Here is a 140,337-nt window from a genome sequence, read left to right as displayed (position 1 = left end):
AGCCAATACAAATCGAAACTGCTACTGACTTGCAAAAAAGTGTGGCCATCAATTTAGAAGAATATTCCAGTGACAAGAAAGTGAGAAACAATTTTAGCAACTTCAAGGCTAAGTCAGAAAAGGAGAAATTTCTGCAAATGTGCATGAATTCATATGGAGGATAGGCTTATTGTCAATAAGACACACCATCTTGATGAGTAAGCTTGGTAATTCCACCAATAGCTTCCTTAGCTTTCCTCGGAACTGCAAGAGAATTTACTTGGTAGCCTTTGGTGGCGCTGACACCCAATGAAGCTGCAATTCCCTATTATAAAGCATCAAAAAGGATAAAAAATGGCAATTCTGTGGAACATATGTTAAATTTTAGAATCTCAGATGATTGAGTTTTAACAAAACCTTAAACAGAAGACCATTAGTATCTTGGAAGAACACAACCCATTTTCGACCAACATGAAGCCTGAATGTAGAGCAGAATATAAATCATAACACCATGATAAACTGGCAGAAAGAGAACAAGCTTCAAATAGCATGATAACTTGCGGGTTTTAAAGTACCACAAAAACCAGTTATCTTAAACAAATTAACAGCATGAAGGCCAAGAAATCCAGACATGAAACTTACCATTCTTTAAGGATTCCACTGGAATAAAGAAGCGAATGAACATCACCATGACCATGAGGCTTTGTCTGCAGAAAAGTGGGAACCAAGAACATACAATCAGATTGAGTTTCTGCACCGATGAGACTATGTGGATCACACCAACCACTTCATATGACAGAGTTCATATCTCCTATTGACAACAAAAGCTACCTGAATTCTAAACTTATTTTGTGGATCCACGGCCAGCTTGGCATCATTATCATCTAAACAAGCAACTTTTTCCTGTAAAAATGCAAAGGCCATATTGTAGTCAAATAGTACCGTTAAAGTAATTCCAGAACATGATCTGTTGAATACCTGCTTTAGCAGTCTTATTTGAGTGGATTTCATCCCAAAATAAGCATTTGATTCTAATAGCTTTAAGGTACGCATATGAGTGTCATCTGATGTCATTATGACCAAAGGAATCTCTGTCGGTCCTCCACCTACATTTGTGGAGAGAGGAAAAAGAAAGAAATATGACCAAATCAATTGCTTTTTTCTAAAGAACAACTGTTATGATCGAACTCAAGGTAAAATAAAACATTGTTCTGATCCTCCTATCGACATTACAGGACTGAAATCTCTGATTCACCCAATTTTATGTGGTATGATCGTATTATATTTCACGAGCTTCTGTAGATATGAAATACAGAAAAGAGAACCAATAAACTATTGAAGAAGTTCAAAATATGAGAAGTACATAGAGTGACACTGCTGCGTGAGGGAAAAATTATTACAAGGCATCGATACAAGATGCAAATCAAGTACCAAAGATGCTTACAAGTAACATTCCATGCCTTAATAGAAGTTCATGGGCAACTTAAGTTACCGGAATAAAAATCTCAATAAACGAACCTTGGGAAAGCCTACAGCTAGTCTCTTGCAAGGCTAGAATAGATTCGATGTAGTGCTGTAAGAAACATGTTCCAGTAGTTGATTCTAGAGGCAGAGCCACCTGCAAAGCGGAATGATAGAGGTCAAAGAACTGCAGTTGATTCTTTTACTGCTATAAAACATTAGATAGGTTTCTACAAGGCTGAATAAATTATTACACCACACAGTCTACATTCTGACAGGTCCTCGTGACCAGTTACTTATTTATTAGTTATTTTTTATTTTATTCTCGACCAATTGAATATCACAAATATCAACATGTCATCAAATCAAAACTAACCACTTCACAAAATAAACAGTCACAGATTATTTTTACAGTGAAAAATGCCCCCTACTCATGCAAGAGACTGTCTTACCTTTATACCATTGTAGCCTAGTCGTTCTCCAAGGCCCCCAGCAACAAGAACAAAGGCAGTCTTCCTTGCCTCATGGACACCAGCATCTTCATATTGAATGAAACTATCATCACCGAAAGTCAAAACTTCTCCAGATGGAACCTGTTAAAAATGATACAGAACTCCACTTGAAATGATTCTGTAGGTCAAGTTAAAGAAGTGAGCAAATCTCATATGAATGCGTTTAAGGGAAACCAGAATAAACCATGAAACCAAATACACTTTGCAGAATAATTGATATTTTAGGTTACGTCGCCAAAAGAATGTGGAGTAAATTAAAAAAATTCTCTAAAAATCTAGAAACTCATTTCAAGAAAGATATTTAAAGTCGATAAAAAACAGAGAGAGATACAATTAAAAATCCTAATCTCAGAAACAAATAAATGGTCATCCAACGTATTCGATAAACTTATTAGAAAAGTAGAAGCTCATAGAGACCACTAACTTACAGAAGGCGTAAATCCATCGAATGGGTTCTTCCCAGCTTTTGAATCTGCCAAAAGTTCCCTGGCAGTTTTGATGTATGATGGTAGGCCTCCAGGATAACTTGCATCAAGCCGAGCAATCTTGAAAAAGTAAAAGAAAAAAGAAAATAACACATGCCAAAAAGTGTATTCGCATTACTCAAAGTGGAAATAATTTTTCCATCTAAAATAAATAAATTGCCAGGAAAACATAAGAATAAGGATTTCAATTCTCACAGAGAAAATGAAACAAAAGCCGCATTTATCAAGCTAGATTGCTATGCACTAAGTCATCAACTTAGTGACCGGATTTATCCGCACAAAAAAATTTTCCCTTGGTAATCAAGATTCCGTTACCCTAGACCATTCAACACACTATTGAATTATGAAGTCATCGATAAAATTATTGCTGAAAATTTCTGACGTTTTAATATCATATTCATATTCGATAAGTAAATGAAATGAAGGAGGAGAAACATATACAATATGCATAAAAAAATTCAAAATAAAAGAACAACACAAAAATTAAAATTGAAACTTTATCCAATGGATCTGAGGTGATACCAAAGATCTCGCACTTGATCTAAATTCCAGTTTTTTTTCCTTCTAATAAACAAGATAGAGAATAGTGCATTCTCATGAAGAAACGTAATTAATTCTCCAAATCTTTATCAGCATTGAGGTTTCTTTAGAATTAAAAACCAAGATGCGACTGAAACATAGATGCAATTGCGCAGATGCTCACATGAGTGACCTCACGTAATTAATGTAAAAAAAAATTAGCGGAAAATCACCTGATCAAAAAAGGCAAGCTTCTCATCATCACTGATCCCAGGCTCTGGCCAGTGTTCAAACAAATGGCTCTGATTCAATCCCAGCAGCATCTTCGCTAACTCCACCTATCCACACACATTCAAAACGCTACCAATCACAATTCTAATACAATTCGATCATACTTACTCATGCACGCATACGATTAAAATTTCAGCAGTTAAGAAAGATAAGAACCTGCTGAGGGGAGAGGAGAGAAATATTCTTGTGTAGATTAGGTGCAGCGGATACCCAGTCATCGATGCTGAGTCTGGAAAAGCTACCGGCAGCTGATCCGATTGCGGAGGATGTCATGACGTCACTTCACGGTGAATCCGAGAGGAGGTTGATATACGCGATTGTTGAGGTTGATATACGTGATTGTTGACTAAACGTCTGTTCAGGAAATAAATAGTCGCGCGGATATTATTATTATTATTATTATTTATGAAAAGTCATTTAAGTACCTAATATTTGTCAAAATTAAAATTAAATGATAAATATAAATGGTTTCTTTTTTTTTTAAAAAAAATCATCACTTTTTTTATGAAAAATATCGTAAAATTAGAATAAGATCAGATCGTAGTAAAAAGGTACATTGCATGCCTTTGTTAATTCAAAGAAATAGAAACTGCTTATTTATTCTTATTTCTAGAAAACACCAACAATCCGAAGTAGCTATATTATTTTATCATCTTTGCCAAAATGCATTTCATTTATCTTTATATAGTCCGACCAGTTTATTATAATTAGATATTGAAATCGAACCTCTTCCTTAAATTTCAGATGTTCCGTAAATTATCGACAAACTTATCTTTATACATCTTAATATTAATATTATAATTATTTAATATCCGAATCTATCAATTTAAATAATTAAATTATTAGGTCAAATGGCATATATTATGAAAAATGTTACCAATCATGATACATATTTCTAAAAAATATATTCTCATAGGGGTAGCCGACCATACCCTATGTATTATTATTATATTATTATTAACCAAACAAGAGGTCCACGTGAAAAATAAATTACATAAATAAACAGGTAACAGTAGATTGATTGGGATTCTACATCCCTCTCCTGGTCGGCATATTCCTTCGGAACATCCCTTCTTTACAAAATTTTTATGCCATCAATTTGTTATTATCTTTTTGGATAAAAAGTGGCTTTGCGCCAAAGTAGAATTTTTACTGTTTCGCAATTTCCAGCTTTTGTAAAGGGATTCTAATGATATTTTATTCACGTCTCGAACGAATAATTTTCAAATACACAGGGTCTCACCTAACCAATACTTTAGCCCAAGTCCAAAATTACCCATCTAAAACCACCGAAAATAATTTACATACATGCACTTCAAAAGATAAAATTACCACAACGATAGGTACAGCTCACGGTTACACTGGATGTGGATGTGGATGTGTATAAACAAAATATACTTTCGCTCTAGTTTCCCCAGTTTTTCAAATAATTAAGCCAGGGTTGCTCTTTTGCCCTTAGCATCCCTCGACTGCATGAAATGCCACAAATGAAAAATCATGTAAGTTGTGGTTGCACAACCAGCACTTGTTCCGCATGTTACACACTGTGTGTGCATGTGTGAGTAGTGGGAAGAGAAGAAAGACCTGTGCCGCGGCAGATCGCTTTGCATCAAGAAACTGGCTGTAAATATCATATAATCTCCGCTTCTCAGAATCTGCAACAGACGGTTTAGCCTTGGATGCAACAGACTTTAAAAGAGTATTGGTGATCACTGGCAAACTTCCAGACGTGTTGCCACCTTGGCTGTCCAGAAGCTTGTGGACTGCTTCAAGCTGTGTATCGGAAAGAAGAGCTTGAAGGTCAGCTCCACTAAAACCTTCGGTCATATAAGCTATAGCTTCCAAGTTCACATCACCAGCCATTGGTAACTGCAATCGAGAAAATGGAATTCAGGGATCATTTGAATGGTTTAAATATAAGGCAATCGTCACTTATTTAACATAACATCTAGTGAAAGCTAATGCACAGTGCAGAAAATCATATGATGCTAGTAGCACTTGATGAAGCCATTATGTAGGCATCTATGCAAAGATGTCAAGATGTCGAGTTGAGAGATCATATCCATGAAATTAGTTAATTGTTTGAGCCTTTGATAGTACGGTAACCTTGCAAATACTGGCAATAACTCAGTTCCTAGGACAAGAGGCCAGCATAAATAATTTCCACCAGAAAAAGATGGCTTTTGACGAACCATGCTTTCCCTTTCTACATTTTGTCCGTGTCTTTGGATCGGCAAGAAAAGAAAGAGGAAAGAAACATCCAGACGATCTTGTCCCATAATTGCCCAAAAACCTCAGTAATTTGTATAAATTAACTCAGAAAGTAGGCAAAAAACGAGGATAAGAATTAAGTTGGATCCAAGAATGAAAATTGAATTTCCAAACACAAAAAAATGAAGAAAAGTATATCGACTTTTAAGCATAGGTACTGACCTTTCTTGAAAGAACTGCTAGGATATCCAACCTTTCTCGTTGGGATGGAAAGTCACAAAATAAGAGGCGATCCAGCCTGCCAGGCCGTAGAAGTGCAGCATCAAGCAAATCTGGTCGACTGTTGGGCATTAATCAAGTGATTAATCAAGTGAAAAGTGTCAACGTCGATCAGAAAGCAGTGTAAAAAGACCTCTTAACCAGATATCAAAGCTTCAATATGTATTTAAGTAACAATTAATCTCAAACAACATAAAGAGAATAACTCTTAACTCGGAACTGAAGCCTGGAGGTGTATTTTCATAACAAGTAAATGAATAAAACAAAAATGCAAGTGATTTTCAAATAATGATCTCATCCTGCCTGTGGAAAGTTTATAAAGAAAGGTTTAAAAACATGGAATACAGTAAGTGGGTAGCAACTAGCAAGATCACCTTGTTGCAGCAAAAACAAATACTCCAGTCAAGACTTCAACTCCGTCTAATTCTGTCAGAAACTGGTGAAAAGTAGGATGATGAGGTCAATGAAAAGAAGCAAAATAGACAGAAAAGTCTGGCATAAATAGACAGGAGAAAAAAGAACTAACTTGATTGACTACTCTATCAGTCACTCCAGTATTATCATGCCCTCTTTTTGGAGCTATAGAATCAAATTCATCAAAAAAGAGAAGGCACGGTGCTGCTGCGGCTGCTTTCGAGAAGATATCTCGAACCTGCAACAATTAATAGAATTTAGTCAGCTGCCTATGGATTGTGACATGGGATGCTTTGTTGCCGCTATTTGTAAGAAAAACTAATCTACTTAAAAGGTTTTTTAAGTTTATTCAACCAGAACAAATCAGAACAAGCATGCTAAATGGTCCATCCATAACCAAAATAAGTCACCAAACATGATCTTTCTCCTTCCAAATCATAAATTAATCTTTCGATCCTTAAGTCTTATGGGAAAACAAGGAAAGAGGAACTGGCTCGTTATTATTGTTTGTGTTTTCCTCATATCCTAGGCTCCTAGCTCTTAAATCATTCGAAGCATTTTTCTGCCTCTCAGCGCTCTTTCCAAGATAAGGTCATTGATAGGTGCCGAATTTACGTGTCATTTTGCATTGTTTTGAATCTGTTGTTGCATGTTTTATCCAATCATGTCCGTATTGTGTTCATTTATTTCATAGTTTGTGTGTTTAGATCACTCCTCAATTGAATTGTTTGGTTTATAGGCAAAAGTGACAAAAAGATGAACTCAAGATGGAGTAACAAAAACCGTGCAACAGAGGTCGTGCTAGGGCCGTCAAAAATGATGGCCCAACACAACCTGATGAAAATTTCTTCTGCGGGAAGAATAGGCTGCGCTAGGACGGTAAAAAATGACCGCCCCAGCGCAGCACACACGAAAAACAAGTGCTGGACAGAGTGGGGGCACTAGGACGGTCAGAAATGACAGCGCGACACGAAGAAGAAAACAAATCTACGGGATCTTTTGGGCGAAAAAAGAAGACTTTTAAGGATTCTAACACACATATAAAAGGAGGAAGACTATAAAAGGAGGAAGACCTAGCAGAGGAAAGAGATACACCATATACAGCCACAAGAAGAAGGAGCCGCACACGAGAGACGCCACAAGAAGAGGGAGGAACGCACAAGGGAAGAGCAAGCAAAGAACTAGAACTCAACACCGCGTTTTCTTTTTTTATCTATTTTTTTAGTTAGAATTTAGGTGATCATACCCCAAACAATTATGTTTTAATTTATTTTTTAAGATTAAATTTTGTTTTTAAGCACACTTGATTATGTTTTTGTGTTTATTGCATCTTTGAAGCATGATCAACTTCGAAATGATTTTATATGTTATAAATGAGATCGAGAGCATATTTTATAATATGATAGGGTAACATAATTCATGGATATACAACTTGCACAAACATATGAGGTTGAATACATGTTGATAGTCATAGACCAAAAATCGAAAGTTAGAGGATTCCACAGTTCGTTAACGTGAATGCAATTGTTAAATAATATAATAACATTTAGTTATTGTATTTTGTTAATTAGATTAATATAGTTCAACATAGTATATTAATTTATTAGAGAATTCCGTCAAAATCATGACTTATACGTTATAATTCAATCATTAGAGAATATTAAGGTATATGATTAAGATCAAGGGTAGATTTTATTGTGTTAGAAAAGCTCGATCAGTCATTGTAGTTGGCTGTAGACAGTTTCAGAAGTCACATCAGTCAGCCAGTTCAGTCGATATCTTCCATGACTAACTGATTTAAGATCTAAACAGAAAACTAGAATTGACTTGCATGACATTCACTTATTTTTGGTCTATGGGATTATGATTATGTTACCAAACATGGGAACTAGATTAGACTTGGCATCGCCAATTCAAATTCCACACTGGAAACTTCAGGGGAACACCCTCCAATAAATCATCATCACTAAACATAATCAGTCTTTCAAACTCCTTTACACTTGTTCTACAATCAGTTTTACGATATTTCTGGGATTCTATTAGAAATGACTTCACCTTTTTCACAATGGCTGATGGTCAACCCATAAACCATTGGAAGAAAGAATAGATAAAGAAATATGAATAATAAAAGACATAAGGTAAAAAATGGAATGCCTACCAGAGTATTTTCAAAATATAGCCTTAAAGAAGATAATGGGAACCCTACTATGCAATTAATGTCTTACTGCTTGTTCAGAAGCACCTATGTATTTATTAAGTAACTCAGGCCCCTTCACTGATATGAAGCGTAGTGAACAGGCAGCAGCAGCAGCACCAACAATATGTGTTTTACCACAACCAGGGGGACCATATAATAGAACATTGGACCGCATTCTCAATGGAGCTTGTGCAAAGATATTCGGAAATTTTGATGGTAGCTCAATCATCTGATGACAGAAACAGGGAACATTATAAATGCTTTAAATTAATTCAGAATTTTCAAAGTCGTTCTGAACAAAAGCACATGGCTGGAAAAGATGTAATAACCTACGCACTGCACCACTACTATTTAAAATCATCGACCAAATTAATTCTATACACAATCAAAAAGTTTTGATAAAAGTAGCCCGAAAGAAGAATGATAAATATTCATTTGTAATTTTTAATTTCTAGGGGTAAAATACTAACTGAAAAAAAGATTTCTTTATGATTCTAGTATTTCAAATACAACTTCAGGATAAAAATCAATTTTACTCTACACCACCAGCACAAAAGATATACCTCTTTAATAGCATTTCTAATGTCGTTAAGACCTCCAACATCCTCCCAACCAGAGCGACCACCATCAGAAGACGGTTTAGTGATGTCACGCATGGCCACCGGAAGGAAATTTTGCAATGCTTGCATGAAGTCTTCCTTGACCAAAGAAGGTTTCTCATTTTGTACAGAATTCGAGTTAGCAGACAATAATCGACCGATGGCAGCATGCACAGTTCTGTCAATCAGTATTTCCTACAGTGGAAAAGTTTTATCTAATGTATCTTGTTGTCTAGTTCGATAAAATAATTTTTCGTAAGAATTCCAAATCCAAATTTTACAGAAACACTACAGTAATATAATTTCAGTCATATTTTAGTCAGCTGTTTCCAATAAGTATCAACCAAGTACCAGGTCATAAGCATCATATCCATCACATTTGGACGCAATATCTAATAGCAAATCATCAGAGCACTGCAAGGATCTCTTTCGGATCTCATATTTCAATATTGCAGAACGTTCTGCAGCAGCAGGTACCACCAGCTTAACATGAAAGTCAAGTCTTCCTGAATCCAGTTTGTTTATTTGTAAGGTCAAGCAATTCAACAAAAGATATTCGCAGAATACTTTTCATTGCGTTTACTGCTGTCAACAAAATGAATGGTAACTAACCAGAAGAGCTCAAACTCTGTGGGACACCAGTTAGGGACTGGGAAGTAGCAATAAATGCTATGGGGCCAATTCCACACACGTCCCTTCTCTTTTCCTGATACAAACCAAAAAATCGAATTAAAATAACAAGTAAATTTCTGTTCAAATTTGGTTGATTTGAGTTGTATCGTACCCTGTCTAGTGTACATGTCCTAAATAGAAAATACTATAGCCGAAGAAAGTTGTGACAGCTGTAATATAACAAAAACTACATGCCAGATGAGACATTATGTATGCATTGGGAGACGGAATACTGATGGAGCAGAAGAAAGCATAAAGGTCACAAAGATCATCGACAGTTGCACACTGCTCGATTAACACCAACGAGGATAGCAAAAGCAGACAGAAATTTTCCATCCATCCAGAAACAATTTAGTGTTGTCATTTTTTCAGGTGCAAGTTTTAGAATGATAACAAAAGGACAACACGTTAGCACTCAAAAGGAAAACATGAACGCGTAAAGATCTTACCTCGTATTCATCTAAAATATCTGTAAAAAACTCTACGAGCGCTGCAGAAGATGTTTGAGATTGAGATCCCTCGAAGTCCGAGGAAGGTGCAATAATGCTATCAAGATCGTCAAAGATGATGACAGAGGGTGAGTGATCTAAAGCCTCAGAAACATAGCTAGACAGTGCTTTGTGTATAGTTGAAGACTTCTCCAAAGCTAGTCTAGAACAAGACACAAACACACTGCAAAATAAAAATTTCAAATTGAGAGAATATTCAGATTCACCATTTAACATTAAATCATCATACAATTAAAATGAGATTTTAAAGAACCCATAAAGAAATGAGTAAAAATTTGCCGTATCTCAACATTCATACCATGCTCCCAAACTACAAACATCTAAATCCCAAACAGAAAAAGACTTACACGTGTGCCAAAATATCTTTACATCCTTCAATATATTTTGCAGAGGCTTTGGCCAATAATGATTTCCCAGAACCCTACACAACACAAAATCTTAAATAGTAAATCCTAAAGCTTTGCTTAGCATGTACAGACATCTGTGTCATATCCTCGTTCTTTCCACTAAGATAAGATTATAATTTGGAATGTTATAGAAAATGAGTAATAATGATCATCATTTCAGGTACACCGCTTTTTGTTTCATCAGATGCCATCAAACCAGCTCAATACACCAAATAATTTTTTTTGGCCCAAAAAGAAATTTAAAAAGTAAAGTAAAATAAAATAAGTTGTTGATCAGTACTACTTTCAGATCTCATCAGTGACAGAGAAATCCTAAGTACTAGAATTACATGACACTTTCAATGTAGTCCAGAAAGTGAGCGCAAAAGTTATTTGTTATTGCTTTTGCATATGGTCCTGGAAACAGTGTTCAACCCAAAAAAGTTAAAAAAAAACTGTGGTATACATTTGGTGAACACATTCATGAGCTGTCCTTTGCATAACTTTTTCTTTCTTTCCCCGCCTTCATTTCTCAGCATCCCCTCTCGCACAACAATCTCAATAAATTCAAAACACCCACCAAGGAACATAGGAAATAGTGAAGGTAAAAATATCAGATTACATATAAACTTTAATTCCCATTGATCATTGACTTTATCTCAATAAACTCAAAACACCCACCAAGGAACATAGGAAATAATGAAGATAACAATATCAGATTACATAGAAACTTTAATTCCCATTGATCATTGACCTTAGTAACAAATGAACTACAATGTATGAGACTTACTGGAGGTCCGTAGATTAGAATATGCCCAGGCCACGGAAGATTATAACTACTGAACAACATTCCAGAAGTAGGAGATAATAAAGCTTTCAACCCTGTAGGTTATCAGCAAAGTTAGAAATAAACAGTCAGAATCGCACACATATGTATATATAGTCAGCTACAAGGAAAATGACTATCTTGCGATCAAGATGGAAGAACATAAATAAAAGACAGCAAACAACCATTAAACAATAACTAAACGGTGATGGCTTGGAAGGAAATTCACGCAGATCTTTCTGCATTCAAGTATATTCAGTAGTTAAGAAGTTGGGAACCATCTTTACAAAGGTGAAGTCAATGAGAAAATGTGCAATCTGGTAGATTGGGAGTGCTACCACGCATTGAGGATGCTAAACTCTATACCTATGGAGCAGGATTCCGAGGGAATATTAATTCACACTTTGAGAATACATTAGTTTTAGAGCGAGGGACGTAACCAGAGTAGGATTAGTGTTGCATACAAAAAAGCTAATGTATCCTTGAATCATTCACAGCATCGAACTATTACCTAATCTACACCGTTATGCATGTATCAGTGAATAATGTATTGCACTTGATTTGTTTGTTTCCTAGAGCTTCATCTAACATCAGTAGTATGCTACTTATTGGCACACTAAATATTTTTTACTTCCCTAATCACAAATAGGTGAACAGACAAAATGTACTCTATTTACCATCAGCTCATCCACTAGAAGAATCAGAGAGATCAGTAAATCAGACTAAAACAAAATTAGGTGAGAAAATACCTACTGTTATTTACATCAGCTGGAGCAGTACCCATCCAATCCAATGAAGAAATATCAGAGCAAAGGATGTCTGGGGATGTCTCATGGAATGCATGAAAGGATACAAGATCACCAAATTGCAGCTTTCCAAGTAAATCATTTAAACTCGAACTATAGTTGTCTTTGCTGTTTTTGTCAAATGCAAGTTCATATGTATTAATATCTTCATCGTGCTGAGATTCTTCAGAAAGAGACAAAAGATATATGGCATCAACCGATGGTTCTTCAGCTTGATTTCTGTTTGCGGGCAATCTGCTACTCTGTGTTTTTACCTTTACATGTCTTTGCAGCGTGGGACTTTTTATTCTTAAATGAACTAAAGTTTTGCATCCTATAACCATTGAACTTACTTCCTCTGTTGTATTTGACTTGACAGTCTCAATCTGAGCTAAGCACCATGCAGATAATAAAGTAGACATGCCATTTCTATAGCCAACCTTCATATTTGGTTCTTCGTTCTTAGCATTTATTTCTCCGGACTTTACATGGGAAGACACGGAAGAAAGACACGAAACAATCTTCTCATGCATTGACCAATCACCAACACCAATGTCAGGGTTTGAACTAATTCTTCGAAGCAGGTCCTTTTGTTTAATCTTTTGGTTGTTTAGGGTTTCTGTAGCGCTCTTCCCAAGAATGTTATCATCTTGATACATCTTGAAATGGCAAGGTGAAATTGAAACTTGTGGAATATCTTTTTTGACATTAACGTTGCAAGTTTTCACATATACCCCTGGAAGAAAAATGAATAATATCACCACAAGCATAATAACCCCGGAAAGATAACATTAGTTAGGTCTCTCAACCTCACCAAGAAGTATAAACTGTCATAAACCGCCACTTAAGATCTTTAAAGAATAGAAACTAGCCAATACTAGATTCAAATACACACCGAATTCATCAAAATCAGGAAAGATGCAAATTCGAGTAAGATACTCTGGCTTTGAACATCGTTGCCTTATTGCTTGCAAAAAAGAATACTCTAGTGCTACTTTAAGTCAAATTCATCCATTTATTGCACGTTCTTGGATAAGAAATGAAGGTTATGAAAACAGACATCCTCAGATTTTTCCGGAAAAAAAGAAAAAATGGAAAAGCAAGAAGTAGAATGTGATCAGATCTTTGCTCATCTTAAAGATTTAAGAACCACATCAGCATTCCTTTTAAATGAAATTTATTGTAGAGTTTAAATATTTGTCAGTCAAAAATTTGTATGGAAATTGAGGTCTAGTATTATGTTAATCTATTTTGAATATGGATCTCACTTCGTCTTACGTGGACCTCTGGTTTGCTTTTTGTAACTAATTTTATAAATCAATATAATATCATTTCCTATCCAAAAAAAAAAATTCACTTAAAATAATTTGTTCATTCTTTCAAAACGACATTAGTTTTTCCAACTAACCCGTACGCTAGGTGCCTAGGTGGTATAGAAAGTAAAAAACGTATCTCACACTCCATGTCCAAAACATTACAAAACCTAATACATAACACCAAGTTACTAGTATAAAATATGAATCTATAATACCCTCCAACATTGTAATCATCAGACCAGTACAAACCTACATGAAACTTTGTAAGTGAATTTTGGAGTGACAGACACCAAACCATTCTCAATGATAACAAACAACAGAATCAAAGGCAATCTCACCAGCTAGGAAATTCAGAGCTTTATCATCTAATTATGCATCACGATAGGCCAAACATTGCCAGTCGTGATAACCATGATGGTGACTCCTAGCCTAGGGCATGAACATGTCCAAGTTCGAGAAATCATTTCATAACTACTGCACAATTATCTAAATCACCCACAACACCACATAAAGCTATCTACAATAGTGAGAGTAGCAGGAGATCGCAAGAATAAAATTGATTGCAGAAATTTAGCTCAAATTAATCAAAAAGAAAATCAATCAACTCTTCAAGGAAAGCAACATACAAGAGTGTAATGCAGCTCCCAAATAGAGACGAAGAGACTGAGGCAGCATTATGTGTCCTATAGACACTGACTTTGACAATAATATACGAACGACAAGATGGTGATCCTTCTTATGATTAAGATTTCCATTGTTGGCTTCTTTTTCAGACTTGCTGCTTTTAGAATGCAAGTTATTCATGCTCTCTTTGGATAGCAATCGAGAAGATATCACAACCAACTGATGAGAACCGAATGAATGATTTTTTGCTGTTTCTGGATGAATGAAAATGCCAGAAGTGAAAACCACATCCATTTTCACTCCATTCTCTTCGTATTTATAAATGAATTCACTGTCTGAATCTTGGACTCGCAACAGTAATTTAAAGCTTGAATTAGCCAGCTCTGAAGATTGTAGGGATCGATTTTTACGTATCTTAGGAGCAACCGCGACTTCAGTTCCGGGCACAAGTTGGACTGGAAACAATCTCACATGTCAGATATAATTGGATCGAGGCCGAAAGGAACAATTTTTTTCCAAAAATTGAATGAAATTCACCTAAATATATCTTGTAAGAAAAGGGGAATATTACCAGATGGGTTACTAATGGTGACAAATACCCAAAAGGCTCATTAGACACCGGCATTTTAACAAGTACAACACGACATAAAGGGTACCAGCAGGCATATAACCTGAATGACTCTAAAATAATAGCCATGCTGTTACCTACTGGTTTCTTGGGAAAGGTTGACATGACAATAAATGTAACAACCGTCTGCCCATGCAACCACAAAGGAAATCTCATTTCTTCATGGACAATTCCAACCTGCATGCAACGCAAGATTAATTTCAGCCACTCAAAACTCCGGAAATTTGCTACATGTCTAAAGAGAGAGACATTTCCACAACTTTCATAGCCACATATCTTTCTGGCTAAGGAACCGGAAATCTTTCTCGAAGCATGAAATGGTGAAAACAAACAAGAAAAAATGGATACCAACCTACTCCAAGCGTATTTATCAAATTAAGTTCTCTAATGTGCTGAAACAAACCAATTGAACCAAATTATCACCAGTTATTGCTATTGCAAAAGCAAAAAATTGGCAATCAAGTAATACTTTACTTCAATGCATGCCATGGTGCACTATACGTGAGTTTTATTGAAGACCATCAGAAGTTGATAGTAATAAAAAGATTACGTTAAAATTGATTTTACATAATTTTATGTTCAACTAAATCACCTCATCTGTTGACAGCCAAAAGCTACTTTAGAATTGCATCCAATGCAAACTTTTAATTCTGAATGTAGTTTCCACAAACAATTTTCTAAGCTCTCCTAGCTGTGTATTTAATTCAAAATCATGCTTAAAAGGACAAAAAATAATCACTTTGAAGTTCAACCAAACCAAACAAATCCCAGTTGATTATGCCACAAGACTACATTAAGATTACAAAACCAAAATATATCACATATAAACGCATAACGCCCAAAACACGATTTTCACCTTCTCCATCCCCAAGCCAAAACGCTAAACTCTATATTGACATAATTTTAAGTCACAAAAGCTCATAATTCAAATAAACACACCTGCTTCAGAATAGCACTTTCGGCAAGCTCTGAATTAAGCTCCAAAATCTCCCAATCATCCTCCGTAAATGGTTCAATAGTCACGAGAGTTGCCTTGGGTAAATTACTAACCACCCTCACTCTGACCAAAGTACGGTCACTCAAGCTAATGCATTCCGCATACTGCCCAGCAATCTGCAAATTGTCCAAAAATTCAGATAAAAATAACACCCATTAAAAAATTAAGCCAATAAAAATAAAAACTTGAAGGTGCACCTCAATTGACGAGGGTGAGGTGGAAGCGGAGCCACACCATGCCACGTGCCAGTGGCGCGCGCCCGAGCGGAGTTCAAGAGCAAGAACTGGAGGAAGGTAACCGGACTGAAGCGTTTGGATGAGTGAAAGGGGAAGCGAAACGAAGCAGCTTTCTGCTCCTCCGACTATTCTCACCTCAAACTCCATAACTGTGTGTCTTAGTTAGTGAAGTCAATTGAATTTCTTGCTTTGAAGAATTGAATTCCCTGATGTTTCAGACAGGTACAGAATCACTTGTACGATTCTGCAACAAAAGCTCAAATAGATGAGATTCCCGTTTCAACCGGAGACAATTGGAGACGACGTGAATGGAGAGGCAGATGCCATTTAACTACATACCTTTCGTATTGGGAAGCGTAGTTCGGCTGCCAGCCAATTTATTCTAGAAATTACTGGGCATCTTCTTTTTCTCTTGTTTCGAAATATAGTTGTACAAAGCCCAAACATAGGTAGTAACAAGATCCAACGGCCCAATACAGGCAGAGTACTCAAACGCATCTCGAGTTGTCCAGAGAAAGACATACAACGTTTGTACTTCAATTAATCACAAGTTCATAATCTTCTTGTTGGAACATAAAACTTTTTTATAACAATAGAAAATTTACGATCTAATTCATTACTTAGTAGCTAAAGATAAAAATCTTCATTAAAACATATTTTTATTTCTTATGAACATAGAGCTAGTAACTTTTGTTGGTTTATTTAGAAACTCAAAATCATAAAAACCACGACGAATTTCGAAAAATAATGATAAAATAATCACTGATTGCATAACTCATTATTCAACATACATCATATAATTAATTAACTACATAAATTACCTTATGTCTAATGTATTTTTTTTATCACTCGTATTATATATTTATATCATTTAGTCATCTCGTCAGACATTCTAAACAAAATACGTGTGTTTTATATTTGTACTGGAAACCCCAAAAAAATCTCATCTCCATATATTAACTCATATAATCAGTGTTCTAAAAAGCCCGCTTAAGTGAAACTTGGCAAAAACGCCCGCTTCGGATAAAGCGGAAAAAAGCGTAATTAAAGTGTTTAATTAAACGTGCTTAAGCACAATTAATTGCATCTATTTATTTTTTATTTTTTTTATTTTGAAGGTATGTCTTTTTATTTTAAAATAATAAATTAAGTTTATAATTTAGATGTTTATTTTTTAATTTTAATTATGATTAAGCGTGTATGATAATGAATTGATAAATATTTAACATTTTTAATATGGTCTAGTTGAAAAAACAAATAAAGATTGTAATTTTGATATTTTTATGATTTTATAAATATGACAATTAATGGATCAGACTTAAATTTATCATATTTATGTATTATTTTATCTATTTATTGGTTTGAGATAATTACAATTACATTAAAGATAAAAAACACTTTTTCACGCTTAAGCATGTGCTAATCTCGCTTAAGCTTGAAAAGCTTGGAGCTCGACATCCACGCTTTGGAGCGCTTCACGCTTTTTAGAACCTTGCATATAATAATCATCGTTGCGCGTTTACTAATTTGATTCTTTGATTTTGTAATTAACTGCATGTCTATCGTCAACATGCGGTACCACTTTTTATCCATCGGACACGGCTTGTCTTTGTTGAAACAACATTGCTAGAGTTGATGCTCTCGTAAATTTCTAATCAACGCGCAAAATAAATATTTTAGCGACGGTTTTAGCGACGGTTTTGGCTGTCGCTAAACCCCTTTTTTTTTGTAGTGAATATTACCTTTTGTAAATTTAATGTACTGCATGTGGAGATGATTTCTCAGTTATTATATAGAATTTTTTTCGTGATTATATCGAAATTTGTTCGAATTTTCGTTATGTTAAATTTCCCGGGATATATAATTTTAATTTTAACAAAATTAAAGAAATGCGGTTGCAAGCGGCATGACAATACATTACAAAACAGGGTTTCGTGAGATTTGATCATTTGATACGTCACGGGGTGAGCTCATGCATACGCCGTCAATTACAAAATAACAATGTGGACATTGGAAAATTGAGTTTAATTTACAAAATTGAAAATTTACACGGTACCGCTGCCAAAATTTAAAAATAAAATAATATAACATGTTTATAAAAATAAATATGACAGTATATAATAATAATATTATACATTTGCACACACCAACACACGCCATTTGTTGGCATTTACTTTATAATACCAATACACACATATACGACCACACGACAAAAACCAAAGGACCACAAGTCCTAAACCATCGTATACACACACACACACACACACACACACACAATATATGATATGTCATCCACAGGTGAAAAAATCTGAAGAGAAGGCCACACACACACACCCCTACGTACAGATGCATATCAAATAAACTACAATATTGGGGCAAACTTGCAAGAAATCACAAGGAATTAGCGACAAAATTACACGTAATAATCACTGAAAAACGAGGGTTTCGAGAGTTGTTAAAACTAGAGCTAGCATTCCCTATAAATAGCAGGGCAGCGTTCATCTAGCACCATCATACACAACCACAAGAGAAGACCACAGTAAAGAAAACTCACATACAAAATCTCCAGTTACATAATAAAACGAAGTTTAATTTTGTTGTAAGCCAAGATCAAGATGAATTCCAACTACGGAGAGAGCAGCAACAAGTATGAAACTCAGTCGGGCAAGAAAGGAAGTGTTATTCCTAAAGATAGGGAGCACGTCTCAACAATGATGGGCAAGAAAATTCTTGAGGTTGGGAGCAAAGCTGCGAAGTCTACTTTTAGTGCATTCGAGAATCAGATCAAAAAAGGCAAAAAGTAAGTCCTGGGAAATAATCAAGTTATCCTCGTCTTGGTTTCTTAGAATTAAAACCTATGTAATTTTAATGTACTTAGTGATTCATAATATAAAGAGGGTAACTAACATACATGTCCTTACATAGTTCTAATTCCATTTGTCGTGTTCAGGATGTTTTTCTTTGCATCATTGTATGTTTCGTTTAATACATTACCATAATGTTTAGCGTTGTTTTTGATTCCTCCCTTTCAGTTTGATATTAGCAAAGTAATTAAAGGTGCTTTTAATAATTGGAAACAAAGAAAAAGTAAATCTAAAACACCAACATAGCCCAAATAAGACTATGGATCAAGTTTCCTTGATACAAAAAAACATCCTAGTTTTGAAACGATCGCGGTTATAAGCCTGGGAACATACAAAAGGAAAATCAACCATCTTCTAACCATGCATTAAGAAGGAATCATGTTAACACTTCCCCAGTTTCTAGCGAATTAATTAAATATCTTGCTACAATTCCCATGTAATTGGCTCTACACGTACGCAAATGTCTACTAGTGTTTGAATTTGAACGCCGGTATCTCACCTAGTATGCATGCTAATACTGTATATATACAGCACTCCAGTTATTCTAAATATCAAACCCACAATACTTGTCTTCTAGGTGGGAGATATCTAATTTATTAACCACCCCATCGACACTTGTGAAGCCAATAAGAAATCGTATCATTGTCCACCCCCTTCGACGCTGAGTGTCACTTTCACACTATACTTACCAGCATTTAATATCATTCGCATTGACCCGAATTTATTCGTTTCCAATATGAGTTGGGAACTTGGGAGAGCTTGGTCAGTCAATAATTAATTGCGAAGTACATGCTTGCCTCATCCATTCCAATTTACTTGATTGAAGCACACTCTGGTCAGTCCTAAAAATAAGTTCAGATTTTGAAAAAATACTGGCAAAGAACAAGAAGAAAATTCTCTGCACCAATTAAATGTAGATATTATTCAACGCCTACACCAATTAAAATATTTTAAAATTTTATTTCACGTATATTTATAAATAAGACTGGATTCGACTTTAAATTTTATTTTTAAAAACAATAACATCATCATTGGATCCAGTGGTTGGAAATGTTCGATGTCGAATAACAAGGTCGATCGTATATTCAACCATCTTAATAATATTTTAGATAGATATTTTGTGTAATTGTTTTTAGCTCGTTAACTATATTTGTCTCCAATGACAATTTATATAGCACATTATTTTTAGGAAAAAAAAAACTACTCATTTGTTTTAGTCGAGGGAGTATTTTGTTACAATAAATTTCAACATGACACATTATTTTAAATCTGGAACCTTGTGGATACTTAAGTGTGTGTGGGGGCGCGCGCGCACATGTGTTTAAAGATTTACAACAATTGAGTGAAAAGATAAAAGCAGAAAGGGAAACAAATAGAAGATAAGTGATTATATACTCTGATCACAAGATAATTATTGCATCCGAATATGTCAATCTCTCCAAGTGAAATGGACTAACCGTGGCATTGGGTTTGCACTTGATAAACCTCACGACAGCCACATATGACAAGAGGTTTGATCCAAATCAATCGCTTTAGTGACTACGTTATGCATCCAGAAGGGAACCCATTTGAGGCCTCGAGATCAATTAGTTTATAATATTTTGAGCATGGAACGCCCGGATCGGGCATTTCGGAACAGCAACGGAAGCCACTGCAACAAAGTTTCAGGCTAAAACGGTTATGTAACTATTACGCCTTTTTTTTTTCTTTTTTTTTTTTTAAATTCTTCGATTTCACGGTAGTCGCAGAACAGAAAGTCGATTTCACGGTTGCTATTGCAGAATGTTTCGGTAATTTTTCAAATTTTCCTTAATTGTTTTAAATTATTTTTTTTTGAATCATATGATTATTAATATTTTTGTTATAAAAATATTTCGCGACTATAATCACGATACTTATGTGAAATATCAATAAAATTGAAACAATAGAGTCCGATACGTTTTCTCTACCACGAACCATGATTTTGAGTGAGTCAAAAAGTGGCCTACATTTTCGTATCAGATAGCAAACGACACAAATACTACGAAACTGACCTTGTCACCTCAATAAACACGTATTCCCAATTCAAGCTAGTCTTTTGCACTGTCTCCTATTAGCTTACATTGAAGTTGTCATTCTAGTCAAAAAATTGATCTTTTTGGAGCCCAGTACTAATATTGGTATATAAAAAAAAGGCAACAAAATTAGCACTTTTACAACTTATATCTTGTGTTTTTATATTTAGCATATCATATGTGTGTGAAGTTTTTGGACATCTATTCTGTTAATCTGATGGCATATATCAGGATTGTGGAAATGGTTGGATAAATATCAAATTATTTTTTTTTTATAAAAAAAAACCGAATTTTAACTTCATTTAAGAAGTAAAGAACGAAAAGTGACATTTATCTAAATTATACTTCCCCGATATGATACTTGGTTTGTTCATGTGTGTGAAGTATATGCTCCGGTTGTTGAGCATGACTCGGCCAACACCAGATTTTATGTGGGGTCATGTGTACGTAAAATGTTTTATTTATTTAATTTTTAACACACACACATACACACACATGGTACTGAAGTGTGATGATCTTTTCTTAAACAGTTATGATTTTTTAATTGCAAAGATTATTACCATTTCTAGCAGGTAAAAACTCATGCCACGCCCGGCTACAAATCAAATACAGTATAGATAAAATATAAGAATATACATATATATAGAACAATTATTGGTAAACAAATATGAAATTTAGATGCATGAGTACTGTAATGATATTTAGTTACAAGTTAAATCGACAGTAAAAAAATCCAAATTCATAACCGTAATAAGTATTGTACATAAGAAGCTACATATATAATTTCAAGAACTTGGAGACACAGCATTACTCTTCTCCTTGCTGCCAGCTCCATGATTTCTCTTCAAATCATGCGAGGTTCTGCTTGGCTGCCGCTGCTCAGTTTTGAAACACGATGCGATGATCGAATCGAGCATCATTTTCTTCACCGACCTCCTCTTCGCGGGAAATACGCTCCCTTTCTTAGGCCTAAATCTCATCACGTAAACAGCTCCGGCGACTTGCTCCTCCTCCTCCTCCACAACCATTCTGCTTTATCTTTTTATGGTAAGGGGTATATATTTATAGTGATTGTACTACGTGCTATGGGTTCATTGAAATAAATAAAGCAGGGGGAAAAAAAGAAGGTTTTTTTATTTAGGGGGGAAAAAAGAAGCTTGGGGGTTAAGGCTTTCTTCGGGGGATCGAAAGGATTACACTTGTCATAGGATCATTAGTCTTTAATTTTCAAATTTTTATCAAGAAAAATATTTGAGACTTGCAATGGAAATATGAATGTTTCTCACAAAATATATGTAGTGTTGCCATACAGGTAAATATGAGCTGTTGCAAGCTGCAAAATGGGGTCAGTGCACCTATATGTGTCATCCAAAGGATGAACGACGACTACTAGTGTGAACTGAATTATAATTAATTTTGAATGGCAAACATTTAATTAATAGTAATGGCATTTGGCGTAACCGGTGTGTTTATACAATTTTTTTTATTAAATTGATTTATATTGAAATGAGAGTCATATCATAATTATGAAAAATACTGAGGGGCTAAAATATAATTTGAAATAATGAATTTAAAAGAAAAGAGGAAAACAAATAAAATGAGAGGGCTCGTGGTGAAAGGAATGAAACATATGATTTGTCGTGAAAATAAAGTCATATCCACTCAGCTACATCCTTTATAAATTAAAAACTTGATATTTTATTAATATATAATAAAATAAAAAACAGACCATGGCACAAAGTCTTTTTGGCTCGATTAAGAAGAAGAAACTTGATATATAATAAGAGATTTGGAAAAGACTTGGTCGGGCTTTTGAATGGCAGTTGAATTCACTGAGGCAAGATTGGCCATGGAGCCCAAAGTATGAAATCCAGCAACCCATAAGAAATGACTTGTGTGAAGTTCAGCTGGTGTTGTGATGAGGTTGCGTGGTTTTGGGAATTATAACTATACTGAAATAAATTTTAACGAAAGTTTTGAGAGAACAAAAATTATCTTAATTGTAATTGATGCCAATTCACCAAATATCTCTATTGAACTATAGAGTCAGGCACAGTTGGGTCTATATATATTTTTATCAACACTAGAAATATTAGTAAAACACGTATGAAATAAGAAATTAATGTATTTTTTTTCGATGTGCTATAATATTTAGTAAAATATATAGTAATTGTCAACTCTTTATCAACCAACAGTGATTCAGCACGAAGCACTACTATGACGAACATAAAACGTACATTCACTTTATACAAAAATTTAACGGAGGCTAAATGAAAAGCTAACAATATGAGATGCAAGAGAATGTTTGAAAGAGATAAGATTTTCATGTATTTGAAATCAGGGAATGAACACACTATTTATAAGCTCAAAATGCAATATACCAAGAGTCATACAAGATTAATTAACTCAATTAATCTTTCCATTAACTCAAGAATATGAAGAGCCAAAAGTTTTCAATTAACTCAAGAACGTGAAATGTCAAAAGACACTTCCACAATAATGAGTCACAACTAGCTCAAGAATGTGGAGAGCCAAAAAACACTCTCACATTCATGAGACATAATTTTTATTCAAACTCTAAATTTGATTCAAATTTTCATTTATATTATTGAAGTAAAACTTACTAGTCTAATCAGCAGTGTGCACGCACATATCATAAGAAAGGATTGTATGAAGTTCAGTTGGTGTTCTGAGCTTGCTAAGATTTGGGCCTTAAAAGCACAACAGTTTATCAATACTGGGGTTGTCAAAATAAGTTAGAATTGTTGGTCATATAAATGAGTTGAGTTAATAATTTTTTAATTCGACAAAATGACACATAGGTTGACCCATTCCACACAACCTAATTATGGTTTTTTTTTTTTTTTTTAAACTTTTGGTGTTGCTCCAATCCAGCGTTCCAACCTAATGATAGGTTGTTAGGCAGTACACTCCACTAATCCGTTTTGACATATCTAATCTGGATATTGCAGTATGTTATTACATCAAAAGTTAACTATTGCTATTTACCCGTCATGCGTGTAACTTGTAAGACCTTTAAACTTTAATATAAATCAATGATATAGCATAGATATGCAGTGAAATTTTATGTTAATTATAATTATACTGAAACAAATTTTATTGAGTGTATGGTTCATCGCTTAATTGTATAATGTTGATTTCACCTTGTATCTGTCTGAAGACTATAGAGGCAGTACTGAGGCAGGGACAATTGGGTTTAAACATGTATTTATCAACATTCCAAATATTAATAAAAACACGTAAGAAATAATTAATAATTATATTTGAAATGTGATGTAATTTTTGTACAACAGTAATTGTCGCGTATAATTCAAAAGTCTAATCTGGTGTATTGGAAACTAATTATGTTCTTGTCCCGAAGGGGTTTGAAGGTGAGAGAGAAATGGTTCTGGCTGCCATCGCAAAAGTCACCACCCGAAAAATGAAATAGAGGGATCTACGTTGTTCTATATTGCATATGGTAAATTTCTTGATGATGAACTTCAAATATGTGCAATTCTCTTTGATTTACACATTTCTGTTGCATTGTTATGGGAAACCATTTATGCAGTTCACTTTACATTACATGAACTTCACGGCATGCTTAGAAGAGTTTAGGTTAGGTACTGATGGTGCAGAATAGAGGGAAAGTATATAAATATTACTATATGATTTACTAGGAGTGCCTCAAATCTTCAAACGGGTTCAATGATTCCTGGAGTAGAAAGTTTTTGGTTATTTCGGAGACGCAGGTTAAAGAAACTAGCCAAACTGAGATGCGATATATTTGAAAGCATTGGTGGCTTAATGCTAGAATACATGGTTTCCACACAGCCGACAGTCAAGCTTAGAGTTTTTACAGCAGAAGAGAGAGAAAAAAAAAAGGCTACAGATAATTATGCTGAGAGTAGAATCCTCAGCAGCAGTTGTGTTTTGGAACCGTAAATTGGTGGAAATTGGATGATGCAGGAGAAAACAAGCTTGTAAAAGGAACAATTTATCATGTACGGGAACAAGAGATAAAGGTTTTCATCAGGAAACTAGTCTCCTTTTCCCAGATAAACCACAAGAATGTTTCGAAGCTGATCGGCTGTTGAGACGAAATAGAGCTTATAGTTAATTTTAACGGCTGCCACTTTGTTTTGCCATAATAAAGCGACTATGAACATAGCTGCTAATCCAATGTATCACGAACAACCCTAGCTCATCCGAGATCGACTGTCACTTGGGTTGAGAGAAGATCAAAGCAGGGCTGATTTAGACAGCGCATATCTCTATCCGCATCATGGCAGCTTGCAGACATATTTAATAAAAGTTTAGGCAAAGATGTGTTCTTGCTGTCCGAACTTGGTGTTCAAAACTTGTACCATTCTTGAGGGGTGTAAGTTGTGGTTGATATTAAAAGGTCTTTTATAAACACTTCTTTAATTTTTAGTAGTGTGTATTCAGTTACTTGGGAAGATTGTTCCTCAAAGACAATGTTTCGCTCAATCTGAATTAATACTCCAACAAGACCCCATTATTGGGAAGATTGGTCTCCAAAGTCACTGATTACCTAGATTATTAAGGAACATTCCAGCAAAATTAATAACTCTACTTTGAACTTGATTTTTTTTTTAGTTCATCTGGAAATTTCTGTACATTTCCTACTATGTATTCTTGCAAAATCATTCCGAACTCATCTATTTCTACTCTAATGAATTCAAGCTTCCTTGTAGCAATGACTGTCTTCTTCTCGGATAGGACTAGTCATTTTTTTAACAAACTTTATAGAAAATATCTAAATGTTTAATATGTTCGTTCATATTTTTAGATGTTATTAAAACATCATCAATATAAACAAATATAAACTTAAAATAATATTTAAATATATTATCCCTTTTTCTTTTAATTGATCCCGTTAGACTTATTTCTAAAAATTTAATGAATCTTTCTTTGTTGTGATCAAGTGTTCTTGCTGTGATTCTTATAGCCGATGTTCAGTCGTCTATGAGATCTTGTCTGTTTTTTAAGACTAGTGCATCAATGTTAAACATAACCCCATAAGGATGTGTTGATTCTAAAACAGACTTTCCATATGGTGTTTGGTACAAGAGAATTTGATTTCTTCTTGATATTGTTTTCGCTGAAAGTTCTTCTCTACATACTCGGAAATCTGTTTGTGGTTATCTCATATTTGTACTATGAGATCCCACATTTTCCTTTGTTGGTTCTAATGTACTGTCGTTGAGCCATCAAACTTAATTCTTACTTCCGAATATAACTAGTGTTAGTGATAACCTTTCTTTCGAGATCTTTTTACTAGAAACTGGTTGTTGTTCTAGAGTTAAGATTCTTGTTTGAATATCATTTAATGTTCCGAGAATTTCTTCTTGTTTTTCAAAGATTTCCACAATTTTTGTGATACATTGTACATCCGATTGACATAGTTCTGCACCATCTTTTGGATATCTCTAAGATCTCCAAAGAGTTTGGAGGATTTCAGGATTATATCTAAGAACATGTTACTTTGAATCACAATTTTACCTTAGAATTCTGATACGTTCCTCTTTGCTCATGGTTTTTAATCTTGGTTAGATATTCTTCTGAATATTACGAAGTGTTGGAATAATTTTTATAAATAATTAATCTCGAACATATATTCGTATCCATAATTTTTTAGAAAATTCTTTTCCTCAAATATTTAATTACATAACAATAATATCATTAAATATTTGAAATAATTTCACTCAATAAATATCATTGTATATTTGAAATAATTTTATTTTTGTTTCAGTTATAAATAATTAATAAATATAAAAGTATTTTTGTGTTTTTGACATGATTAAGAAGTTTAAACAAAAATTTTAAATTATGAAGAGTAAAAATTACTTGTTTTGTTATCACAAATTCCAGTCTCTAGTCCTACCCGCTGCGATTTGCTCGATACCGTTGACATTTTCCTCTTGATTTGTGTTATTTTCGAGTATTACGTTTAACTTGAATTGAAGTTTAGAGGAAATCAAAGTTCCTCGTACTTTTTTCTGGGAATTCTTCAAATTTCCAGACCGCTCGAAATTTAATACAGGATTTTCATCTTCTTGTCCTGAATTTCTGATCTGGGCTCGCTTCAGGTTCACCTTTTTCGGTTGAAAATGAAATTTTTAGGTTTTTTTCATCGATTATCCCTCCAGCTTGTTCGTGATTGATTTCATTTTTTGAGTGGGATGATTTAAACTTTGCATGGTGTTGAGATCCAATGGTCTGTTTCTCGGATATCTATGCCTTTTGCTGTGATTATTGAGTTAGATTCTGTAATCTATGAAGACAAATTATTCATCTTCGTATAGTAATAGTCCCAAGTCGTTCAAGACCTATCCAAGGGGTGATTTTGACTTAGAATCTGGGATTGGTAAAAAGTCAAGAAGGCACAAAAACGATCCTTCGAGAATGCTAAAAGCCTTAGGGAATAAGATTCAACACTATTTCAAGCTTCACCCCATTATGCTCTTCTTGATTTTCTTGTCAATTGGGATTACAATCCTTATTATATTATCCATGCATGAGGGCCGTTTCAGACTGATGCCTGGTTATGACAAATTCAATGAGAATGTGGAGAGTTATCCTTTCCATAACTTCAGAAACCTTGTAATGGTAGCTGGCCATTCGATTTATACGAGTAGTAATTGTGAAAAGGTTGATAAGGAGGATGCTTGGTATTTGGAATCATATCAGAAGAATCCAGGTCAAGCTGCTACCTTTATTACACATATACAGAATGGAGTGGAGATCACGGCCAATGATGATGCGGCATTACTCTTGTTCAGCGGGGGTGAGACTCGGAAGAATGCTGGACCAAGGAGTGAAGCTCAGAGTTATTGGGTTGTTGCAGAGTCCAAAGGATGGTTTGGTGAGTGATTTTGCAGTTGTGTTTCCCTGATTTTATTGATGCTTTAAAATGTTTCGAAACTTTTTAAATGATAGCATCTTTGAAATATGATGCATTTTAGTGTAAAAAGGCTTAATCCAAAAGCAATAGACAGTTGAGCGTAATTTATGCCATCAAAATATCAAAAAATGTGAGCCAAGAAATCTGTTATGTGCATTAACAGAAAGCGAGAAAAGTTAATTTTGTTGTAGATCGAGTCATGAACTTGTGTGTTTCTATTTTGTTGTTGCCATACTATAAATATTTCTCTATGTTGTCTAAATGATGTAGTAGTTAATTTTAGACCACTGTTGGAGCCATTCATATCTGAATCTCGTGTGTCCATGTGGTCTGTTGCTTGAACTACGTAGGATCAGTTACCACATTGTTGGATAGGAGTGTGTTACTTTTATCATTAGCTTTTGGGATGTCCTGTGAATTTATATGATCATAGTTATAGTTTGGACAGTGTGTGTGAAGCAGAAAAATTCAAGCAACTTGGTTTTCACAAAAATTGTACATGCATCTTATAATTTTTTTTTGTTTTTCTCCAAAAAAAACTGTGGGACGTCACACCTGCAATGAAGTAGGTTTGAACTTGGAAGTTCCCCTTTTAAAAGATGCAGAGATGGTGATTTACTGACAAATTGAATTTTGAACTCAAGTAAAAAGGTTACTTTTTTAAATGAAATTTGAATTTGTTTGGAGATTATTTTTCATTACATTAGTTTAGCTCCAATTGTTTTGGGTGCTGACTGATCTGGAGCTTTTACAGATATATCCCAAATTTTTAATCAGTTAATTTTTTATGTAACCAGGCATGCTTTACTGAATGCTCCACTTTTTATTTTATCGATTTCTATTTCTCCCCAGATAGAAATTGATAAAATTGAGAAATTGAGAATGAAGAACTACTAATAATTTACTCAGTTTGGCTAAAACTACTTCTAATTTGTGAAGTTCGAAAATTCTTTATTTATACCTTCGAAGGCATTATAGGAAAAGTTGAAGTTTGTTTAGCTCGATACAAATGGACATGTGGTAAATTCTGCAGGCAAGCGAGATCAAGTGCGAGGGAGATCACTTACAGAAGAATATGCGAGGGACAGCTTTGAGAATCTTATATTTAGCATATGTCGATTCCGGGAGCTTACTGGCATGTATCCTCACAATATAACAGTAAGAACACAAGATTACATGCATTTTCAGTTCTCTACAAATTTTGAAGTTCAAGTACCTTTAAGGATGTGGTAATTACTGGTAACACCTTGATGTTTAGAGTGACATATAGCAATGGTCTTATATATTGTTAGTTTTGGGTTTTTTGAATCGATGTTCAGGTTGTAGGATATGATTTTAAGGAGGAGAGGTTTGTTCATCTTCACCGCTCGGCAATTGGATTTCCCGAATCGAGGTTCTTGTATTATGGGACGCCATCCACTCAAAATTCGAGGGAAGCAGCATTAAAAGGTGAAGCATTGGTAAGATCTCAATTTCAGGAAGATCCTTATGGTTGTTCAGGAATGTTGCACCGGAAAAAACTTGCCCGTGACCCCTTTCATCGGTCTGTCCCTTATCCTAATGGGTGTCCAGAAATTGAAGGACTGTTCAGATATTGTGGGACTGATCCATATCCAGGCCCCCTCCCTTGGGCACAATAATTTTATTCAACTTCGCTTATTTTTTACCCTTTTTATCCCAACTGTTTTTGGACCGAGGCTTGTGCTCATCACTTCCCTGCAATCATCGTAGAAGATACGCCACTCGAATACGAAATCTGCTCAGATGTCTTGTCTGTAAAGAATTTATTTCTTATGTTTTTTGACAAATTTTCTTGATTAAGCCATGAAAGGGCAGCCTGAAATTTTATGACCTCAAAATTCGTAGTTCCAAATTCCAATGACAGGATTCCACTACTTGTGTCGACAAGTACTAGATTTCAATTACTGGAAAAATCAAGTTGTAATGAGAAAAAATGGGACCGAGAATAAACAGGTGAGGTGGATTGGCCACTGTCACCTCTGCTTATTTCACACCATATCCAATCACTTCGGCAATCATGGTATAATTTTTTACATAATTCATTCAAAGTAAATGCAACCTAAATATAAATCATCAAACTTATTCATACAGTACAATTATACAAATGTGGAAACACAAATACGCCCGTGCCCGAACTGCTAAAATACTTTGTCTAGATTAAGCCATGAAGGGACAACCTGAAGCAGAGGGAACTTCGCTGGCTGGTTCATCAGATTTCTTGCCTTTCATTAGAGCTGACAGTAGTTCTCCACGGTCACAGTCCACAGAAGAACTCAACCTTCACAACCTTGGAGCTTTCGTTTTATTTTTGGAGTTCAGTTACTTTTTATATAAAACTACCAATAATTATATTAAAAAAATTTATGATTGTTTTTGTTAACTTTATAATTGTTATTTAGATAAAGTGATTTAAAAAAAAATACACTATATATTAAAGATGTGTGACGTTGATGGTCACCAGAATACATGTTTCCTTTTTTATCTTACACTAACAATGGTGTTTTATCCACTCAAAAATAAAATATAATAAAATTATATTAATTAAATTCATATTTAAATTATATTTATATAAATATATACATTGCGTGCAAAGAATACTAGTATTTATAATTTGTAGAGATAATGTGTAAATGTTTAAAATTTGATGAGATATGATACTTCTGCTTAAATTATAAATTTACTAAAAGAAATTTTTAAGATCTTTTCTATTAAATGAAAAAAAATATTATTTTTCTAAGTTAATTGAGATATATTTTGTAAAAATCAATTGGTATAACAAAGTCTGATCATAACGGTTTCAAGAAATATTAGTTTTCTAAGTTAATTGTGAATGCCTATAAGTTCATGAACTATTGCCTACAGATGATAATAGTAAAAAAGTTACGATAGTACACCCCTCAGTTATTAACAACAGGTAAAGAAAAGGTAATGGCCCTTCTAGAAAGGAAGAGCATAACCTGATATGCCCATAGATTGAGAAGAGGAGTGACCAGGTCATCCCTCCTATCCACAATTAGCAACAATTGGGAAACTTCAGCTCGTCTAAAATCAAAAAGACCACTTTCTTGTCGGTACATCAGCTTCTGTTATACGCAGGGATGAGAAGCTAAAATCAGTTTAAAGAAAATGTTTTCTAGGACATATCCAGTACAATTTAACCAAAATAAATCAGTAAATATATGATAAACCATAGAAATAATTGATTCCTAAATTACAATCAAATAAGCTACTAGGTTGTTAAATTCTTACCAATGCTTCTTGTGCTATCCTTTTTGAAACATCGGATGTTCGTGAATATCGAATAATGGGCCTTCGTTTCAGAGCCGGGAAGATGGTGGCGATTCCATCAACTGCACTATCACAAAAATGCTGCAAACTTGATGGATCCACAACACCGGGAGCATGTACATATGTGAAATGATAGGCATCAACAGAAACAAAGTCTGTATAGAACTCATGAAGATCGAGGAAACAACCAGAAGCAATGTACATCCATGAAACTCAAAGCCAAATGGACCCTCTAGAATCCATAATTAATCTTCAACTGATAGGGATATAGTTTACATAATTCCAGCCAATTAGCTTCCCAATAGATTAAAGCAAGAAAAAGACAAGTTGTCTGCACTCGCTTAACAACTTCGTGTTCATCTGAGTCCGTAAATTATGAAGCTGGGTGCCTTTCAACATTTTGGAGAAGACTGTGAACAACATGAACAAATCAAGGAACTTCAACCACTCGTTCAATTGCCTTGGGTAAAAGTTGGTTGCCTTTAAGAATAGCACAACTTAATCCAATAAGTAAAAACCGAAGAAACTGAAGATATCATCTATATAACACATTAGCATAAGAGGTTATATTCCCCAAATCTAAGAGTAGCCAGCTGACGCCTGATGTGTTGAATATTTTCGGGAGGAGTAGGTCTTTCATAAGATGATCCCACGGATTTTTATTCGTGAGACGGATCAATCATGTCCATATTTACTATAAAAATAAATATATTTGACATAAAAAGTAATACTTTTTTCGTAGATGACTTATATAGAATATCCGTTTCACAAAATTGATCCGTGAAACCGTCTCACAGGAGTTTTTGTGTTTCGAAAGTTGGACGAAGAAAATAAACAGAGTAAAATATGACCGAGTCAACTCATTTTATAAATATATATATATAAATATAAAATATGTGAAACTATTTTACCGTATTACTTTTTCTAAACCCTTAACTTCTACAATTAGATTTATAATTTAACTTTAAATTAATTTTATTTTTTGTGATTTAGTGTATATATCAGCGAAATCGATCAACTAGTGTGTCGGAAAAAAAAAAAAACCAATCAGTAACATCTGACGTGATTTATGACGTCATGCGATTTACGGATCTTAATTACTTTTGCCAGATTTATTTTCAGCTTAACACGCACGTCAGACCAGCGACTCTGATTCTCGCAAATCGCCACTCCATTGTGAAAACCTAGCCCCTCTTTCTTTTATTTTTTTCCCTGTTATTTTCATTCGCTCAGAATCAATCATTCGCGTGGGCGGGCTTGGTCGACTCAGTTTAAAGGTTCGGTTTTTCAGTTCTTTTTTTAACCCTCGCCGTTTATGTAATTTAGGGTTTCATAATGTCCTTTCTTGGAAAAGATTAGTGCGAAGAAGATCGTAAATTTTGAAGGAAGATTACACTTTTCTGTTGGCGTCGATTGCTGCAAAAGTTGGTGTTCAATTTAGTTAAACATTGACGGAAGCTTGTGACACCATGTGTTGCTTACTGTTAATAGTGATGAGCATCTTTTCATTCTTTTTCTTCGTTTCAGTGATATTTGGTACTCAATTGGGGCTGCACTCCTACAAAGTAACAATTTTTAATTAGTAGCTGGGGATAATGAATTTTTCAATAAATTTGTTTGGCTGTGCAATCAAACGAGACTTGCTTTTGTGTGTTGAAGATGAATTTTCCACAATGGCATGAGTTTGAGGGTTCTTGCTATTTCTTGTGTTTTCTCTGATTGATAAGAATGTGATTCAAGATTCTGATAACAGTATTATTAGCCAATGTAACCTAGTGATAGTCATTTTTATGTAAACTCAGGGTAAATTTGTGATTTTTTTGATAAATTATGCTCGAGTAGTTTTTGTCCTCATTGATTTGAGGTGGCACAAGGCTATTGCATATATTTGAGTTAGCATGAGTAATGTAGGAGTGTTTGTGGCATATGATGGCACTTCTGGGCTAAGTTTACTATTATTTAGAGCCCGCTTGTCAGTTTGTGAAGAGTTGTATTGGTTAAGGATTTGAAGTCTTAAACTTTTAACTCTCTTTTAAACGACTCACTTCTTACCAGCACTCCATCTAATGGAAACTCAAGTATTTCGAAACTGGTGTGATTTGACTTCTCTTTGTAGTTGGAGTCATGCTTTATAATCAACTCTTGTGCCTAGACTGGTATTGGACAATATTAGCTATTTTATTCTTTAGCTTACCTCTATATAACATCAAAAAAATTTGTACGGTTGCTAATATGCTTCAACAAGCTTGTGATGAATTTTTTAAAAAAAGCTGCTTTTGGTGGTTGCTTTTGACTGATTCTGCTGCGCACATTTATGTTAATATTGCAGGAATTAGTTGGTTTGAGTTCCCTATGAGTGAAAGGAGAAAACGTAAATCATTTTGGGATACGGAAGAAGAGGCCAAACGCCCGTCTAGTATGAATGAGCCTAATTCTTGGTCTGGAAAGGAACACCATTGTAATTATGATGACAGGCATTATCATGGATTGTCTTCATCTGGAACATCTTCCATAAAAAAGTCTCTGGATAATTCTGGACGAGCGTCTTGGGAAACCAATGAAGAAAACCCAACTGTACTAATGGGTGATGGTTTTGTCAAAAGACGACAAGATGCTTCGGAAGTTAAGGAAATAGGTGGGGTTAGCAGATTTTTCAAGAACATGTCTCCAGGATTTGATGGAATGGAAAGGCGTAACTGTAACAGCAGTTTAGAAGATGATCGAAGCCATTCACGTAGGTATGTGACAGTACATCTTGTTTTGCCATTATTGAAGTAAATAATTTATGAGTGTGTGATGTTGATATAGAGAGTTTTCTTTGAATGAATTTGTGCTTGTATTAATTATGGTATTGTTGTGCCGCTCCCCTTACCATGTATATTGTTGGAATAATTTAAAACAATATACTCCTCTCCAAAATCTGAAATGTTATTTGTCAAAATCTGAAATGTTATTTGTAATCATAAAATAGTGAATAGCAGGAGACTTTCAGTTTCAGTTTGCTTTCCACAGCGATGAATTATTTTGAGCTTCTGTGTTGTTTATGCTCTTATTTAGCCAAAAATTCAAGCCATGTTCCTTGTTTTGGAACTCAAATGAAGCGAGTATCCTTTTAATGTAATTAAATAGGTTCCCTGCAAGAGGCAGAAGCCGGAGTAGAGGCAGGACAAGTGGCAGGAGTCGGAGTAGGAGCTTGAGCAGGGGTAGAGGTAGGGACAGGGAGCGGGGGAGAGGCTGGAGCAGAAGTAGAAGCAGAAGTAATGACAGTGCAAGGGGTCTGAGCAGAAGTCGTAGTCCAATTGAAGATTATAGACGCCAGTCTTATGGATGGAGTGACAGATCAAGAGGCCCTGATAAATCATCTCAAAATTGTAGAGACTATGTTGCAGGAAGTTGCAGGAGAGGCAGCCAATGTAGATTTCTTCATCCTAGTAATGTAAGCCACAGGGATGGGGATCGCTTGGAAGATGACCCTGCAGAAAGTTGGAGAAATAAAGTAGACCGAATCCGTACTTCAAAACATGCTTACAGTAGAGGTCCTGAAATGCAGGATGATGATTCTGAACCTAATCGTCGAAAGGATGAGCAGTTCTTAACCAAAAATAGAAATGCGTTCCCTTGCAAGGACTTCATGAGGGGGAATTGTCGTTGGGCAGATTCTTGCAGATTTTCTCACCATTCTGCTTCTGGTGAGAGTTTTGGCAAAAGTTGCAGTGTGAGATCTTTTGATAAGGACAGTGGTCATCAGTCGAACCAATACGAGAAACCCATCTGCAAATTTTTTGCTGCAGGGGAGTGTGATAGGAATAATTGCAGGTTTTCTCATGAAATCATTAACAAAGGCAGTTTGCATGACAAGAGTAACTGGTCGGATGATGCAATGAGGGTCTCGGATGCTGTGAACACTGTTGGTTGGGGTGAAAAGAATGTAGCAGACACAAAAAGTACTGATGATTTTAGTAATGAAATGGGCAATGGGATGGAAAATGAGGACAAAACTTGGGGAGTACTGGATTGGAAAGAGATACTTTCGAATAGAGAGAAACAAACTTCTCCTCCCAGGGAAAGTAGCAATCATGACCAAGACATAGGCTATAATGAATATATGGTTAAGGCCAGTGTGGCAAACAAACTAGAACAACTCATCTTACTCAACTCTCAGTTACAAAACCAGGATGAATTTTTGAATGTCCGACAACAAAATTCACTGCACGGACATCACAGCTTCTCTGTCAAAGCCTTGCAACAGAATACTTCTTCCACTTCACACATTCAACAGCAGCATCCGGAAATGTTACAAAATGATATTGTGAATCAGTTTGTCTCTGGTGTTCTTGATGGGGTAAAGAAATCCCAAAAAACCACTCATCCTGATTTTTTCTCGGGGCAAAGCTTGAACGAAAAAGGTGAGAGAATGTTTCTTGGGCATTCTTCAATTTCAAATGAAACTATAAGAGGACGGAATATGCTCTATCCTATGCCATCAAATGAAGTTGTTACCGACTTGAATCTGCCTGAGACGAAGATAGTCGTGCCTTTGAATTTGCAAGCTGAGATGCAGAACCATCAGAAAGCTATTAAATCCCCTAAAATGTCAGAATCAAAGGTCCTTCAATTTTTTCCAAATTTGTTGACCAATGAGCACTCTACTCAAGTGACAAACTCTCCAATTGTTATCCCTGATCAACCAGTTGGTCATGTGACTGAAAATCCTGCTATATTTTTGGGACAAAGATTTGTGAATGAACAAGCACAAGCATATCAAAGCATCGATCCCTCCAATTCTAGTGGGGTGATTCCTTCTCTTTCTGATACCGGGGTCGGGGTTCATACCCCCCTTGTTAATACAATAAATGCACAAATGAGTCCCGTTACGGCTTCCCGTGATATGTTTAATCCCTTGGAAAATGGAACGGATGCTGGCGAGCTCAGCAGTCGTTGTTTAGTCCCGAGAACTGAACAAAATAGTCAGATACATATGAAGCAATCATCTCCTTTATCTGTTGGCATGGAAGTTGATAATTTGAAGGTGAATGATCAAGAAAATGTGACGGCGAAGCAAGATCAAGTAACTGCCAAACCAGAAAATGAAGCCCTTGGTGAGCAAAGCAAGGACGATAAAGAAAACAAGGCATCAGAAACTCTGGATGGCCATGGGAAAAATGAAGGGGGAAATAATACAAAGGATGAAAAGGGAATGCGTTTATTTAAAAATTCTCTTGTAGAATTTGTAAAGGAGATTTTGAAGCCTACATGGAAAGAAGGTCGAATGAGTCGGGAGGCTCATAAAACGGTAGTGAAAAAGGTGGTTGACAAAGTGACTGGTACAATTCAAGCTGATCATGTTCCAAAGACACAGGAAAAAATCGAACATTACTTGTCATGCTCTAAACCGAAAATTGCCAAACTTGTGCAAGTAAGTCCTTGCCATGTATTCCTGAACAGTTGTATGTGGTCATTTTGAAGAAAAAACTTGGTCAGCCTAATTGAGAAAATTTTGGCACAACTTTTTATTATGGTCTTTCCCTGTTCCCCTCCGTTTACTGTGAGCTAAATAGAAAATGCGCATGACCCTAAACACATGACAAAAGGTAAAAGGCGGCATTTTTTATTTTTATCATTCCCCTCACCGAGTCACGTTACCTTCCAGTGAAATCTCTCTTTCCTTTAAATTGGCCTCTGAAATTCACTCTTTGAGTCGAAATGGTCTGTGCTGCTTACTGTATTCGACTCGTCCTTCTAACATGCCATCGTAGTATCTGGTTTTTATCATACGTAATGAGGTTGCCTAAAATCCTCTCTATTCAGCTACAGGGGTCCTAAGTTGTGTAGTGTCATAAACTTGTCCGAATGAGGAAGAGAAATTGATTCAAAATACGTTGAAGCAAAAAGTCCCCACCCCAATGTAATAAATAAAATTCTCTCTGGTGTTTCACGTGATGATATTCCAACTGTTGTGGTTCTGCAGGCATACGTGGAGCGCTGTCGAAAGGCGGAGTCTTGAATTGAATTTTGAATCCTTTCATCTGTTATTATAGCAGTTTGGCATGGAATTTTTGATCCAGTAGTCAATATATTGCACTGGGATGATTTCTATCCTCGGTGTTTCTGGGATTGCACGTTCATTCCAGGAAAATATTTTGTGCAACTCTCAACGCCTGTTAACAACATGTGTAAGCTCTTAGCAGATGTTAGCTTTCTTAATATTATTTTCAATCGTGATAAAAAAAAAAATCACAGCTTCTTGATATTTCATTTATAATCCATGTAAATACTTGCGGAGTACCGTTTTTTGCGGCGAATAATAATTACTCATTCCTGTTTGTTCAATGTTTGGTTAAATTTTCTAAGATGAATGTTATGTATCATTATCTTATCTAATTATATTGAGTTTTTGTCTACAAATTATTCATCGTCATCTTGATCCAAATACATCACATTAATTGTAATACTATCTGTGTAAAAGAAAGATCGGTTGGGCAAGAACTAGTTCGAAGGAACATATGTATAGTTAAAATGTGGATTCTTTAAATGTGATCATTTTATTTTTAAGAGAAGTTGTAAAATATGGATTATTACAGTGATATATGAACTTTGGTTGGTTGTTAAAAAATCGTATTATATATAATTGTATAATTTTTTTGGGTGGATATTTAATAATATTATTTGAGCAAGCATAAATGGATCAAAAAGTTTGGGCTGAAATCATTTGGTTCAAGACACAGAGCCCATCAAATTAGGGGAAAGCCAGGCGACGTCGCTTTTTATCCTTGAAGAATTCTCCACACCTCCCGGTCTTAGAGATGTCAATGGGACGGGTATGGCTAAACCCAAGACCCGTCCTATGAAGAAAACTTGGACCCATTACCCGCCCTACCTCGGTTAAATATTCTTCGGACCCATCCCACCCCGAAAACGAAATGGGGCCGGGTAGATCCGCGAGACCCGTGAGACCCGAATTTTTTTTAAATGAAAACACTAATCTTCTTATCACATGACTGAATTATGAAACAAACAATCCTCTAAAATAAGTCACTACATAATGAATCACATAAAAAAAAAGAGTTACTAGCTCTCCAATAAAAAGTCTTGACATCCTCAAAAATAAGTCATAACAGAACTTACACAGATCAATGTAAAATCAGCGAGTAAGCAATCTTTCAGACACGTTATTCAGGATCATCTTCCTCTTCATCAAGAATGGTGGGATAAGTTGGTAAATTACTTGAAGAATTACTTACAAAATTAAAGAGAGAAAGTATATTGAAAAAATAAAACTGTAATTTAAAACCGTAAAACAAATGTAATTTAAAGAGAGAAAGTATAGTAACAAAATTAAAATGAAAGTACAATGACAAAATAAAAATGTGATTTATTTACCTTCCACGTCACCTCACAACCATCTTCGCGAGCACATCAATTTATACCCACATATATGGGACGGAGATGAGTTGGGTATTATAGGACCCATGACCCGCTCCATACCCAGACGGGTCTCAAAAATTGGACTCGAGACCCTCCCCATGACCCATTTAGTATGTCCAAACCCGGCCCGGATGGGATGAGTCCAATACGGATCTGGATAAAATCCGGACCCATTGACATCCCTGTCCAGTCCAGTCCACTGAACTCCCAACGATATTCTGAAAACATCAATGAACTCTATTCATTCAACTCGCTTTCTTCTTAATTCTGCAATGATTCAAGCACCACAGAGACCACCCATGGATTTTAGTCATATTTTTTCCCCGTTTTGTCCTTCAATATTGCTCAATATTTCTTCGAGGCCCTTCGTTGTTCTTGCGAAGAAGAATTCTGAGTTCGAACCGGTTATAAAGCCATCCAATGTCGAAGATGATGATTACGATGATATAGAAGATGATTCTTTTCTTGATGAGTTTGAAAATGGTGATTTAATTCATAATAATCCTCTCTCTTTATCTCATTCATTTTAAATTCAGTTAACCGAGCTGTTTGCTTTGAAATGTACTGATTTTTTTATTCTACTAGATTAATACTTTTTAGGCTCATTTTGGGTCTAATCTTGATCTTTCATACAAAAGATAATTTTGTTGCTTTGTGTGTAACTTAGAAAGCAAAATACTAGGACAAATAGTGAAGTTCTTTTTTCCTTTTTCATATTTATTGCTCAACACATGATTATATTTTGAGCGAATTTCTTGATTATGCAGAGGATATGGTAGATGACGAGGGTTATTTTAAGGATGAGTATTTTGAAGAAGAGGCCGAACCTTCTGTAAGTGTCGAACCCTTTTACTTTCTATCTGAATTGTATTCAGCTCTTTCCTTTTTTGGGGTTTGATCGATTCTACCTATTTACGTTGTAAAACTTTTTGAGAGCTTGTAGGTAGGAGATGGAGCTGGAGGAGGTGGGATATCATTAGCTGGGACTGGCTGGGATAAAAAAGCTTTAGAAATTGCTGAAGAAGTCGCCATGTCATTTGATGAAGAACTGGGTATCTATGCGTTTAGGACTCTGTTAAATGCGAGTATCCAAGTTCGAATCGAGAGGCTCACAAATAAGTACGAAACTACAATTCTTCTGATTATCCAGGATTCATATTATTTAATCTGGGTAGATGGAATAAAATAGAGAGTGGGGTTTTGTATCTTAACTATTCATCATTATTTAATCATATCCTTTAGTTCCATCCATGGTTGAGGATCCATGTGGAAGTTTTGTATCTTAACTATTCATCATGTTCTTGTTCCGATAGCTATTTTTTGTGACCGGAGTCTTTAGCCACTGTGCGAACAAGTATTGGGCTTTCACATTGACACAGCTCTACCTAGAGCGAACATTTTAAAGAAATTTGACTTTGGGTTTCCATGAAGTTACTAATCCAATGTCTGCCTTGGGAAATCACGTGTAATTTCTGTTAAAAATAAAAAATAAGGTCAGTCATCATGGTCTATGCTTTGAGGTCAACATCCAGAAGATCGTCCTCTTCCCTATTTATGTCTAATTCTCAGGCTAATCTTGTATTATTTCAATATGCACAGTCCTTTGTATCTTAATCCTAGTCCTCTTGTGGTAATTGCATATCCGCTAATTATGAGTTCCATTCCCCATTTATTTTCCACTAGTGTTTGGATGCTTGCTCTATGCTTTGCTTGTGAAATTTCTGGTCTACAGTTTTTTAAGGCTAAATCCTTCCTTAAAAACAATATTGTTGATGTATGTAACACCATTCTGTCATATGTTTCACAGGTCTGGTTCGCCCACTATGATGGACATTGAAAGTTTTTCAACTGAATATAGAGCACGGCTCGATGAAGCAGAATCTGCTGGATCTATTCCTGAGAACATAGCGCTAGAGGTTATATATCTTATCTACCTTCTTATATTGCTCTTGTTACATCAATTAAATTGTGTAAAGCGATGATTCCTCAACATGGTTATTTCCTATAAGGTACGATGTATTTTATTTTACTCTGAACCCTATTTGTTTGTTTGATTTTTAGGTGTCTTCACCCGGTGTTGAAAGGGTTGTTAGAATTCCTCAAGATCTTGTCCGGTTTAAGGAGCGTAACATGTATGTAAAATATGTTACAGAAGCAGCGGAGACTGGTTCTTCATCCGAGCATGATGGAATCTTTAGACTTATATCTTTTGATTCAGAGGCTAACACTTGCACATGGGGCTTAGCAGATGTCAGAGTAAATAGAGAAAAATCAGGTAGAGGCCGGCCACTCAACAAAAAGCAGAAAGAGTGGCGACTCGAATTACCACTACACTGTCTGCATTTAGTTCGGTTTTATTCTGAAATATGAACATCTTCGATGACTGGGAAATTTGAAATGATCATTCCATATAAGTTTTAACTCCAGGAATGTTCTGTTTGATTATACAACAGCTGAATGTTGTAATATCTCTTCAGCTCTAGGACTCGGAATCTGTGGGAAGTAGCTGCATTTTCTGAATAAATTATACATAAAATATGATTATTTATTGTAATCCAAATGGTGTGATTGCTCATCTCATATAGGAAGTAGTTGGTGTCACATATGAAATTTGTTAATATTTTCCTTGTTTGCTCTCTGATTTCTAAGCCAATGAAAACAGGTCCATAGTTTGAAAAACAAGAGTTCTGGTGTTTATCCTCCGGATTCAAACCCTGTAATTTGGTCTTTGATGAAAGAAAACAGAGTATCAAGTATTTAAAAACTTAATGAGATTAATACGTGGATTAAGTAAATTTCAACAACCATTTAGAATGAAAATACAGCAACGGTTTAGTCAAACCAGGTAATATGATAGTTTCACGAGAGAGAATCATAGGTAAAGTTCAAAGTAAAGTTTCTATTAAAGTTCAAAAACCAATTTATTATTCATAATCAATCATAAAATTGTCTTTACAATGTAAATTTTTAAAACGATAAAAATATGCGGAAGCATTTACAAGTTACTAAACAAAAACTAAAATAAACTTTTTGATTCCTCTTATGATCAGCCCCAAAACTGGTTTTGTTCATCTTCATCGATTTTCTTTTCTAATTTATCTGGAGAGGATAGTGTAAGGGTGAGTGATATGATCGTCACTTAGTAAGCGGGGGCCGTTCGAGAACATATATAACAAATACATATGAATTTAAAAAACCACATATCATATCATGCATAACACGTCATCATCATAACCATAAGCATAATTTTGACAAGACACTGAAATTCTTCTACTTTCTATGGTTTACTGATATCAATCCCTAATTTTTACTCCTCCAAGGGGGCGAGGCCATATAACGGTTACACTCACACCGTGTAAGGGCCATAAACATATCATGCATATTGAGATTCCCACCCATATCCAGTTAAATCCTCACAGTGTCAAAACATAAAACATACGATAATCGTATCAAGAAGGGATAGAAACAGAATAATGGTGCTCGACAGAAACTTTCAAAATGAAATAAATTATACACAAGATATTTTAAAACAAGCCCACTTACCTTAGATATGAAAGAAAATGTGAAGAATTCGAAAATCATAGAAGAGTCATGCAACTGGCATTTACAAAACGCAGCATCACTTTGACCAAAAAATTAGTCATATTGTAAAATCATTTGCGACTTATTTCACCATTGGATCAGGCTCAAACTTGGACATTACTTTCACAAGTACGTCATATAAATTATGAACGGTGTAGATCGAGTTCGAAAGTCGTTTTAACCTGTTCATGGATGAAAAACCGTATGTATGCTATTCTCGCTTAGAATTTGAGCAGTTTTCTTGCGAATGTTATAAAAAAAATCTAACCGTTGGATTTGGCTGAAATTTGGATATGTTATTCAAAACATATGAAAGAATATTCTGAATGGTGAAGATCAGATTCTGAGCACCTGAGCGAGAAATAATTTTCTGAACTTGAACATAATTTTGATGACTACAGCAGAATTTTAGAGAGGAAAATATTAATTGGCTTGGAAGATTTTCTGCACACAATGTATTATTTATATTTTCGCATTTATTATAACTCGAAAATAAATTTTTATACATGTCTATATTTAATTAATTACATGCTCAAAAATTTGAGTTCTCACATTAACAGCTGTAATTCCATATAATCAAGTTCAATAATAATAATAATGAAAAAAATATAATTTATTTTTTAATTACATTTTCCTCTTTAATAGACATACTATTATGTCACGTATGATTCGACCATTGGGCAAAAACACGAGTCTAAGATATATTTCAACAAATGTTGTCCACTTTTTTTTTTTTTTTTTTAATTGAACTTGATTTTAGCGAATTACAAAAACTAAACAGAACAATCCAACAATAGCCAGTGAACTCTCCATTCACCGCAGACAATCGATTTTCGAAAATCGATCTGATCTTAAAATTTATAGATGCCTACAACAGCTCCGTTAAAAAACTTATTTATTTAACACACTGTCAACTACAACATATTATTTCCCCATGTCGATGATGCAACGCAAGCCCTCACCACCAACCATCAGGTCGAACGCCTTGTTGATATCTGAGAAAGGAACTCTGTGTGTGATGAATTTGTCCAGCTCGAGCTCCTGAAAACCAAAACAAATTCATGGATCAACAAAATAATTTTATGAAATGGTAAATAAGTGCATTGTTATGTTGATAAAATCACCTTATTCATGTACTTCTCAACTACGGCTGGGATGTCGCTCCGGGGCTTAAAGTTACCAAAAAAAGTTCCTCTAAGAGTTCTCTCATTCAACACATTGAGAGGATGAGTTTTGAATGCATCGTCCTTGCTCGGAACTCCAACAAGTACAGCAACGCCCCAACCCTGTTATGTGGCAGCATATTTTAAGATGAAAAGTTTTTTTTGTAATTTCGAGGAAAAAAATGAAAAAAAAAAAGAAAAGATAACAGCTTACATCGTGAACGCATTCAAAAGCAGATATCATAGCATTAACATTTCCTGTGCACTCTAAGCTTCGATCGACTCCACCATCTGTCATCTCTGCAATGACCTGATATTATCAAAGAATGAAGAACAAATTAATAGCGAAGTGTGATTACTATTATGAAATTTTTTGAGTATAGTTATTTCATATCAAAAACCGTGATAAAAAACAAAGTTATTAGCAATCAATTTCCCATGTGTCATCAAGTTAGCTCTGGGCGGCCTCTATTGCCTACTACTACGTGGCTGGTATGTGAACATATATTTTCCTCATACAACTTTGTTGATAAGTGTTGATAAGGTTGTTAAGATAAGTAAAATGCTTTATCTTATTATTTAAATTAGATTGATATCTTATCATTATTGGTAGAAATATTCTATAAATTCTGAGAAGTTTTAAGGTTTTATAACAATTATCTTTCATAAGCTTAAAAGCTTTGAATAAAAGAAGGCGTTTATGCCTTATTTATTGATCCTTCCATCAGCCTTTAAGCTTTTATGTGATAGTTCTAATAAATAAAATGGACCAGAAATAGAATAATGCAACAGGATTAACCTCTTGAATAGGCTTGTCGTGATCTTTGGGGTTCACAAACTCCGTCAAACCAAATTTCCTTGCTGTCAACAAGAATACAACACAAATACCGGTTGTAAATCACTGTTGACTAGTCATTGAAAAAATCAGTAGCTATGCAATAATTTTTCAGTAACCTGCATCGAACCGATTCGAGTTCAAATCTATTCCAATGATCCTCGACGCCCCACAAATCCGGGCTCCTTCGGCTGCCTGAAAAGCAAGAGAATAAGCATCTACTCCCTAGAAAGTAAAGTATAAATAGAAGCATTTCAGCAACATCTCACAGCTAAGCCAACAGCTCCCAATCCGAAAATGGCAACAGTCGAGCCTTTGGTCGGTTTGGCTACGTTCATAGTCGCGCCAAGTCCTTCATGACAAATACCAAATTTTAATCCCAAAGCCGTTTTTCTATACAGTTAGATATTCAATACAAAATGTAAGAATGCTAACCAGTTGATATCCCACAGCTAAGAACACAAACTTTATCCAGTGGCGCTGCAGGATTGATCTTGGCGACACAGCCAACATGCACAACCGTATATTCGCTAAAAGTGGATGTTCCAAGAAAATGATATATCGGTTGCCCGTTCTTGGAAAACCTCGCCTTGCCATCACTAAGCATGACGCCTCGCTCTGTGTTTATCCTCAAAGTTTCACACATGTTGCTTTCTGCTGATTTGCAGTGAAGACATTCCTTGCATTCGCCAGTGAACACAGGAAGAACATGGTCGCCTGGTTTGAGATCTGTGACATCTTCACCTACACTCTCGACGATTCTACATTCATACAATGAATGAATGAATTTTTTTCCCCCCAGATAAGTAACGAGTATGAACTAAATAAAAAATATGAATTCGAGCAGTTTTGTTCAAAGTTAATCATACCCTCCAGCTTCATGACCAAAGATGCGAGGAAAAAGTGGCGTTTGCCCCTGAAACGAGATTGTCCACAGCTTAGTCTTAATTTTGTTAGCTATAGTATTCATGTCAGTGTGTTTTATAGCATGTTTAAAAATATCTCTGTTTTTTATTCTTTCTTTCAGTTGAGGTTTTGGCTACTTTTGGTTATGTGAAATAGAGATCGTAGTAGTGAGGAATTTATATTGCCATTGAGCATTGTCTCGAAATTTCATTCTTCTTATGCCAACAAGGGATTATTATACTAGTTCTCTTTAGCTAGTGATAAAATCAGAATCTTGACCAGAAATACATCATATCATGTTACAATTTCTCATTGAGAAACAACAAAAATACACCTAATAGACTAGTTCTTTTTCTGAGGTCTCCTACCTAACAATGGTTCTTGTTAGCTTTTCAAAAGACAGGCGATGTTACGATCTTGATTTCGTGAGAAACTATGAAATAATAATTAATAAGTTTGGGAGATGCTCCCCGTCTGAAAAATTAGTACTCTAGTCTTGGTCACTTTATGAACTATCGGCCGGCCTAACATAGATGGCTCAAATGCAGCGCACAATCCCAAAAGTATGAACACGAAAAGAAAACAGATCCACAAAGAACTGCGTGGTATATAAATGTGAAGTACAGTCAGCGAGTCACATTTCGGAAAGAATCCAATACCTTGGCTTCCCAGAAGTGGAGATCCGTGTGGCAAAGTGAGGTGAAAAGGATCTTCAGTCGAACTTCCATTTTCTGAGGCGGTGCCACCTCCACTTCTTCGATCACCAGTGGCTTCCCTGCTTCCCATGACACGGCGGCTACAAGAAGACAAGTGTCAGTCAAATTAATTAAGACAATCCTTCAGATACGGAGATCATCAAAACCCAGTTCATAATTCAATCGAAAACCAAGAAATTTTTAAAATATCAACAGTTGGCTTTGATCAAGAAATGACCTTTGCATCGAATAACTTGACCAGCTGAGCTCGACATTGTGACTTTTCTGCAGTGCAGTGCGCTAATGTTTGATCACCTGATTAAAATATTGCTATATAAAGTTCAAGAACATTCATGCATTTGCTGTGTGTAATGTAATGTAACTATATAGATTAATATATAGCGCAGTGCCGCGTGGAGGGGCTACGAGGTTACGTGGAGCTTAGTAATTTCATATCTTCTTCCACAAAAGCGTACAGCAATAATCTCTAGTTTCTAGTGTTCTCTTTTTTTTAAAAAAAACAAACAAACAAATCGGCCCGTGACATTTGGAATTGAGAAATATATACAATCTCTTCCCTTGTCTGTTTGAACCTAGCATGTGTACTAGGATTACTATATATTAACCCCACAAACCTAGAGACTCAATAATAACAAATTTATATCTCTATTTTGTTTATTGTTTTTTGGATTAAAAATGAAATCTATTTTCCAAAAAATTTATTAAATTAAAAATCAGAAAAATTTAAATATAGAAAATTTATTGATACAAGCACATGGAAAAATATTATAATTCTTATTATCAATCAATTAATTTGAATCAATTTCAAATATTAATTTAAATTTCTTAATAATGTTAAATTATATACTATGTGTTGCGAGGGTGTAGAAGTCTTTTTTTTTTTTTTAACCATAGCTCAACTGATTAAGAGCATATAACTTGTTAAGATGAATTTCAAATTTATTTTTCAAAATATTCCTCTAATCAAATCGTTTCCCCTAAATCAAATCATGTCACAATAATAATAAAAAAAATATTGAATCGCCCTAATATAAATATATAAAAAAAATCGAATTGGACCCTAATATATTTTATAAAGTTGAAACCGTGGGTACCTCTAGAGAAAGCAAGGTGTCAAGGGAATAAAAGGGGGAATTAGCCGAGTTTGAGCTAAAAAACAAAAACACAAAAACTACTAATATCATCTTCATCATTAATTTTATACAAAAACTCATACAAGACTGATTTACGATTTAATTTTATCAGATTTGCTTACAAAGCTAGCTTACTAAGGAATTTGTCGTTGATTGCACGAGTTAGCCAGCAAACCCCCTGGCTCATCTCTCTCTCTATAAAAAAAAGCCCTTCTCCTTTTTATAATAATAAGGTAAGCATCCAGCTCTCGATCCAGAGCTACTGCTTCAACAATCAACTGAGCTCAGGAAGTCAGGTTAAGACGTCGACTTATACAGAGGAGATTCAAAAGGATTCCTGTCTTTAGAAGTCAATCCCACTAAACTACACTTGTACGCTTGACATGAAAAAGAAGAAGCAAGCAGAGCAAAAGTGCGCCCACTCTACCTTTCTTTATCTTAGACTTCGTTCTTCGACCTTTTCTGCCCTCCCTGGGGACTTGACCTCCCCACTTCATCCAGGTTTCCCACTCCTAGGTAATTACTTTTCCCCCATTGTAGACCCCATGACCCTCCTTCCTGCATTACCAATGGCACGTTGTGCGCCTAAGTGCGAAAAGACAGTGCAAGCTTTCTTATGCCGAAACCTAAATGTTAAGTCAGCAACACTTCCAAATGCCACTTCTGCCCGTCGCATCCGTCTTCAGGACGATCTAGTCACAGGTTTTCACTTCTCAGTGAGTGAAAGATTTGTCCCCGGGACTACGTTGGTCACATCTGACTCATTGGAGTGAAACCTTAGATCCCTGTCCTCCATTTCTCTTCAAAGTAACTGACTTCCGGGAAGAATGGGAGAGGAGAGACGACAGATGCTCTTTTATAACTTCTGATCTACAACCACCTTCCTGTGCTAAAAAAAAAAAGCAACTAACTGAGAATCCGCTTTTTTCCTGGATCCGGCAAAGCACCAACCAGTTTCGGCTCCAGCAATAGAGGTATTTCACCTCTAACCACAACTCATCCGCTGATTCTTCAACATCAGTCGGTTCTGACCTTCACTTAGTTTCACCCAAGCTTCATCCTGGTCATGGATAGATCACCCAGTCCATAAGCAGTGACAATTGCCACTACCCTTTGCAATGATGAATCATTGTTAGTGATGGAGGACCCTTCTGCCACTTTCAAGCAAAGCCAAATACCACCAGCTCTTTTTTCCTTTCCGGATGAATACAAATGCAATGATCGTGCAAACGGAGCTTATGAATATTTTATTTATCCCGATTCATAAAAAAAAATACTATTTTTTGATGCTAAAAACATTAATTTTCATTCTAAACATTAATCGGATCGATTAATCTAACAAAATTGATTTAAAAAAAAGAAAAGAGACACGACGTGGAAAAAATCGATATGTTAAAAAAAAGTATTATTTTTATTTTTTACCCTCAGTGATTCTCATCTATGAACTCCTTTTCAATTCAAAAATCGCCAAGATTGATTTGACAATTCCCCCGCAGTACTTTCGATCCGATTAATTAATATGTTCTCTTTAGCATTAAAATGGCACGTATTTTTTTTACTTAATTTTCAACGACACGTGACTTCTATTTCCCTTTTCTCTATACCCAAAATTTAATTTTAATTATCTGGCTATTGGCTAATTAACTCATAGGAATAATTTGCAGAACAAAATCGGTTCAATTACTCCTAAAATTGCAATTTCTATCCGTTATATAGATTTGTATGTTACCGATCTTGTTGGTGTTGGTGTTGTATGTTGTAGAATTTTTGTCTACGAGCTCGTTTGATAAGATATCATATGATATGATAGGAAACAATACGATTTTAAAATGGTTGAGTTGGATGTGAAATATTAATTGATAAATAATAATATGTTTAGTTTAAATGATTAAATTTGGCGTAAGGCGATAAATTTATAATTTATCTTTTTAATAATAAATAAATATAATTAAAAAATTATATATCTTTATTATATATGAAAGATAATAGTTTAATTTTTTATTTAATGATTTGATTGATATATGATAAATACTATAATAATAATAAATGTATAAATGGAAAACCAAACATTAGATGAGATTTGATTAGTAAATTAATATTATCAATCCTATCCAAGAAACTAAACAAAACCAAACGCTAATTTTTTCCCCTTCAATTTTTGCCTTTTTTTTCATGTGTGTTGATGTAATGTTGACTTGCCGCTGATATGTCGCTCAAATGTGCAGTGCGTATTAATATATATTCCCGAAGAAAAATACTTAAATTATCAAAAAATTTAAAATATTTGATAAAGAATGCAATTTTAATAATATAAATGACTAAATTTGTAAAAAGACAAATCCATAAGACGGAAAATTACAATGTTCCTGTTCAATTAATTACCAAGTGAAGATGCGAAACGAATTGTCGGAAGGTGGGAAGCTAGCTAAAGGATATAATATTTAAACTCCTTGTCATATTGGATAAGTTGCTAAAAGAATCCCGAGCGGTGCTCCATCGTAACCCTTCACGCAAAAATCATTTCCTACAAATCGCTAAAACCTAAATAGCGAGTTTACACGTTTTCTGACGTACCAATGCATGGTGCAATTCCATGTCAATGAGATTACGGAGATATGTGCGGATGAGGGCGTAATTTGCTACGTTCAATTAAAAATTGTGGCTACTTTTGATTTTTGGCTCTATTTAAGTCACCCCCCCCCCCCCCCCCCCCCCTTCATTTCTTATCATCGATCACACCACTGTGACAAGCTAGCTTGTTCAAGAAATCAGCTTTTTGTTTCGAAGTCCTTAAGATTAATAAATATTTGATTCAGATGATTAAAGAGAAGGCCCTGCATTTGGTGTTTGGAGTTTTTGGTGTGTTTTTCTTAAATTTCTGATCGTTATTAATCTATATTATTATTAAGCTCTGTTTTCTTTAATTTAGTCACTTAAACTGTTATCATATTTGTGACTATTTTATGTTTTACCACAGGGAATGCTACTGGTTTGTTTCTCTTCCTGTCTCCAGTGTAAGCAAATTTTTTTGATTGGAAGAATTGATGTCTTAATCCTTGTATATATTCCTCAGTTGCTACATTAAGTTTTCATATTTTTTGAGGTAAACCAATGGTCTTGATTGAAATATGATAGGGTGACATTTAAGAGGATCGTCACGAAAAGATCAACCGAACAATTCTCCGGTATTCCTTATGTCATGTCCTTACTCAACTGCTTACTCTCAACTTGGTAAAATATGTTCATTTTTTTTCAAAAAAATTATGTTTCTGTATATACACAAAAATACTTGCTAGTTATACTAATCATGCAGGTACGGGCTTCCTTTCATAACAAAAAATAATGTCTCGGTGTCGTCGATCAACGGTGCTGGTGCGGCGATAGAGTCGATATATGTGTTGATATTCCTTATATTTGCACCCAAGAAAGAGAAGGCCAAGATTTTAGGGCTTCTGTGCTGTACTTTCTCCGTGTTCTCGGTTATTGCTTTGGTTTCGGTCTTGGCCATTCACGACGCCAATAAAAGGAAGAACCTCTGTGGTTTTGCTGCCACCTTTTTCTCCATAATAATGTATGCTTCTCCTTTATCTGTCATGGTAAGATACATCAATCTTTCATTAATCAAGAATTTTCTAAGTATCAAAGTGTGTTTAGGGAGTAATTAACTGAGATGAAAATATTTTGTTTAATTTATTTGTGCAGATGATGGTGATAAAAACCAAGAGCGTGGAGTATATGCCCTTTCTCCTATCGCTCTTCGTTTTCCTTTGCAGCACTTCCTGGTTAACCTACGGGCTTATTGGAAAGGACGTTTTCATATTGGTGAGTTGTAATTTATTTCGCTTTCAATATTAGCTAGCTAAACCCAATATGTATCCAAAACATGCGTTTGTTAGATAATATAAACATTTCAAAATATAAATAATAAGCATGTGCAGTGTTTGTAAAAGATTTTGTTTGTAGAAATGATTAAATTTATAGTTTTTGTGAAGAAGTAAAGACAAATGATCATAAGTGAGTGATATTTTAAAATAAAAAATGAAAAACTGAAAATCAGAAGTGTCTAGTGTTTGATAAATAAGTTATTACATATCAATTTTTTTTATTATCATAATCACTTTTGAATAATTAGAATCATCAAATATGACTCAACTTTTGGATTTCAATTAAATTAAATAAAATTTGAGTTTAAAAAACACATCGAACAATAAACGTTTTTTTTTTAATGATTACAAACACTACTAGGATTTTGCTTAATATAAAAAATATTTTATTAAACCCAATTTTCAACTGAAAACAGTGTTATATTCAAAGATGGAAGGCCCAAAAAATCAAAATTTCTAAGTATTTCTTATAAAAATAAAAATAAAAATTCCACCAAGAAAACAGAAACACTAAGAATGAGCCCCCACAAATCAAACTCTGAAGATTAATTAGTTAACGATATTTGATTTTGATTTAATGTAAAATCATCATAAATTTGCAGGTGTCAAATGCATTTGGTTGCTTATTCGGAACGATACAGCTGATATTGTATGCAATTTACCGCGATAATAAAGGTCAAAACAGCAATGTATTTACCGCCCATGGCTCACTTGACAAGGGGCCAGGGGCATCCAAGCTTAACCAATCAAATAATTATTCTTAATTTTATTTTACTACATTTTCTAGCCGCTCTAATTAAATCATTGTTGAAAATAAACTGTTATTTTTATTATTCCTTTTTTTTACTGGAAACAATGGAAGAGTCCAATATATAGAGTTTTTATTAATAATTGTTGAAATAACTGCAGAGACCATATATATGTATTATGTATAATGTATGTATCAAATGAAAGACTCTAGGACCAAATTGTTTTTGTTTTTTGACTTTGATCCTCTAATCTATACCTTTTCATATGTTTCATATGTAGAATATCCAATGATCCATGTTGCTATACCTTTAACCCCGATCATATGTCCTACCTTGACGTAATTATAAATCATATGTTCAAATTTGGGGTAATTTTGATACAACATGGTAAAAAATAATTAGACCATCACATACCTTGACGTAATTGCGGGTCATGAAAATAACCCATTGTTTTTATCCTAAAAGTAACATCGATCTCATGCGTATATCTTGAGGGACGTACGTGGACCGGGTATTTTGAGAGTGAGGATGGCCATATTTTCTAGCAAAAGGGTGTTTTACACTTCTGTCCAATTAATAGGTCCATTGCTACGTACTTCCACCAAATAATGGATGAATTCGTTAGTATATATGAATCTATTTTTTTTATATTCATTGCATTGCACTGAAATAATTTTTTTCTAATGAAAATAAAATATATCTTGTAGATACAATTCTACTGACGTTCTATTAAATTATATATCTTCATTGTTTAAAAAAAAAAATTAAAAATCAAATAAGAATGGACAGAAAACAAATAAGCACAATCAAAGGGCCCCAGAACCTTAAATGAAACACAGCATGCAATCCGAATCGCCGCTGCAATAAATAACCTGCCTATTAAAGTTTACCTTAGCCCAACGCAATTTCTTTCTTCTTCCACATCTGTCGTTTAGTTTACACACTCTTTAAAATAATTAATTTTCAAACTTCATGCATCTTATGTCTACGTATTTTACAAAAATTATACGTAACATTTAATTTTATGTATAAATAAAACAAATATTTCGATTCTTGATCTTAATAATTAGAATCGGTGGTATATGTGAGTACGTACGTAGCTAATGATCAGTGATCACCACATTAACAATTGTGCCTGATTTAGTAATGAATTTGAATCCACTCGAGTAGCCCTTGTCTTGAGGGCAATGTAACCTTCGAAACACCCTAGCTAACTGATTGCTATGCGTCTTCCCCTTTTTTTGATGATTGTGATTGTACATTTTTAATTTACGCTCATCCGTTCTACAAACAACAGCATGTTGGGATACATTGATAGCGGAATATATATATAAACAGATAAAATAATTTTTTTTATTCATTAATTCGTCTTTGGGTTTCAGTTTATTAACTTTTCAAAGTTTGATCTTGGTATACTGAATTTTAATTTTCGGATATTTTGGTCTAATTGTTGATGTGGTGTTACACATATCAACAGTGTTTGACGTCACATCAGTAATTTCATATGTCACGTCAAAGCTTCGGCGAAATAGAACAAAAAAATATGCACCTAATCCAAAATTTAAATACTTAGTGGACTGAAATTAAATATAGAACAAGTTAATGGAGGAAATAAGGTTATTTTCCTAATTATATTCTAGTACATGTATTCACTCGATATATATATGCGTATCAAGATGATCTAAATGACTTAATTTTAATGCTTTCAGACCTAAAAAAGAATATTATTTCATTGGAATTGAAGGTTGGCATTTATATGGTTGTATTAATTGACTTGAGTGAGCATATATAAACTGATCACACCTTTATCAAAAGACGATGCATGAATATTATATATATCCCCGAAGACGAGTTGCGGTTGTGGTCGAAGGGTATTATACGAAAAGAAAAGAAAAAAAGTGGGGAAAATACTATTCTTTACGTGAAATTAACGAGATCTTTCAAAAATAGAAATTAGTGAGAAGCTTACGTGCCGCTGTCTGCATGCAACGTTGTGTACTCTCTTGTCTTTTCTATTTATGATATCCATGCAATATCCATCGTCATCTAGATGCCTAGTGGCACTGCCCCGAATTCTACTTCTCTTCCAATAATAATAATAATAATTTATTAATAAATAAATGAATGAATAAATAGATAGATAAATAATTCGTACAAATAAATTTATCATACTCGATTAATTGCTTGCTAGTTTATTACTGGTATGATTCAATATTAGATTCAATATAATAGTAAAATAAATTTTATTACGAAGGATGAATTTTTTGTGTGTGTGTGTGTGTGTGTGTGTGTGGGTAAAATGGAATGATTTTCATTAATTGTGTATGATGATTGACCAGCAGAGTATTAAAGAAAAAGAAATGAAAGGAAAGCATGTGATATATAAGATTAAATCTGGTAAAGTTCAAATTTAAATCAAATGTAAAAATGCTGAAAGGATTGAATTTTATATATTTTATTTAAAAATTGTGTACATGACTTGATTGAACTTTTGAAAGTTTATAGGGTGAACTCAATTAATTTCTTCAAGTGTGTGTCATCACAAAAAAAACGTGATTCTTCACTGTTTTTGACTTTTTGGTATTTATTAATCTCAAATTTTGTTTCTACTCGATTTACTTAATTAGAATCTCAAAGTTGGTCTCGTTTTGATTATGAATCTGATGATAATATTTTGATAAATAAATATAATTTTTTCTGTATACTTTTAATCTTAGTATTTTCTTCTAATTTAAAGTTATCTTTTATAATTCATTCAAATAAATGAAGAGATAAACATATTATCTAATAAGTATATTTTTGTTCAAATTTTTTAAAGTTTAAAAAGTTCATTTAGAATGTAGGAAAATATGTTTTTACTAAATCAACGAACTTTTTACTGGCCTGCTAACTGATTTTTTCAGCTTCACAAATATAGTCACAAATTCTTACGTACCTAACCACCAGACAGTTTAAATATCTGACAGATTCTTTGATCCCATTCAAGGAAATAAGAAACAAAGAAATAAAAGATAGCAAATGATAATATAAAATTATCCTCCAATATATTATATTTTAAAAAACAATAAAAAATGGTTAGCTGTAATTTTTTAAAAATGAAATTCGCTATGCATGAGGCCATAATTCAAGTTCTTTCACACTTTGTTGCTTTCTAACCCGTTTCGGTCTATATATATGTGTGTATGCCTCTTCACTGATTTTCTCAACCTATGAAGTTCACACACGCACAACACACACAGCGTTCTTGAAACTGGAAGATCGATATCTTCTTTTCAATTCTCCGGTGGGTTTTTGGGGTGTTTCTTGATCAGGGTTTTTCAGTATACACATTTTTTTGTTGAGTTTTGTGTTTCAAGAACACGAGGAAGATATGAAGAATACTCTGCATTTCGTCGTCGGAATATTCGGTGGGTTTTTCCCGATATATACTCCGAAGAATATTTTCTAGTGTTCTAGCGTTTTTATTTTATCTTCTTCTTCTGATTTTATTGTTTGCCGGTCATTTTACAGGGAATGCTTTCGCTCTGTTTCTTTTCTTGGCACCACTGTGAGCTTCCACATCCCCAGAATCAATGTTCTGTTTTTGTGTGTACTTAAGGAGTCACGTCTTTCATGCTTAAAATTATGGATCAAATGTAAATATTTTGTTCTTATGGCTCGCTTTGGCTGGCAGGATTCACTCTGTTGTTATGAGTATCGCTACCTCAAGATTGAAGAATTGTCATTTTTTTAAATCTTTTTATCATCTTATTAAGGTACTTTCGAAAGGTTATAATTATATGATGATCTCTGATAGGATTACCTTCAAAAGGATCATAAAGAAAAGGTCTACTGAGCAGTTCTCTGGAGTTCCCTATGTCATGACCTTACTCAATTGCTTGCTTTCTGCTTGGTGAGCTTCTTGAAATTTTTTCAATCAAGCAAAGGTTTGCAGCTGTTTTTTCACATATAAAGATATTCTCCACCAAACATATTTAATTTTCTAAATATTTTTACTCTTGAATTTCCCATAACTAGAATAACATTCGAGCTGTCTCATTTTCTATTAAATCACATTAGTGAAAAAGAAAGTCGTACAAATTGGTAGAGTATGCAGATGATTGAATATTTTTCATGAATGAACTTATCTAGGTACGGTCTCCCCTTTGTGTCACCTAACAACTTGCTAGTTTCAACAATAAATGGCACCGGTGCTGCCATTGAATTGGTTTACGTGATGATCTTTCTCATATTTGCAATGAAGAAAGAAAAGGGCAAGATCCTGGGATTGCTCACTCTTGTCCTCGCCATTTTTGCAATTGTCGCGTTTGTTTCTCTATTCGCTCTCCATGGCAAAGGCAGAAAGCTTTTCTGCGGAATCGCGGCCACTGTCTTCTCCATCATAATGTACGGTTCACCTTTGACAATCATGGTAAGTTTCCATTTCTTTGTTTTTGTAAAATGGTTGTATTTTCTAATGGTGTCTGAAATTATTTGGTTTCTAACACATTTCGCTTTTTGTTATGTATTTGCAGAGGATGGTGATCAAGACCAAAAGCGTGGAATTCATGCCCTTCTTCTTATCATTGTTTGTGTTCTTGTGTGGTACATCCTGGTTTGTCTTTGGCCTCCTTGGAAAGGATCCCTTTGTTGCTGTAAGTATATGATATTGAATTGCTAAAACTATGAGAGTGCTCACGAATCTGTACACAACTGATCATATTAGTACAATATTTCCAGATTCCGAATGGATTTGGCTGTGGATTAGGTACGGTGCAACTGATACTATACGCCATATACCGCAATAACAAAGGCCAGACCCAGAAAGGTGCTACTAGTGAATCCCTGGAGATGGAGAAAAGCACCTCCAAGCCCCATCAGGAGAAGCCGTTAAACAAACATCCATCACACGACGAACAAGTCTAAGTCTCCGGCCCAGGAAACGAGTGTCGAATTCACAACTTCATATTCATGTTAGCTGATACTGAGCTTGCTCTCTCTGTAGAATTGTTTCTTTTGCCAACTCATGATTGTAATCAGAATGGATTTTGTCGTAATTTCCGAATAACATAGGTTGTCTGTTGGTTTTATGTTCGATCGTTAAAATTTCGTTTCTCAACTTCCAGTTCCAAACCATCCATGGCTCTTATCATTTGGTTCTTGTTTCCAGTCCGTATCTTTTAGCTGAATATTTATATTTCAAGTTTTAAAACATACTAAAATCGTCCCATATATATGTACAGTAACCTAGTTTGAAATACACATACCTTCCCACATGGAGGCATTTCACCACATTAGGTACGCTACCACGACAGCTATATATCCTACAAATACTATCTATGATTAGAACAAAACATTTGGCTCAAAAAAAAAAACAGTTTAAATTTTCACCAGCAATTTCTCATAAAAATTAAGTTTAATTTCACCGTCGGTCTTCGTTCAATCTTGCCGCTCTTCTTCCTGGATCGATCTCGGTTCCTACTTTGATGAGATAATGGTTATTGCCATGCCAGAGATAGAGTTGGGCGGTGGGGGAGCCAGGGATGTGTTTTAAGGGTGTCTTTTGTCACTCTGATTACACATGTAGCCATATTTGGGATATGCTAAAGTTTGGCATTCAAATATGAAAACGACACTACAACTGGTTCCAAAGGTGAACCACATGCATGTCCTATCATTTCTCAAGATCTGCTCAAGCTACGCAATTCCATTCTGACTTGCTTTCTAACACTTTCTTTAACTCGATAATTACACATGCACACACACACATACACATATACATTTCTGTCCCAACTTGGTATGCCTCTGGCATGTGTTGATGAGTTGAATGAAATACATTCCTATCTCTCACATTTATTATCTCAACTCAGCTGTTGCAATATGCTACTCTAGTAATAACAGGAAAAACTATTTAAAAACAAAAAATACAAGGCCAAATATATGTGAAGATTAGAACTTTTAATGAAGATGAATACTAATTAAAATTTAGCAAAATATTATAAAGTTGAACCTTAATTGAGTCAATACTAAGACTACATTAGAATTTTTAGTAAAACAATGAGGCGCCCTATAACAAAAAAAAAAAAAAAACTTGATGCCAGCAAAAATTCAATTTACGCTTCTAAATAATCATGAAATGAACACATATGTATCTAAATCCATCATCTCACATGATAGGTAGAAGGAATGGCAAACAACCCTGTGAATGATATTTTCCTGTCAAAAAAATATGTTGGTTTCCCTAGTACCTGGCCTGATCGAATGCAAGAACATGGTAATCATGATACGTGCTTACACTAATATTGCAATAATAGATCGTTGTAATGAAAGCCCTAAGCCAAACATACGATTTTATCATAAATTGGGGATTTTTTTTATATGTTGAATTGGCTATTGGGGAGGACTTGTTACAATTATCATGTCTCGAACTCGAGAAGTTGTTCCAAAATTAGTACCTTGTTGCTAAATGGGTTATAGACCATGGATAAAATCGGGATTTAATTAGCGTAGAATTATCTGACAATATATATTCTGGTTAATAAAAATAAAATTTGATTTATGAAATGTTTGGAAATTGTAATTTAGTCATATCATTTGTTTTTGACAAATTTTTGGATTTTTCTGGTGCGATTGTGGCATGTTTTATCGTTTTTTATATAACAATTCGTCCGGTTCGGTTTGATAGTTTTTGAATGAGCGATTCAGTCCGTTCGATTGGTTTGGAAAAAGATTCGGTCCGTTCCGTTCTAACCGATTACTCACCCTTAAACCATAAATAATAGAATCTATTAATTATTAATTGATAATTAAAAGTCATTGTTTGATATGATGAATATAATGTAATTACTCTTTAATCATGCTTTTAAATTATTTTTGGTTAGGAGTATGTTTCTTGTGAGATATTCGTTGTGCAAGTCAATTCGGTTCATATTAGAATGGAGAAGTAATATTTTCGACATAAAAATAATATTTTTCATGGATTGGATCAAAAGTTGAGAATGAGACTTTCAAACATAGGAATTTAGGGAAAAAGTCACATTTTACATAGAATGGCAATATTATAGCTTGAAAATAAAATTCAACAGAAAGAACAACTAGGGATTGAAGGTGTAGCTTAACTAGGGTGGACAATGATACAGAGAAACGGACCTCAAATGACATATTATTATGTTTTTAAAAAAATTAATAAATCAGGAATCATCTCGATTTTAAGCACTTTAGAATTAGGGACTGGGTCCAACCCAAACTGTCAACTAAACTCAAGTTGCATATAACGACCGTTATCTATTCTTTGCCTTTCTATTGACGGCGCTTCTCTCCGTCAACGATAACACGTGCTCAGTGCCACGTACGCTCCTACGCTTCTCTGCGATATGTACGTACGTAACAGCTGACAGCTGTTATAATTCTTTTTTTTACATGGTCATTTTCCAAATTCTAAAAAAAATCACTGAAATATTTTTTTTAATCCTTATCTATAATTTAGACTTCAGAAAAAAAAAAGATAAATTGTTCAAGATTTAATCATGTTTGTATATATGGTATATAAGGGTATTTTAGATAAATATAAAATTATATCACGATCTCAAATAGTTAATTATAGGACAACTAAGAGATCATAACACACACGAAGTATGAGTTTCATAAAAAAAGAATAAAGTAGTTTTTTCTTCGAGACTTACTCAATACTAAAACTATGTAGTTAGTTTGACAAGATGAATGAGTTTCAGATAAATCTAAAATTATATCATGACTTCATCTTCTAACTAACGAAATATTTTGAAATTGTATATAGAAGATGTGAAACACATAAAATACATAAAGCCACAATTAAACAATTTCAAACACTATCCAAAACTATAACCAAAATTAATTAATCACAAAATCATAAGATATTTATTATTCAGTCCGATATTACTATAAGTAGTAATCTATTAACGGTATATACATTAAATTTTCGTATAAAGTAATTTTTGTCTAAAATTTGAGAATTATTTTAAAAACAAAAAAGAATACTTTATAAGATATTTTGTAGCTTCAAAACAACAATGATTAAATTTTAATAAGATCGATTTATATGCTTACTCACAATAGGTAGCGGGAAAACACCCAGCAGTCTCTCACGGAGTGTTCGTTTTTAGGTTGACCTCTCGCCTTCTTCTCACAATCTTCTTACTAAAATTCACATCAATGTTTTTTCCTTTTGAAAAAACTAATTTTTCTTGTTCAAAATCAAAACTTAAAAAATAAAAATATTACAAACCCCAAAACACGTACACGCGACAAGTGGTTGGGACACGTTGTAGTATATGCATCTTCTCTTCGTCTTTAAAAGTATAGTTTCAAGTGTACCGCTTCACTATGTTGTGTGTCTTTATATATGTATATCAACGATCTGTCTAAATAATAATATATTGTTTGATATGTAATGTTCAAATTCATAAAAGTAGTTATTTAAAAATTTATGACTTACTTAGGAGAGAAAATTATATATTTTGTTTTTCCAGAAATGAAGGTTTTGTGTGTGTATAATATATAATGACAAAACTTGTGTGAGACGATCTCATGGATCGTATTTTGTGAGACATATCTTTATTTAGGTCATCCATGAAAAAATATTATTTTTTATGTTAAAATTATTATTTTTAATTGTGAATATCGATAAGATTGACCTAATTATATCACTCATATATAATTTGGGTTTTGTGAAGGAAGAAAAATAAATAAAAAAATAATAAAAGAAGAGATTTGACTTCGTTTGAGAGAGAAAGGGAAAAGCAGAGGAAGAATAATGAGGGAAACTAAATCGGATCTAATAGATATTTGGCGTCCGCAATAAAACCCTATACTATTACCTTACACACACCACCAGCAAGCAAGCAAGCAAGCACACATTTTTCTCTCCTCAGACAATAAAAATTATTCTCTGTCTCTCTCTCTCCGGTGTGTTATTGGAAGATTTTGGGGAGACTTTTTTTTGACAGCTATCTATATCTATATTGTATGCATACACTTTAAATTGTATCCATATAATCTATCTATATCTGCATGCTTTTGATTTGGGTGGTTTTTTTTAAGGAAATTAATCTTGTTTCTAATATTCTATTACTTGATGATTTAATGGAGTAAAAAAAGTCCAGCGACACTGTATGATGTTGAAGTTCTGTTTCCTGGATTTAACCGACGGCGGTGTTGGAATCCCACTGTGGTAGGTGTGTGTTCTTTGTTTTTTAATTTTTAATTTTTTTTTGCTTCGAAGTTCTTCTATTCGTGTTTTGTGTTTAGATGTATGAGTGTCTGTATGTAGTTTGCGGTATTGGAGCCCTAGGATATATAAATCGCTGCATTTTAGCTTCCGATAAGATTTAGGTCTCGATTGTGTTCTGTTCATTGCTCATTTTTCGGTCAAGGTTGCTCATTTTTTTGTTTTTTGTTTCTTCGCTTTTAGATTTGTGATGAGTTTTTGTTGAGGATATCGTGTTTTAATTTCCTTTTTAGCTGATTTAGATGTGTCTCTTTTTGTTAAAATTTTTATTTTTCCTATTGTTTATCAGATTCTTGAAGTTGCCTTTTTTGTCAAGATTTGATTTTTCCTCGTTTCTTTTGTTAATTTTCGGAATTCCCTTTTGTCTTCTGCTTTTGTTTTGCCCTGGGAGTATTTGTTATTTCCAGGAGATGAAGATGAGGCATCTGACTTCTTCGTTTTTTGGCTTGTGAAGGGATTAATTGCACAGTGGCTGAAAGATTGTTACTTGGGTAGAAAAAAAGGCAAATTGACAATGTTCAAAGACAAAGCTGGCATCTTTAATTTCAGAGTTTCTATGTTTCAATTTACGTCATGCTAAACAGACAATTATATCCTATGGATGAGAGTTATCCCTTTGTTTTTGTTCACAATAAACATTTCAGAATCAATCCACATTCACATTTTCAGGAAGGTTTCTTAGGTTAAATTTATTAAGGCAGTGTTATCTTAGTTGTTCGGTAGTGTTGTAAATTAAAGTGTGTTGCTTTAGCAAAAAATGCAGCCACAAGGGCCTCCGACACCGCTTGCTGGAGCTCAGCAGGTTTCTCCTGCATTATTGAGATCAAATTCTGGGTTTATGGGTGGACAGGGTGGTGGAATTTCCTCACAGAATGCATTTCCTTCTTTGGTATCACCTCGAAATCAAATTAATAACATGAGCATGCTTGGGAATGTTCCCAACATTCCATCGTTGCTACACCAGCCATTTGGGAATGGTGTTCCAAGCTCTGGGCACTCTGGTCCTGGAAGCTCCCAGCGGGGGATCATTGATGGTGGGACAGAGTCTGACCCACTGACTAATGTTGGAAATGGTATGGAATTTAATCCACGGTCATCATCTTATTTGTCTTCATCTATTGCCACCAATTCAAATTTTTCTGGTCAAGTTCAAGGGCGACAACAATTTTCCAGCCCTTCTGGCAGCCAGATGTTAACGGACCAGCAACAAGCTCAACAACCTGATCCTCAGAGTTTTCAACAAAATTCACAGTCGATGCAACAGTTTTCGGTTCCCAACAATCCCCAACAACAGTCACAATCCCAGCAACAGCAATTTCAAGCGATGAGATCTGGATTAGCTGGTATTGGGTCTGTGAAGCTGGAGCCACAAATGACTAGTGAGGAACCACCACCACCACATCTGCAAGCTTTGCGGAATCTTGGTACCGTTAAGTTGGAACCCCAGCAATTACAAAGTATGAGGAGTTTAGGTCCTGTCAAAATGGAACCCCAGCATTCGGAGACGTCTATGTTTTTACAACAGCAGCAACAGCAACAGCTCCTTTTGTCCAGGCAGTCCTCTCAGGCTGCTGCAGCGGCGCAGATTTTGCAACAACAGAGGCTTATGCAAATCCAACATCAGCAACAACAACAGCTCTTAAAATCTATGCCCCAACAAAGATCTCCCATGCAATCTCAGTTTCCATCACAGAGTATACCTTTTAGGTCTCCTGTTAAATCAGTGTACGAGCCAGGAATGTGTGCCCGTAGGCTGACGCATTACATGTATCAGCAACAGCATAGACCTGATGTAAGACATTGTTATTTTGTTAGATATTCATTTCAATTATTCGACAGCTGAAGAAATTGTTTTGTTTGGCACACATTCCTTGTGTAGGACAACAATATCGAGTTTTGGAGAAAATTTGTTGCCGAATATTTTGCACCTAATGCTAAGAAAAAATGGTGTGTCTCGATGTATGGAAATGGCCGACAAACTACCGGAGTTTTTCCTCAGGTTAGTTGGGCAGTGGAGAAATAAATTTAACTTCTTCTAGGGTTTTTTGACTCATTTATGCCATTATTAGTTCAGATACTTGATTTCTTGTCCATCTAAAATTTTAGAACCCGGAAGGTACGGATCGTCTTTCAGATGTATTATAAAACTTTCTTGTTCAACTGGTACCGTTTTGAACTGGCATATTATGATGACATGTTATCATACATGCAGGATGTTTGGCAGTGTGAAATTTGCAACCGCAGGCCTGGCCGTGGATTTGGTTTGTTTCCTTCTGCATATTGCTATATGTCAATGTGACTTGTGTGGTTCATTTGTCTGCCTGACTCGTCACCTTTTTGTAGCTTTGTTATAACCGATTTGGCATGATCTTGTTTTGTTTTTAAATCAAAATTCGACCCTTTCCCCAAAAAAAACAAAAGGACGAAGTCGAGGAAGCTCATAAAAGTAGAAGTAAAAATTACTTCACAATGTAACAGTATTTTTATGTTGTCAGAGGCCACCGCCGAGGTTCTTCCCAGGCTCTTCAAAATTAAATATGAAAGTGGCATTGTAGAAGAATTGTTGTATGTTGATATGCCTCGAGAGTATCAGAATTCCTCAGGGCAAATTGTTCTCGACTATGCAAAAGCCATACAAGAGAGTGTCTTTGAGCAACTCCGCGTTGTTCGTGATGGCCAGCTTCGAGTTGTGTTCTCTCCTGACCTCAAGGTTACACCAAGGACTAGCAGTTTCTCCTTGTTGCTTTAAATTTATAGAGCTCCTACTTTATCAATCATCTGTTTTCCATTTAATCAGATATGCTCCTGGGAATTTTGTGCTCGACGTCATGAAGAGCTTATACCTAGAAGACTGCTGATACCTCAGGTTTTAATTATTTTGAGACCTAATTTCATTTCTGTTACTGTTGTACACCTACTTTTCTTTAGTAATAGTTTATTCAAGGCTTGCATTTTGCAAATTCTTTGGTTGGCTGGAGCAGAATTAGCATGCGTAATCATTAGCTCCGTGATCTGGTTATTTATCTCACTTTCTTGCGGTAAACTGCAGGTCAGCCAACTTGGCAATGCTGCACAAAAATACCAAGCTGCTACTCAGAATGCATCATCTAACATGTCTGTTTCCGAACTGCAAAATAACTGCAACATGTGAGTTTTAATTATTTGCTTTAATAAAGATCTTGAAAGGCATACACATTTTATGTCATTGTTGATCTGGTTAACTTTTCCTTTTTTGCCCTTGAAAGTCAATACCTAGTTACACGTCAGTTAAGTACGTATTTGTAATGTTTCAAGGTTGAAAAATTAGTTTTCAACACCAAAATGTCGAGAGACAAATGAAGCTCAATTTTCCTTCCCCAGCTAAATTCTTAAATATTGGTTGACATTTGCAGAACATCCTTTTTTTATTTGACACGGTTTAAGCAGTTTCTGTGCGTGTTCGTGCAACTGAAATACTAGAAGTAGGTTGAAGAACTTATTCTTTTTTTGAGAATGTATCTCAAAATTTTTCTTATTGACTTGAGGCAGGGGTTTTGGGATGATTTTTTACTTCCATTGACATAACCAGTGGTTTTCTCAGGTTTGTTGCTTCAGCTCGTCAGCTGGCCAAAGCCTTGGAAGTGCCGTTAGTAAATGATTTGGGATATACAAAGAGATATGTCAGGTGCCTGCAGGTGACGTCGCTTTCTCTTCTATTACCGAATTCTTTCTTTAGCAAAACATTGATGAGTTCTGTGACCAGCCATAATAGGCACAAATGTTGAACTAGTACCTTAAAGAATATCCATCTTCTGAACTGAGAAGTTTCTAATGTTCATGATTCACTCCACTCTTTGGGAAACAATGTCTTTTGATACTGTAATGGTAAGGCAGTTAAAACTGTCTTTCGTTCTGTTAACCTAGACATGTCTAGGTATAGCTAGCAACAGCTGTATTCTTGCGTATGGTGTTCATACTCTCTGCTAGTCGCACAGGACCTGACCGAAGAATGCAGAAAAAGATCGATGAATTATCTAGTATTTTGTCATGATCTCATTAAACTATTAGAAATCGGTGTTTCATGCATGGCATACATTTGTATGAAATGGGTGCCATTCTTTTTGACTTGGACATAAACAAATTTTGAATTATTATGGCACGGGTTGTTAAATAATTAGCTTCATGTTATCAACTCTGCTGAAGTTTTAAAGTGAAAAAATTATACTTAATCTGTATGTACCATACTCAATACAATCCAACCCTTTTTGAGTTTCCACCCAAACCATAAACATGATCGAGGCTATACCCAAAATTGATATTGGTATTTAATATTGACATTCAATAGGCTAAATTTTTTGGCAAATGTTATTAGATACAAAATATAAATTATTAGACACAAAATATAAATTCGAGTCTGGTTGGATTAAGTTTTATGAAAATCAATTACCTGTTGAATATACATCTTCATATAAAGCTCAGTAGGAGTCTTCAAAATCAGTATGAAAATAACCTCCTTGTTATTCTGATGTTTAGGCGAAGGAATATAAACATGTCTCTCATGCACGGCAATATCTAAGATTCCTAATATACTTTCTCTAGCTGGGATTGCAGTCGAATATTTTGCACTGTTTACTTGTTAGTACTTGTTGATTATTATTGTTTTTTTTTTGTCTGCAGTCATTGCTGTATGATTATGGTTCTTCAACAGTATGAAAGATTTCTTATTATTTGTTTGAATCCGTGGATGATTATTTGCTTTATTGCTACTGTTAACATTGTTGCAGATATCGGAGGTAGTGAATAGCATGAAAGATCTAATTGATTATAGTCGTGAAACTGGCACCGGTCCCATGGGTAGGCTTTGTTACTCTTTTTGGATTATGTACTTCCGTTTTGTTTAATGATCATGGGACTAAATACTAATAGACTAAAGCTGGATGGATGGACATGAATGCTTTTAAAACTCTCTCATGATTGTAAATTGGAAAAATGAAATTCTAGGACCATGGTAATATGGTGTTTTCCATTTCATCTTCAACATTGACTACCTATATATTTGAGTAAAAAGCATTTGTAGCAAGCCATGTTGGCTACTATGATAGCAGAAGTATGTGATTTGCAGTGTTTATTCTTCTGCTGTGAGGTACTCCTCTTTGGCTATGATTCTTAAATTGATTTTGGTTGCATGCATTTTCTATCTACAGTTTTTAATAACATTACTGCAGTAAATTTGTTAGTTTTTTCGTAAATTATTACTTGTTGAAAACACATCTTTTAATTTTAAGAGTGATAATTGAAAATTATGTCACTCGGTTCCTGATGTGACGATTTCTATTTCAAAATAATGAACTTCAGAAATGTGTGTTTTTTTTTAAAAAAGTTAAAACTTTAGAAATGTTTCATGTCGGGTCTATAGTTGCTGTTTGGAAGGTCAACTCTGTGAATGTACATCAGTCTTATTAGATGGATGATGCTGTCCATTCTTCCTGACCAATTCTTAGCACTCATTTTAATTTACCCCAATTCTACGACTCCTCTTAACAGTTAATCTTGTCGAAGGATTTATTACTGTGCTAGTTGTTTCATATGACCCTAGCGTATGGGGAAGATTGTTTTATGTTTATGGCCAATGGGGTTTTTTGTTTTCAGATAGCTTGGCCAAGTTTCCTCGAAGAACAAACCCTTCAACGGGGTTTCAAGGTCAATCTCAACAACCTGAAGGTCAGCTACTGCAGCAGCTACAAAGACCGGGTCAAAACTCGAACAATGATAATGCTGTCCAGGCTGCATCTATGCAGCTTGCTTCTAATGGCATGCCAAATATGAATAACACAAACTCTGTGCCTGCAACTTCAACTACCGGTACCAGTGTGGCACTTCTCCATCAAAACTCAATTAACTCTCGACAGCAAAACTCTTCCAGTGCAAATGGCCCTTATGGAGGTAGTGGTGTTCAGATACCATCTCCGGGAGCTTCGAGCTCCATGCCACAAACTCAGCCTCCTTCATCCTCCTTCCAATCCCACACACCATCTTCATCTAATAATGCACGCTCAACTCCACATGGTAGTTTATTGGGAGCTCCGGTTAGCTCCTCGGTGAGTTCCCCAAATGTTTCTATGCAGCAGCCTGCTCTTTCTGGTGACACAGATGCAAATGACTCACAAAGCTCCGTCCAGAAAATTATACATGACATGTTGATGTCTTCACAGCTTAGTGGGGGTGGTATGATGGGCATGGGGACCATGGGCGGTAATGTCAAAAATGTAAATGGAATGTTGCCAAGCAATAATACCAGTATAAACGGCAACCATATTCTCCTAGGAAATGGATTGGCCAACGGTAATCCAAATATTGGCAGTTCTGGTTTTGGAATTAGCGGCAACAGGCTTGGACAATCACCAGTGGTGAATGGGATTCGAGCTCCAGCAGGGAACAACTCTCTGTCTATCAATGGTAGAGTAAGCTTGGCAATGGCACGTGATCTGAGCACAAATCAGCAGCAGCAGCAGCAGCAGCAGGATGTGGGTAATCAACTGCTTGGTGGTCTTGGAGCTGTCAATAACTTTAGTAACCTTCAATTTGATTGGAAAGGATCTCCTTGATATGATGTGTTCTTATGGCGCTGGCCTTTAAGTAGTAGCTGTTTGTGCAGCATAGGAAATCTAGAAAAATTTCATCCAGTTGACAAGATGGAGATGGTCGACAAAAAAATGATAAATGAGTAGTCAGTCGCTTCACTTCCTCGTTGTCCTTGTTTTAGAGAGGAATATGTAATACTTCTAACTCGAATTCCCCCTCGTCGTGAGCCTATGAACAGCAGGAACGACTTGGTCAATGAATGCACAAGGTTTGTACAATCGCCCTTCAACCAAGTTTCACCCTGGGCTAAAGAGCACCTTGTCTCAAGTTTCCCTGATATGTGTATATATATTACATGGATTGCTTTTAAGCTTAAGTTTATTGTGTTCTTTTAAACGGTCGAAGTTGATTCACGCATTTGAATTTCATTCGTGGAGCATGGAATCTTTGGTAATCAGTTACTGGAATTACTCTCAGATTTGCCACATTGAAATGGATTTCTTGTGCATGTTGCTCGATCGCATTTTTTTCCCAGTTTTTGACCTCTGAGAACAAACCCCTTATCCAAGAACTCTGGATTATCTGAAATCATCAAACCACAGCTCATTCCTGTACTTTTTTTTAGAGTGGACGAGAATTTTCGGCCGCCATATCTTTGTAAAATTGGTTTTGCGTTCGTTGCCCTCGTGTTGGAAGCAAGCGGCATTGAGTTTTGTGACAGACAACATTGGAAATACTCAAATACTCTCTCCGTTTGGTAAATTTAGGTTGGTTTGTCTTTTTATTCAAAGAAAGTTTTCTTAAAAAAGTTTTTGGAAAGGTGATTTAAAATGAGGGCTTATTGGTAAAAAAAAAAAAACAGTTGAAATAATATTAAACATTGGAAAGTTGATTATATATTTGATCTTTATATTTGGGATGAAAGTGGTATGAAATGTTAAATTAAATAGAAGTAAAAGCTGAATTGAAAAAATATAGCCACCGAAAAGTAAGTTTTATTCAACATTTTACACGATTGTTCCAATGAAAATTTTCGAAGTAGCTTTCCTTCGTAAAATCCCATGGAGATTACTGCTCTCATCAAACTATTATTCTCGAGCATTTGAGGAACAAAACTTGCAATTGCACTTTGACAGTCGATGACAGGTCTGATGCATTGCTGATACAATCCATGAATGTGCGAGTAATATTTATTATTACAATCATTCTTCGCAATTCGGAAAAAACCCAAAACTTGTTGATAATTACTGTCGCACCCCGCGTGAATCTGCTTCAGATGCTCATCTTTTTCAGCCGCCCTTGATTTTTGTATGAAGATTTCATTGTCATTTGCGAGCATCACTGATTTGTCAACCGTTATTCCGATTAGTATTTTAAGATCAGTGGACGGTGTGGTCTGATTGTTCCTCAAGATTTGGATGCAATTTCCGTAGTCCGATGTTTGATAACATATTTGATTGATCAATGTATACGTATCACCCGAGGAAGGGGAGAAATAGGAGTGTCAATTCAGGTTGGTTGTTGAGTCGGGTTGAGCAATAGTACCATTCAAAAATTGCCCAACCCGAACATATCCAACCAGAAAACTCTCAACCCAAACCCGAACCCGAATCGACCGATCAACCTGATTTTGAAATTTTTTAAAGAAAATTAAATAAAATTCAAAAAAAAAAAAATTAATTTAAACACATAATAACAAAATCTCCCTCATATATATAATTTAAATTTGAAAGTCTAATCGTAGAAAAATAAAGTATATTTACTAAATCAAATAAACAATTGTTTAAAAAATAAAAAATATTTAAAATAAATATTAAATTATGAAAATTTATGTTTAAATATATAATAAATATTTTTTCAGACATACAATATATAAAAATATATGCAATATTTATTAAATATAATTTTAAAAAAATTTAAATTTTCGGGTCAATCCGAGTCCAACCCAACTCAATCCAACTCGGTTATTTTTTTTTCGGGTCATCTATCGGGTCCAACCCGATCTGACCCTAACCAAAAAACCCCAAATCCAAACTTGATTTTTTTTCGGGTTGAACTATGTCGAGTTGATGAATCGTGTGTGATTTTGACATCCCTAAGGAGAGAAGAGAAAAGAAGAATAAAACGAATGGAATTAGATGGAAATGAAAAGACACGTTCATTGTAAATTTCTTTTTTCAACTGTAAATATGAAATGCAATGTGTAATTTTGGAGATGGGTTTTTAATTTTTATGCGCATACATTACATATGATTTTTAATGGGTTGGTGAATTAACAATAAAACTATATGTTATAAAAAAAGAAGAAGCAATTTAATGTTTTGATTGTGTGATTTGATTCTTGAATTTTGTATTATGGCATTTAAGAATTAAGCATGCCTTTTAACTCATTCCTACGTAGGAGATGATGCTCAACTTTTTTGACGTAAAAATCTGAGTAATGTGTACGCCTCAAATTCGAGGATTGTCTCCACTGTATCAAGACGAATCTTTCTAATATGCTAATGTACTCACTCACACGTACCCTATGATACTTCTCAGGGGTCATCTATCCTAGAATTGAGAATTGCCTCAAGTCAAGCACGTTTAACTTTGAAGTTCTTATGCGATGAGCTCCCGAAAAGAAGACGCACATTTTTTATATGAGTAGTGAATGTCAAATCTTTTAAGGACTACTCATTTGCACAGTCTCATACCCGAACAGTTTTGGAATTCATATCATTCCGGTGTGAGATCGTTTCATTCATACTCACTTCGATTAGAATCCTGTCAGGAGCCGCTCATTGTCCGTGCAACCTATGTACAAAAATGATTAATATAATATACAACAATGTTGTTCCCTTAAATATGATATAATATAGAAATGGTTAATTTCTTGGTAGCTTAATAATTAATATAATTCACATTTTATTCTCACGTGCTGTCGGGAATTTCTTGTTTTGAGATCGATATATAATGGAGTGAAAACACGTGAGAATATCTTGCAAGAAATTTAACAATTAGGGCCGCGAAATATTTTATCAGTTTTTCATATTTATTTTCTAATTAATTAATAATGTAATTTTCTAAAGTTAAGCTAAAATATAGATCGAGCCCATTCATTCGCAAGAAATAGCTCACCTGTCGCAATCTTTAGTTTCACATACTTTACCGTAATTGAGAATTAGAGGTTTTGAGTTGCAAGTGAAAAGGAGAAACAAAATATATATTTCTCAGAAATGATGATAGATACAAATTAAAAATATTGTACTCGATAATTTAAACAGATTAATTATTAAATTTAGTGCAAGGATATATTAATAAATTGGGTAGGGTTGGTATTAACAATTTTTCAGCAAGAAATGTCTAACCCACAGATAAGTCGCATACAATTCTTACGGGATACTTCATTTCGGACTTTTTAAAATTTTTATATATGCGATAGTTGTGACTGCTGAAGAATCGTGTTCTACGCTAATAAAACAATTAAATCTTGTTGATCCTAGAAATTATAAGTTTCAATTCCTATGTACGATTTCAAGAAGTGGTACGGTAAATATTATGGATCGGTGGTGGATGAGTAAGTCTTTAGAATGAAAATTGGAGAAATTCCTCCTTTTTACGTTTTTATTAATTGGGTTATGTTGTGAGACAATTCACGAGATAATTTTCAATTTTAGTCATTTTGTTCACTTGATTGATGATATGCCATTGACCAAAATTCTGACGGACGGACGATGCACCTTCAGCATTCTAGTGAAAAAAGACTATGATCGAAAAAATTAGAGATTAGTGGACAATTTTTTATAATAATAATAAACACACACATGCATGAGCAGCTACACTAAAGCACATGCTCGATCGCCTTCGTCTAGATCACATAAATAGGATACGTACTATCATTTCAGTTGATTGAAGATATTAACGATCATCATATGAAAAATTATTATCGAATCCCTTCGTATTGACGGGAAAAAAATAGAAGCAAGCAAGGGATGCATGGATAGATAGTATTAATCAAAGTTTGATTGTCGAGGATTTATCAGTGTCGGTTGCTGTGTTGCTGTACAAGGTTTTCTTGTAAAGGTGAAATGTATAAATTTTTTAAGGTATATTATTGTTTTCATTACAACGACATGCACTTCCATGAAATGCATTTATATTCTTATTTTGGTTGGTAACTTAATTGAAAGCTATTCCAAACCTTTCCATCTTCTTCCTAAATAGAAGCATGACTAATATCTCTGGGGAATCCCTTAAATAAAAAATTTAAAATTTGAACGTTTTCGGATCGACGATTATATTTTTTAGATGCATATAAAAGTAATGCAAGCTACATGAGAACGAGGCCAAGCTAAGGGAAATGAATTTGATCCTTGTTTAATTTACCATTGGCTATAGAAGTTCATGAACACTAGTTCTTTTCTAGGCTATCACTCTACGTACGTATAGCTTGGAGGTTCGAAATTAGCTAGATATATAGATTTGTAGTTACCAACTGAAAATATTAATGAGAAAATTAAGGGCATGGATGTAACCCGACTTTTTATATCATTTTAAAACTTAATTATTTCTTCAAAATTATAAGTTATATTCTTACAAAAAAATATTTTAGGATTTTTTAATAGAAAAATTAAGATAACGCAATCTTATCTTTTAAGATTACAAAATGAGTTTTGTTCCAAATTAATTATCGATCCCGCTACATATAACATTTTATCCCTTTTAATTACACTTTCTTCATGATTTGTCCTTCATCATCTAATTTTCCAACTCATTTGTTGTTAATTAATTTTCCCTTACAATCGATTTTTCGTTTTCTTTCTCCGACGACTGATAATTGATATATCTCATGAACATCTTAAACGCTTAAATATAAATTAAAATAAATATAAGAATAAATAATCTATTTAACCATTTTATTACTAAAAAAAATACTTTTAGCATTTTTAGAATAAATTTAACCATAATTAATTTATGTTCCATATTTGTTATAAACACGTACGTTTAACCCTTTTCCCAGTGTGTCGTAAAAGAGAGTTATATCCTTCTTTTTTTTTTTTGTACATAAAATAATTATACTATGTAGCAGTCATACTTAGTTGTAAAATTAGACAATTTTAAGAAGTAAAACTCAGTGTGAGGAGAACATTGTTAACTTGATTAGGCAATGTCCATAATATAAAGACATTTCACCACACATTAATTAAGAATTTGACACCGATTTTGCAACCACCCTATATGCACTGTTTTATGCTTGACTATTTGTGACGTTAATATATAAACTACATCTTATGCATAAACAACAATATAAGAGCTAGGCATGCCATCAATTTCGTGGGTTATTGAATAATCATTCAGTTAAGAAATCAACTTTTTTCAATTTGTTTTTTTCCTTTGCCATCTACATCTGCCGATTCTACACAAGAGAACTACTAACTAACATAGTAGTACTACTAATTTTCAAGTACCGTACCAACACTTTCTCGAGCGAGCCATGTAGTGTGATCTACCTAACTAGCATAGTTTGGAGGCTATTGTGTCAGACCGAGGGTTTACCTATATAGTACTGCATACCGTAAGCTAGCGGCTGTTGGTTTTGACGTCACAAAAAATACTACTAATTTCGCAAATATTTGCATGGTTCTTGAATTAAATTTGTTAATTTTATGAGCCACAAGATATGAGAAATTCTCCCAAATTAGTAAATAAATTAAAACTTTTGAATCACTCGAACATTTTCACCGATGGAAGAAGTTAAGATTATGTAATCATCCATCCCAAGGTAAAGAAATTACTATTTACAACCACGAAAAGATGTTAAACATGCTAAACTAATTATGTGCAAAATGTTAACTAATTGCATTAAATAATATTTAGTCCTTTTATCTCCTTTTTTTTTTATAAAAAAAATCAAATCCCCCATTAATTAAATATAAAGGATTAAGGCTAATATGTCTTTTTTTTTTTTTTTTTTTAAAGTAAAGAGACATTGCATTCAATAATGTTATACTTTTCGTGCATATGTATATATGGAGAGATCACCAACCTTAACAACGATTTAAAAATCTCAAGGCTTGTAATCAATTTCTCATCACTTTCTCGATGTTGAGTTCTTAAGATTTAAAAGCCTTACAATTATATATCAAGAAAATTGGCTTATATATCATCTGTGAAGATCAAATTAAGCGTCTAATCTTCGATTTGCTGCAGTCTCCTAGATCTCTGATGTTCATGCTATTTTTCTTTATATTTTTCCTTCTTATATCTTTCCCTTGCGATTTTTCGAATTCGAGGTAAATACTTGTTTTTTCATTTGATTTTCAATTTCTTTTTCGTAATTTTGATTTCTTCTGCCCTTTGTCAATACATAATTGTGATTTCATGTCTTATGTAAATGGAATTCACAATGTTCTCAAAATCTTATTTTAACATCAACCAGCTATATAGGTTAGTTGAACGTATGCACTTTTAATTCCCAAATTTCTTTTTGATCTGCGATCATGCGCAAAATTTTAATCCAATTAGATGGTTTTTATTTATCAGATAAAAAAATTCCAATAATAACATTGGTTCTTAAATTTCCTAAGCTTCGTTTTTATTAATTTTTAAATATTATTGTAGCTATAAAATAAATGGAAAAATTATAAAGTTGGACGTGTAAGTTTGTCTATATAAATAGATGACCTTTAGTTCTCTAAATGGCCAAAATTTAGTTTTTGAGCAGTAAACTGGTATTTTTTTTACATTTACAAAAAAACAATTGTTTCATTTCTCAGAAATTTTTAAATTAAAAGCTATATATTTTGAAAACAAAATTTGAATGGACAAATATTACCAAAATAATTAGAGTAAAAAATCTCTCCTCTAATATTTTGGATAACATATCACAAAGAATTAATGAATGATCTAGATTAATATTTTAACTTCCCTAAAAAATAAAGATGAATTTTTTAAAACAAAGTAACAATTTTTTAACCAATGACGTGCCATCAGTGAAAGAAAGAGTCTTTCAACATGGAGAAAAGTCCATTTTGCGGTGCAAAAATAATCAAGCAAACAAGTTACTGTTCAAGTATATATCCACACGTCTAAATGAAACTCAACCAATCCATTTTGCGTTTTCATTACTGCTTACTTTCCCTACTCGTGATCTCTCAATATATGAACTTGTTGCACCCGTTTTTTCAGTAAATCTTGGAGAATTTTCTGTAATAGATTGACATTTAAGAATATATCTATGGATGAAACTTGTGGTGGTTCGAGTGATGATACAAGGAATACTACTTGTCATCGGGGGCACTGGAGACCTGCTGAAGATGATAAACTTCGGCAACTTGTTTTTCAATATGGTCCCCAAAACTGGAATTCCATTGCTGAAAAGCTTCAAGGAAGATCAGGTATATATACATCAATTAAGTGTTTATTTCATGTTGTTTAGCTAGGGTATAATCCCTTTTTTAGAGATCCTGTGTTAGGTCATTATTGAGCTACTAAATAAAAACTACGATTAATTCTAGACAGTAATTAATTTGAATTATGAATGAAGGTGAGGAGTTGGGATTAGGGTGGCTAGCTAGCTTTCTTCATGAGAACTTTTGAAATACAAGTTTATTCAACCATGTGTTTTAATTTTCAATTTTTTGTTTAATAATCGCATCGTGTATTTAAAAATTTTGTGACCCTTGACAAGTATTACGAGAGGCCATTCGGCATCAAGAATCATAAAACTAGATTGAGCTCATGTATAAATATATGTATGTACATATCTTTGATGTGATGTATCTTATAGAAAATTATATATGTGAGCAAATAATGAAAAATGAGACACAAGACTTTGTCTTTATGCCTCAAGATGTATATTCAAACCTTCTTTGAGTAGTCAATGAAGGTTAACATTTATCTGCCACCACCAACAGAAGCTAAGGAACTCGAGGACCCCGTAGATTAAAGTGGATGTAATCTAACGTGCCATTTGTCCGATGTCTGATGTGTTAAACTTCACTCGAGACTGTTTTTCAAATAAACAGTATTCACAGAAGTCTAATTTTCTAGTATTCTGGCCACAAAATAGTCTTTGCTTACTTAGTTCTGCCAGACATTCTTCACTGATATGCCCCAGACGCATATGTCATAATTTGGTGACATCATAATCAACTATTGATGAAACAACAGTAGATCCAATAACAGTGCTTCTTTCTAGTATATAGATTCCACTAGTTTTCTTGCTTTCTAGTATATAGATTCCACTAGTTTTCTTGCCTTTCATAATAATTAGGACACCTCTTGAAACTTTTATGTCTCCATCTTCTCATTTGAAGGTATATCAATTATGGTCTAGCATACCCAAGTATATCAGGTTCTTCTTCAACTCTGGAACATGTCTGACATTTGTTAAAGTTTTCATGATTCCATCGAACATTTTGATCCTTATTGTGCCTTTACCAATAATTTTACATGCTTTGTTGTCATCTAAAAGAACATTGCCCTCATCCAAGGATTGATAGGTTGCAAACCAATCCTTACGAGGACATATGTAATATGAGCAGCCTGAATCAAGGATCCATTCATCGCTTGAATCATGTTCAGAAACTGTAAGAACATCTGCATTGTCATTTGCTACGCTGTATTTCTAGAATCATATGTCTTCTCTTTTCCAATGCCTTTGTGCTCTGGACAATCCCTTCTAAAATGCCCTTCTTTTTTACATTGATACCACTTGAATGTTCTAGGTGTGAATTTAGATTTAGACCTAGACTTGCTCTTTCCACGATCTTGATTTATTGTTTCCATTCTGCTTCTTGCAAACAAACTTTCTATTGAGCCATCATTTTTATTTTTCGATATTTTTTTCTTCAACTCATTTGAATTTAAAGCAGCTTTAACATCTTCCATAGTAAGAGTTTCACGTCTGTACATCATAATATCGATGAAATTATCATAGGAGTTCGGTAAATAGCATAGCATAATAATGGCTTGGTCTTCGTCCTCGATTTTAACATCTATACTTTTTAGATCAAGTATAATTTGTTAAAATCATCGAGATATTCTTTGATGAACTTCCCCCATGCATTTGAAGAGTGTATAATCTGTTTTTCAAATACAGTCGATTGGTGAACTAATTCGTCATACACAAACTCTTTATTTTCGACCATAATTTTGTTGTTGTATCTTCTTTGGCTACTTCTTGTAGAACCTCACCAGTCAAGCACAACCATATTATATTATGTGCTTTATCCATAATCTCATCCTTCTCAACTGCGTACAGAGATTCCGGCAACTTCTCTCTACCTTTCAAGCCTTTTCGCTAAACCTTGATGACCAGTAGAGCTTTTATTTTTACCCACCATAAGGTAAAGTCATTTGTTTCGTTAATTTTTTCCACCTCGAAATTTGTACTTGCCATAATTCCAGCAACATCTTAGACAAGTTCAATACCAACCCTACTTTAGGCAATATTCTGAAGAATATATTTTCTGATATGGAAGATCAACCAGATCTTAAATCTCAAAGCATACTTTAAAATTCAAGATAAAATTACAACCAAAGCTCCGATACCAATTTGTTGAACTTTGATGTGATGTATCTTATATACAATCATACATGTGAGAAAATTATGAAAAATGAGACACATGAAATTTATATGGTTCGGAAATTGGCCTACGTCAATGGGAAAGAGAGCAACAAATTTATTCTATTGAGAAATTTTACAAGAGAACTTTCACTCACTCAATATTTTTTCTATCTCAACTTTATATAAAGAAACTCTCAATTTTTCTCAAAAAGCTCTTTCAATTGTTTTTTTATGTTTATCACTTTGAGATACTCTTCAAGGCCAATGATGAAATCTATTTATAAACAAATTTGATATGAAACATATGACTCAAAATCTTCTACATCCTTCAACTATTAACCACCATATTTATTAGCCAACTATCGACTATCATTATTATGTCAATTAACAATCACCATTATTAATTATGTCAATTAATAAATAAATATAAAAAAAAACACACACACACACACATATATACATATACATATATATAAAATCATTATTAACACATCAGAAACCTGTTTGTTATATATTATTTCTACAATATAATCCAAATTTATTAACTAGTAATTAATTTTCTCGACCCCGAAAAATTTTGCATCTGTATCAATATATTCATATATATACACTTGTTTCGAGAATTTATGATACATACATATTGATCAATTACATGTATGATATGCAGGGAAGAGTTGCAGATTAAGATGGTTTAATCAGCTCGATCCAAGAATAAACAGAAGGCCGTTTTCAGAAGAAGAAGAAGAAAGATTGCTAGCAGCTCACAAATTTCATGGCAATAAATGGGCACTTATATCCAGGCTTTTCCCAGGTAGAACTGATAATGCAGTGAAGAATCATTGGCACGTGATCATGGCTAGAAAGCAAAGAGAAAATTCCAAGTTTTTTCACAAGAAAAATAGATTTCAAGATCTTAATCCTCCAATAAATTACACCATGCCGTCCACTAACTATGCTTTCCCACCGAAGAATTCAGGAATCCAAGAGGGTTCTGGCAAGAGAATCTGCTTCGAGAATGGTGGAATTTCCGAACTACACGGCCGATCATCCTCCAGTTTGCCCCTTTTGTGGCCTACTAATTATAAATCATATCCTTATTATAACTCTCTTGGCTCATTGGCAAGAAAAGGCCAATTTTTTACTTCTACGTCAAATAGTTCAAATCACGAGAACAATTTCTTGATATTTGGTGCATATGGGGATTTAGCAGTATTTAATGCCTTTAACAATAATAGGGCTCTCTCACATATAGGAGAAAATTCTGGTCATCTACATAAATCGAGACCGAATACGAAGCATCAGGTTGATGAGATATCCGTCCAAAAGAAGAATGTTCCCTTCATAGATTTTCTAGGTGTGGGTGGATCTCTTCTTGACTAGCAACATTATGTAGTTTCTTTCTCCAAGTTAAACATATATACAGCATTATCATGTTGATAGAGGAAGATCATGGAATTGATATCCGAAAAAAGGGTTTGTTATGTACGTGGCAGTACTGTATCTTAATTTTTGTGAAATACAAAATATTTTGTAGCATCTATGATTTGATTTAGATTATATAATTTTCAGTTTTCCATTTATTACAGGCTGCAATATTCCTTTGTAATATTTAGCTGGGAAAATAGTCAAAAGTCGTCCGATAAGTTGACTTATTTTGGATTTCAGTCTACTAATTCATCAAAGTTGCATCTTAATGATAGTCTTGGCTTTATATTATTATTGTTAGTAGTAGTAGTCCTACCTACTTCGCTAGAATATTGATATGATACCGAAATATGTTGATATGTCTGATATAATCATGTCATGTCAATGTAGCCAGAAAAAATATGACTAAAAAAATAAAATTACTAGACTAACTTGTCAAATTATATGATATGATCTTAGTAGTGTCATATCTTAATTATTAATCTTCAATTCATGGGTATTAACTGAGACTATGTAAAATATAAATTGTGTGTTGATATTTACCATGAATTTGTTACAAGTTGCTTCAAGAATTGGTTTTCATTGTAATTAAATAATCTGTCGATAGAGTGTATATCTGAAAGAGATATTGCAACATTGCATGATAAATGAAATTAGATCATATGATGTGTTTTGCCCTATGTTTCGTTTAATCACCAATAAGCCAACCCTAGACCTTTTGAATAAGCTACTACTGCTGTGGGTGCTACGGACTTGGATTATGGTAAAATATGAACATTGAAATAATAAATCCAGTAAGAAGGAACATAACAAAAATAAAGAGTGTTTTCTCAGATTTCTAATGTGAAGATAGGCGGGCTGGCAAACCCGATTTTAAGTTTTTTAGCTGCTCTGAAACGAATCTCAAACGATAGATGCAGAGTGGGACGGTAAATTTTTATTCCGTGAAAACAAAACTCTTTTAATTTTAGCAAAGAAATTGGCTAATAATCAATATCAGCAAGCCAGATTCTGACTGGGCTTCGTATTAGCTCAATCATTTATTTTTTTTGGGTTTCAAAGTTACGAGTTATGATAAAGGCAAGAAAAAAGAAGAAGAAGAAAAGTTACAAGTCAAAGTTCAATTTGTTATTAGTTTAAATAAAGCACCCCAATTTCTTGGCATTGGAAACCAATCGATATGGAATTTTAATTTTTTCCAAATAACATATTTTTACGAGTTTTTTTTTGAGTGTGTTCATGTTGACCCACCATCCCTCCTTTTTGGTAAAAGAAAAAAAAAATCAAAGAATCCGTCCTATCTGGGACAATAGAAATAATAATTTTAAGGAAAAAACAAGCTAGCTCGAATAAATAAAATATTTAAAAATGATAAATTTGTGATATCATATGAACTACTCCATTATTCATATGCCCCTCCTTTTTTAATGTAAATATTGCCTCCGCTGCTAACAATGTATTATTTTATTTGTCGGATTATGAGGGCTGAAAATTCAAGGAAATGACACGAAAGATATAGTTTCTATAGGTTTTTTTTTTTTTTTTTTGGTGGTGCTTTTGAGGTAATTTAAAACGCAGAACACTCATAGCGACGATAACATAATGTTTGTATATATCCTCGAAACAACATCATTCCGGTTTAGTCTATGTTACCTGATATTATTTTATACAAAAACGTCAATTGATATTTTGAATGTTAATAAAAATATTGATGCTCTTGTATAAAATCAAACCAAGTGTAACATAGATTGACATGTCATTAACATCTAACCACCGATTTCCATTTAATTTCAAAATGATTTTAACTCAAAACATTTTATTCCAAGTATCTAATTTACCGAACTATCTATTTTATTACATCATACTCCATTTCATTATGTCAGCATAAAATTTTTAAGACGTAAGATATTTCAGTAAATGTAACATAAAAATAAAAATCTAAAATAGATCTGATTTTTTCACATTTATCTTGATTGCAACACATCATTAGTTGAAGGCATAGAATATCATCAATTATTAAAAATTCGAAAAAGAAAGGTTATATATTTTATATCATTATGAATTGATTCTTACATAGTATAATTTTGCCGGCCCATAAACAGAGTAAGCACTTGTTAAATTAGAGCCCAAATTACGTAGAAGCCAGAGTCTATTCCGGATCTCGATACTGATTACCACATGAAACAAATATACAAACCTCTCGTTTATCCCCATTCTATCGCCTCTTCCACACAAAGTTTCGGCCAAAAAAATTACAGAATAATTAGCTACAAATCTGTGAAATAAAATGGATTTAGAACAAGAACAGATGCAATTTCTTGGACTGTGTGGAGTATATTTTGAAGCCTACAAACTTATTTTTAGATACAGAAAAATTTTCAGCCAAATAACTCTCACTTTAATCCTCCCACTTGCCTTCATCTTCTTAGCTCATGAAGAAGTGTCTACTACACTCTATTGGAAGATTCGATTCAATGAATTCCGACTACATCATACTGTAGCTGGCACGCCAAAGTATGACAGGATTTCCGACCTAGTATCATCCGAATGGGCTACATATATCCTCTTGAAGGGTCTTTACTTCACTTTTGTGCTTATTTTCTCCCTCCTTTCCACTTCTGCCGTAGTAGATACCGTCGCTTGTGCGTATACTTCGCGCGAAATAACGTTTAGGAAAGTCATGAGTGTTGTCCCAAAGGTCTGGAAGAGAGTAATGGTCACTTTTCTCTGTACTTTTCTCGCAGTCGTCTGTTACAACATGCTTTTTGCCCTGACCATATTTCTATGGGCTGTCACCTTTGCTTATATACAGGGACTCGGTCAGGCGATTTTATTGCTCATATTGATGATTTATCCAATAGGGTTTGTTTACATGAGTATAATTTGGCAGCTGGCGAGCGTTGTTTCGGTGTTGGAGGATTTGTATGGTTTTAAGGCCATGATCAAGAGTAAAGATTTGATCAAAGGGAAGATGATTGCGGCCACCGTTATTTTCTTCATCCTGAATCTGTCTTTGGGAATAATATACTGGGTTTTCAGAGTTTGTATTGTGTATGGATGGAGAGCTTCCGGGACCATACAGATTATTGGGTATGGGGCTCTATGTTTGTTGCTGTTATTCAAGTTGATTTTGTTTGGTCTGGTTTTGCAAACCATTATTTATTTCGTGTGCAAATCGTATCACCATGAAAATATCGATGAGTCGGCTCTTTCCGATCATTTGGAGGCTTATTTAGGAGATTATGTGCCACTAAAGGCTCAGGACGTTCAACTCGAGGAGTATCACGTGTAAATTGTGATGTTTCCTTGATTGTTCCCAAGAGGAATTTGTGTATCAAAGATGCATATAATTTTATGATGATATATTCATATACCGAAATAAGTTGTAACATGATGTTGAATAATAATATTTCGGTTTTCTTTCTTCTTTCTGTTTTTTTATATAACTTTATTGGTATAATATTTATTATGTACTCTGATTTTTGTATATATTCAAATATTCATATTGAATGAAACCGAAAGCTAGCTAGCTATTTTTCAAATGATCATATCCATAAACTAAATTAATTTTATTGGAACCGACCAATAGTTACGTTTTATTTTTCAACACATCCCACTCGATTTGTCCCAAAAGCTCGAATCAATTGACATATTCGCCAAAATGGACCCAATTATTAAGGTAGAAAACTTTCGGGGAAAAACGTACAAGTTGATATTACAAATCTCAATTCAGCACGTTTGTGTATAACTCATGTAAACAAAATCATACTACAACGATATGGGTTTCTAGAACTAAAAAAGGTTGATTAATTATATCCAAGAAGTCAATGGTAAATAATAATATTGATATATATATCTTGTTCGACACTCAGCGTGTCGGCTATCGAATTAATTCTATACCTAATCTTTATAAATACTCAAGAAAATCAATTTCCATACTTGGATATATAAAATAATTTCATTACCATCTTATCCTTTCCAGAGATATAATATTAATTGAAACGTCATTCTTGAATATATAATGCTGATGACGACAAGTTCATTACTTTCTCAGAGTCTCGTAATCCCTGTCAAATCCTCGTCCAAACCCAAGTCCGGATTGCCGTATTCATCTTCTAGTTTCTCTATCCGGAGAGATGGAACCCTTTTTCTGGGTGAAAAGACCTTGAGTATCAGACGAGTTCGAAAGAATGACAAGGTTCAGAGGTAATCAGCAGTCTTGAATGTATAAATTCTATTGTCCATCATTCTTTGCTAATGTTAAAGATCGTTGCTTAATTCTTTTTTCAGAAATTTTTCTGTACTGTGTGCTATTCAACCAGGAGTTCCGCCGCCTTCCGAGCCTCCATTCCAATTACTGTAAGCTAAATTTACATTGATTTCTCTTCACGAACGTGGGTTTATCGTTTTCAGTTTATCTTGAATATCGATATTTCTTTATCCAGGAACTGGGTTGTGGGAGTAGTTGTAACATTGGTTCTACCATTTTTCACACACAGATGGGGCTCATTTCTCAAAATCAGAAGTACGTTTATAAATTCCCTGATTTCATTTTCATGATCAGTTTATGGTTAATTTTCTATTTTTTTACCACAATATATATTTAAACAATGGACTTGTTTGATGGGTTCAGATGAAGTTGAAACGGTGGTGGAGACGATAGAAGAAATAGCAGAGGTGGTGGAAAAGGTGGCGGACGGAGTGGAGAAAGTTGCGGAGGATATCGCCGATCATCTGCCCGAAGGTGGGACGCTCAGAAAAGCTGTGGATTTTGTTGAAAATGTGGCTGAAACAGTTAGTAAGGACGCTCATTTGGTCGAAGATTTAATTCATAAGGTACATGGACCGATCTTTTACATATTTGTTTCTTTGAAAATTTTAGTCTATATATCCGGCAACATACGACCCTGAATTTCAATCTTAGTCTTTTTCTAACATGTGTAGTGTCGGTTCCAGATAAAAAATGACTAAAACTGCGGAAATTTGGAAATTACAGGACAAATAATGAAATATGATAAAACAAAAATACCATTCAAATAATATTTCCACTGTAAAATTTCCATAATTCAACATAAATTATTTATACTGATTTTATACGCATTAAATAACCATGATGTAGGTACATGAGGCGGAAGAAAAAGTAGAGGAATGTGTTGAATCCTTGGTTGAAGAAGCCCGAGAGCAAGTACATAGAGCCAATGAGAATCATGAACAAGCAAATGAGGATGTGTCGCAGAAAATTTAAAGTTACACACACACACATGCACATTTCATTGTATATTAATTAATTGGATTGGGTATGACAAATTATACCGAGTAAATATTGTAAACACGATAATTCTTTTATTTATATAATTTGTTTATAATTTATCTATTCATTTTCTATATAAATAGATATAAAATTTCGCAACTGTACTTCATTTCATCTGAATTTGTTCGATTTGATCATATACAAATGTAATTAATCAAGAAAATAAACACAAGGAACGTGTCCCAAAAAGGAAATTTTGGCATGTTTTTAAGATGTTACTCAATTGTTTGTCTCAGAAAAAGAAAAAAGATGTTGCTGTTGTTTATGTTTCTTAATCCTTGTACGTTAAAAAAAAAAAAGGATGAAGACGTTAGTTAAAATGTAGGCTTGCTCTAATTATTAATTAATATTAATGGGTGGTGGGTTGAATTTTCTGCGGCGACTAAAGAACTATGCATTTCGCATATTCTCCAACCAAGATTTGGATGAGTTAGATCAAAACAAAACAAAACAAAATAATAATAATAATAATAATAATAATAATAATAATAATAATATATTATCAATTCTGCGCTGCACAGATGATGTCTCCTGTGTCGTATCATTACTGTGATGAAAATTGATTAAAATTGGAAAGAAATGCCAATTAATGAACCAAGATTTTGAATTGACTCACAACACCACAAAAATGGAAAAATAATATGACTAAAAATTTAATTTTCCTAGAAAAGGGCACACGTACGTATTTAATAATTTCATGACAAATTTTTTTTTAACCTCAAATCAATAACCGAACTTTTTTTTATGGATTTAAAAAAAAATTTGATAAAATTCAAGTTTGAAATACTGTACACTAAAATATTTGAATGTGTGCGTATGATATATATTTAGCATACATGGTGTATCCTAATTATTACCCCTGCCCTGTTCTTATATTCAAGGCACTAAACATTAAACATATAATTAAATAAATAATTATGTCCGAGTAATCAGATAATTAATATCATATTTCCAGCTTAACCCATAACTTCGATGCAGATTGAGATGAATATATTAGCATACTACTCAAATAAAATTACATTTATTATATGTATCTTTTTTCTATTATACCAAACAAAAAGTCAATTTGAAATTTTAAAATGATCGTAAAGTAAACGGAATCTTTCAAATTTCAATAATGGGTTCTTGTTTTGCTTTTCTTCCCTCCTTGTTCAAAATTATTATTTATTATGCCCGTCTACAAGCCATCAGCACGTTTATTAAAAAACCCTCATTGTTTTTGGTCCTTTCACGATCCCCAGATCCGCACTAAAAGTTCGAATTTAAATATTTATATAAAATTATTATTATGATCTAGACCCACAAAACAAAACTAAATGTTGGGAACTGAAATACTGAACATGAGTTTCGCTCCCATTTCTTGAGAAACAATAAAAACCAATTTCTGAACATGAAATTTGATAATGCAGGAGTTTGATTCTTGGAATAGCGCCAACTGAAACATCCACATCATGAGTAATATATATTCCTTATATTCTTTCTTTCAAACAATTTCTTGGATTGAAATAGAAACGGAAATTATTAAAGAAATAAATATTTCTCTTCTTCAAAACGTGTACAGGAGGTTGATGACGCTGTGGAAATAGTAGAAGAGATAGCAGAAGTGGTAGATAAGGTGGCTGAGGTTGTCGATGAAGCGGACCGTGGAAAACTAAAGAAAGTGGTGAAAATTGTGGAGGAAGTGGCTGAGAAAACAGGTAAAGATGGTCATAGACGCTATTAAAAAGGTAATCAATTCAAATCATCTACTTGCATGCCAAGTGCGTGTATTTTTAGCATATCAAGTGGAATATTGAATTGTCTCAATATGAACTTTGAATATTTCATATGATATGAACGTTTTTTTTCCCAAATGAATATGTTTCGAGGATAAACAAAAATTAAATAAAAAAAGAGAATACGTGACGATGTGATTAATCATGTATGTATTTTCAATCATCTGCGTAATTTTAATGGGGTTAGGTAATTAAATATTATTAGTTACGACTATATGCATGTTAGTAATCTGACCGTCAAATTATAAAATAGCTTAGCCAGCAAGATTGGTTAAGTAGTTAGTCGGTGCCTAATTAAAATTATTAGTTTAGAAAGACTTAAACTGCAGATGATTAGGTAGTCACGCATGTATCATTTCTCATTGGAATACATACATCATCACTAGTCAATCGAGTGATTGTTTTTATTACTACTATCCTCGTACAAACCTAAAAGTGTGGATAACGCATATTTTGTCAGCGTTACGAAAATGTTAATGCTAACTATTAATAATATATTAATGCATGCATTCCATGTATTGCTCGTCACTGTTTTTGTTGTGTTGTCGTGGAGTGTTTGAAGAAGTTTAAGTATAACACCGAGTCAAAGTGTTGTGTGAGATTTGTTTGTTGAACAAGATTTCGGCTTCATAGAGTTTGCATCCATAGTTGTTTGATTATATCTGATTATCGAATTTTGGATGCACTTTGATCCCATGTTGTATTAAGAAAGTTAGCTTTTCGTATGTTCACTATTATTGTTTTTGAGTAAACTAAAAATATTTTCTAGTGAATCTTTTGTTATATCATTGTAATCGTGTATAATTCTTTGTGTCTTGATTTATTTACGTTAATTTTGTGTTTTGAATTATTCCGTTGTATCTTGTGTTAGATGTTACAATACCACACACAACATTTACTTTTGAAACACATAATCCCTTCATTACACAATACTTTTATTTGAAACGACCACCTTTCAACTATAAACTCTTGCAAATTAAGTGAGGCCGTGGATTTAGTAAAGAAATATGCTTTTATAATTCTTACATGTGAATAGAAAATTTTAATATTTTTTTTTGAGGAAAACTTGCAAATTTATTAAGAGAGGACAAAGTCTGGATTTACAAGTTTTACTAACCAATAAGGAAAACTCTCATTCTTCCAAACAAAAGGATCGGGAGAAAAAATAGCAAAGGAAGCTAGAGCATGTGCAATCGTATTGGCAGATCGCCTAACATGAAAGAGATGTCGAATGCCATTTTGCTCAAGAAATCGTCTAATATCCTCCGCACAAGATCCAACATAACTCAGATCTTCCTCTGGACACATGACTGCTTGCACTGCTAGAAGAGAATCCGAGTTAATGTGATTAATGAGAATATTATGCTCTTGCACCACCCTTATCCCAGCAGCAATCGCTCCGAGTTCGGCGAGGGCCACCGACTGAGGCTTAAAAATCGTCATACCAAACGCTAATATCATCCTGCCTTCGTGATCTCTTACCACCCCGCCAATCGCAAATTGATTAGATGTTTCCTTATACGCTGCGTCCACATCAAGACAAAGCTGATTGAAAGGAGGGGCTATCCAAGAGCAAGGTGAAGGGGGTGTAGTAGGCGGACATGTGGTTTTCAAATGTGAGCTTTGAGCAGACTGGAATTCATGCAGTGAAGCCTCACTCCAATCAACATTAAGAACCTTCATAGTGCTTTTCTGCTTGTGTACAATCTTGAGTCTCTCGCTCCAAACAGCATAAGTACGCATAGCAAACAATTCAAATTCCAGTTTACCGNCAAAGCTGATTGAAAGGAGGGGCTATCCAAGAGCAAGGTGAAGGGGGTGTAGTAGGCGGACATGTGGTTTTCAAATGTGAGCTTTGAGCAGACTGGAATTCATGCAGTGAAGCCTCACTCCAATCAACATTAAGAACCTTCATAGTGCTTTTCTGCTTGTGTACAATCTTGAGTCTCTCGCTCCAAACAGCATAAGTACGCATAGCAAACAATTCAAATTCCAGTTTACCGAGTTTCTCCTTCATCCCAATGAAAATATCAAACACATCCAAAAACCGAACTCCTTTCAAAAATAGCCAAAACCCAGAATATTTCCAGCATGGTTTAATAATAGGGCATGCAAACAATGCATGGCTTGTTGTATCTAGGCCATAATTACAAAGAGGGCAAACTCCAGAGGTCGGCACATGATGAGCACTCAGGTTTACAGATGTTGGGATTATATCATTCAACGCACGCCACAAGAAAATACGTACCTTTGGAGGGAGGGAAAGAGCCCATAGGAATTTCCAATCAAAGGTGTACTTGTCGGAAAAAAAATTGGTTTTTAGCACTGGAAAAAGGGAAAACAACATTTTTTGTCCTTTTAACTTACACATTTTTCATATTTGTCATGTTATTGTTCAATTCACATTTTTAGACCAATTTTTTTTTTCAATTTTACTAATTTTTCATCGGAATACTGACGTAACATCGTATATAAAAGCAGTGCCCAAAGCCACAACAGCAATATCTAGTGTCATGTCAGTATTTCGAATAAAAAAGACCAAAAGAGGAAAAAAAGTGCAAGTTAAAAGACTAAAATTAATGTGGGGGCCCGTGCTCCTGATTAGCGTATAATGACCAAACAAACAGGATTTGTTAATGTAAACAGCGAAAGCGATTAAAAATTTTCCTTTTGGGCCAATAGAAATTTCGGCATGACCTACCCGTAAGTAGGACGTCCCAAAAATTTCCAAACAACACAAACAACATTTATATACTCGAAATAAAGTCATAACATCAATTTCACAAACCTACAGCCGCAATGGCCAGGACTAACATATGCATAACCGGCAAGGCTCGATTACACAACAACAATCTAAAACATCGTAAAAGTATCACTACAACTACACAGGGCATCCCCTGACAAATGTCGATAATGTAATACATACATATATCTACATATATAGCTGGGAACTCTCAACAACAATTCAACTATTGGGCACCGCTACCTGACGCTCCACCAGACGCGTCAAATCCTCCTGGATAATCTGTTATGACATCAAAAACAACCACAGTATAAACAGAAAAGAGGGGTCAGGCCCCAGTACGATGAACCAGCAAAATTATGACAATTATAACTGACGTGAAATAATATCAAGTAAAATGCAATGAAATGCAATGCGTGTCGGTAACAACGAAATAACGGATATCAAAACGGAGTCCAAATGAAACGCATAAGCAACAGGAACAGTGGCATTCCGTGCCAGGAATGTAGCAACGTAATATCATGTCGCTGCTCATCCATGCACGTAGCATCGAGAGTTCGGTAGCGACCCGGTCAGTCCTCGAGCAGTCATTAGGAGTGTGCTAATCCTATCACTCATTCCATCGATAAGATGTCAGGAGTGATCTAATCCTATCACTCGTTCCATAGATGACGCAACATCATAACAGATCAATAATGATAGCAATCAACGTATTCAAGGCTCGAAATGCTATGCACTTAGTATCAACTCAAATAAATGCATGAATGCAATCACGTATTCACATAAGCACATAAAGCACGCCACAACTCATTACAAATACTTAACGTCATTCCACATCACTATAGACGTCATAATAAAACAGTTCATGCGTACCTCAACTTATACCTAATTTACCACCGAAATATCTTATGGATTTCTCGCAGAATCTAATCCTGTGGCAAATAATACATTTCATATCAAGTTCCATTTATTTTCTATTCTTTGCCAATTTAGCCTAAAATTCTAAAAATTCATAATTTAGGCTTTAGAATTTCTAAAATTAATATACGACAATTCTATAGCATCTAAACACCTAATTATTGAACACTAAAATTCGAAAACCCAATTATAAATTTCTGAATTTTCGAAATTATGCCCCATTAAATTCTGAAATTTTGTTAATACCTCCAATTAGCTTCGATCCGATATAACACCTACAATCAATAATACAATATATATCAATTGTTGGAACTCAAATGAATTAATATCCTCAAAATTCGAAACCCTAAAGTCTGAACTTTTACCTCTGAAATTTCGAAAATTGTTCAAAGTTTTGAATTCAAGCTTCAAACACCCTAAATTAAGATTTCCTCTTGATTTTCCGACGAAAACTAGGCGGCGGACTCCGACGGGTTTCTGAACGTCGCGAGTTTTCCTAGCAAAAGTGGTATCAATGGATAGCCCTTGTCGAGAGGATTCCGAAACTATGCTTACTTTAATTTTTGGATGATTGAAACGGCCACAATCGATGGAAGAAGTTTCGAAATTGAAAAAGAAAAATAATGCAGCTTTCGGGAACAGAAGGATACGGATAAAGGAGATGGAATTGTTGTTATTATTATTTTATTTTAACTTAATGAATTTGGGCTGGGCTTTGGAACATGGGTTGGGCTCTCACAATTAATATTTGGTCGATAATATGACCAAAAGTAAAAAAAAAATATGTAAATTATAACACTAAAAATGTTGTTATCTCCTATAAAGTATAAATCAAACATCTTAAGATCCATGTTACAAAATTAAAGTGGAAATTGTAGAGTTTAATATATATATGTTAATATTATATGTTATCATCATGTATGCATATTGGAGTAATATATATACTTCGTTAATAACACTTACAGGACTTCTAGCAACAATAGAAGCGTGAGCACCCCAATTCCATAAATCAAATGCGATTTCCATACCGGAGTTCCCACTTCCCACGACCAATACATCTCTATTCTCATATTTCTTCTCGTTTCTATAATCACTAGAATGCATCACATCCCCAGAAAACGAATCCAAACCCGGAATCTGAGGCACTAAACCCTCACCATTCTCACCCGAGGCGACAACAAGAAAAGCCGCAACATATTCCTCAGTCCTGTCCAAAAGCGTGTTTTTAGCAGTAACGGTCCAGTTCCGGCCGAAAGAAGCAGACTCCACTTCACGATGGTACAATGGAGCCACATTGTAATGACCGATATAGTCATCAAGGTACTGGATGAAACCCTGTTTGGTCACGAATGTGGGTGCACCTGGAGGGAAGGGCATGTTTGGGAGTTCACAGAACTCCTTGGCTAAGTGAAGCTTCAGCCTGTCGTAAGACCTTTTCTTCCACAGAGAAGCGCAGCAGTCTTCTTTTTCTAAGACAATATTTGGTATGTTTTTGAGGTTTAGGCATGCAGAGGTTGCCAATCCTGCTGGACCTGCGCCTACGATCAATACTACGGTCTCTTGCTTCATATTTTGTGTTTCTTGATTCTTCATTGCTTTACGCATGCGGTCCTATATATATAAAAAAACAAAATATAATTGGATCGCCGCGCATAACATTTTACACGGTTAGAAGATGATTTTTTCGTTATATTTTAACTTCTAGCAGTTTTATTAAGGAACAAAGCATGAAGTATTCCGTTTGTTAATGTTTAGCCCATCTTCGTCCTCGGCGTTATCTGCACGTTAAAATTTAACGGAAATCTGATATGTACATGTCCCGTGGCCTTTCCCCCCTAAAATCAGCCATACTGGTGACACAAAACCTAATATTCTGTGGCCCCTCTTCTGAAATCTAAACTCTCCGTTAGGATTTAAGCATTACCATGATAGATGCTCATGAAGTCCGAAGAATTATGGCTATGTCTAGCCATAAGCCTCAAAGCTCTACCGCTTTGATTTTAAAGCTGTCTAAATAATTTGGCAGTCTAAAACCTGCTAAATGATTGGGGAAAAAAAACTGTTATATTGTACGCACTAAAAGCAAAATCCATTTCACAAAAAAAACCCTATAAACCAACAAACTAAGAAAGAATTTAACGAGATGAAATTCTGGGACTTGAAATGATTGAAATGATCATTGAATTTTCTGCAGCATATGTGAGCAATTTTAGTAATTGGAATTAATTAAGTTGAAACTTTACTGTCGGAATTAATAGCGTATGCTTACGGGAAAATAAATTGCAGGCTTGCACCATAGATATTCAAAACAATTTCAACCATCGACACAGAGGAAATCAGAGAAGAAACCGATTATATTGGGTCAGCGAAGAATCTTGGAGAGGATTTGGGGTGAAAGCAATTGTCAACGTAGGGCTTCAAATTCATGCATGCATGGGTTAATTTCCGATAAAATTTGAAGATGGGATAAATATTTAAAGCAGAGTGACTACTATGACAAATGAAAAAAGAGGGTCTAAATCGGGAATATGACCAAAAGATAATAATAATATTAGACATTAAATCTTTTTTTATGAAACTAATTCATCTTTTAAATCAGATGATTTTGTCCTAATTTATCTCTAGAAGTTCTTTCTCCATTAATGATTTAAATAGTTTTAGAATTCACAAAAAATTATCGAGATATTATTTGAATTACACAAAAAATAATGAAAAAAATTATGTAATATATGCTGTTTTGAGTGAAATTTTTACTTTTTATGTCATTGTTGCACAATATAATAGACATGTACTATTTGAAATACCTTCTAAAAAGCAATAACTATTTCAAATAGAAATACTTTTAGATAAAAAAAAAAAAAAAAAAAACTTTGCATCATCAATCCGAAAGTAAAAGCTTGAACCAAAAATATTGTTATGATTTTCTTAATCATTTGACTGATTGCAAATTTGAAGTATTTGATTAAATTATTACTTTCCATGTACAATATTATTTTATTAAATTATTACTTTCCATCTATAAAAGCATTAATTAATATAACAATGATCAAGAGGCAAAAGAAAAACAATTATGCTGTGAATTTATTCTTATTTACTAATGTTTACCACCGATAACTGATTGCATATATATTTATCATTAGAACCGTAAAATTAAATTGATTTTAATTATCGTTGGAGTGGTTTATTTTTTAAAAAAAATTAATTTATGTCCAAGTGATCCTACTTCCTAGCTAATGGCGACTCCATCAAAATGTAAACGAATTGATTTCATATTGGATAAAAATTATCAAAACTTGTTTATTAGATAAGCTTAATCGAGGATGCATGAACTTGAGAATTTTTTTTTGGGAGAAGAATGAACTTGAGAATTATGTTTAGTGATATTAATGAAAAAATCAAGGGATTGCACTGAATTTTGGTATCGATAAAAAAAGGTAAATTTTACGTTACGAAATATATTATTTACACTTTTTTAAATTAAAAAGAGATAAATGCTATGGCCAATCCTAGTGAAATATTAATTATTGTTTGCCTATGGGCTATGGTTTCCGGGCATATTAGAATGAATGACTAAAAAAAAGCTTCTCATGAATAAAAACTAATGTTCTGAAAAATGTTAAGTGTGTCAAAGCCTGTGAGTGAAACTTCAAATTTTTTAAGTTTAATCGAGATTAATACGAGTTCAAGCATAAAAAAAATGTTTTAGATTTAAATTATATTAAATAAATTAATGGAATAAATAATGCATGAATATAATAAATTTAAATGCAACACATTAATTTTTGTCAGATTCTCATTCACTCTATGATATCACTCATCTCTCATATCACTAAACACAAACTCAATTTAATCTGACTACTTTAAAACATTAGCATTAATATGTCTGATAGATTATAGAGTGATAATATCTATCGCATATTGCATCATCGCTACAGTTAACTATCAAATAGTATACAAATATTGCTAATAAAATTTATAATTCACGTTTCTCTTCTTCTTGCTCATGCATCAATCTAACTTTTTAAAAAAGTCGCACTTAATCATTATTAATTGCTAGCATTACTCACTAATAAATCGTTAATTTGTATCCATGGTCTTATTATCATCAATTTTATTTATATATATATATATATATAAAAGTCGCACTTAAACGTATTTGACTACACTTAATATGATCAACCTATATATGTTTGACCATTTTTTGGCAAAGTGAAGCATTCTAGGGAAAAGCTTCAAACTTAAGCGATGTTTAATCAAGCTTTATAGAACTATGCTAAAAACCGTATATACTTTATTATTTTTCCGTAAACCAAAAAAAAAAAAAAACTAATAATATTAAAACCGCGACCATGCCCGTTTCCGTCACCGTTGTTATTTATGTGCTGGTTTCAACTAAACGAAATGAATGTCAATATTAGATAGGTTCAATATATTTATTTTATCGAAATCAATTTCGGAATAACGATAATTAAGTTAATCTGTAAACTTAACTCGCCTTAGTCACTTATTCAACCCCTTTTATTTGTGTACATATCTGCATACACATTCGCACGACAGTCAATTTTCATAACTCAAAAGCGCATTTATATCATGCGCTATTGCTCTGGCGTCGTTGGATATACCGAACAAACCGCTGCTTGAAAACCCAGCGCAGTAAAGGCCGTTTTTACCTTTCCAATGATGTGGGGCACGCATTTTGGGCATTCCATTTGCTCTGAAAAGTGCCTCATCATCCTGTACATACATGGCAACAATAACGACCATATTAATAACGTCCAAAAGTTCTTGAAATCTAATACATAAATTTTTGTTTTAGAAAATCTATATTTTACCCTTACGATGCAAAACATCAACCCCCCCAACGAATGTATGAATACATAGACTAGCATAGAATCAAGTACCTTGAGCCATTTGGCGACGGTGCTCTTGTAGCCGGTGGCAAAAACCACGGAGTCGAATGTTTTAGTACTTCCATCTATGAAGTCCACATGATTTCCATCGATGCTTTTGATGGACGAGAATACCTACCAAGTTGTCACGTAAAACGAAAACTTCACGTGGAACTTACCACTGAATGATGCGGTCCTTCAGTTGAAATATATTAAAAGAAGATAAATTTTTCTCCAAAATACATGTCGTGGCAAATATTTGTGCTATTTTTACCTTTATTTCTCGACTTCGAATTTTGTTGATAGTCCCAACGTCAATTACAGGAGACCTACCCGTTGCCAATTTCAGATAAAAGGGTCCCTTGTCTGGCCTTTGAATCCCATAATCAGAAAGATTGCCATACTTCAATTTGCTTAACATTTGTACAACGTTGTCCACTATATTTAAAGGCACGTACTTCAATAGAACCATCCCGACTTGTACCATCCTCTTTGTAAGAATGTGCACCTGCGAAAACAAAAATCGTATATATTGTAGAGTTTAATATATGTTAANTATATACTAATTGCTATTACACTTACAGGACTTCTAGCAACAATAGAAGCGTGAGCACCGCAATTCCATAAATCAAATGCGATTTCCATACCAGAGTTCCCACTTCCCACGACCAACACATCCCTATTCTCATATTTCTTACCATTTTTATAATCACTGGAATGCAACACATCCCCGGAAAATGAATCCAAACCCGGAATCTGAGGCACAAAACCCTGACTGTTCTCACCCGAAGCGACAACAAGAAACTCCGCAACATATTCCTCAGTCCTGTCCAAAAGCGTGTTTTTAGCCACAACGGTCCACTTCCCGTCGAAAGAAGCTAACTCCACTTCACGATGGTAAAATGGTGCCACATTGTAATGACTTACATAGTCATCCAAGTACCGGATGAAACTGTGTTTGGGCACGAATGTGGGTGCACTGGGAGGGAAGGGCATACTTGGGAGTTCACAGAACTCCTTGGCTAAGTGAAGCTTCAGCCTGTCGTAAGCCGCTTTCTTCCACAGAGAACCGCAGCAGTCTTCTTTTTCTAAGACGATGTTTGGTATGTTTTTTAGGTTTAAGCATGCAGAGGTTGCCAATCCTGCAGGACCTGCGCCTACGATCAATACTACGGTTTCTTGCTTCATTTTTTGTGTTTCTTGATTGCTTTATCCCACCCTTGTTACGCTATTTATATAAAACAAAATACATTTGGATAACTTTTTACATGGTTAGAAGATGACTTTTTTGTTGTATTTCAATTTTCGTTTTGACCAAACAATGATTATGGAAGAAAGTAGTCCTCTTATTGATCCCTCCATTTGTCATTTTTCGTCGATTAAACTTTTCATATTTTTAAAATTTATTTTTAAATTTGTTTCTCCACAACTTGTAAACATAAAATCGCTTTTATTCTTGGTTTTATTAAAAATAATAATCGCTTTTATTACATTACAAATTAAATTATTACTTTCCAAGTTTTCATATACAATATTATCTTGATTAAATTATTACCTTCCATATACAGTATTATCTTATTAAATTATTACTTTCCATATACAAAATTATTTGATTAAGTCCACCAGATCTATATTCACCAAATATATATTTTTGACAAAAAAATAGGGCAAACTGTTAAAAACTATACATCTTCAAACATAACTTTCTTCTCACTCCTTATTCCCAAAAATGTTTATTTGAGTTCCCTAATCTTTTAAATTTTCCAAAAATATCATCAATCTGTATAATTATGGTACGTGACATTGTTATACGTCTATTCTTAAAAGAATATAGCCCAAAGACATGCAAGTACACAAGATTTTCAGCCTATATATTATGTTTCAGATTATTGATTTTTTTTTTAAATGGCTCATCATGCTTCTGTATAATAAATTATACAGTTTGCCTCTTTGATCGGAGTGTCGTCGGGTTGTATCCATCTGATTTTATAGAGTGCTCCTCACAGCCTAACCACAGAGTCACAACAGATGGTTCCTGATATAGACTCCTTCAACGGCACCTAGCAAAACCTTGTTTCCTATATTAAAGAAAACTTTATTCTTTCTGGTTAAATTTCCTGAGCAACTTTTTCAAATATTTATGGTATTTCAATAAACTCATTTCTAATGAACAATTCTGAATTATGTTTATTAGATAGAGTATGTGAAATTTTATATGTAATAGAATATGGTCCATTACCCTATTTCATCAATCTTTTTTCCTTGAAGTTTTGATGCAACGTCAAAGTTCGGCTGAAATCTCGATCTGACAGGTTGTAGGTAATTTTTGAATAAATCACTCCTACAATTTTTCCTACACAGATATTTCCTGAGATAATTCCCAGTATTGAATCTTGAAAGTTATCCATTCTTTTATCGCATATAACAATATCAATATGTGAATCTATTTATTCTTTAAAAATAGCTTTTATCATAATCTGAATTGCTCCGATATGAATCAATGACATAGTTTGTGTTACTTCTATCTTGAGTTTTTGTAATTCCTCTTTAATTTCTTCAGAAAGAATTACTTGCATCTCTACCCGGTTTACCGGAAGTTCCATTAAGGACTGTCATTTCCCTTCTAGAAACTTTATAGATTAGATGATGCTTTCTGTTTCTTATGCTAAGATTTCCTAAGAACTTTTCTACCCGTCCTGCAGAGAATTCTTGATATATATCTCTGTAGGCTAAGATTTTCTCTCATGATCTTTTGAACCATGTTATGAGATATTATTGTTTGGCTAAAGAAATCAGACAAATCTTCATGTGTTTCGTGTCGAAACACTTCGTTTTCAGTCAGATTTCGATTCTGTTTAATCATATTCTTCCTAACTTAAGACTTCATCTTCTTCATTTATACTTTCGTCTGAGGAAATATCTTCAAACTGATATATTTGAACAAGATCTTGGTAATAAATTGTTTCTTTAATATTCGGGTTCGGATCAAAGTATTTTATTCATGTTCTATCATTTTCTGGACAATTAGTTGAAATATAACCTCCTGTTCCACATATCCAGCAATTATAATTTTTAATACTTTCATTGGCTCGATTGTGAGCCCTTCCGAAATTTTTCTTTATAGGTGACCTTCACTTGCTTCGTGATGTATTTGATGATTTGGATGACATTCTACTCTTTGATGGTCCATTTCTCTGACCAAATTTATAATATCTGAATTTTTGTCTAGACTATATTGTTCTTGGTTTTCAAGAACTAATTTCACTTCTTCCACTCCTGACATAAGGATGAGACCTGAAACTCTTTATTTTCTGCCTTCATGGCTTACTTCCAATAATTGTTGGAAGATCATTTTTTTTACAATATAAAAGGGTACGTTTATTAATACCCTTAATCGTTTGTAATTTTTTGTAATGCTTTCATATGTCATCATTTTGTCAATTTCTTTTGAGAAAAGAAGCTCTTATTGCCAAAGTATTTGGATTGTCGGAGACATATTCCTTAATTAACAATTTCTCTCTAGGGACTTGGCATTTTGGTGAAGAAAAGTTGTATTGATATATTTTTTCGACTCTTGAATTATATCTATATTTATTGAATAACATAATATATTCATCAACTAAACACATGTCATGTAATTCAATATTATACGAAGCTTGAATATATTTTTTCTTCAATACAGTGTCTTGATTGTTAAAATAGTTTATCCCTATAAATTGTGTTTTAAATAAGATAGTTATTCTTCCGACTACCTCACTAAGAGATTCTTCGGCTGGGATTGACTCTTTAGTTTCTACCGAACTCATGTCCCTGCAATTTTAACCGATCCCATAAGACTCAGTTCTAAAATTTTAATGAATCATTCTCTGTTGGGATCAAGAGTTCCTACTGCAATTCTCAAAGTCGATGTCCAATCATCTATGAGATCTTCTCTATTCTTTGGTTTCTACCGAACTCATGTCCCTACAATCTTCTCTTGATATTGGAATAACTCTTACAAATAATTAATCTCGAACATGTATTCGGATCCATATTATTTGAGAAAATTCACCTCTTCAAACATATAGTTAGATAGTAATAATAATTTTGTATTTTTGAATTAATTTTACATCTGTTCTGATACCATTTCTGACACATGTAAATCAATCGATTAAAATAAATAAATATAAGGACATTTTTGTCATTTTAGGGAGTTTAGAGAGTTTTTTTTTTATTTAGGGAGTTATGATAAATTTATGTTTTGGTTTGAGGATTTATTTCCAATTTACTCTAAAAATAATATTTTTGTATGGACTTAATTGGGTCGGAGATCTGTCTCACAAAATTACTCCTGAGACAGTTTATGTCCAAGTGACCCTAAATTCCTAATGGTGATTCCATTAAAATGTATAACTTACAAATTTTAAAAAAAGGTAAATTTTATATTACGAAATATATAACTTACAAATTTTTTTGTTGAAAAGAGATCATTGTTTTGGTCAATCCGAATGATTCTACAAAAATCCTATTGAACTTTTTTTCATTATATATGGTTATGGGAGCTTAGTATTAATCTATTATTATATTTCAAGAAATACTTTTCGGAGTAATTAATTTTGGTGTGGATAAAGAAGTTTTTTTTTTTTTTGTTTACGTAAAACCTCTCTTCTAAAATTTATGATTATTTTAACATTATTTAAAATAATTAATATCCTTTATTATTTTATGTTTATCTAATATATATATATATTTTCAATTTGGTTTAGATTGTAAAAATTGAAAAGATGAATTGAAACACCTTCTCATTGATTAAAATCCCAATTTCAAAAATGAAGAGATGAGACCAGGAATATGGAGCGAGGAAAATACGAAAAGAGGGGCAAGATGTATGTAGAGTATGTTTTAAAAAATATTAATGAAATAGAAACATAATTATTTAATAATGGTAGAAAAATTGTTAAAATGGAAATTTAATAATTTGTTTATTCATAAATCAACTACATTCTCAAATAATTATCCAATATCATTTCATAACATTCTATCATATATTGGATCACACTGACCAAGTGCAACCATATTAACATTATATACACAAACATATAATATTAAAAAAAATCATTTACATAATTTTTTTTATTATTCTGATATTTCTTAAGATACTATGGATAGTAACCATTAATCACACAAAGTAGCACAAATAATATTTTTTTCCTTAAAACACACTAGTTTTTCTTGATTTTACACATGGCTGCTCTTTCTTTCAGCCAATAGAAATCTGATGTTTTCCTCACGCAACTTAATGAGCTAGATGCGGCACGGCGTGTGCGGGACGGTGCGTCTGAACACCACATGCGCAATGCACTGATGTTAAGTTCAGACAGCCGCTTATAATCAGGGAATGGCGACCAGAGCATGTATGGAGAGCCGGAAATGAGTCGCATAAGGCCTGTACAGCTGGAGGCGTAAGGGCGGTGCACTGGCTGATGTTCAGGTTTGTTAGGCCTTCTTCCTCCTGCCTGTTTTTTCTAGCGGATGTCCACATCTCGTGCTTGTTTTTCACTCGCCTCTGTGCTAGAGAATACATCGCTTTATCGGTGATATACTGGCAATAATACAAGCCCAGGGATCTTAGGTGAAGGCAGTTGTTTGCCAGTGCTATCACGCTCTCGTCTGTATCCCATTACATGAATTGGGTCAAGGACTCGAGAACTCAATTGAGTGACTGAGGGGGGATAGTTGTTACACTTTGGGGTGAAACTAGATATGCAGATCGAGTTCTCGGGTTGAAACTCGAAATTAACTTCCAGAACAAATTGACTGAGATACTCATGCTTGAACCAAATTAATAAACTCAATTTTGATCTTTAATTTGGGTCAACTTCAATCTGAAAATGATTCATTTTTTTAACTTCTAGCTGAGATTGGAGTAGGCTTAAATTACTTGAGCAATAGTGCAATACTCAAATTACGATAATGATTCAATTTCATTCCTTATGATGCCTAAGCAAAATTGGTATTCTCAAAATGATTACTCATTAAATCTTAAGTTTTTTTTTGTTTAAGATGACGACTATATCTACGCATCCCTCGGTAGGTTTGTCTTATTAGTGTAAACAAAAGCCAATGAAGTTATTTTCATACCTCAAACTAGTATCATCAGTAAGTTTAAGCTGCACCATAAATTAGCGAAAAGCTACTTAAGTTTTAACCAATTATGCTAGAGTTATTAACATGACAACAACATAAAGAACGAATAAGAAGAGAGTACCTGTTATTAGAACACATCCACACAAGTCAAGAGCTCTGAGGCCAGGGCAACCATATGCTAAACTCTTTACCCCTTCGTCACCAACAAGATCACACCATCCAAGAGTCAATGATTGCAAATTATTACAGTTGGATCCAATCGCCTGCACAAAATAGACACACAGAATTCAGACCCAACTTAACCATCAATAAGATGAGTGGGTACAGGATTCTAAATTTATTACACCTTCAAAGCCCTATCAGATGCTGCCTTCACACATCCACAAAGATTCAAGGATTTCAACTTCCGGCAAAACCCGGATAAATATCCCAGAGCGGAATCACTAAAGGCCGAACAACCACTTATGTTCAGCTTTAAAAGATTTGGGCAACCATGAGCCAAGGCATACAACGATCTATCTGTTAGTCTAAAGCTTTTACTGAGATCCAACTCTTGCAGGTCACTACAATATCGTGCAATTGTTTCAACACCATCGTCTAGGAGCTGAGGCGAATCTTGCCGAAGGATTAGAACCTGGAGTTTGGTGAATTTGGGAACTAGTGATAGCACAAGATCATTCATGTCTTTCTTGCACCTAATAGGAAATAATCCAGTTAACAACTGGGTAGATTAGTTGTTCTTAATCAAAACTACGATAATGTTCATGTTGTTCCTTTCTATAAAGTGGAAATAAAAGATTATGAAAATCACATTGGACACTAATTTTGAAATTAAAACATGTATATGCTGTATACACTAAAAAAAGATATGAAATTTGTTTCATAAATATCTTTCATGCAGTTATTCTTGTGGGGATGAACTTAAATTCATCCCCACAACTGCAAATAGCACTTGTTAACTGACAAAAACGAAAGAAAATGACATGTACCAATCGAATACCAATTTCTTAGCTGCACACAAATGCTCGGTGTAAAAGGGGTTATGAATTCTCCAGTTAAAAGAAAACAATAACAAACAAGTGTGATCTGATAATAGACTGCTGGCAAGTATTCGGTAGAACAAATTTACAGTCAACAAACATGAACTAAAACAGAGGAACTCCATCTCAACTCTCAGATAGGTCAGATAAGTGATATGTATAATATACAACTGTTAATTGGAGACAATCTCATAATACTAACGGGGTTTCGAAACACGTCCCCGGTATTAGATATGCACAAATATATTACTAACATATTTATGTTCTACAGGCAAAAATCATTCAAACCTCACAGAATCAGCAACAATTTTCCTACGCTCTTTTCTTGTTACCCCATTACGAGACTCAGTCAACCCATATATGATATAGCCAACAAAAATTGGTCAGATCATTCCAACAGAGATATTAAAGACAATTCTTACTTCAGAAGAATAATTTAAAAAGACACAGAAAAACACACCATCCGAGTCATGCACAGTCAAAACAATACATCAGAGTTTAGACAAGAAAGCCTGCAGAGTAGAAAATATGATCAAAAACCATTGCATAACACAGAAAGCATCAGGTCGAGAACGCATATACCAGGACAAGGAGAGATGAGTAAGGCCCCATGAAATAGCATCTCTCCAGCCATGACAAACCCCAGATGCCACAACGACCGTCTGATCATCCACCATAGAAAGAATCCTCAGCAACAGCTCCGCTGGAATATCTTTCCACTCACTTATCTTTGATCCTTCACATGGACCGCCCATTCCCCCATCAATGTCATCCTTAGTACTCACACAGCCAAAAGCACGAAAAACCATCGGTCTCCTCCGCCTTATTGCTCCTACTGACAGAAAATAAACAAGGAGATATATTTCAAATCAATAGATACAATGAACGAAAATCAATTCCCAAGAAAAACACTAAAATAGTTCAGCAGTCGTCAACAACATTCAGGGGTTTTCAAAAAGGTTTTCAAAAAGGGTCCTCCTCTTAGAAATCTAAGTCTGTCCCCCACTCCTTTCTTGAAAATTATTTCGCAAGAAATAATCTTTATAATTTAACAAGAAAGGGGTGATCACAAGTAACATGATCGTGATGAAAAACACATGATTGTACGAAATAATTGAAGGTAGCCCAGTTCAGAGTGTTTGTGCGTGAGGACTCACACAGAATCATGAAAGTGCCTCAAAAATCGGGACGATGCAGAGGAATACTTATAGAAGGAGACGAGAGAGGAGGGCCGCAAGCGAGAATTTCGTGGGCAAATAAAAAAAAACGCCGTGTCGAAAGAGGGGAATATGGGTGGTGTGTGTTATTATTATTATTATTATTATTATTATTAAAACTTTAATTTGATAATAGGAAAATAGAATTTTTCATTCTACTACTTTTATTTAAAACAACTTATCTCTATCATTAAGTATAACAACTATAATCTATAAGAAAAGTAATTTTCGTTTAAAAATAAGAAGATAAAGTTTCAAATTCATCAAATACAATAGACGTGAATTCAAAAAACTCATAGACAAATATACAAGAATGGATTGATTACAAATAAAGTTATGAGATTTTCTTTCATATTATATATATACAAATCTAATTTAATTGTTGTTTTATTATATGATCGAGTTTGATATTATGCTCTTACATCTTTCTTTTTCTTTTAAAAAAAATTACGGATTCAAAATAAAGTTGCTTTTAATCGATTGGACCCCACAACATCATCTTTAATCCTTGATTTTAGACAAATTTTGACCCTTGATGTGATTAATTTTGCATTCTAGTGAGAAGGGTGTGCAAGAAAAAGGTGAAGAAAAAGGAGAGGCGATAACTTAAATGAATAGATTTCTTGTCATATATATATATATAGTTAGAGTAAATTCGGTTTATATTTAAAATAAAAAATAATATTTTAAAATTAAAAATAACAACAAAATTGACTCGTAAAATACTCTCATAAAATTTTTTGTATAACTTAAATGTCACGATGATAAATTGTTGATTAACAATATTTAATTAAAGGAGAAAAAATGAAATCAAAACAACAAAATTTGAAGTTTTAAAGAGAGAAAATAATAAAGTGTCTCGCTAATGGTTTGCAATCGATCGTTCTCCAATAATGCATCAATATTGGAACTTATAATAATTTTAGACACGACTCTACGAGATGTACCATCAAAAGAACAGGAAAGAAAGAACCAAAATGAACCCCCACAACGTTGTTTGAGGATAAACGAAGCCGTGCCTTAAAGTAATAGAATTTGCTAATGGCGTTTTAGATTTTTTTTTAAACACAACATACGATAGGATAGTGGGGTTAATTATCTTATTCTTATCTCTTTCTTAATTGTTCGATAAAATTAAAGTACATAATTTAATCTATCGACTATACCAACGTTGCATGGAGTGGATTCGCGGATCGCAGCACTTTGTTGCTTAAAATTTATGGTTATTGTCGATGGCATAAAAAAAAAAAAACTAAAGAATTTATTTGCGAGTGAATTTGTTTTAAAATTGCGAATTGGTCCATACTTTGTCTAAAACTTTCTCTAATTTCCAAACCAGAGATCCAATTAAATATCATGCATGCAATTTATTCCCATGCAAACAACCTCTATATTCATTCTGATCCTAGACTGAAGAAGAAATTTGAGACGAGATAATAGAGAAGAAAAGGGCATGTCATTACACTAAATCATCCATATTATAACAAGATAGATTTTAGATGAAGAGATGATTTGACTAGTGATCGTTACAATACAAAATTGACATCATTTGATTAGGGCATCGTTGAAAATTAAGAAAGCTAAGGTTGTCGAGAAATTTTCTTATAATTTCAATTTGTTCACAAAATAATTGTGATTTTGAATTACAGTACCTTGTACATCATCATATGCGAGCTACAGTCGATCAATTGTTGGGGTCCAAAAACAGGCTAAGCATTGTCGATTTGTTCGATAGGGTGGGTGGTGGTGTCTTTTACAATTATTTACAGTGTCCTATTTGAATTTGAACCAACCCATTAAATCTTTATGCACAATGTTCCAAGTTCTGTTGTATCTTTGATTGGTTTTCGTCCAGATGCATTCATGACATGATCACCCCAATAATGTTTAATTATAATAATAATAAAAAAGAAAAAAACGAAACTTTTTTATCCAATAATAAATAAACTATAGAAAAGTTCGACTAAAATATATGATTTGAGATAATAGCCAACTGGTTATCTAAGTTTTTGATATTTTTTTAATATTATGTCAATATTTTCTATCGTCACATAACTTATAACATTAATTCGTTTTTTTAATATAGAAAATTGATGCCACATATGATGAACATGACAAATCATTAATTGAAAATTCATAATTATGTAAATTCTTATTCACCAAAGCACCATCTTTGTTTTTGTCTCATATTTGGAATTGACAATATATGAGATGTGTTATTGTGCTTAACCTTTTCCCAATTCCTTCACTGGAAATTGTGTAGATCGATACGTACAGCATATCTTGAAATGTCTTATCCAAATCGTCAAATTCATTTGAAAAAATAATTTCGGTAAAGCTTAAAATAATAATAATAATAATAATAATAATAATAATAATAAATCAACTTGAAAGAGAATAATGATATTTTATGATGAAATGATAGCGACGTTTGTTTAGAAATTTCTTTGATAGCTTCTTCAACTCTAATTCACTGTTTGATCTACTACATCGAGAATTTCCAGATGTCGAACGCTAAGATTTTTTTATTTTTTTTCATTGTAAAGGAAAGCAAAACAAGAAATTAGAAATTGTATAATTGAAATATTTAAAAATGGAATCGAAAAAATCAATGGCTAAGTTGCCAGTAGGGTTATGAGAGATCATTTTAGTCTAATAAAAAAAATTTTAAAAAAAAGAAATAACTAAGTTAGGGTAAAGAATAAATATAAAAGAAATGGAGTTTGAAAATCAATTTTTGGAGCACGAACAACAATTCTATGTTAGAAATTTTTATTACTCCAATTTTATTTTATTTTGTAAAATCTTTCACAAAACTGCGGTTGATGATGAACAAATGGGGGTCATTCAATAATAATAAGATAGGAATTTTGTTCCTCAAATACTTTAAATTTATCCTCATAGATCCCCCGGGGCCGAGAGGTATAAAACGTGACGCCAAGTAACATGTGCCCGTATGTTATATACATTTTTTCTTTAGTAATTTCTTAATCAGACAGCCCTGTATGTTACAAGCCAGATAAGTGTCTAAACGGGTACATCAACCGGGAATTCCTGGGGATGTCTCTTGATGGTTTCTCTGAGTGATATCTCTTGTTCACTGAGATTTGATGGTATTTCATGGTACACATCGCTGAATAATTCTGTAAGTGACGGTTTCTCCATTTTATCCGCCACTTGAATCGCGCTCAATACCTTTCATTTACATTGATAACAAGTTACGGGGGCCAAGTATATATAGAAGCAGAAACAAGAATGAGGAAACGTGCAACTCTGTTGGTTACAATACCTGTTTCCTAATGCGTCCCCGGAGCTCGTCTTCCTCTCGGTCAGTCCACCATCCGTTTCTCTGAACCCATTTTCTGAATCTTCCCATAGGGCTTCGAGCTGTTCTCCAGTGATCAATTTCTTGTGGTGTTCGATATTTGGTGGAGTCATCAGAAGTCGAGTGGTGGCCTACTCGATACGTAAGGGCCTAGAGTACATCACAACCATAGAACCATTAGTCATTTCAATTTTGTATCGGAATTTATCTGTATACATGGAGAAAATTAAGATCCATTTGCAATGTTTCAAGCTACGGACATCCAAGTATCAAAAAGGGTGGGGCGGGGGCTGGAGAAGGGATAGGGAGGCAAGGTAAGCCAGCTCAATAAATTTGGATGAAGAAACACTTGTTTTAGAAAACTCTATTGTATAGCTCTGTTCTCATATTCACGGCAACACAATAGACCCAAAGGCTCTGCCCGGACCCAAAATACTTTTCATTGAATGAATTTCCCATATCCCCTTATCACTTGTAAAAGGGGATGATCACTCCCAATCTCCTACCGAAACAGCATCTAGTAACATATTAGAGCTTAAGTTTCACCTCAACAAGTATTGGCCTTTGTTCTCGTATCACCATTTCACGAGCTGCACGAATAGCACTATAAACAGCTAGAGCATCATTTCCATCTACACGAATACTACGTATTCCATATGCCTGTCCCTTTATCACTACGCCATCGCCTACCAATATCATATAAAAAAAAAATCAATTATCATCCAAGAAAATGAACTTGTTTGTCTGAGTTCTGTTTTTTGTGTGTGTAAATAGAAAGAGACCGTACTTCGAAATTGTTCGGATATAGGAGTGCTGATGGCCCATCCATTGTTACGGCATATAAACATAACTGGAGCTTCCATAACTGCCGCAAAATTTAGACCAGCATGGAAATCTCCCTGCCAAACATTTGGAAGCCTCCTAATATATTCACATCCCGTACTTGCATTTGAAAATTGTCATAAAGTTTTGAACTTTATTAATGAGTTTTACCTCGCTAGTGGCACCATCTCCGGTAAACGCGACCACACACGCTTTTTTGTTATCCATCTTTAGCGAGTAAGCTACACCAGCAGCCTGAGGAAGTTGCGTTCTATCAACAAAGAAACCAAAGAGATTTTTTAGATGAATGTGTTCTTGGTTATATTTTAATCTTTTATTTACAATCTTCATTATCTAAATGCAGGACAACTCACGCGATAGGAGATGAAACTGTGACGTAATTAAGTTTCTTGGAACCATAATGAATCGGCATTTGCCTTCCTTTCCCATGATCATCTTTGGTTCCAAAGCATTGGTTGGCAAATTCTTGCAGGGTGAAACCTCTCCACAAGAGGATTCCAGGCTCCCGATACTACATTAAATTACAGATAAAACTCAGTAGATGAAAATATCAAGATTAATTATTTTCAAAATATAACTTGAACACCATCTCTGAAATTTTTTTTCAAAAAAAATTCTCACAAGGTTATGGCGTGTTCGCTATATTGCTTTTTCACTGATTTAGGCGTAAATAATTTACCTGAGGTAACACAACATCATCTGGCGTAAGGGCAGCAGCCGTTGCAATGTTAATAGCTTCTTCACCCGTTGAGGTCAAGTAGAATGTTATCCTCCCCTGCCTTTGTGCTTCATAGAAAATAGTATCCAATACTTGAAGGGTTACCATGTTTTCATAAATCTTCACAGCAGTTTCTTTGTTAACCTAATGCATTGTTTATTAAAAAAATATAGGTATAAATTTCCTTACAAAATTTCACAAATACCCAAATACAAGACCTTTATCTTCACTTCCATACCTAAAAAAATAAATAATTGGTGCCATTTTGTAGAAGGTTACGCTTAGATTGCATTTTGCACCATCCCTCTTAGAATAAAGAACGCGCCAAAAAACAGACATGAACTTTATAAAGCAGCATTCAAGGCAATCATTCATAAAATACCGAATGCTCAAATCGCCCTCCTTGACATAATACTTTGTTGAGGAATTTTCATGTTTTCATTTGAGAGTTCTAGAAATGATATAAACATGATCGAAACAAACTGTATGAACAACAATCATTCGCTTAGATACATTAAACAACATCGAGAAGCCAACTGCATGATGTATAATAAAAAAATGGCTGAAAATTTGAGGCAAAATTATTATATACCTGTTCATACATGCTGTTTGCAATTGGATAGCCATCATCATCAAGAACCCGATAACAAGGTATTCTCTTTTCCGGGTACTCTGAAATGAACTTCATCTCGGTAGTAAATGTGACCCTTCCACCAGGGAAATCTAGGCCCTGCCAATATATTTAACAACAATCAAGAAAATGATGACAAAAAAATTTAAAAAATTCCATTTGAATTGGTGCAAAATAATCGTTCGATCCCGGAGTGGGCCGGAATTTCAGATTGACCAATGCTAAAAAAATAATGGAATATAGAGTCATGTTTGTGTGAATAAAACTTGAGGTGGACGACCACCTCCGGCCACCACCCTCATTGGCACCACCACCTAAAATTAAATTTTAAAGTTATAGCTTTGGGCACTTAATTTTCCTTATCATCCCATTAATTCATATATTCATTTTTCATCACACATCAAATCAAATTCTAGCATTATTTAAACTACAAAATTAAAAATAAATGAATAAAACACTTGTTCATGAAATGAGCAAGAAAGCAATACATGCGACTGAATTATTTTCTCAATCACGACAAAATTGTATAACATCATTGATCACTAACACCCAAAAAACATCGGACAAGTAAAACTCACCTGAAAATTGTTAAGATCATAATCTTCTTCTTCTTCTTCTTCTTCGTGATTACACAAATATGCATGTTGTTTAGCTTTGGTTGATTCAAACCGAGAAACGCAAGAATGGGATGCATGAATTTTGCCCACTAATGGTGAGTTGTGAATTGAAATTAAGGCGCGACAAAACCCAGATTTTATGGGGTTTTTCAGTATATTTCTGAGCAAATTCATCTTTTCAGGGGGCTCGAATTTGCCAGTTTCATATAATTATTAGTGCTGTTAAAAAAAAAAAAAGGGGAGAGAGAGGAACGGAGGAGAAGGAATTTAAACTTGCGACGCTTGCATTGAAGTTTATGAGGTGGCAACAATCAATGAATCAATGAAATAAATAAATGTCGGACAAAGGTCACTTCCGTGAACCAATTACGTGGTGTCTATCCGAAATCTTAAAACGATTTTTGAGATATATATAAATTTTTGAATATTTGAAAACAAATTTTTTGGAGTTATCATATTTCAAAAACAAATTTTTAATATATATTTTGTCATGTTACATGTTTTATTTTTAAATTTGTATTCAATGATTTTTAAAAAGGTTGATCCGATCCCGACGAATTCATATCCACCAAAAAATAATTATTGTATACAGGCATATTTAATAATAAATAAATTAGAATTGGAGTTTTGCCAACTTAAAATTTAAGGTGTACAAAGAGAGAGAGAAACAATTACATTTTCATACCAAATATATCATAAATTCGATATTTTATAATTATAATTATAATAAAACGTAGTAATTTGTATCAAAAATTCTATGCCACCAAACAAATTAATTAACAAAGGATCCCAATTTTCAAACAATAAACAGCTCGTTTTCGAAAAAATTTGTAAAATAACTTCGACCAACTATTTAATTAAGTTCGTAATTAAATAACTGATCAAGATTAAAAAATAAAATACCCATCGATTTCTGAGTATAAATGATAACAAAAATGACATATATCTATCACTTGGTTACATTTGTTTATAAATTAAGCATTTTTCCAAATTTTGATATTAGCAAATGTTTCTTCCTTTATACCCTCAAATTTGCAAATCAGTATATCTACTATCTGGACATCCTAATCTATATTCCTTTGTCACTGTGCCTATAGTAATAATGAATCCACGTTTTTTTTATTAAAAAAAAAGTATTCCACCGATGAATTGGAGAAAGAATTGATACAATGTATTAACCAGTGATTATGAGACAATTTATGCTAAACGACACAAGATATGTCCAAATAGCCAAGTAGGGTTCATAGAAAGTTACGTGACTTGATATATATACACATCAAGTTAGACAATAATTAGAGAGTACAACATGAAAAAAAAAATTTTAAAAAAATTAGTTTTATAAATATTTCTATGGGCTCAAATTATCAACTTCAAAAATGCAAAAAAAAAAAAAAAAAGAAAATCACATTTTTGCCCTTAAGTTTTCTATACAAACTTAAAGAAAAGGGATTGGACAGTCTTTGATCTTTCTGCGTTAGGTGCGTGTAGGGATGTAAACGAACCAAACCGTTTGTGAGCTGTTCGAAGCTCGATTCGATAAAAGCTCATTTGAGCTCGTTTAATGAGACTCGTTAAGATAAACAAACCAAACTCAAGCTTTACACTATTCGGCTCGTTAGCTCATGAACATGTTCGTTGGTAAGTTCATGAATAATCTTTTAGATGAAAAATAATAGTTTTGATTTATTGATTTTGCATATTATTTATGAAATATATAGAAAAATCTATTAAATTTATTTATCATAATAAATTTACAAATTTTAATAAGAATAATATATTTTTCTTTAAATAGATAATTTACTATTTAATTAATTTAATAAAAATTTAAATGTATAATTCATATTTATTAAGCTTGTTTAAGTTCGATAAAGGCTTGAATAAGCTCGTGAGCCATGCATATATTCGTTAAATAAAGCTCGAGCTCGGCTCGATTATAAACGAACCAAGTTCAAACATTAAAGAGTTCGACTCGGCTCGACTCGATTACATCCCTAAGTGCGTGCAATAGCCAATTTGCGTGAACAAGTGCTGCCTGAATTTAATTATATAATCGCCCACCAAACTACATTTAATTTCCCTACCGTAATTCAGTTGGTTGAGTACATGTACATTGACTCGTGTTTTAAGTAGGGGGTACTTGTCACATTGTGTATGCTCGCTCCCATCAGATTTGTGGTACTAAATTTTATAGTAGCCAGCCTCTTAAATCAAAATATATTAATTAAATCCGTAAAATGTGAATTGAAAAAAATTTATAAATTTTGAAGTTTGATGTGACCTAATAGCTCTACTACACAATTATCTGGTTAAGAGTGGAAATAAATCGAGTCAAATATTATTAAAATTTAAGATTTGAATTTGAATCGAATTAAGAATGTTCGAGCTCAGTTCGAAACTCGAGAATTTTTTAAAAAAAAATGTTCGAGCTCGACTCAAAATGAAGTTCAAGTCCACGTTCGACTCGAAATATTTGAACATATCCACAAGTTATTCGAATTATTGCTCAGATTAGGGGCGTAGCTTCATTAGGAGCTAGGGTGAGCTTTAGCCCAGCCTAGTCTCGGGATTAATGTGTATATATAATTATGTATTTTAGGAATTTTAGTCACTGAGCAAAATTTTTATACATGGATATCTATAAGTTTTAAATAATCTAGCATTTGAGGTTATTCTATATTTATGTGGTTATCTTAATTTATTATTTACTCATTCTAATTCTATATTTTATATATATTTGTGTTGATTATAAATATGTATTTACATAAATATATTGAATATATTAAAAATATATAAATACTAAATAATAATCAAATTAAGTAATAAATATTAGAATACAAAATTGTATAACTAAATTATTTGAATGATTAATCATATGTACAATCAATTTTTTTACTTACTTTACTATGAATTTATTTTAAAAGTTCATTATTATAAATGATGTTTATCATGTATCTTGATATATTAAATTCTTAAGATAATTTTTAAAATTTATCTAGTTCACATTATACAAATATAACCAAAAAAAAAATTAAAAATACATTAAATAATATTTACATTTTCAATGTCCAGCCCACCTTATTTTAAAATCTTGGCTACGCCCCTCTGCCTCGGATATTAAAGATCGAGAATGAAGGTTCGAAAGACTCAAAATGTATATATATTTTATATATGATAATATTATATTAATAAAATATTATGACTCGCGAGCGGCTCGTAAACTATCGAACAAAATAATTAAGACTAAGTTCGGCTCGAAAAAATTCGAACATGTTAAAATTCAACTCGAATTTAATAAGTTCAAAAACAAATCAAATGTTGGTTGAAAACTAGTGGCTCGATTAATTTACAAAACTATATCATGTGCAAGAAGTACACAACCTGAAACTCTTTCAAAAAGTAATAATATTCATTCGAATTTATGATGACAAACGTAACTACTTCCATGGGTTAGACACATAAATGAATAATGTACGCCCCCTCAAATTTCACTATAAAATTATTACTACTAGAGAAAAAGAGACGTGTGGTAACTGAGTCTACGTGGAAAAAAGTAGCTCTGCCCAGAAGTTTTTATGATAGATTATAAAATTTTTACGTTAATTAATTTGGTAATTCCCGACTAAGTCTTGTGTTTGCAGCCTTACCTATATTACAGTTGAACTATTGTTTCTATCTATTTTTATATTTTCACTAATTAATGAACTAAATTTTACTTTCGGCTAGCAATTAAGACTTTTTTTTTATAACTAAGAGTATACTTGAAATCCATAAAAATCTTAAATTCACGCCTTATTTAATTATTTACACTTTGATTATATAAAGTAAAATCAATTTCAAATAACATCATTATTTAGTTAACTTAAAATTCATCTTAATTAATATGAAAAAATGTTTTTGAAGTTTGTGGTTTTAATATTCTAAACAACAAAAATATATTTATAATTTATATATTTTAAATACATAAATCCAAATTCAACCTAATATTATTTCAAAATTTTAAAACTCATATCCTTTTTACATCTCTCACTATATATAATTGCATAATCATAAGAGTTGGTGGCAAGTATCATATCAACAATTCGCATCATCGGACCAAGATTTATGATTATCAAAAAAAAGTTCAAATTTTTATTTCAAATATATACTTTCTTTCTCCCCATTTGAATTTTAGGTACGATATTGCACTGTTCAACCAGAATAAAATTAACTAGTTAGAGAAAAGTACTCATACGGAAGTAACCTGATTTTTTTCATCTTCATTATCCGTGTCAGGCAGAGAATCCACTTGTTCTCCGGCTCTGGCTGACTCATACCGTCGGAAAGCCAGAATTCCAAGCGACTTATCCCAAAAGTCCGGCGATTTTCTCCGATACTCGCCGGCCATGGATTTGTAACAAGAATTGGCAGGAAAACAAGAAATTGAGAACCTGCTTTCCAGTTTCTCTAAGGAGCAAATTTTTGCCTTCAATAGATGCGTAATGTTTCTTGATCTTGATAACAAAGCAGCCATGGAAATCAATTTATGTAGTAATATAATATCTTCTCAATACAGAGAAATCAAAGATTAAGTAAAACTAATATTATGGCACCAAGCTAGTGTGTGTCTTTTGTAATGTCATCTTGATATATATCAATGTTAATACAACGCTGAGTGATAATCATAAATAAGGAGGATACCAGCTTGACAATAAATACGTATTTGACAAAATTAATTAGGCATGCCTTTTCATAAAAACAAAGCTTGATTTTTAATTGGTCTATTCATTATAGAATGAAATACTATTTTTGTTAAGCTGATACATTAATATTATATTTCAATTTGGAATAAATGGTTTTAAAAAAAATGACTTGTATCTTTTGTCCAAAGCATAATTTTCTAATTAATTTACAATTTCGAAGCTTATAAAATTAGAAAAAAGGAAGAAAAAAATTATTTAGCCAAAATAATTTATTACCATCGCACCCACTTATATACATGACCGATGTGATACAGTCTAATTTCCTATTCACCAAAACTAATAAGTGGGAAAAAAATATAATATTGTGGAGGGGAGAGGAGGCCAAGCCTCATACGTATCGTCCTTATTGAACTGATTATGGGTGTGTGGAAGTAGGGTTGGCCAATTTCCCTACCGCTCGATTGAGAATTTTTTTAAATCTTCGAAATAATTTAAAAAGAATATAGGGATATTATCCTCATCTATGAATCCGTCCCGAAAATAATAATAATAATAATAATAATAATAATAATAATAATATATTATTAATTTTTTAAAATATAATTATTAATATTATCATTAATAATAATAGTATTATAATAAGTTCGGGTTCAGGAAACTCCAGTACCCGTCTCCACCCAGCCTCGTTAATATTTTTGAAACGAAGATACTGCGAGATGGAGATTTGATCCCTTCGAGTTCAGCTGCAAACCCAAAAACAAGGATCGGGACGGACATAGAGGGAATGGCGGGAATTTGAGTATGAAGATGGGGAGGACAAACCCATCCATATCTCACCCAACCCCTTTGCCAATCTTAGTTGGCGCCATATCAAGCTAGGGAAGGTAATATTAATACATCATGCGGGTACCTACAACGTACAATACTCGAGTTAATGGGTTGTCTTCCTGCTTCACTACAATTAAAATTAATCGATATGTATGGATGCTCGTACCTAATTTAATTTTTTACATCATTGCTAGATATGTTAAAAGGGTTAACGGAGCGGGCTGACTCATTACTCGTCAAAAACCATGTCAAGATTTGACATCATTATTAGAGATATCAAAACACGCTAGTAAAGTGAGTCAACCCACAACCTGACACATGTCGTAACCTGTCATTAGGCATCATGAGTGAGGCCGCTTGCCTGTTTGATAAGTTGAAAATTATCAACTCAATCCATCTATGAAGTGGTGGAGCTGACAAATTACCCAATGAACTTAGCCAATTTTGTATGTGATTTGAGGGACAAGTCAGCCCACAACCCGCTGCAACCCACCGTTAGATAAAAAGGGGTGGGTTGGAAAAATTCTAACCTAATCCACCTATGTCATGGAAGGCCGGGCGAGCTGATCTAACTCATCTTGAAATTAATTATTCAAAGCGGATTTATTTATTTGTTATTCAAAATATATAGAGCTATATCATTTAATTGGAGCCTTTAATTTAAACTTGTCCGTTATCACGTTGATATCGTAATTACAACTTTGGAGAGTAGACAGTTTATGGTAATATATATGGAATCACACTGAGAGAAGTTTATATCAAATAAATAAAGTTTAGATACTCCGATTTTTGAAAATTTCTTACTTTTATCCTAAAATTTTGTAATAAATTTTAATAATATGATTTAAATTATTCAAATACAGCGTTATATTATCTATAGTGCAGGTAAAAAAACATATCCTTACGTGGAATGAGTGTCACGCTTTTCATTTCAAGCTTGGACATTAATTTAATCGTATATTATATTACGTGAATCGTTAACTAATGAATGAATTGAATTATCTTCGCCCATTTTCCTTTCCTGTCCTAAATATTTCTACCTGGTCTAAGATGTAATAAACTTATCACGCTATGTTTTTTTAACGTAAAAAAATCAAATACTGTAGAGTACGTGGTATGTGAAAATGAAGGCAAAAACTTGTGTGAGAAGGTCTCACGGGTCGTATTTTGTGAGACGGATCTCTTATTTGGGTAATCCATGCAAAAAGTATTACTTTTACTTTAAACGGTCTCACGGGTCGTATTTGTGAGACAGATCTCTTATTTGGGTAATCCATGAAAAAGTAATATTTTTTATGCTAAAAGTATTACTTTTTATTATGAATATCGGTAGGGTTGACCCGTGTCATATATAAATATCCGTGAGACCGTCTCACAAAAGATCTACTCGAAAATGAAAATATATGCCAATTAACTATATGATGTTGGGTGCGTTAAATAATAAACCGTCACAATTCAAAAAGCTGCCAGATTAGAATTAATAACAACTTTAAATCTCATGTTTATGCGGTCACTAATGACATTCAATATTAATATTTTTTAGGCGGTACAAACTACAAACCCATGTTATATTTATTATTAACAATAAATTTTGGGAACCGTTGGATGTTGAGTTTATAATATGACACGTGATAAGTTAGTATTTGTGCTTACCTAACCTTAACTTAAATTGAACGTAAACAAAAAATAAATAAAAATCCTACAAATTGAAACATACCAAATAAACATATATATGATTAATTTATTTATCTTAATTTGGTATCATTTAGATTAATGTACATCCCTAGTTTGTCGTATCATATCAATCAAATGGTGCCTTGCTACATAAGTAATCATCAGGATCACATGAAAATTTAAGGCTGCTCCTGGTCCAAATACGATATCATTTGTAATTTTTTTTTTTCCAAATTTAAGCCAACAAAAAAATGATACACGTGGTTTTGGATTTTGCATGCCAGTGTTTTATTGGTGGGGATTTTTGGATTCTTGAAGTAGCATGTTGTTTTTATATTTGGGTTCGGCCTCATTAATTTGCAGCCCTCTTGGATTTCAGCCCAATTTAAAGTGATTTATAGGGATGATAAATTATCGTCGCATTTTACTCTCCCAGAGACGAAGTCGTTAATCAATTTTTCGTTTTCATGTTTCGATATCTATAGACTATTTGCACCAAAACTTGTTAAATGTAAAAAAATTTATATTTCATCCGTGAAAATTAAATAGGCTTTTTAAACATTGACTTTCGTCCACTGCCTGTTTGAACTTTGGAAACAGAAAGAACGAAGCCCGCCACTCCTACTCCAACTGATGCTTCATCGGCCCGGGCCCTTGAAGTATCTGTTTTCTTGGTCATGACCCAGACTCGCGCTTCTGAAGCCTCGAGCTCGTCCCTCAAGATATCTGCACTGATACAAGAAACCTCAGCCTCTACTTGGGCTTTCTTAAGGCTCGTCCGAGCCGCCTCTAGCTGGTGATAGGCTACCTCCGAGGTGGTCCTCAGCCCAACCACGATATGATCTCTTCGTGCAGTTGTCGGGCCTGTTCCAGCTCTCCCTTGACTTGATTGTGTAGCTCGCGGGCAACTCGGGCCCGACTCACTTTATCGTTTGGCCAAGGAGACTACCTCTTCATAACAGCTATTAGCATTCTAAGACAGTAGATAAAAAAAAGTTAGAAAAATAATTTCTGGAAATATGAATATGATACAGGGCAAGGAGAATAAGTGAGAAAGCGCGGCAGCAGATCTAGAGTTATTTTTTTAAAAAAAAATCTTTAGACTTGTGATCAAGGGCGGAGCCATGTGTTGTTCCGCTCGAACGATTTGTTTTTTTCGATATTTTTTATATATAAAATTTTTTTTATTTTTCAGCTCAAGATTTTCATTTATCAACATTAATTCAACTATGATTTAAAATTTTTTAGTATCGATAGAAATCAAAATTTGGCTGTGTCATTGCTTGTGATGTGATAGTGATAGAAAGGGTGGGGAAAAGGGACCCTCCGCCATGTGTGTTGACAGCTAAACTATTTTTAGAAGTATCCCAATTGGATTATTGTTCTGATATCGACTTGCCATTGTCTACAGCACTTTAAAAGCGACGCTGAAGGCCAATTATATCTTTCTATGTTGTGTCCATTTGTGAGAGATTTGGAGTTGTCCCAAATCTTATAAATCTTTAATATTTCATTTTAAATTAGTTATACACATGTCGGTTCAGTTCGAGTTTAAACAAAAATTTATTTTTTATAAAATTTTTAATTTAGAATATCTGGTAAAGATTCTTAAATTTTTCGGGAAAAACGAAAAATAATCTATATACTATTATATTAAGTGTGAGGACATCATAATAACTACCTAGAGAGGACACCAACTTTTTTTCAATTTTACACTTATATGATATTAATATTACATTTTTGTTTTTTGTTTTTAATTTCAACACACACATTTATTTTTATATTTATTTTTATTTCAAATATCAATTTAGTCCCTCCATAATTTGTCATATTTCACTTTAGTCCATCGATAGTAATAAAAAAGATTGTACACACATGCATCGCGTGTGCATAGTAACTAGTATATAAGAATTTTCAAGGTTTGTCCCAAAATTTTCTTGATAATTCAATGATAATACAATGGAAAATTAATTAAGCGCGGGGTGGAGACATGAGTGGGCCACCGCAAATTATTGGCCAGTATAAACAGGNATATAACAGGTGGTCTCAATGGTGAATCCGTAAAGACCATTCTTATCAGTAAAAACCAATATTTTTAGTAAAAATAATAATATTTATAATAGATTGAGTTCGATATCTAAAATTGATATGTAAGACGGTTTCATATGAATTTTTGTGTTAAAAAGATAAATTTATGTTTAATCTAATAGTAGTATAACCAAACTTGAATGGCTATCAATAAAATAAAACGAATTTCACATTTCAATGAGATCGGGTATGATCGATTTGAAAACCATGATCGGGCTTAGCGACAAGTAACCAAACTTCAAATTTTGATTGCAATGGATAGATCACATAGCCATCCATATCTATATCTGATTTTATTGAACATTGGTAATCATAATGATTCGACACTAACAACTTAACGATCGACAACATGTGGTGGATGAACATCAAAATAATATTGCAAGACTATTTCAACTACACAAAAAATTTTCGTGAGGCCATCTCACGAGACAATTATATGAGACAATTTTATATCCGACCCAATTTATGAAAATAATATTATATGTTAAAAGTCTTTTCATTTTAAATACATATTAGATTGATATGTGTCACAGAAATAGATCTGTGAGATAATATTAAAAAAAAAAAAAACTATTATTTCAAACTAATCACGTATGTGAGTGAAAGGATAACCAAAATTAATAATCGACGTATTGTGAAGAATAATTGTGACTAAAAATCTCTCACCAAGCTCATCTTCAGTACTATATTAAGAAAAAATGGAAGAAGTTCAAGTAATTTAAATAACATAATTTCACTATTTCTCTCATGTGTGCATATATAATATATAGGAGATGAGATATATATAGTCATCATCACATTTTTGCACAGGTCACTTTCCCAGAATCGTGACATTTAACTTCCAACAATCACTCCCATTTAATTAATTAAAATAATAAAAATATGGATAACTGATGAAAATATCAAGGTCTTGAAAAAATTTCATAGCCAGATAGATCAAATGAACCCCAATTATCATGTACACGATTTGCAGGGATTCTTAGCTCATTATCAGCTGAAAATAACCCAAAATCTTGAATTTGCGCCGTTGATTCTTGTGATCCAAAGTTTGCCAAATTCATGTCATCAGACCATACTAAATTCCCTGCTAGTTCTTCCCCTAGTATACTCTGCATTTCAAGATCACCACAACTCTGGTACACAAAATCCTGACCGTTGATACCTTCAAATGTTGATGATGCTTGAGGAATCACTTGCTGTAATTGATCATCTTGATCATGATCATCACCCGCATCAACAGAATCCGACGGCTGTCCGTTCGGATCCAACGCGATACTAAAGCCCTCAACTTGACTATCAATATTGTCATATGAACTTGCCTGGCTCGAGGACTCTTGATCATGACTCTCCACGTCCCTATTCAAATACTTGGCGAAAACCACAGCCAAGTCTATCGTTTCGTTTGTGGGTTCCGGGCTATGGGTGGGCCCCGGACAAGCGATCGCCACTCTCTCCAATCTGGCTGCCCTGGCACGGCGTGACTTTCGACACCCGCCCCCGATTGGTATGTTCCTCAACGAGCCTCCCTTAGTCCAGTATCTTCGGCACGCCTTGCAGAAATACCTAGGCTGTGACAAGCTATAGTTGTTGTAGTAGCAAAATTTGGTGTTGGATGAGGCACATCTAGGGCAACTTGGTGCTAGTTCGAGCTTGTTGGACTTCCATTTCGGCGTTTTGTCCATGAGAAATGGCCTACCTTGTGGGCACTGCTCCATCGAGTACTCACTATGGGTTGTGCTAGCGAACATGATGCAGTCTTTTGATTTTCCAAGGAGAAATGAAATGAAAGGAGATTGAGATTTAGGTACTTAATAGTAATATGGTGTGGTTAGATAGGAGGGCCGGGGATGATATATGTATGTAATATCTTATAATATATATAGAAGTTGGTGGTGTGTGGAAATTTCGCAATGATCTAATCGGATTTGATGATCTAAATAATATTCTGAATGAATCGTTTCGTATACGAAGACAAATGAAATCTGTTTTTCATTAAAATTGATTTTTTCGTAAGATCAAATTTTAAAAAATTATACCAAAAAAAAAAAAGGAACAGTGCACAATTTTTATCACTATTTTGCGATATATAATAATTGTAATATATAATAATTGTGAATCTCGGGCCGAAAAGGGCGGGATTGATCGCTGGTGCCATGAGATTGCACGGACAATGAGCGGCTCTTGGTAGGCTTCCAGGCGGAGGGAACATGAATGAACCGATCTTACATCGGAAGGAAAGGGATTCCGAAACTGTTCAGTTATGAGACTGTGCAGTTGAGGAGGACTTAAAAGATTTGATATGTACTACTTATATCAAGAAGGTGCATCTTCTTTTCGTTAGCTCATCATATAAAAACTCCAAAGTTAAGCGTGCTTGACTTTGGGTAATTTTGGGATGGGTAACCCCCTGGAAAGTTTTCTAGGGTGCGTGTGAGTGAGGACATAAACACGCTAGAAAGACTCGTTTTGGTACAGTGAGTACAGTCATCGATAATAATATTAAATAATTGATAATTGATGGAGAGGGGGCCGGCATAGGGCGTGGGCGGTTGGCGAGGCGTTAGGATAAAGGAATGGAAGGGGGCCTGGCTGGCATGTGATGCAAAGCCCACACTAATAATTAATTCACACATCATGGCGAGATTGTTGCAAGTGTTTCCGTTTGGGCAAATCTCACATTTCTTGATTGCAATCCTTTGAGCGTGATTGATGGTTTGCTCTCTCTATATATCAAAATAGATTTAGTCTTTGAAAGTCTCACGTTGAAAATACTCGAAGTATATTATAAATTTATGAAATGGAAATATATATAATTTGGTATTAGATATTTTAGATTAGGTTAAAAAAAACAAATTTACGAGAGCTCTGCATGCTCAGACATAAAAAGATTAGTCACCGTAGAGTCGATTACTACTTTGCATATTTTGAGTATTAGCAGCTTGAAATGAAATTTTTTGGTGGTATTTACGTTATTAAAGTTAACAATAGTGATATATAAGATAGTAAAATTTGGTGACAAATTATTGTATAGCCAAATACATGGAATTTGTTTTCTTTCTGGTCTAGGGATCATTAATCAAGAGTTAACTTAAAGACAAATTGTGTATTCCATGCACGTGCGCGCCTGGGCTACGTGCCATCGTTTTCTCAATTTGACTTCTTAAAATGCACAAAATAATTTGTTTAATAATCACTTCAAGTTTATTAAATTGAAAAGAATCGAGATTTTTAGTCATATTTCTTGGTTTCAGTAGCTGGTGAACCCAACCACAAGCCATTCCTCAGACAATCGAAAATTAATAATAACAAATATGTATTCAAAAGTCAAAGTTTCATTTTACATGGCTAATCCCGGCCTCGATTCTTTCGTTTAGGGTCGAAATCGATACATCTCTGCTTTTATTTTTATATAAGGTAATATGTTCTCAGATGAGGGGCAAAGAGATTTATTTTCACAAACAGAATGCTGTGATTTGGAGAGATGCAGATTTTACAATACATTAATTTTGCCTTCTCTTTTTCTTGATGAAATATTAGGATTTGGATTTGAAACAATTCAATTGATATTTTATTAAAAATTTCGAAGATGATGTAAAAATTTTATAATCAATTTTACGTTAGTTGTTTAAATTAAAAATTATGACATTTAATAATTAAAAACTTGATATTATATTAATATACATTTCAACTATATATAAGTAAAACATTAAAATAAATATGTCTAAATGTTATGTAAATTATTATATTAATAAAGGTACCGTGAAAATAACTATGATAACTATAGGTGATTAAAATAATAAATTTATTTATTTATATATAATTTAAAATATTAAGAAAAATTATGTGAAAAAGTAGCACAATTTCGGTGAACTCTTGAATTCAAGAATTACATTAGCATGTAAATATATAAATCTAATTTTTGTTTTTAAACCGTCTTTATCTAGCTATTATTTATTGGAAGATATAAAAAGCTCCCACGTAGGATCTTTTCTTCGGCTATCATTTTTCCAAAAAAAAAAAATTAAAAAAAAAGTAAAAGAAAAAAAACCTCGCGAACCGGATCAATTATGTTAACATTATTCCTTCCTATTTCCAAACATATAATTTTTTTTTACAGTTTCCAAACATATAATTACCAATATCAATCACATGCTCCTTAAATTTAATTTTCTCAAATTCATAATAAATTATCCAAAAATTCCCATGTATTTTATGATATAGTCGATCGTAAATATTTCCCAAAATAATTATTTTAGTAAGGTTATCTAAATTTAGACCCTTGCCACATATCAGTTTTATTGTTATAGTATCAACAATATAATGGCATAGTTGTCAGTGCCTTGATAAATTGATGGTTTGGGTACCATTCCTTGCACGGAACTTGAGACCATATATGAAATTTCTAGCAGCACACGCAGTACTTTCCTTATGTTAATTTATTTCATCATTAATTTCTTGATATTTAACAATTTGTGTTAGAAATTAATACGAGAGGTGAAATTTTATATATCGTGAATGCATTTTTTAGGACTATAAAATTATAATTTCAACAACTAATTAAAATTAATTTAGGTTGAACAAATTTCACCTCCCCACAATATCCCGCCAAGCCAGTGCAAATAGTTGGACTTGGTTAATTGTTAACCCCCATGAATTAAACGTGGAAATATTAAATTACATAAATTGATCATACGCTCCTTTCCATTTCCTAGACCGAGCGAGACACTGGCTTAAATTCTTGCATAGAAACGTAGTGGGTAACGACACAAAACTCATGCATGTGGGTGTTTTGAGTCATTTTCATGCATGAGATATAAGGCGAGAGGGACACGGTGAGATCGAACCTTCTTTCTACATTATATGTCACATTTCTTGAAATGAAATTGTACATAATAATAAAAATCGGAGCTAGATGTGATCTTAATAGAAATACATTTTGGTGTAAATGATGTTTTCGAGAAGTTTTGCACGTGGCCGTGCTTGTCTAGAACTAGCTTTATAATTAAAGAGGGCCTTGCAATATGAGGGGAGCGTAATTTTTTTATTTTTTTATTTTTTTTGAATTTCACGGACTCTCTACAATATTAATGTCCATGAGATTAGAGAATAGATTTTGAATATTATGTATGAATTATTAAAACTTGAGTTAAGTTCAAATATTTTTATGTTATAGCAATAGTGACTCAAAGGATCGAATCAGGTCAAATATCATTCATGTTTTCATACGCGAGAATTTTTATTTTTTTGTTTAATTACAACGCTTGAATTTTTGCTTAAAAATCGACCCATGTCGGCTTGAATTAAAAATCGATTGGTTTTGCTCAAACTTTATTGAGCAAAAGTATGAATTGTAAGTCGAACTTGTACACTACAAATTTAGAGCACTGAATAAAATGAGAAAAGAACACGAGTGAATCAAATGCCATGGATACTTGGGCAACTTAATTTGCTAGTCTTGCGATACAGTGAGAGAATACAGTACATAAAGCTCCCATATCGGCTCCAAAAGAACACCAATGAATCAAATAACATGGATACTCGGACAACTTAATCACTCAAAGTACTTTAAATCTATGTCAGAATTATGTTACAATATTTACTGTTAGATACAATACAGACCCGTTTTTAGTCATATTTTCTTTTAAATTTTAGCGATACTTGAAAATAACAACGTAAATAAACAATTAAATAAGTGTAGAAAAAAAATTAACAATTGTTTATCTTTCCATGTCTCATCTTCTTCGTTGAACAAATTAGCAAGAAGGGGGGAGTACGTCACATGTAGTAATATTTAGTAGGTTTGGTGTTATATGTAGTAATATTTTAATTATTTTATTTACATATTCTATCTAAGTACTAATTTTTTCGACTCCATTATTCAATCCTTGAGCCATTTTGGTCCTCCTTATTTACAAGAAAAAATAGTTTTTATGGTCCAATAACTTGTTCAATTTTGAATTCGATCCATTCTACTTTCAAATTTAGATTTTGATATATATATTTAAAAAAATATATTATCGGTCATTTGCTATAAATCAGTGAGGTGGTAGTTTGGTCAAATATTTTTATTCGGGCAATCTAAAATAGGGGGCCCACAATGGCCCATTGACCTTTTGAGATTTGGGCTAACCTTGTCAAATAGATTAAAAGCACAGGCCCATTCAAATAGTCCCTAATATTAGAACACTTGGACCTCGGTGTAAATTTTTTCTCGTGGAAGGGTGTGTTTTCCAGTTCAGTTTTCGTGTGTATATTCAAGAAAATTCGATGGTTAAGTACTATGACCACACTTGTTCACTCGAACAATCGACTGCCATTCGGATTTCTTACTTTAGAGTTTAACTCATCACATATGCTAACTCTGGTTCGAAAGTATTTTCTGAAAATTCCTGGTTTTATATCAAGATTCTTCCTTTTTGGCCTGACTGTAATTGTAAATATTCAACTTTTGTTCCAATATTGAAAAATAAACATTTCAGAGTATAGGAAATGGACATAATAACCCAATTACAAGAACAGGTGGATACTATAGCTTCTCTTGCCTTCAATATATTCGGGGCTCTTCAAAGAGATGCCCTTCCAGTTCAACTATCACCTGATTATCCAGAGCCTCCTGCCGTTTCTAATGTTGTGGATGACGCTGCTAATCTCGCTGAGCAGCCCGAACTTCTGAGTTCTGCACTAGTGAAAGCCGCCAAACAGGTTGGTAAGCTTGTAATTCAAGAACAGTTGATGGATTACGCTTATCATCTTCAATATTGTGTGATTTTTATCCTTCACGAGATTATGTTTGGCTTATTTCAGAAAATCGTTTGTCTTTTCTAGTTATTTTCTTTTGCACTTATCTTGAAGTTATTCCTCTTTGGTACTAGTTAATCCTCTTCTTCAAGTTATTCGTGATTCTAGTTCGCCTTGGAAAGAAAGATCTTTTTTCATTTTTCTTTATTAGAAGTATCTCTAGTAACTCGAATTAATTGTTCATCAGACTCGGTAGGATATGATTCAATTACTTAGTTTACTTTGGAAATTCTGTTCATGTACTTGGATCATTATAATTGAAACACATGCGAAAAAATGTTTTCTAGTATAGTCTATTACTTAGAAATTGCATTTATGATTCGTGACTTGGTACTCCACGATTATTCAAAACTTTTCAAATCCAAACACGACCGTTTTTGACCTCCACTTTTCAACATCCATGTATTCTAGTCTGGTTCAGGACTTTTACTTTATCCAATCGGATTCGGTCAATTTGATTGGGTCCGGGTTGTGGGTCAGCTCGATCTCTCATTAATGCACAATTTTTCCTTCATACTAATTTTCCGGTTGACTATTTCTGATCAGCTACATAATAAAATTGGCTGCTCACGTTTGGTCTCACAAATTAGTCGCTCTCAAAGCATTTTATCCATTTAATATATGCTAAATTACTGAAGGAAAGGAGATAAAGGCTTCTTTATCTCAAGTCTAAAATGATCTTCCTTTCCCTAGCTAGGAAGGTCTGCTTGATTTATCGAATTTGACGACGATGAATGAGATGATAAATTGATTGATAATGATAACATAACTATTTTTTAACTTCAAATTTATTATAAAATTTGAGCCAAATGACAGATGATCCTGTAGAGATGAGATGATTCTTATGTCTTTGGAGGGCTACTTCAACCAATTTCAAGTGCTAGAAAAAAACAAATAGGTCAGGAACATGTATAGTTTCGCTAAACAACTAAAATCAACAGTAGCGGGATTGAAAGAAGGGGCTTTCATCCAAATGAGTTAGAGATTGTTGCTCCGAACCGTGTCATTCTCTATGGCACAACACTATGTTGAAAATCCAGCAGTGGAACCATCTCTCGGAAGCACGGGATTGAGGATTTTTAAAAGGAGCAAACGATGCTTAAATATATTTGTTGATTCCTTCCAGAAAATATAAGCAACACAAAAATTCTTGTGAGATGATCTCATTGGTCAATTTTGCGATACATGTCTTTTATTTGGGTCGTCCATGAAAAAATAATATTTTTTATGCCAAAAATATTATTTTTTTATTGAAAATATGAGCAGAGTTGACTGATCTCACTGTTGACTGATCTCACTAATAAAGATCCGTGAGATCGTCTCACACGAAATCTACTCGTATTAAATTAACATATGTTCTCATTATTTTCATTGTAACTTCTAATTCCTCGTTCTTTTTAACTTTTTTCATAGAAATACTCTTAAAAATTTCTCTTTTATTCAGTTCAGATTTAAAAAATTTAGTAAAATTTCCACTCATCGAATATTTATTTGATATTATTTTGGCACATGGAGTATGTATCTTATTAATTAAAGATAAATAGCAGTCGTGACACACTTCACAATCGAGATGACTCTTGCACAATATATTATCGTTTTACCATTTTTCTATCTGAATATATAAAACATTAAAGTTTGGTTCGTGATATGAGATAATGAAATATGTATGATGTAGAAATTATAAATCAATATCTACAAACTTATATGAGACCGTCTTACGAGTCAATTTTGATAGATGAATCACTTACCCGACCTAAATTGTAAAAAAAAATATAACTTTATATGCTAAAAATATTACTTTTCAATCAAAATATAAATTGATTTAATATATCTCACGAACAAAATACTTATATCTTATCTCGATATCTGATAGAATTTTCCCGTATCAAAGAAAATAGTGTAAATCACTTTTCTGTTAAAAACGTATTATTCAAAAGTTAGTGGGAGTAAGTCCGCTTTACATGCAACACTTGACCGATCAAACTTAAAAGTTTTCTAGAGACACTTTTAAATTTTACCCAAAAACAGCAATTTAACAACATAATCATATACAGACAAAAAGCGAACAGCAAATACTAATGCCCACGTAAAATATACATGTCCAGTACTTATTCATGATATTTAATTTAAAATAGAGTTGAATATAGGGGAAGTTTGGTGAAAAATCCCCAATCAAAATATTTTTATGGGTTCACTCCCTGTCCACAAAATTGTGGTACTATGTCATACAAAATGTGGTACACTTCATGTGGAAATGTGGTACACTTCATGTGGAAATGTGATACTAAAAAAATACCCAGGGACTGAACACAAAAAAAATCGATGACTGGGGATTGAAGACCAATTTCCGGTTGAATCTGATGCCGCAGATCAATATATAATCTGATGCCGCAGATTTTCCAAGGTCAATTTCGGACTACTGAGATAAAGTGGAAAATAGATATTGCTAAATATATCACAACTAATTGTTTTGTTATAAAAATTGCCGATATTATATTATTAAAAAAAATACTGACATCATATCACATTAATTAATATATAAAACATGCATATACACTTACTATATATGTGCAACACTGGTTTGCACAACGAATTGCATATTCGAGACGTAAAAGATGATTAGCTCATATATGTTTTTTCTTATCATTTTTATGTTTCGTTTGGATGGAGAAATTTGAAGTTACAGATTTCAAATATATTTCATTGCTCGGATGAATTTGTATTTGGATAAATTTCAATTCCACATCTCTCTTGACTTATGTAAATGTCAAATAACTCCATCCAAATCAAAATTAATTTTCATCCAAACACAACCTTAAACTAATTCATGTTGGACCATAACCAAGAGAAAGAAAGCAAGATGGATCGAAGCCCTTCTAATTATCTAATTATATTTTTATATCGAAAAATATGTTCCTTTTTATATTACAAATCATCCCTTTTCTCCTTTAAACAAAACCAAAAAAAAAAAAAAGAAGAAGAAGAAAGCCATCCCATTTCGCACTTTTGACCGTCGCCATTCATTGATTCAATGAATTTTCCACATCAGATATTGCATTTAATAGTCTTATGATTACTGATAATTATCGATCATGCAGTTGCATGTATGTGACGATTTTAATCTTGGATTAATGTTCAAGAAAAATGTTTGTTTTCTTATATATGTTTGACTCTCTGAAATTTTGGTGAATTATGTTATTATAATTGAATTTTAGTTATATATATTTTATATATCCCTCTCATTTTTTTAGATTTGTGTGTGTTTATACAACATATATATTAAAAAAATTGTTTAAAAAATAAATTGTAATTCCTCATTTTTCCAGGAGAGAGAAAGTTTAGAGATTTCCCCATTTTAAAATCTTTATTCATTTCCTAACTTTCAACTCCCAAACATGTTGACAAGTTCAAACATTGATTACTCAGTACACCACGAAAGCGGCAGGATTAGCCTCAAAGCGTAGTATACAATAGACGAGAGTAATGTTATTTAATTATGTTTTACAATTATTACACTCCATTGACCAAGTACCACCCTTGCCTATGTATATATACGCATATCAAATTATATACTTCATTATTATCCTCACCACCACCATCTCCGATTCATTGAATTCAGCCACCATGGACATGCCGGATATCCCATTTGTCCGTTCTCCCAGACGTGAGATCCAAGGGCCCCGACCAACGCCACTCAAAGTACGCAAAGACTCCCACAAGATCAGGAAACCACCAGTAGCGCCGCCTCCAGCGGCAGCGGCAGCGGCGGCGGCGGTGGCTCAGCATCACTACCCACACGCGCAGCCTCGCCCGCCTGTCATTATATACACAGTATCCCCCAAGATAATCCATGCAAACCCTAATGAGTTCATGTCCCTGGTACAGCGTTTGACCGGTCCAAACTCCTCATCCGTGACAATTAGTTCCCCCTCAGTGCCTTACTCCTCCTCGTCTTTCCAGTTTCAAGATAACCCCGGGGCAATTTCCCCGGCGGCGCGTTTGGCTTCCATCGAGAAGACCAGGTCACCAGATGGAAGAAAAGCAGTACTGCAGGTTGTTGATTATGATGTAGGATCGATCCAAGGGATAGAGATAGGATCAGGTATCCAGAGGACTGGACAATTTCCAGGTATCTTATCCCCCAATCCAAATGCTCTTCCTCCAATCCCACCAAATTTCTTCTCCCCTCCATCTGATTCAAATCCCCTAAACTTTTTTCCTGATTTCAGTCCTGCTCTACACAGTAACAGAAGTTATTTAGATAATAGTTTCCTCCTCCCAAGCCCTTCAACTTTATTTTCACCTCAGATCAACATGCCTTCTCCAAATAGTTTACATCTTTTCAATACTTTGTTTGACCTTTAACTCCATATAATATATATATATATATATACAATTCAAGAAAATAACTTAGTACTACCGGGTGGCGAGGTAAATTTGCCCCGAAAACTTTAAATTCCATATACTATTTCCGTAAATTTGTAAGTCTTGCTAGTATTAGCTCCATGCCAGCTACCTTCAACGTTTGAGAACATTGAACAAGGAAAGGATAGAAATGGAAATATTCCATGGATCGACATTTTCAAGCAAGTGGGTAGTCGGGAGTATTTAATTCTTTATTTAATATAGTTATAATATGTGGGGCATTTGATTGAATGTAATAAATATGGCTGAAATATCTGTATTTTTGTCTTCGTACAGTCATCATAGCTTATGGTATCATTTTTGTCACGTAGCCTCCCGCTTTAGAACTTTTGCATCACAAAAAAATTGGAATTTTCTTCTTTGTTTTCGGCTCATTTGTATACCTTGACAATATTTCAATTATTAGAAATAGTGGATGTTGTAAAACATATTTACTTCTATTTTGGATTATTACACTTGTTTTGGAATCTTTAGGCACTCTTTAACTCGTAAGTAGATATATTATATAAGTAGCTGAGCGTCACACTGTATATATTAGTTTTTTTTTTCTGTTTTTAGATTTGAATTTTTAAGTTCAAGTTGGGACATGGAAATTAAATCATATTTATCGAGCTCTACATTTATATTGAATAATCAGGATAAATTGGCATTTTGTTTCATTCTCATGATGTGCAATAAGGGAGCTCCTCCACTTTTCCTCTGGGTAGTTGGTAAGGGTGGGGGTGGTTGTATTTAAATTATTGAGGATGAATAAGTTAGATATACTTTTTTATGAATGAAAATATATTATTTTTGTTAATTTTAAATTTTATTAAAATATAAAATATTTACCCGGTAAACTCTTATCATTTTAAAAAACTTTCTATTGTGTTTAAGTTACAAAAGATTCTTATCTAATTATGAGTAACAATGAAAATTTTATTCTTATTACAAGAAATAACGTGTTGAAAAGAGTGTTGATTCTTTTGATAAATAGTTTATAATATAAAAATTTTCATCAAGGACAAATTTAATATTTCTCCAAAATATATTTTTAAGATATGTCGAATATAATAAATATTATTGATACCCCCGGACCCGAGATGGGTCTATCCCACTCTCGATAGTCCAGGTGGATTTGAGCCCAGTACTCAGAAAGTCCCGGAAATTCATATTCATGACTAAGCCCATCGAGATGTCACCTCATTCATACGAACTGGTGAAAGGTCCTCCGGGAGGTCATTCAGGCCGATCTCCCAAGCGCCCGTAATCTCGCCAGTCAGAAAGAGGTGGCCAAACTCCCTAGCCGACCTCTCATCACGAACCGAGTTGACCTCCCAAATTATGGTGACTTGTCGATTGGGAATGTCTCGGCCGAGCTCCTAAGCCGAGATCCATAGGGTCCAGACTATAGACGGGCTCCTGCCTAAGAAAGCTCCTACCCAGACATTAACGGGCAGCCCAGACATTAACAGGTAGCTCACAGAAATAAAACCTAAAAAGGTAAAGCCCGCAAAAATTTAATCAAATCTCGTTCAAGATTATGAGAATCTAAACCTATCAAATCAGAACTTTATTCTTCTCCTATAAATATAAGGTTTCATTCATTGTTTATGGATTCATATACTCACTCACTCTATACATAGTATTCTCTCTGTTTTCTATTCTCTGACTTGAGCGTCGGAGGGGTTACGCCGGAACAACTTTCCGGCACTCATCTAACATTTCTTGTTTGTGCTTCCAGATTTCGAAAGTCCGATCCGAACTCCCCAAGTGAAGATCTGATCTCCTAGCTATCATCCCGGATTTCAGCAACATCAATTATTATTACTATTATTTTGTGAATATATATATATATATATATATATATATATATGAAAATATTATATGCATATTTTAAAAAATTTAATGATTAGATATTATGGGAAAAAAAAGTTCACCCCGCCTCCAGGAAAAACCTAGCTCCGTCCCTGCTGATGTGAGAACACATGAAGTGTGATAAACTAAGAGATTTTACAGGCGTTTACATGTGCATCGCTCATTCCAATCCTATTTACTAAATCTCCACGACCTTTTATATTTTAAAATCTTTTTTGCTTGGATTAAGATAAATTATATATATTTAAAATAAATTATACCCGATAAAAAATTCATGGTGCCTTTTGTTAAGCGTTTTTGACTTTTGAAATTGATTTTTAAAACATTATTGCGCTTATTATACCATACTGTTTAAAGTTGAATAAACGTTAATCATATGTAAAGGTCATTGATTTTTATTCTCTCATATCTTCAGCTTAAATTAGTTTTAGATTGTGTGTACGGATGGAATTATTAAATTTTGAGAGAGAGATTTAATTCGGCCGATGAATAACAAATTATTTCATTTTATAAAATTTAAAATTGTTTTTATTAATTCAAATACAAATTTAAAATCTAAAGGATAAAGTAATTTCAGATTCATGACTTTGAAATGCAAACGTGAGTTAAATATTTTTTACTCCAAATAATTTGACATCTTGCAACTTGACGAAATTATATTTGAATTGACTAATTGTTAATTGTTTACTTTGTTTTAGCCATATGGATGGAAATGTGGAGCAGTAATGAAAGAACGTACTCCTCCACGAAAATAAAAGGCGAAGTCTTGAAACATTTTTAATCCATTTTATAACTATAATCTTTGGGTGTTAATTGAAATTAAATAAACATACTTAAATTATCAACGAAATACACTAAAGATTAATATTAGAAGCTGAAAACTTACTATAAGTATTGAAATTAAAAATGTTAATAAAGCATTTTAATTTTTTTAAAATATATTTTAAAATGTTTAATAAAATAATATGATGAACAGCAGCCCAAAGACTAGAAATGTATTAGGAAGCCACCACACACAAGAGTAGTTGTCATTTGTCAGCTTCCAAATACTTAAATAATGCATGCATATATTCAAACCTTTTTTTTTCCCTAAACCGTGCATTTCAATCATTTAAAAATATTTTTTTTTCACAAGCTGTTCCCCACAGTTATGATTTCTTTATCTGGTTCCAATATCATCTGATATAACACAAGTCAAGATAAAACCTTTTGCTCTTTCCAATTAGCATCAACTACATAATGTACACTGTTTCAAGAAAAGAAAAGGGCAATTTACCAGTGACCACCAACATAATATAAGATGTTAGGACTTAGGGACCAGGTGGAGCGCCAACTAAACGAACAAATTCTTACAATAACTCAATAAGTGCCTGAGCCACAACTGCCACAGTTGCTGAGCATCACAACTCTTCATCTTCAGATCCGTATCGTTTAGAGATCATCGTGCAGGTGTTATGGATCCAAATCGTGTTACATGATTTAATATATCGAGCACAGACCAAAAAAATCCCAAGAATCACAAGCCCCTGGAAGAATCTAGAAAAGGGAGGGAATAAAAATGTAAATAGGGGAAGTTGGTTAGGGCATTCGGTTATTTTTTCTTCTCGAGTAGTAACCATGGGCTTGTAATTCTTGGGCTTGTTTCGGTGTATACCCAATATATTCAAGCATGTAACACGATTTTGGTCCGTAACAAAAGGTCATTCCCTAGTTTCACAGTATGTGAATTGGGATTCAATGGATGGGGGTTGCTTCGCCCTAAATACGCCCCATAGATAATACTTCTCGTCAAATCCTGAAAACCCAATTCGTTTTAGAGGTTTCCGTATTGTATAAAATGGGTATGAGAAATTATGTGGTTTGATCAACAGATCTCGAAAAGTATTGGAATCAAACTTACTCCAGTACAATAGTGGCAAAACCATGGAAGTAAAGATCAAGATCTCCGCATTCTGAACAACACCTTTTAAAGCGAGTTCTTTATCCCTCATTTCATCAATCAATTGATCATAAGCAGGTTCACTGTCATAGGAAATTAGTAAAATTAAATTGGCCGAAAAGTACATAAATTGGAGAAGAAAGATCAAGAGCATAGACTACGGCCCTAAAAATCACCTTATCTTGGATGGAAAGAAAAAGACAGCGATATCTTCTTCATTGGGATCTGATAACTCAAAACGTTTTGGCCATACATTAGAGTGTGGAAGCATTTTCAGGTGAAGATCCTGTTGAAACAAGCTTATTTCCTCGTACACTTTCTGGCATGCTTTGCTAGAAACGTGACCTTTGAGTCCATCTAGAATGTCGTGTCTTTTCCCAGACATGTTAAAAGTTCCACTGTGGATTAGGAAATAGAGAATGGTAGTTAGATAGAGAGTAGAACACATAATATATAGGTGTTCTAAAAAAAACACATAATACATAGGTTGACTAACTTCGTATCCGTAATAATTATTTTCTCACCTCCAAATTGGCGTGATTATTGGTTCAGCACATGTAGAACATTCAAGCATATTTGTATCTTTAGGAAACTCTTTTCCAACTTCTAATCCTCCATTCTCCTTGTGGCCAATGCTTGTGCAGATGATCCCACCCTCCATCTTCATGCCAACACAATGATTTACATATTCGACTCCATTGTTTTCCTGATTTTGCTCCTCCAAATTAGTTTCTGGAGACAGAAGAGTTTTCTTCTTCTTCTTTGAACTTTTGGAATATATATTACATGATAACACAGGATTCTCCATCATCCCAAGCTCAGAAATTTTCTTTTCCTTCACTTCACAAGCTATTGGATCATCACTAGCAAATTTAAAAGGCTTGTGATTGTTTTCGCGTTCCACAAAAGGTTTCTTGGAGGAGTTACTGTAGTTTTTCTTCATACTAGATTTATTAATCTTACTTCTCTTTCTCTTCATGTTCGCTTTCAGGGGAATAAAATCTGATAACTTATCTGGCTGCGTCTTGTTATGCCCATCTTCTACTTGCTCAAGCTGTTGGGGGTTCTGCTTGGTTTTTTCATTTTCCTCATTGTTCAACCCTCTGAATTCCTCAAAAGAACTCTCATTGGATGCTTTGGGACATTCAATCAAGTCGAACTTTGTACAAGGATCGTATAAATGCCGAGGGAAATCCTCATAGACATGTTCCTTGGTCTCAATTGTTACATTACCATTTTTTTCGGAATTTTTTCGAGAAGAAACCTTTCGGTTCTGTCGTTCTGCTTCGCAGTCATCACAAACCCAATGAACAAATTCATCAAAATCTTCTGGTACTACATCCAAACAATATCTGGAAAAAAAAACGGATGATGAAACACATACAGACAGCAATCATATTGTTTGGACGTAGTACCAAAAGATTTTGATGAATTTGTCCATTGGGTGTAAAAGTGAGGATCCCATAAACGAATAGACCTCAGTGAAAGAACAAGAACAGAAAGAGAATATCAGTTAATTGGGCCATAAATCATTAATAAATCCTCAATTGAATTTAAAGCCACTTTATCTTACATCCACTGTGTTTATTTACTTCTACCTTGCAGTTTGTAAAGATGCTAGTTGATGAGAAATTAAATCACTAAAATCAGGACAGAGAATTAAGTAACATATTGAGTTCCAATTCCAGGAGACAAAAGCAGGATTTTGCAGGGATTCAAATACATAAAAGAACAAATGAGATCAGCAATCACAGCTTACCGATGGACAGCAAAAGCCACACATTTGACACAAAATACAAAAGCATTGTCATATCCTTTATTGCCACACTGCAAACATATTGTCTCCTGCAGAATTGATACAAGCAGCTGTTACTATGAAAGCACATTCACATAATGCAACGAACGGAGGAAAGCAAGACATCTGGTCGATGCTCAGAGAATTCAGAATCCATAAATTCATGAATCCAACACCCTATCCTACCGTCAAAAAATTAAACTGCGGAGCTGAGTAAACCTTTTTTTTTAAAAAAAAAGTGATGCAATATTTAACTTTCATGCATCTCCTTTCCATTTAACATCTCATTCATACACCAATTTGAGTTCGTTTCATACAAGCAGCTGAGCCAAATGACATCGCTAATAACAAATTGAATCGTTAATTTTTAGATGATTCAAGGCCCTGAAATCTTATGCTTTTCATTATAATTTTCTCATTATTCAACTTTTTATCCCAGCAGCACCCATCCAGTGCAAGCTTATCAGACATTACCTACAACAAATTAATCCAAGAAAAATATCAATCCCAGTTCTTGCAATGCCGATTTCTCTACTGGACACTTTGTTCTGCTGATCACGTTGCATACATAGCACTACTAATTACAGTCTTACGGAGTACAAATTTTAGCCATCATAACATTTTCAAGCCTACGAGAATACAATGTTCACTAATAGCGACCTCAAAATGAGCATTCTATGAAACAAAAAAAAAAATACATCATTTTGATGCAAGGTCGATTTCAAGCTTGAAAAGTGCACAAATTACAATCCTTTGCATCTTTTTGTCCTGCTACTTTAAATTCTTTACAAGTGAATTCTGATATACAAACAAATTCAACCATAAGATACACTGGTTGGCCCTGAATTGCACAAATTCAGACATATAGACCCGAGGAGAAAGGGGCTAGGAAAAAAGTTTCGCAATCCTAAACACCAAATTCCATTTCTATTAAAAATAAGTAAAGAATTTAAAATCGACTTTTCAAACATCATAGATTTGCAATTGCTGAAAATTTGTCGGTTATTTCTCTCTAAAACATGCACTTGCATTAATGAATTTCAGAAAAGTCCAAATCATAGAAAAGTAAAAGTTTTTGCTTCGAAATACATCGACTTGTACTCCCAAAGTTTCCCACCCAAAAAAAAAAGAAAAAGATTGCATTACGAAAGAAACTAAGCGCTCCCAAGATTCAGAGAAGAGGTAAGGAATATGGAAATAGAAGATTACCATGGCTAGTGAATTGTTTCGTAACCACCAAAGATTAAATATTTCTGGGGAAAATTGCTTGATATTAAAGTAAATCTTGAGTCTTTAAATCTTAGATGTGAAAAATCTAAAGGTTTCTTTGTGATACATGAGTTATTCTTCAATCTCTCGTTGGAGCTGTTCCGGGAAGGAACAACAGGGACTTTTTTGAATTTTATTTCTCTTCTAGAACCCTAAAGCAGGACACTGACCGGAGATTTCTTTGGACCAGTCCAATCTCTAACCGATACGCAGAAGATTCTCTACGATATGTATTACTTTGAAATTTTTTTCGAAAAAATAAAATAAAATAAAATATTTATTAATATTAATACATTCACCTGACTCATTAAATATTTAAAAACAAATAAAATAAATAAATATATAATTTAATATAAAATATTTTTAATTTATTTTAAAATTCAAATTTGAATTTGATTTCACATAAAAAAATATAAACTAAATTTAAATATTCACATTAATTATATCATTTCATTTAATAACGATTATTGTGTTACTTTTATATCAAATTTGATATGGCTGAATGGAATTATGATTTTGATTTTTGTTTTACTTTTAAAACATGTTTAATATTATTGAATGTAATAAGATATGAATAAAATGAATTTTTGAATTATATATTTCAAACAAAAAAAATTTAGATATAATTCAAGATTTGACCATCGAAAATTTCCATAAAATCTTGATGATATGACCTTTCTACTTTCTAGCATTTAGGAATCTCGTTAAAAAAAAAAAAAAAACGTACCATCAATTGAAAATCAGAATGATTGAGATACTGGAGTTCGTACTACAGAGGGTACGCCAAAATTCATATATCAGAATGATAGAAAACCAAAAATAATAAACCAATGGATGAACGAATTAGCACTTACGAATTAGCACTTATCCAATTCTTTTCAAAGAATATGGATGACTGAATTTGCTACACAAAGTACGACTGTACGAGTCCAACTTCAACCCATTTGGGCTCCTTATCTTAAACCTCGTGCTCCACCATGGATATTTTATGTCCATCTTATCATCAACATAAAAGGTTCAGATAATAATGCTTCATTAAATATATATGATTTTGACCCTTCATGGGGCCCTCTACCTATGTTTGGGCATTTTTATATGCTAAGCATACAACTAATTAAGACTCAGTTCCATAATTTTCACTATAATTAATTAATTAATAAAGAAAAAAGGCAGTGAAGCACACTTGGATTAATTAGGTCCCCACTTGGTAAATTAATCATGAGTTTAATTGTCAGATAACCACAATCAACACCGCTTTAATTTACTTTTTATCGAAATCGACCAATTAACTCTATGGCACGTTGAAAAGTTGCGATCTGAGGTCATAATGACAACCTTAGTTTGTTAGATTTAGCACACAAAAATTTGATAATTCTTCAACACATATATGTCAAGTCTTCATTTCCCCATCATTTTCGAACTTTAACTTTCAGGCCATTTTTAATTTTTGTCTTCTTGAGCATGGTGTGGCCAAATTACAAGATTTATTATTATTGTTGTTATTATTTATTAAGCATATATATTTTTTATATGATGTAGCTCGGCATTTGAGTGAGTTGAAATGCCTAGCAGTGCTCACTTCTCAGTATCTGTCAATCAACATGGAGGCTTCTTCCTCTTCTTCTTCGTCTTGTTCGCAACGGTCTTCCTCGAAACGACGACTTTTCGGATTGAATTTTTTGTGGTGTTGAAAGCTGCTTCTTAACTGATGGCATGGGGCTTATGTATGTTCATATGGTAAATGTCGTTTTTTTTCTCTTTTAAGTTGTATTTTTTTTAAAACATTATTTTCCTCTCCTTTCCCATTATTGTAAACAGCAAAATATTTCAGGATTTTGAGAATTTTGTATAGATTGTTTAAACCAGCCGGGGTAGGAAATACGTACTAATTCCTGGAGAGACGAAGTTGGTGACATCTCCGAGTTTAAAGTACATATATATCCGATTCAGTAAATGTCCAACACTGGCGAAGATCGAAACAGCTAATTGTATTTTTGACAAGAATATTTCTTTCCAAACACGTTTGAAGTCGAGAGGAATAGGAAACTCGATCGATTGACTCCGTTGCATTTAATTTCTTTGGGATGAAATTCATGTTCAAAAGTTTTATCATAAGTAGATACAAAAGAAACTTCAATAACAAAAAGATTTGACTAATTTCACACACATTTGTGCATGGAAACACAGAGTTAATTAGAAACTCACTAAAAGTTAAAATATACAAAGATGCCAAGAGTTAAATATATGGACATGATACAAGAAAAGCCAGAACCTAGTGTATTCTTTGTCCTGCCGGCCAACCATGCTGCCAGGTTTTCCCCTCCTGGGTGGTCCATGTTATTTTTTCTAACTTCCAAACACGAAATTACCACGAAATTGAGGTTGGTTATCGAAAGTGCAACTTGTCGTTTTAACCTAATAAAACAAAGCAAAAAAATTGTTTCCCCCCTCATTTCAATAAGAAGTATCACCAAAAAATTGTTTGCAAAAGAAATCTCTTCCATTTATATTATAAGAGAAGATAAGAAAACATGTTTTGGTCTTGGGGTATGAGAGAGTCTCACCTCAAGATTGAATCGTCAATCATCTACGGACATGGACAATGCAATAGAACCACACCACAAACACAACGGCATTGTAAGTGGTCCTTATGGCGTAGAGGCCAACAGGATTATTAGATGAAATTAACCAACCTATTTGGTTTGACATTTTTTTCTGTTACAGCGAGATCAACCGAAATATTGCAACACAATTCTTGGATAACATTTTTTACTACATTCTCTGATCAATCCAACAAGTTTTTTATTAAATGGCCAGATTTCCTGGTATGAGGTGATATGCTGAGGCGAGGTACAGGACCGCTAATCCCTGCTCGCGTAAAGCCTCCGACCTCACAGTAATTACATGAATTCAGAGATGAGGGAGGCAAAGCGAGACAAGAGGGATAAGGTAGTCGACTGACTTGAACTTGAGGAATTAGCAAAACTCGTGGTTTCAGGAAAAAAATATACACTTAAATTATCGAATTATTTTCCCATAACTCGGACAGCTCGCTCTCATGCTGGAATTTGCAGCAAAATGGGAGTCGGCTTATACATGCATGCACCCCACAAGTGATAAAAAGAAATGCCTAATTGATATATTTTTAGTACATGCAAATACAACAGCATAATCTTACACGAGGTGCATATAAAAATTCAACAATTCAAAAACTGAAGATTCGTATGCAAACATAAATCGCTAGCGTTTGGGTTCAAGAAAAATAACATTCTGCTACTTTTATTCACATGCCAGCTTGGTATCGAAGCTGCTTAAACAGATGGCGAAGGCCTGAAACGCAGATAAAGGGTACCGATAATCCATGGTGAACATATCTTTACCAACCTTACCAAATTGCAAAATGACCTTATCATGATCAAATTGGGTTGTCTGAGATGGTGTAGGTGCACCAGCAGCAGGTTGCGAGGCAGCGATAAGCTGGAAATTCTTGACAGAAGCAACAGTCACTCGCCCTCGGAAATTGAGGCACCAACACTGCAACTGTTCATGCCATCTCGGTGGTTTGTTCTTCAGAACCAAAGGTCTTTCTTTTGTGGCATCCTCGTCCTCGTGTGAACTGATGACCATGTCTGAAAACCTAGCACTACCAAATTCTGTGGAGCTACCCATTGATTTGGAAAAGGAAATACTCCTGAATGAATCATCTAGAGACCGGGGGAGGAGTTCGGGTTGACCAGGGACAGTGGCACCAGGCTCCAATGCGGAAAGAGGGATAGAGTGCATGATACATTGCATTTTACGTGGGCCCCGCGTGCCTAGAACATTAAGTTCGTATGTGATTTGAGCAATATAGTGACTTCCACTCGGGACTTTTGGAGAAACTTTCTTAGAGTGGAACCTACGGAAGGTATTGCCAGGAGCGAGAATATCAGAGCTGTTGTATGGTGGCTGTGTATCGTATATCATGAACTTGGTACCAAGAAAATTTGACCTGAATTCAGAAGGAGCACAAACAAGTCAGTTCAACAACTAATAGGATCCCCACCACCTAACAAAGAAAGAAATGGCAGCAGTGCGCTTTGGTATATTGAACAAATAAAGGTCTACCATGAAGTGCAAGCCAAGCAGAATGAAGATTCGTCTTCATTCATTTCCATGCTTCAGCGCATTTGATGATTTCATTTCAATTACAAATAAACATGCAAAAACTATATATAACTCAAGGAGCGGTTATTCTATCTAAATCCGGTTCTCCAAAACCTAAATTTTTCGACCAATTGAATACACAAGTCTAAAATCAGACATGCGGAAGTAGAGCAAGATAATGTGACTGATAGGAAATATGCTCACCTAAGTTTTCCAATGTAACTGCGACTTGACCTTGATATTTTATCCGCATCCATTGAGATTACATACTCTGTACAAGTTGTTTTGCGATTCCGTTTTGCAGAAAGAAGAAATTTACCATTCTCTACGAGTAAAGCTGAAAAAAGAAATAGCATACTAATTTATTATTGAGTCCAGAAAAGAAATTCAAATAAGATGAAGCATTAAGCAAGAGCATTTCAGCTAATC

The 140,337-nt window shown here is 33.8% G+C and overlaps 19 protein-coding genes across 32 annotated transcripts in view; 10 read left to right on the top strand and 9 right to left on the bottom strand.

The window, feature by feature from the left end:
* LOC140989960 (UDP-sugar pyrophosphorylase-like) overlaps nt 1-3,601 on the bottom strand; it is a 6,828-nt gene extending 3,227 nt beyond the window's left edge. Inside the window, exons 1-10 of the mRNA XM_073459521.1 lie at nt 3,404-3,601; nt 3,190-3,294; nt 2,381-2,497; nt 1,893-2,033; nt 1,498-1,597; nt 958-1,085; nt 811-882; nt 622-686; nt 397-457; nt 187-304 (exon numbers count right to left, since the gene is read on the bottom strand). Coding sequence (XP_073315622.1) covers nt 187-304; nt 397-457; nt 622-686; nt 811-882; nt 958-1,085; nt 1,498-1,597; nt 1,893-2,033; nt 2,381-2,497; nt 3,190-3,294; nt 3,404-3,520 — 1,024 coding nt within the window. The 5' untranslated portion in view covers nt 3,521-3,601. The remainder of the gene's footprint in view (nt 1-186; nt 305-396; nt 458-621; nt 687-810; nt 883-957; nt 1,086-1,497; nt 1,598-1,892; nt 2,034-2,380; nt 2,498-3,189; nt 3,295-3,403) is intronic.
* An 885-nt stretch (nt 3,602-4,486) lies between these two features.
* On the bottom strand, nt 4,487-16,272 carry LOC140989643 (peroxisomal ATPase PEX1). Of its 3 annotated transcripts, XM_073458946.1 has the most exons (17): nt 15,888-16,272; nt 15,633-15,806; nt 14,771-14,870; nt 14,068-14,520; nt 12,094-12,861; nt 11,305-11,396; nt 10,476-10,549; nt 10,069-10,291; nt 9,560-9,653; nt 9,299-9,453; nt 8,912-9,142; nt 8,377-8,577; nt 6,264-6,389; nt 6,112-6,173; nt 5,681-5,798; nt 4,832-5,116; nt 4,487-4,716 (listed from the first exon to the last, which is right to left on the bottom strand). In XM_073458946.1, the coding sequence occupies exons 1-17, from the start codon at nt 16,071-16,073 to the stop codon at nt 4,678-4,680; spliced, it is 3,381 nt and encodes a 1,126-aa protein (XP_073315047.1). In that variant the 5' UTR covers nt 16,074-16,272; the 3' UTR covers nt 4,487-4,677. The 3 variants fall into 3 exon arrangements, 2 of the variants coding, with proteins under 2 accessions (XP_073315047.1, XP_073315048.1); XM_073458947.1 differs by lacking the exon at nt 15,888-16,272 and having other exon boundaries at nt 14,775-14,870; nt 15,633-15,715; XR_012177549.1 differs by lacking the exons at nt 4,487-4,716; nt 4,832-5,116 and having other exon boundaries at nt 8,394-8,577.
* A 10,434-nt stretch (nt 16,273-26,706) lies between these two features.
* On the top strand, nt 26,707-29,645 carry LOC140990339 (uncharacterized protein C57A10.07-like). Its single transcript, XM_073459986.1, has 3 exons — nt 26,707-27,733; nt 28,806-28,930; nt 29,092-29,645. The coding sequence occupies exons 1-3, from the start codon at nt 27,145-27,147 to the stop codon at nt 29,410-29,412; spliced, it is 1,035 nt and encodes a 344-aa protein (XP_073316087.1). The 5' UTR covers nt 26,707-27,144; the 3' UTR covers nt 29,413-29,645.
* Nucleotides 29,646-32,160: 2,515 nt separating this feature from the next.
* Nucleotides 32,161-37,404, top strand: LOC140989705 (zinc finger CCCH domain-containing protein 55-like). The gene is made up of 4 exons (XM_073459046.1): nt 32,161-32,358; nt 33,411-33,819; nt 34,211-36,497; nt 37,050-37,404. Exons 2-4 carry the CDS (start codon nt 33,434-33,436, stop codon nt 37,083-37,085), a joined length of 2,709 nt encoding a protein of 902 aa, XP_073315147.1. The 5' UTR covers nt 32,161-32,358; nt 33,411-33,433; the 3' UTR covers nt 37,086-37,404.
* Nucleotides 37,405-37,779: 375 nt separating this feature from the next.
* LOC140989305 (uncharacterized) lies at nt 37,780-41,107 on the top strand. Its single transcript, XM_073458478.1, has 6 exons — nt 37,780-37,875; nt 38,697-38,989; nt 39,274-39,338; nt 39,450-39,625; nt 40,314-40,422; nt 40,568-41,107. Exons 2-6 carry the CDS (start codon nt 38,737-38,739, stop codon nt 40,874-40,876), a joined length of 912 nt encoding a protein of 303 aa, XP_073314579.1. The 5' UTR covers nt 37,780-37,875; nt 38,697-38,736; the 3' UTR covers nt 40,877-41,107.
* A 1,663-nt stretch (nt 41,108-42,770) lies between these two features.
* On the bottom strand, nt 42,771-46,078 carry LOC140989200 (alcohol dehydrogenase 1-like). Its single transcript, XM_073458335.1, has 10 exons — nt 45,926-46,078; nt 45,652-45,788; nt 44,956-45,002; nt 44,522-44,847; nt 44,356-44,438; nt 44,206-44,281; nt 44,051-44,112; nt 43,466-43,561; nt 43,213-43,374; nt 42,771-43,129 (listed from the first exon to the last, which is right to left on the bottom strand). The coding sequence occupies exons 1-10, from the start codon at nt 45,960-45,962 to the stop codon at nt 43,013-43,015; spliced, it is 1,143 nt and encodes a 380-aa protein (XP_073314436.1). The 5' UTR covers nt 45,963-46,078; the 3' UTR covers nt 42,771-43,012.
* A 3,494-nt stretch (nt 46,079-49,572) lies between these two features.
* Nucleotides 49,573-51,583, top strand: LOC140990717 (bidirectional sugar transporter SWEET1-like). Its single transcript, XM_073460551.1, has 6 exons — nt 49,573-49,700; nt 49,819-49,855; nt 49,977-50,072; nt 50,155-50,437; nt 50,544-50,663; nt 51,328-51,583. The coding sequence occupies exons 1-6, from the start codon at nt 49,658-49,660 to the stop codon at nt 51,487-51,489; spliced, it is 741 nt and encodes a 246-aa protein (XP_073316652.1). The 5' UTR covers nt 49,573-49,657; the 3' UTR covers nt 51,490-51,583.
* Nucleotides 51,584-54,663: 3,080 nt separating this feature from the next.
* On the top strand, nt 54,664-56,543 carry LOC140990029 (bidirectional sugar transporter SWEET1-like). The gene is made up of 6 exons (XM_073459616.1): nt 54,664-54,881; nt 54,985-55,021; nt 55,271-55,366; nt 55,606-55,885; nt 55,989-56,108; nt 56,194-56,543. The coding sequence occupies exons 1-6, from the start codon at nt 54,845-54,847 to the stop codon at nt 56,377-56,379; spliced, it is 756 nt and encodes a 251-aa protein (XP_073315717.1). The 5' UTR covers nt 54,664-54,844; the 3' UTR covers nt 56,380-56,543.
* A 3,772-nt stretch (nt 56,544-60,315) lies between these two features.
* LOC140990253 (transcriptional corepressor SEUSS-like) lies at nt 60,316-67,734 on the top strand. 2 transcript variants are annotated; one of them, XM_073459858.1, is made up of 11 exons: nt 60,316-60,665; nt 61,173-61,791; nt 61,867-62,510; nt 62,598-62,717; nt 62,931-62,979; nt 63,214-63,428; nt 63,516-63,584; nt 63,768-63,865; nt 64,299-64,392; nt 65,482-65,551; nt 66,347-67,734. In XM_073459858.1, the coding sequence occupies exons 2-11, from the start codon at nt 61,476-61,478 to the stop codon at nt 67,300-67,302; spliced, it is 2,631 nt and encodes an 876-aa protein (XP_073315959.1). In that variant the 5' UTR covers nt 60,316-60,665; nt 61,173-61,475; the 3' UTR covers nt 67,303-67,734. The 2 variants fall into 2 exon arrangements, with proteins under 2 accessions (XP_073315959.1, XP_073315958.1); XM_073459857.1 differs by having other exon boundaries at nt 61,173-62,510.
* A 5,594-nt stretch (nt 67,735-73,328) lies between these two features.
* Nucleotides 73,329-78,419, top strand: LOC140990310 (transcription factor MYB54-like). Of its 2 annotated transcripts, none has more exons than XM_073459929.1 (3): nt 73,329-73,554; nt 74,477-74,658; nt 77,500-78,419. In XM_073459929.1, the coding sequence occupies exons 1-3, from the start codon at nt 73,487-73,489 to the stop codon at nt 78,210-78,212; spliced, it is 963 nt and encodes a 320-aa protein (XP_073316030.1). In that variant the 5' UTR covers nt 73,329-73,486; the 3' UTR covers nt 78,213-78,419. The 2 variants fall into 2 exon arrangements, with proteins under 2 accessions (XP_073316030.1, XP_073316029.1); XM_073459928.1 differs by having other exon boundaries at nt 74,450-74,658.
* Nucleotides 78,420-80,544: 2,125 nt separating this feature from the next.
* On the top strand, nt 80,545-81,549 carry LOC140990069 (uncharacterized). Its single transcript, XM_073459652.1, has one exon. It carries the CDS (start codon nt 80,545-80,547, stop codon nt 81,547-81,549), a length of 1,005 nt encoding a protein of 334 aa, XP_073315753.1.
* Nucleotides 81,550-82,218: 669 nt separating this feature from the next.
* LOC140989182 (uncharacterized) lies at nt 82,219-83,585 on the top strand. Its single transcript, XM_073458315.1, has 5 exons — nt 82,219-82,463; nt 82,548-82,616; nt 82,703-82,782; nt 82,891-83,093; nt 83,377-83,585. Exons 1-5 carry the CDS (start codon nt 82,279-82,281, stop codon nt 83,500-83,502), a joined length of 663 nt encoding a protein of 220 aa, XP_073314416.1. The 5' UTR covers nt 82,219-82,278; the 3' UTR covers nt 83,503-83,585.
* A 9,976-nt stretch (nt 83,586-93,561) lies between these two features.
* On the bottom strand, nt 93,562-95,081 carry LOC140990068 (probable indole-3-pyruvate monooxygenase YUCCA11). Its single transcript, XM_073459651.1, has 4 exons — nt 94,476-95,081; nt 94,168-94,401; nt 93,906-94,028; nt 93,562-93,738 (listed from the first exon to the last, which is right to left on the bottom strand). Exons 1-4 carry the CDS (start codon nt 95,079-95,081, stop codon nt 93,562-93,564), a joined length of 1,140 nt encoding a protein of 379 aa, XP_073315752.1.
* A 3,960-nt stretch (nt 95,082-99,041) lies between these two features.
* LOC140989918 (F-box protein SKP2A-like) lies at nt 99,042-102,337 on the bottom strand. Of its 3 annotated transcripts, none has more exons than XM_073459457.1 (5): nt 102,217-102,337; nt 101,642-101,891; nt 100,366-100,714; nt 100,141-100,282; nt 99,042-99,542 (listed from the first exon to the last, which is right to left on the bottom strand). In XM_073459457.1, exons 2-5 carry the CDS (start codon nt 101,866-101,868, stop codon nt 99,169-99,171), a joined length of 1,092 nt encoding a protein of 363 aa, XP_073315558.1. In that variant the 5' UTR covers nt 101,869-101,891; nt 102,217-102,337; the 3' UTR covers nt 99,042-99,168. The 3 variants fall into 3 exon arrangements, with proteins under 3 accessions (XP_073315558.1, XP_073315556.1, XP_073315557.1); XM_073459455.1 differs by having other exon boundaries at nt 101,642-101,894; nt 102,217-102,319; XM_073459456.1 differs by having other exon boundaries at nt 101,999-102,255.
* A 2,761-nt stretch (nt 102,338-105,098) lies between these two features.
* LOC140990390 (2-oxoisovalerate dehydrogenase subunit alpha 2, mitochondrial-like) lies at nt 105,099-113,022 on the bottom strand. 2 transcript variants are annotated; one of them, XM_073460068.1, is made up of 9 exons: nt 112,651-113,022; nt 107,755-107,892; nt 107,124-107,306; nt 106,798-106,955; nt 106,595-106,694; nt 106,389-106,500; nt 106,148-106,287; nt 105,566-105,751; nt 105,099-105,471 (listed from the first exon to the last, which is right to left on the bottom strand). In XM_073460068.1, the coding sequence occupies exons 1-9, from the start codon at nt 112,918-112,920 to the stop codon at nt 105,304-105,306; spliced, it is 1,455 nt and encodes a 484-aa protein (XP_073316169.1). In that variant the 5' UTR covers nt 112,921-113,022; the 3' UTR covers nt 105,099-105,303. The 2 variants fall into 2 exon arrangements, with proteins under 2 accessions (XP_073316169.1, XP_073316170.1); XM_073460069.1 differs by lacking the exon at nt 112,651-113,022 and adding an exon at nt 108,372-108,715.
* Nucleotides 113,023-118,573: 5,551 nt separating this feature from the next.
* Nucleotides 118,574-119,601, bottom strand: LOC140990199 (dof zinc finger protein DOF3.5). Its single transcript, XM_073459781.1, has one exon. It carries the CDS (start codon nt 119,425-119,427, stop codon nt 118,582-118,584), a length of 846 nt encoding a protein of 281 aa, XP_073315882.1. The 5' UTR covers nt 119,428-119,601; the 3' UTR covers nt 118,574-118,581.
* An 8,383-nt stretch (nt 119,602-127,984) lies between these two features.
* LOC140990117 (protein MKS1) lies at nt 127,985-129,365 on the top strand. Its single transcript, XM_073459700.1, has one exon. The coding sequence runs from the start codon at nt 128,021-128,023 to the stop codon at nt 128,840-128,842; it is 822 nt and encodes a 273-aa protein (XP_073315801.1). The 5' UTR covers nt 127,985-128,020; the 3' UTR covers nt 128,843-129,365.
* Nucleotides 129,366-131,961: 2,596 nt separating this feature from the next.
* On the bottom strand, nt 131,962-135,954 carry LOC140990686 (PHD finger-containing protein 1-like). Its single transcript, XM_073460518.1, has 6 exons — nt 135,703-135,954; nt 134,458-134,543; nt 133,223-134,050; nt 132,875-133,096; nt 132,660-132,781; nt 131,962-132,554 (listed from the first exon to the last, which is right to left on the bottom strand). The coding sequence occupies exons 1-6, from the start codon at nt 135,703-135,705 to the stop codon at nt 132,460-132,462; spliced, it is 1,356 nt and encodes a 451-aa protein (XP_073316619.1). The 5' UTR covers nt 135,706-135,954; the 3' UTR covers nt 131,962-132,459.
* A 2,903-nt stretch (nt 135,955-138,857) lies between these two features.
* Nucleotides 138,858-140,337, bottom strand: part of LOC140989740 (tubby-like F-box protein 8) — a 3,880-nt gene continuing 2,400 nt past the window's right edge. For all 7 annotated transcript variants that reach the window (XM_073459112.1, XM_073459115.1, XM_073459110.1 and 4 more), the window contains 2 exons: nt 140,113-140,245; nt 138,858-139,753 (listed from right to left, as the gene is read on the bottom strand). In XM_073459112.1, the coding sequence (XP_073315213.1) occupies nt 139,042-139,753; nt 140,113-140,245 (845 nt within the window). In that variant the 3' untranslated portion in view covers nt 138,858-139,041. The remainder of the gene's footprint in view (nt 139,754-140,112; nt 140,246-140,337) is intronic.

Source organism: Primulina huaijiensis, chromosome 12 (assembly GCF_012295235.1).
Source record: "Primulina huaijiensis isolate GDHJ02 chromosome 12, ASM1229523v2, whole genome shotgun sequence".
NCBI classification, from domain to species: Eukaryota; Viridiplantae; Streptophyta; class Magnoliopsida; order Lamiales; family Gesneriaceae; genus Primulina; species Primulina huaijiensis.
Note: the sequence above shows the minus strand (reverse complement) of the source record. Positions and strands in the feature narration are given on the sequence as shown.

Excerpts from the sequence above, each read along its gene's own strand:
- LOC140989643 (XM_073458946.1), bottom strand. The coding sequence starts at position 16,073 with ATGGAGTTTGAGGTGAGAATAGTCGGAGGAGCAGAAAGCTGCTTCGTT. Across the intron at positions 9,143-9,298 it reads GATATGATGCTTATGACCTG|GAAATACTGATTGACAGAAC; the intron begins GTACTTGGTTGA and ends TTTCCACTGTAG. Across the intron at positions 5,799-6,111 it reads TTTGTTTTTGCTGCAACAAG|TCGACCAGATTTGCTTGATG; the intron begins GTGATCTTGCTA and ends AATGCCCAACAG.
- LOC140990339 (XM_073459986.1), top strand. The coding sequence starts at position 27,145 with ATGAAGACAAATTATTCATCTTCGTATAGTAATAGTCCCAAGTCGTTC. Across the intron at positions 27,734-28,805 it reads AGAGTCCAAAGGATGGTTTG|GCAAGCGAGATCAAGTGCGA; the intron begins GTGAGTGATTTT and ends TAAATTCTGCAG. Across the intron at positions 28,931-29,091 it reads TGTATCCTCACAATATAACA|GTTGTAGGATATGATTTTAA; the intron begins GTAAGAACACAA and ends ATCGATGTTCAG.
- LOC140989705 (XM_073459046.1), top strand. The coding sequence starts at position 33,434 with ATGAGTGAAAGGAGAAAACGTAAATCATTTTGGGATACGGAAGAAGAG. Across the intron at positions 33,820-34,210 it reads GATCGAAGCCATTCACGTAG|GTTCCCTGCAAGAGGCAGAA; the intron begins GTATGTGACAGT and ends GTAATTAAATAG. Across the intron at positions 36,498-37,049 it reads AAATTGCCAAACTTGTGCAA|GCATACGTGGAGCGCTGTCG; the intron begins GTAAGTCCTTGC and ends GTGGTTCTGCAG.
- LOC140989305 (XM_073458478.1), top strand. The coding sequence starts at position 38,737 with ATGAACTCTATTCATTCAACTCGCTTTCTTCTTAATTCTGCAATGATT. Across the intron at positions 39,626-40,313 it reads ATCGAGAGGCTCACAAATAA|GTCTGGTTCGCCCACTATGA; the intron begins GTACGAAACTAC and ends TATGTTTCACAG. Across the intron at positions 40,423-40,567 it reads CTGAGAACATAGCGCTAGAG|GTGTCTTCACCCGGTGTTGA; the intron begins GTTATATATCTT and ends TTTGATTTTTAG.
- LOC140989200 (XM_073458335.1), bottom strand. The coding sequence starts at position 45,962 with ATGTCGAGCTCAGCTGGTCAAGTTATTCGATGCAAAG. Across the intron at positions 44,848-44,955 it reads TTTGGTCATGAAGCTGGAGG|AATCGTCGAGAGTGTAGGTG; the intron begins GTATGATTAACT and ends GTATGAATGTAG. Across the intron at positions 44,282-44,355 it reads TGGGAGCTGTTGGCTTAGCT|GCAGCCGAAGGAGCCCGGAT; the intron begins GTGAGATGTTGC and ends CTTGCTTTTCAG.
- LOC140990717 (XM_073460551.1), top strand. The coding sequence starts at position 49,658 with ATGATTAAAGAGAAGGCCCTGCATTTGGTGTTTGGAGTTTTTG. Across the intron at positions 49,701-49,818 it reads TTTGGTGTTTGGAGTTTTTG|GGAATGCTACTGGTTTGTTT; the intron begins GTGTGTTTTTCT and ends GTTTTACCACAG. Across the intron at positions 50,664-51,327 it reads GAAAGGACGTTTTCATATTG|GTGTCAAATGCATTTGGTTG; the intron begins GTGAGTTGTAAT and ends ATAAATTTGCAG.
- LOC140990029 (XM_073459616.1), top strand. The coding sequence starts at position 54,845 with ATGAAGAATACTCTGCATTTCGTCGTCGGAATATTCG. Across the intron at positions 55,367-55,605 it reads AATTGCTTGCTTTCTGCTTG|GTACGGTCTCCCCTTTGTGT; the intron begins GTGAGCTTCTTG and ends GAACTTATCTAG. Across the intron at positions 55,886-55,988 it reads GTTCACCTTTGACAATCATG|AGGATGGTGATCAAGACCAA; the intron begins GTAAGTTTCCAT and ends ATGTATTTGCAG.
- LOC140990253 (XM_073459857.1), top strand. The coding sequence starts at position 61,476 with ATGCAGCCACAAGGGCCTCCGACACCGCTTGCTGGAGCTCAGCAGGTT. Across the intron at positions 62,511-62,597 it reads AGCAACAGCATAGACCTGAT|GACAACAATATCGAGTTTTG; the intron begins GTAAGACATTGT and ends TTCCTTGTGTAG. Across the intron at positions 63,429-63,515 it reads TGTTCTCTCCTGACCTCAAG|ATATGCTCCTGGGAATTTTG; the intron begins GTTACACCAAGG and ends CCATTTAATCAG.
- LOC140990310 (XM_073459928.1), top strand. The coding sequence starts at position 73,487 with ATGTTCATGCTATTTTTCTTTATATTTTTCCTTCTTATATCTTTCCCT. Across the intron at positions 73,555-74,449 it reads TGCGATTTTTCGAATTCGAG|TAAATCTTGGAGAATTTTCT; the intron begins GTAAATACTTGT and ends CCGTTTTTTCAG. Across the intron at positions 74,659-77,499 it reads AAAGCTTCAAGGAAGATCAG|GGAAGAGTTGCAGATTAAGA; the intron begins GTATATATACAT and ends TATGATATGCAG.
- LOC140990069 (XM_073459652.1), top strand. The coding sequence starts at position 80,545 with ATGGATTTAGAACAAGAACAGATGCAATTTCTTGGACTGTGTGGAGTA.
- LOC140989182 (XM_073458315.1), top strand. The coding sequence starts at position 82,279 with ATGCTGATGACGACAAGTTCATTACTTTCTCAGAGTCTCGTAATCCCT. Across the intron at positions 82,464-82,547 it reads AAGAATGACAAGGTTCAGAG|AAATTTTTCTGTACTGTGTG; the intron begins GTAATCAGCAGT and ends TTCTTTTTTCAG. Across the intron at positions 82,783-82,890 it reads CTCATTTCTCAAAATCAGAA|ATGAAGTTGAAACGGTGGTG; the intron begins GTACGTTTATAA and ends TGATGGGTTCAG.
- LOC140990068 (XM_073459651.1), bottom strand. The coding sequence starts at position 95,081 with ATGAAGCAAGAAACCGTAGTATTGATCGTAGGCGCAGGTCCTGCAGGA. Across the intron at positions 94,029-94,167 it reads TTCGAAGTCGAGAAATAAAG|GTATTCTCGTCCATCAAAAG; the intron begins GTAAAAATAGCA and ends ACAACTTGGTAG. Across the intron at positions 93,739-93,905 it reads CCGTCGCCAAATGGCTCAAG|GATGATGAGGCACTTTTCAG; the intron begins GTACTTGATTCT and ends ATGTATGTACAG.
- LOC140989918 (XM_073459455.1), bottom strand. Across the intron at positions 100,715-101,641 it reads ACTCATCTCTCCTTGTCCTG|GTGCAAGAAAGACATGAATG; the intron begins GTATATGCGTTC and ends ATTTCCTATTAG. Across the intron at positions 100,283-100,365 it reads CATCTGATAGGGCTTTGAAG|GCGATTGGATCCAACTGTAA; the intron begins GTGTAATAAATT and ends TATTTTGTGCAG.
- LOC140990390 (XM_073460068.1), bottom strand. The coding sequence starts at position 112,920 with ATGGCTGCTTTGTTATCAAGATCAAGAAACATTACGCATCTATTGAAG. Across the intron at positions 107,307-107,754 it reads CAAACAGCATGTATGAACAG|GTTAACAAAGAAACTGCTGT; the intron begins GTATATAATAAT and ends ACAATGCATTAG. Across the intron at positions 106,501-106,594 it reads GAGATGGTGCCACTAGCGAG|GGAGATTTCCATGCTGGTCT; the intron begins GTAAAACTCATT and ends AATGTTTGGCAG.
- LOC140990199 (XM_073459781.1), bottom strand. The coding sequence starts at position 119,427 with ATGTTCGCTAGCACAACCCATAGTGAGTACTCGATGGAGCAGTGCCCA.
- LOC140990117 (XM_073459700.1), top strand. The coding sequence starts at position 128,021 with ATGTATATATACGCATATCAAATTATATACTTCATTATTATCCTCACC.
- LOC140990686 (XM_073460518.1), bottom strand. Across the intron at positions 133,097-133,222 it reads ATAATCACGCCAATTTGGAG|TGGAACTTTTAACATGTCTG; the intron begins GTGAGAAAATAA and ends CCTAATCCACAG. Across the intron at positions 132,782-132,874 it reads TTCTTTCCATCCAAGATAAG|TGAACCTGCTTATGATCAAT; the intron begins GTGATTTTTAGG and ends TTCCTATGACAG.